We start from the raw sequence: 144,179 nt of genomic DNA, 5'->3' as shown, positions 1-144,179 counted from the left end.
TTATTTTCAAATCAATACTCAATTACTAGGACTAAGATTTCCTCCTTTTCCCATCTTCAAGATGAAATTATGGACTTCAGCAATAACACTTAGTCAATGCAATTCACTGTCCATTAACTTGTGATGCTGATAAATTAAAGGCCATGAGGATACTTTATTAGACCTGTAGTATTGCTCTAATATTAATTAATCTTTGAAGAAAAGGTCTTTTGCATTGTGACGAATGACCTGAGAAAACAATTTACTGCTAACTAAATACTTTTTAATTCCTGTTCTTTTAGTGCTCATTGACAAGATCCCTCAACAAGCCATCAACATTACTGGTAATGTTTCCTTTTTCTTGTTATTCAGAGGAGCGTAGTGATGAACTTTTGGCCTTTTCCCCAAAGAGCAAGTAACTAAGTGAGTAAATGTCATGCACTTGGAGAAGAACCCCAGGCAAGCATTATAATATTATCTATATAGTTCACTGAAAATGGTAGAATTATATTTAAACTGAGCTATTTTAAATTACCTTTAAATAGACTCTACCATAAACCTCCTCAATGGCCTGTGTTGAAGTGCTTTTGTTTGCATTAGATGGGTTTTTTACAAGTCTAAGAAAATAGTTAAATGCAGCTCAGAAAAAAGTCAACTGCAGGTCAAATGCAGGTAGGATGCATAAACCGCTCAGGTGAGTACCGAGCAGCAATCCAGTGTGGGTGCCCGCACCGATTCACCACTGCAGATTCCAAAGGAAAAAGGAAAGCTCACCATACACCCCCACGGAGCTGTAGCTAATAAGATCCTTTATTGTCATGATAGCCAGAAAGCAGAACAGGACCAAATGTGGACATGTTTCACATGGACATCTTGTACTTAATCATAATATCAAATGCACCTGTCAATGAATTTTAAATTATTTAAAAAAAAGTGCTTAAGGCCCCTTTAACATGAAGGGTTCGATCAGGTCTTCCTGTCAGTTTTCCAGGCAGACCTGATCCGATCCCCCATTCATCCCTATGGACTGATGGGTATACACATACTTGTGTCCGTTTACACCTGCCTACCCCTAATCCAATCTGGCCCACTAAAAAAATGAAGAGGATCCATCCCCCTCCATCTAGATGGATCAGATAAGTGGGCTATCGGGTGTAAAAGTACAAGGGAAGTCCATTTACACCCACATGTCCATAAAGCAGATCGGGCTCTGTCCATGTCACCTGCCCACTCTGCTCTGATCAGCTGGGGATCAGTGGACAGATCCCCTGCTGATCTAACCTGAGTCCGCCCCATGTGAAAGGGTTCCTTAAACTGATGTCAAACCGATATCATTGACACAAACCCAAAGTTCATCAACACAAACCATAAAAAAACTGCTTCGGTTTTCAAAACCCTGGTGTTACGGCCAAATGCTGGGCTGTTGTGGCAAAAAAAAAGGTTAAACGATTCTTAATAGCTTGCCTCTAGCTCTCTCATTTTTCTATTGGCCCATCATTCTGATAGGCTGCCTCACTGACCAATGAGAATGTGCACAAGGCATGAATGGGTGGGCAAGCTTTGTCACCATGAGCTTTGCTTGTAATAATGGATGGGGGTTCATCATGAACAAGAGATTTTTAAGGTTGCTGTAGGTAACTGCAGATGCTCTTTATACTGTATGTACTGGCAAAAATCTAAAACACCAAAAATAAGCTAATTGTCTTCACCTCCTTCACAAATGGATGTTTTTTGTTTTTAAATTGCATAATGAACTGGCTGTTCAATGAATGGATGGGCTCATAGACAAGGTCAGAGAAAATAACTGAGAACAAAATCTTTGTGATTTCGGCAAGTGACTAAAATGTAGTTTGATCACTGCTAATGCATTTTCAAAATAATACTTTGCAAGGAGTCTGAAATTCGGCAGCTGTGAAATCTTGGAGCATATTTTCCCTTCCTTCTCTATGACACCTTGATAAGGCAATTATCACATAATTACCTTAACAAGTGGCATTACAGGAAATTATTGTCATTCTACTGTTAAAATAACACATAATCAACTGCAAGTGAATTCTAGAATCCTCAATCAGCATCTCATTAAACAGAACTATCTCAGTAAAGGAAGTGCTATTGGTGAGTAATATATGACAAACAAGTCTACGGGGAAAAAAATCTAAAAAGTATAAAGAAGAACAAAAATCCACTTAGGCAATATCAGTTTAAATAACTAAAAAAAAAACAGCATCTAGGTTTTGTTGAGTCTAATTTGGTTTAATTTTACAAGTACTTGTAGAAACTAGTATGTTACAATATGAGGACAATTATATTTAATACGCACAACTGTCTCCAAGGTAAAGTACAAAGTGGTTTAAAAATTACAGTAACCATCAAAAAGACATAACAATGTAGGCTTGTAAAAATATACTGTAACACTACATTTATTATCATGAAATATACAACAGGAAAAAGATCCTTTAATATTAAATGCCATTTTCTACATAAATCTAGTGACTCATAAGGGAGCGTAGAAGAGGGCTGTACTCTATAAGAGATATCCAAACTGAAGAACAAAAATGTTGTATATTTCTGTTTGCTAGTATTTCAGTGTGATGGCTTCATTTGTTTTTGTTTTTTTCCAGACTAAGTACAATTTCAGTAAGTACAGAAAATTACCTGCTAACCCTACTAGAAATCTTTTGTTCTTTTAACTTCCTGTGTACTGAACTGAAGTCTCAGACATTATCATCAACGTTGTAAGCTATATTCTGTCAACTACAAAGCAACTCCCCTCACTGTATTGACTATGAGGAGGGGAGGTGTTGTAGTCCAAATCAGGAGAACAACTCGGGATGACATCTCTGCTTCTCCATAGATACAGTGCAGTGTTAGCCTAGGACAAGAAGTGTGTTTCTGGTAGAATTACCAGGGAAAAAAATGAAAATCGAATGCAGAGACCATATTCCAAGGACTGGTAAGCAATAACATATCAAAAAAATGTTTTTGTTTGGCTCAGATACACTTTAACTCCTCTTGCTGCTCCCCTCAAAAATGAATACTAGTTTGCTTGAAAAGTACTCCCACCAGCTCCAACTAGCCTTTGCTTCTCTAACTTTCTGGTTCTCCGCTGTGGTCTAAACTGGGTACTATAATAGACAGAGGCACTGACTGGGTTCTCTAATTTTTTTGTTTCATGGTTGAGGGTAGAGTCTTCAGAAAGTTGAGTAACTAATTGCATCAAATCAAAGCCCCTGTCCTACACGTTATTTATTGGCCAGGCACTGTCAATTCCAGATATCAGGAAAGCTTTTTAAGTATGTTTGTTGCTATTTTTTTCATGGGAGTGCATAAAGGAGTGTTAAAAGAAATAGACCCTAATCATGTTAATAATTAGGTAGATTTTGGAAATGCCAAGTGAATAGGCTGCTACTACACAGAGAGGGGCGGGGGGAGTTCTCTCTGGGAATTGTTTTTACGTCTTCTTCTTTGTAAGTTTTGTACTTATATAAACCTTTGAAAATCAATAAAACTGAATCCCCCCCCCCCCCCCAAAAAAAATGTAATAAAAATAATAATAATTAGGTGAATTCCTTTCCCAATTGCATCATTATAAGGGTATAATATTTCCTAGGGGTCATCAACAAAAATTATTATATTTAAAATTTCAATGTTTTATGATCCTCATCTTTAAGTGATAATAAAGTTGTTGTTTTTTTTTTTGTATAAAAAATAATAAAAATGTTATACTTACCTGCTCTGTGCAGTGGTTTTGTACACAGAAGCCCAGATCCTCCTCTTTTGGGATCCTTGCCAGTGCTTCTGGCCCCTCCCTCCTGCTGAGTGCACCCACAGCAAGCAGCCTGCTATGGGGGCATCCGAGCCAAGCCTGCAACTCGGCCCACCCCCTTTCTCTTCTCATTAGCTCCCTGACTTTGATTGACAGTAGTGGGTGCCAATGAGAGTCCTAGACAGCCAAGCCTCTCATGCAATATCACTGGATCAAGATCGGGCTCAGGTAAGTATTAGGGGGGCTGCAGCAACATTTTTTAAACTTAATGCATAGAACAGGGGTAGGGAACCTTAAAGAGGTGGAGAACTACCTGAACAACATGGGAGAAGTCAAAGATCACAGGGCACCGTGTCACCTCCTCAAACCTGATTTAAACCTCGAATTGCCATAATATAGTGTCGCAATCACGTGCATTGCACGGCAATCATGGGTTTAAATCAGCTTCATAATGGCCTGTAGAACTCTTCTTTCCTTCTGCTGGCACCACTCTGGAGACCACTAGCTGGGATAAGAGATGGAGTACAGTTGGTATTACTCTGCATGAGACAGGAGCCAGCACTACAGAGCAGGCATCAGCTTATGCGGCTCTTGCTCCCTAATACAGCTCCAACTTTACAAGTAGTCCCTCTGTATTGCACTCTGTTTGATGCTCTGGGATGGGGTGTCAGCAAGCCCAGACAGTGATCGACCAGTAACCTGGCTGCAATCTACTGGTTGCTGACCCCTGGCATAGAATGTATTAAGATAAAAACCTTATGCCTTTAGAACCACTTTAAAATTATTATAAAACAATGGTTCATGGTGCTTAACACGTGTAATATCTAATAATTAAATATATACAAGCATATACTGTATATAAACAACACACTGCACATCACTGTTTGAACCAAGGTGTTCCATATAAACAGCACAGGGCTTAAAATACACCCTATCATTAAATATACAGATTTCATCCTTAGTGACACTAAACTCTGATTTAAAAACTATATTCAAGTATGTATTCTTAAAAGGGGATTAAATGCTCTGCTATTGTGTAAAAGGAAGAGGGGGGGAGACAAGAGAGAGAGAAAAGTTATTTTAAAGATTGTTTTAAATTTTCACAATGATTTTCTTAACAAGCACAAAATATTCTTTAAACCAAAAAATCACAGGCTTCTGTAACTGTATAGCAATGAGGACGAATGACTCCACAGTGTCTGCTACTACAAAGGTCAGTGAAGGCTTTGTTTTAAGTTTGTTTGGTGCTTCTTAAGGTGGAAGTAAACCCTCCTATCGTTTTCAGCCAAGGAAGCTGCCATCTTGGCCTCTCTTTAATCTTTTACTGCCATGAAGCTGCACATGTGATCAGTTATGACACCAGCCATTGGATGGTTTGACAGTTTGGTTGAGAGCACAACCAATGTGACAGTTAACATTTCCGGCATGCCGGGAATGTAACTGTTTTTTCAAACTGTTAGATCGATGGGTTTACTTCCGCTTTAAGAACGTGCAATTTGTTTGTAGCCTGGCTACAGGTTAATTTGAGAATATAAGTTGACACATTTGTAAGTCTGTAAAAAAAAAGTCTTTTGATACAACGATAGCTCAGCCAGGGTATAATATTAATACACTGTTGGTAAACTTGAAGAAGCACTTTAAGAAAAATAAAAATACAATGCAGATAATAATAATGTGAACTGTTTTCTATGGCATGCACATAAAGATAGTTCCAAATGTCATAAAGTGAAAACTTGTTTAAAAGAGGAACCAGGATCAATTCAATACTACATACAATGATACCTGATGATCCTTCTATCAGAGTTCTTGTTAGGGCACTTTGTGTTATAATATGAGAAATATGTGCATAAAAATTCCTTGTGATATGATTCAAATAAGGTTCACAAAAATATATGTGCAGAGTCCACATAGAAATAATCAGTGAGTCCAATCCGAATGTGAAGTAAGAATTTGCATGAAAAAATGGAAGAATGTTCAAAGGTTTTCCACCACCACTGAGAGGAACTTGGGATGAACCCTTCCCTGGGTTAAGTGCCGGGGGATATAAAAACTCTGCTTCTTTTTTCACTATTATTTCAAATATTTTCTTTTTTCCATTAGAGCGTTATATACCCCACTTGAATGCATTTTGTGTTATACAGTGACAGTGTGATTTACCTATTTTGCTTGTGTATTGTCGCCCTGTCACTCGGCTTGTAGGCAGATGCAGTTTACTCTCACCTCTGCAGGTGGTGCTATGTTGCTGACAGTTGTACAGAGGGAATAGAACACTGTTCCTCTACAGCAGTGTTTCTCAACTCCAGGCCTCAAGGTGCCCCAACAGGTCAAGTTTTCAGGATTTCCCTCAGATGAAATGGCTGTGGTAATTACTAAGGCAGTGAAACTGATTAAATCACCTGTGCAAAATAATGGAAAGCCTGAAAACATGACCTGTTGGGGGCGTCTTGAGGACTGGAGTTGAGAAACACTGCTCTGCAGCCTCCATAGGTTTCACCAAGAGAGCAGTGCTCTGATTGGAAGCTGAAACACTGGATGACCTCATCAGCCATCTTTAGTGAGGGCAGTGCTAATAAATAGAAGTGCTCCGCTGCATTTGGTGCAGTTTAGAGTACAGACGGGATCCATGCTGAATAGGGACAGCTTTTTTGCCCTAGGGAGAGGTTCCCGATGAGGAGGGACAGACTAGAGTCAGTGCTGCTGGTTCCACTATTCCCGGGACTCTAGCACTTTGACCAAGGGGATTTATTCACTTTTCCAAGTGCCACTGATACCACTACTCTGCCTAACAGCCATTCCTTTACACAGATGCTGCTCTCGTAATGTAGCCTTATTAGCCCTTGTACACACGGTCGGACATTCTGCCAACCAAATCTGTTGGATTTAGTCTGACGGATTTTGTCCGACGGATTGTGTCCGAAACTGTTGCATACACGCGGTCGGACCAAGTTGTCGGAAAATCCGATCGTTCAGAACGTGATGACGTTATTTCATTACGACGGGACTACGTTCAGGCTAGTAGCCAATAGCTTTGGTGTAGGAATTTGATCTGAGCATGCGTGGCACTTTGTCCGATCGGAATTCTCTACACATGATCGGAGTATGTCCGATCGGACCAGTTTGTCAGAAAATATTTCCAACAAGTTGGAAATTTGGGTCCGACGGTTATTCCGACGGAATCAGTCCGATGCATACCGCACACAGTCGGATTATCCGACAACACGGTCCGACCGTGTGTACAAGGGCTTAGAGTGACTACTTAAGTGCCAGAATTATTCCAATGTGCCGCTAACATTACTGAGAACTTCTGTACTTGTGTTGCCTGTGTAAATGAGAAGCAGACACCATATTGTTTTGAAATTCTTAAACCAAGCAACTATCTGCTGCTCTTTACTTGTTAGTTGTTATCTTCACTCAACTACATTAAAATCCTGTCTCCTTACTTGGTCTCGGTGTACCCTTCTTCCATATGGGGTACCAACTAACTGCAGGCTTCCAATGGAGAATACACTACACAGACATGGCCCACTGTTGTCACTATCAGGAAACCTGTCCTGAGAAATTACTGTTGTAATTGCTGGAGTGCATGCATATAGATAGAAAGTAGCTACACAGAGCCTGCTAGAGATCAGTAGTACTGAGGTACGACACCTATAAAAGAAAGGAGAAAACAAGTATTCTATAAAAAAATAATACAATTTTGTATGATATACAGTGCTTTAGACAAATACAAGTAAATGAGTTAGGATTTACATCTACTTTAAATTGAGCTCTTGGCTACAATTTTGTTTTTTCATGTATGTACTATTGTATCAAGATAGATTAGTATGGGTTTACAAGTCACGTGTGTGTGATGTGTAAGTGTGTAATGAGGCAATCACCCATCATTCCAAGATCCACTCAGTGATGTCACTGCTGTTCAGTGCACTAACCTTCAAGCCTCCAAAGGCCTTGTGTATCAATGTTTTTTACCTTACAAATGTAGTTGTTTTTCCATGGTCACAAGTAATGTCAAACTTTGAAGACAAACTTTCTAGAGGCTGATTAGTGAAACTCCCCAGGTCTGTAATAGACCAAACTGATACATTAGACCAGGAATCTCTAAACTAGGTTGTGAATTTACTTCCCATGAGGCATTGTAAAACACTGACATTCACAGACATGACTAGGCATGATGGGAATTGTAGTTCCTGAACACCTGGAGGGCCATAGTTTGGAGACCCCTGCATTAGACCATTGGAGGCTTTAAATTGAAAGTGATACATTAGATAATCTGTGACTTTAAATTGCACTGAACACAGATGACTTCATTGTTGTCTACCACATTGATCATAAGAATGATGAGTTGGATACAGGAAGTGTTATGATTGCTGCCACTTTCGTGATGTTACCAACTCAGTGGTTGCCTACTGGAGGCTATTCACAGTGAATATTTCTGGAAGAAGCTGTAACTGAAAGTGGTTGTAAACCCTTACAAACCACTTTGACCTACAGGTAAGCCTAGATTAAGGCTTACCTGTAGATGACGTCACTCCCGCGCATGCGCACGGGAGCCAACACGCGCGGCAGCTCCGTCGTTGAGAATGCCGCGCTCAGTGCGCCTGTGCGCCACTGTCTACGGCGCATGCACCGTAGACAGTGGTGCCTGTTTTCGGGCAAATATCTCCTAGCGCGGCATTCTCAACGACGGAGCTGCCGCGCGTGTTGGCTCCCGTGCGCATGCGCGGGAGTGACATCATCGCGGCTTCACTGAATGACAGCGGCGGAGCTGCGAGACCCCACCAAGAAGATGGATGCGGCGGACTACAGGGGACAGCGGTGACTTTGCTGGCTCCTGTGTCAGGTAAGTGACACATAATGGGCTACTATGCTATGCATAGTAGTCCATTATGCTTTGCCTTTGCAGGGAATGAAAGAGGAAGTAAACTCATCAGGGTTTACTTCCTCTTGAAGAAAATAGGGTGAATAAACAGTATGTTGACACATTCATCTTTGTCTTTTTTCCTTTGCCTATTAAAATTTTTAATTTAATTCTGGGGTATAAAGGGTAAGTAGCCTGTGAAAGTTTTCATTTACCCAGGCTGTAGTATAGCTAGTTGTAGTAAGTCACATTCAATTGACTAGTTCTATTGAACACTTTTCATGCTCATCCAAGTATCCAGGTTGCCTTTTTTTTTTTTAACATAGTATATTTTTAGGTTTTACAATAAATGGCATAGAAACATATCAACCTATCAAACCATATACATTGTACTGTTTTCACAAGTTGTAGATAACTGGTACTCCAGTCCATTAGATTATAAGTCTGTCAATGTGAATCAGCATGCTCATGTCAATTAAATTGCAATCAGGAAGTACAAGTCTCCCAAACAAACAACCATAAGATTGGCAATAAACAATTTTGCAAATAATGTGGGTTTTTTTTCTCAACAAACATATGAGTGAGCTGATGAGTAAATAAGTGTTTCAAATTCATTTTAGAGTTCTTTCACAAGCACTACTAAAAGTCTATCCTCGCCATAGTCAATTTATCCAATATTGGCCATGGGTACAAGCATGGAAATAATGGCAGGTTGCTCCTGGCAATCAGTTGCATCCAAGAGGAAAATTCCAAAGGGGATTGGGAGAGAAAAGAGGAATGTAGTTGGAAAAGATCCATCCATTGGATCGGATGCCGGTGCCACCATTCTAACTATTATTATTTTTATTATACAGGATTTATATAGCGCCGACAATTTACGCAGAGCTTTACAACATTAGGGCAGACATTACAATACAATACAATTCAAGACAGGGGGAATCAGAGGGCCCTGCTCATTAGAGCTTACAATCTAGGAGGGAGGATCAAGTTATACAAAAGGGTAATAGCTCTGGGGGATGAGCTCATGGATAAAATAGTGCAGTTGTTAGATGGAGGGAGGATAGGCTTCTCTGAAGAGGAATGTTTTCAGGAATTGCCTAAAAGTGGATACATTTGGAGACATTCTGACAGATTCGAGTGGTGAATTCCAGAGGATGGGCGAGGCTCGGGAGAAGTCCTGGAGGCAGATATGGGAGGAAGTGATGAGGGAGCTAGAGAGCAGGAGGTCTTGGGAGGAACGAAGTGGGCGATTAGGTTGGTATTTTGAGACTAGGCTAGTGATGTAGCTGGGGGCAGAATTGTGGATGGCTTTGTAAGTAAGTGTTAGTATTTTGAATTTGTAAGGTGGATGAGTCTGGCAGCAGCATTCATGTTGGACTGAAGGGGGATAGTCTATTTAATGGTAAGCCAATGAGGAGGGAGTTGCAGTAGTCAAGGCGAGAGATAGCCAGGGAGTGAATCAGGAGCTTTGTGGTTTCATTAGTTAGAAAAGGACGTAGTTTAGAGATGTTTCGGAGGTTGAGACGGCAAGCTTTGGAAAGTGATTGGGTGTGGGGCCGAAAGGAGAGTTCAGAGTCTAGGACAACACCTAGTACCCTGACATGTGCGGATGGTCAGAGGAAGAGGCACGTGGGGGAGGAAATATTATAAGTTCGGTTTTGGACAAGTTGCGTTTGAGGAAGTGGTGTGACATCCATACAGATATGTCTTCTAATAAGTTAGTGATGCGTGAGGAGACTGATGGAGTGAGTTGAGGGGTGGAGAGATAGATTTGTGTGTCGTCAGCGTAGAAATGATATTGAAAGCCGTGAGTGGCTATCAGCTGACCCAGGGAAGGGGTATAGATTGAAAATAAAAGAGGTCCAAGGACAGAACCTTGGGGGACTCCGACAGAGAAGGGAAGAGGAGTGAAGGAAGTAGAATTGTAAGTGACACTGAAGGTGCGTTGGGATAGGTAGGATGAGAGCCACTGAAGAGCACGGTCACGGAGATCAAGGGAATAACGTTTTTTGAGGAGGAGGGGGGTGGTCAACCATGTCAAAGGCACCTGAAAGGTCCAGAAGTAGGAGTACAGAATAGTGTCCGGTTTGGTTTTTGCAGTTAGTAGGTCATTTGTAAGTTTTAAAATAACAGTTTCTATGGAGTGTTGAGGGCGAAATCCAGATTGAAGGGGATCAAGAAGGTTATTTTTAATGAGGTAGTCACTCAGTTGGTTGTAAACCAGGCCTTCAAGGAGTTTAGAGGAAATGGGGAGCAAGGGTGTAGGTTGTTAAGATTGGTAGGGTCTTAGGACAGCTTTTTAAGTATGGGGGTGACCAGTGCATGTTTTAGAGCCTTGGGGAAAATGCCAGAGGTGAGGGAGAGCTTGATGATGTGAGTTAGAGAGTGTAGGATAGAGTCAGATGGCGACCGCAGTGTTTGAGAGGGAATAGGATCCTGGGGGCAGGTGGTTAGGTGGGCATTAGAAAGGAGTTTAGCAACTTAGTCTGTAGTAGCAGTTTTGAATAAGGGGAGTGTTAAGAGTACCTGTTGTAATGGGGTCTTAACTGGGGGAGATACCTGTAGAGTGGAGATTTCATCACGGATTGTATCAATCTTGTTTTTGAAGTGATTAGCAATCTCCTGGGCAGTGATTGAGTCAGTGGGTGGAGGCGATGGAGGATGAAGTAGAGAGTTGAAGGTAGAGAAGAGTTTACGCGGACTGGACAAGAAGGTGTTAATAAGAGTTGTAAAATAGGTCTGCTTGGCAGTGTGGAGGAAAGAGTAATATTTTTGGAGGGCAGATTTGTATTGGTTGAAATCTTTGAGAGACTTGGTCTTGTGCCACAGATGCTCAAAAACGCCCAACTACGTTATTTGAGAATTCTAGTTTCATCTGTTTGCCAGGGTTGTAGAGGTTGAGGCCTGATTCTGTGTGTAGTGAGGGGAGCAAGCTTGTCCAGGGTGGAGGACAGGGATTTATTGTAGATGGAAGTGGCTTGGTTGGGGCAGGACAGGAGAGAGATTTTTTTTTCATAGAGGTGGTCAGCAGCAGAATAGAGGAGAGAAGAGTTGAAATTGCGAAAGTTTCTACGGGTGATGGTTAGGCGATTGGAGGGAAAGGTGTTGGAAGGCAGGGAGAGAGAGAAACTAATAAGGTGATGGTCAGAGAGAGGAAAAGGATTATTTGAGAAGTTGCATGGAGTGCAAAGGTAGGAGAATACAAGGTCAAGGGTGTTTCCATCAGAGTGAGTAGAAGCCTGTACCCATTGCTTCAGGTCAAATAAAGAGGTTTGACTAAGAAGTTTAGAAGTAGCAGGAGTGTTTGTATTAGCAGGGATGTTGAAATCACAGAGAAGGATTGTGGGAATTTCTGAAGAGAGAAAGTAGGGTAGCCAGGCAGAAAACTCATCAAGGAAAGTCGATAATGGTCCAGGGGGCCAGTAGATCACAGCAATTCTTAGGGAAGTAGGAGAGAATAGACGTATACAGTGAGCTTCAAATGATGAAAGGGAAAGAGAGGGATGGGAGTGAATAACCTGGAAGGTGCTTTGGGGGGATAAGAGGAATCCCACTCCACCTCCCTTGCATCCATTAGGCCTAGGGGAGTGAGTCCAGTGAGGGCCACCCTGGGAGAGGAAAGCAGAAGAAGGGGTATCAGATTCGTGGAGCCAGGTTTCGGTGAGAGCAAGTAGATTAAAAGAATTACTGACAAAGAGGTCATGAACAGCGGTGAGTTTGTTGCAGACAGAGTGAGCTTTCCAGAGGGCACAGGAGAGGGGGAAGCTGGAGTTGGGAAGAAGAGGAACGGAGACTAAATTGCATAGATTGCGACTACTGCCAGAGGGTGTAGGGTGATGGTGATGGGTGCAGTTAAATAAGGGAGGCCAAGGGTTAGGAAAAATATCTCCAGCGGTTAGGAGAAGCAGAAAAGTAAGGGAGGTAATATGAGAATACGATTTGTATGAGAGAACATGCGTCAGTACCCTGGGGGGTATGTTATCAAGTGGGCTTAGAGTTAGAAAGAGGTGATGAGTGCAGTAGTAGGGAGAGGGGAGAAGTGAGGGTGATATGTACAGATTGTGGGGTGGAGCGGGGGGGTGAAGAAAAGTGAGTTTGAGGAGAGAGGCTGCAATTGTGAAAAGGAGGAGAGGTAAAGAGTGCATGTTTCAGAGAGGAAGGTGAGATAATTTGGAAACAAGGTCACCTGCAGTCTGCTGTGGATTGCTTTGTGCAAATCGCTGAAGTGCAAGAGCAGAAGTGCCACTTATTTAAAGAACCCCACTTCTTTGGAAGAACCCCTGTATGTGCAGCCCCCCTGAATATGTTCCCCCGTAAAGAAGGCCTTGTTTTTATACTGTGTTGGGTGTGGGTTGAATCTGGCAATTAATCAATCAGGAGGTAATATTAAGCACACAGCTAGCAGAGCAAATCTTTTCACATCATATTCAAATTGCAAGAGGACCAAAATGACAAAATTATAAAGATAAGGGAACCCATAATTTAGGTAAGACTTAATATCTAAATAAACATTGAAATAATGTGAGCATGGCTACAGATTGAGTTGAAACAGCAGTGACAAACAGATTTACCAAATATGTATGGACATGAGCAGTACAGTCAATGTTCAGTTTGAAGTAGATGGGGGTATAAACGCAGATTCACCAAATATGCATGTGAGCAGTACAGTCAATGTTCAGTTTGAAGTAGATGGGGGTATAAACGCAGATTTACCAAATATGCATGTGAGCAGTACAGTCAATGTTTAGTTTGAAGTAGATGGGGGTATAAACGCAGATTTACCAAATATGCATGTGAGCAGTACACAGCCTTGCGGCTTCACTGCCTGTTTCCTACTGCGTATGCGCGAGTCGCTGGGCACTTTGCGAATGGTTGTATTCTGGGACACACACAGGTCCCAGAAGACAGTGGAGGGGGGCTCACTGCACAAAAGTAAATTATGCCCTGCTCTGTGGACTGGATGGATCAGAAGTACAGGTTGTACTTCATAAAAAGTTACGCTAGAATAAGAATTTTTTTTTTTATATCCAAAAATGAGGAGTGGAGCGGTGGTCTTTCATTTAAGACCACCTCTCAAAAGTGGGTGGAATTCCGCTTTAAAGTCATATTTAATCTGAGTACTGTAAGTGTGGTTAATTATTTGTAAAAGGTCTCATGGAGGATGGTAGATTGATCCCTAAGTATTTAAGATAAGAGGAACAGTGAAGTTTTTTTTTAGTGTCTACCTAATATTCCTCCAAGTGTTGATATGCATTGCATGCAGGTGATTTAGAACAGTTAATTTTTAAGCTAAAAAATGTAACGTGGCATTCAAAAGTCTGTATTCCTACATGCAAGGGGGTAAAGGGCTGTGTCACAAGGAATAACAAGTCATCCGCAAATGTGTTTTGGTCACTTAACAGACCATGACTCTCCACATCACCTGTAATGGTCCTAAAGGAATAGCTCCAGGGTTAAAAGAAAAAATAACTGGAGAAAAAGGGCACCCTTGACAAGTACCAATTTTGAGGTTGTAAAAACCTCAGAAAAGAGGCCATTGAACTACAGCACTTAATTTGGAATAGATTGTTCTGATCCAAGACATATTTTTTCACCAGGGCTGATATTTGTGCAAGGATCTATAGGATCACTAGAGGCTGGGTCCACACCGCTGCGGCAGCGAGAACCGGATGTGATTCGCACTGCACTGCAGTGCAAATCACATCCAATCTCTGTGTGATGCGAGTTCAGCCATACAGATAGTATGGCTGAATTTGCATCGCACCCGCCGCAAACTCGCACGGGACCCTTTTTTTGGTCCGCAGCAGAATCGGATCGCATGGGTGTTCACACCATGCGATCCAATTCCTGTCCGAGTTTGCAGATCGCACTGCGATATGCGAACTGATCTGGGAGTGTCATTAACATTTCACTGACACTCCCAGCAGTTTGCATAGGGCAGTGTGAACTGCCGGCGGGAGGCATGCGATGTGGGAAAACGCCGCGGATTCGCGGTGTTCCCGCATCGCTCCAGTGTGAACCCAGCCAGAAAGGTTATAAAAATACTTATTTATGTTGCTTCACGACAATACACACTTTCAGCCAGGTGACATCTACCCCAGACTTCTTTTACTATGGTGACTTGATTATTTAGATTAAAGTTGGGTGGTTTTATAAAACATCCATACCTCAGTATCATGTTCTTGGACAATCAAAAGCTGGCTTGGCACAGTGGTGATTTAATTAACCACTTCAGCCCCGGACCAATTGTCAGCCTAAGGACCAGAGGTCTATTTACAATTTCGCACTGCACTGCTTTAACTGGTAATTGCACGGTCATGCAATGTTGTACCCAAACAAAATTTGCATCCTTTTCTTCCCACAAACAGAGCTTTCTTTTGATGGTATTTGATTGCCTCTACGATATTTATTTTTTACGATATAAAAGGAAAAAGACTGAAAAGGGAAGTTTGAACTAAATTTTAGCCATACATTTAGGCCAAAATGTATTCAGCCACATGTCTTTAGTAAAAAAAAATGTCAATAAGCGTATATTTATTGATTTGCGCAAAAGTTATAGCGTCTACAAACTAGAGTACATTTTCTGGAATTTACACAGCTTTAAATTTATGACTGCCTATCTAATTTCTTGAGGTGCTAAAATGGCAGGGCACTACAAACCCCCCCCCCCAAATGACCCCATTTTGGAAAGTAGACACCCCAAGGAAATTGCTGAGGGGCATGTTGAGCCCATTGAATATTTTTTTTTTGTCCCAAGTGATTGAATAATGGCACAAAAAAAAGTTTACAAAAAGTTGTCACTAAATGATATATTGCTCACACATGCCATAGTTATGTGTGGAATTGCACCCCAAAATATATTCTGCTGCTTCTCCTGAGTACGGGGATACCACATATGTGGGACTTTTTGGGAGTCTAGCCGCGTACAGGACCCCAAAACCAATCACTGCCTTCAGGATTTCTAAGGGTGCAAATTTTTGATTTCACTCCTCACTACCTATCACAGTTTGGAAGGCCATAAAATGCCAAAATAGCACAAAACCCCCCAAATGACCCCATTTTGGAAAGTAGAAACCCCAAGCTATTTACTGAGAGGCATGTTGAGTCCAGGAAATATTTTATATTTTGTCACAAGTTGCTGGAATATTACAATTTTTTTTTTTTTGCACAAAGTTGTCACTAAATGATATATTGCTCACACATGCTATGGGCATAAGTGAAATTACACCCCAAAATAAATTCTGCTGCTTCTTCCGAGTACGGGGATACCACACGTGGGGGACTTTTTGAGAGCCTAGCCATGTACGGGACCCCGAAAACCAAGTACTGCCTTCAGGATTTAAATATAAAATGCTACCAAAAAAACTGTTAGCGATCACACGGATCAGGCCTGACGCTGTGAATGCTGTAGTTATGTGTTTAGTGTTTTGTAAGTGACAGTGATCTATCGATACTGCACTTGGGTGGGCTGGGCGGAGGGGCTAAACGCAGGTGCTAGCAGGTATCTGGGCTGATTCCACTAACAATGCATTTTTTTGGAACCCTAAACTGCTAGGGACGCTAGTATAGATCTGATCAGATCAGATATTGATCTGTTCAGATACTATACCACTACAGGAGGTGTATGCTTTGCGTGTGGGTGTTAGCGGTACTGGCACTAACCTAGCGCTGCCTGGGGCGACGCAGACCCTGACCCTAAAATCTAATTGATTTCACCCGCCGGGTGATCAGGGAGTTAAACCTTTATTGGGTAATAAATGGTGGGTGCCCTGATGCTATAAAAAGCAAACTAACTAACCAGAGTCACCTGTAACACTTATACGGTGATCACTGGTGAAAGGGTTAAATAGGGGCAATCAGGGGGTTAAAATCTTTATTAGGTAGTATATGGGGGTCCCTGACGCTATATAAAAACCTGACGGAGAACCTAAATAACTAACTGGCTAACCAGCTTCACCAGTGGCACTTATACGGTGATCGCTGGTGAAAGGGTTAACTAGGGGCAATCAGGGGGTTAAAACCATTATTGGGTAGTATATGAGGGTACCAAGCGCTATAAAAACCTGGCGGTGAACCTAAAAAAATAACTAGCTACCTAGTGCCACCAGTGACACTAATGTAGCGATCAGAAAAACGATTGCTTAGTGACACTGGCAAAAGGGGGTGAAAGGGTTAACTAGGGGCAATCAGGGGGTTAAAACCGTTATTGGGTAGTATATGGGGGTACCTAGTGCTATAAAAACCTGGCGGTGAACCTAAAAAAATAACTAGCTACCTAGCGGCATCAGTGACACTAATGCAGCGATCAGAAAAACGATCGCTTAGTGACACTGGCAAAAGGGGGCGAAAGGGTTAACTCTAGGGGCAATCAGGGGTTAAAACCATTATTGGGTAGTATATGGGGGTACCTAGCGCTATAAAAACCTGGCGGTGAACCTAAAAAAAAACTAGCTACCTAGCGGCACCAGTGACACTAATGCAGCGATCAGAAAAACGATTGCTTAGTGACACTGGCAAAAGGGGGTGAAAGGGTTAACTAGGGGCAATCAGGGGGTTAAAACCGTTATTGGGTAGTATATGGGGGTACCTAGCGCTATAAAAACCTGGCAGTGAACCTAAAAAAATAACTAGCTACCTAGCGGCATCAGTGACACTAATGCAGCGATCAGAAAAATGATTGCTTAGTGACACTGGCAAAAGGAGGTGAAAGGGTTAACTCTAGGGGCAATCAGGGGTTAAAACCATTATTGGGTAGTATATGGGGGTACCTAGCGCTATAAAAACCTGGCGGTGAACCTAAAAAAATAACTAGCTACCTAGCGGCATCAGTGACACTAATGCAGCGATCAGAAAAACGATCGCTTAGTGACACTGGCAAAAGGGGGTGAAAGGGTTAACTCTAGGGGCAATCAGGGGTTTAAAACCATTATTGGGTAGTATATGGGGGTACCTAGCGCTATAAAAACCTGGCGGTGAACCTAAAAAAATAACTAGCTACCTAGCGGCACCAGTGACACTAATGCAGCGATCAGAAAAATGATCACTTAGTGACGATGGCAAAAGGGGGGTGAAAGGGTTAACTCTAGGGACAATCAGGGGGTTAAACCTTTATTGGAGGGGTAGGGGGCTACCCTGGACCTAACACTAACTGCCCTGACAGTTTTTACTGTCACAACTGACACTAAATGCAGTGATCAGTAAATAAATGATCGATGTAATCAGTGGCACTGTGACTGGGGGGGGCGGGGGGGGATTTGTGTGCCTATGTGTACCTACGTGTCAGTGTAGTGTTGGTGCACACTTACTATGTGTTCTCCGCGCAGTCCGGTCAAAAAGACCGCCCCGAGGAGAATGACATCACTTCCTCCCTGCCTGTGTTTACACTACACAGGTGGGGGAAGCTTCTCATTCGCCAGGAGCGATCGAGAGGGGATGGTCAGAAACCAACGGCCATCCCCTCATCCCGGATCGCTCCTGAAGCTAAACGGACTGCCGCGGGAGGGGGTCCGATCAGATCCCCTACCCGCTGGAAGGCAAGCACATACATGTACGTGCTTATGCCTGTTGGTTCCATTCTGCCTACGTACATTGCCATGCGGCGGTCCTTAAGTGGTTAAGATTATTGAGTTACTTGTGTGGATCTATATGCTGGTGTATGCCCCAGGCACTCATTTGAACTACCACCTGGTTGATTGGTTATGGTTAAATGTCTTTAACATTACATATTATTGAGTATGCTCATTTAAACTCTTGTATATATTACTAGTAGCTCTGTTTTTGAGGTAAAGCTTTTTGTGTTTTGTGTGATTTGTTAATTTGATGTCCAACTATGTCTGGCTTATATTTTTCCTATAATTATTATTATTATTATTATTATTATTATTATATTTTATTATGATTGCCATTGTTATCTTTTTATCATGTTTGTTTATTAATTCCTGCATTAATAAGATTATTAATGCAAGCATTCATGAACAAACGTGAAAACAACACAAGAAGATAACTATTGTTTAAAATATTTAGACAACAAAATAAATGATACAATCTTGTAAAGGATGCTGTTTCATTGGTCTCAATAATTATTTCAATGTGTCCTTTACAGGTATGCATTTATTTGTGTAACAAAATATACAAAGTACAAAAAAAGTTAATGCCACTGAATACATTTTAGAGACAAAATACTGTATGCATGGAAGTCTCAAATATTCTTTCATATTTAAATATGTTGTTCCTTTCTAAAGCCCATATAAAAGTCAGTGGTACAAAATTGATAAGCTATTTAAAAGATAAAAAGGTGTTTTTTCATGTGCCAAGTACAATACTTAAAAAATGTAACAACAGAAACACTTTGGCATTTTCAAGAATGTCAATAACTGAAAAAATATTGATAATAGATTAATAGATAAAAATGGTGGAAAAAGTTGTGTATAAAAACATTAAGCGTTCAGTTTCATTTTAGTTAGTTTATAATCGCTTCAAGATTTTTGATTTCTGCTTTTGGCAATGCCAGAAGAGTACACAGTGATTTCTATAGCAACGGCAATTTTCTAAATTACTTGTGATAGGACTTTTTGAAGTCTATTAAATGTGAACTGAGCTTATTTTTCTTTAAAAGGTTACTAGGATATGTGGAAAATAAAAGTCCAGAACTATTAACCTTTTGAGGGCTGCTTGGGTGGACCCAGTTTATGTATGACTCAAATTAAAATTTTTATAAACAGGAAGGCAATGACTGGAAGGTTTGGTGATTTCGTACCCTGGTTCCTGTCAGCAATTTTATTTCAGTGTGGCTAAGAAAAATTGTGGCAGAATGGCACCACCATTTTTTTTTTAAGTATCAAAGGAGAAGTACAGCCAAAGTTTGTTTGGCTGTACTCCTCCTATGGATCACAGGAGTGCAGTTCTTTCTACACTCCCGTGAACTGTTTTCAGCAGAGAGTGGGCTGAAATCTGCTGTCTGCTGATGTCACAGAGCTGATCCAGGCTGGGACAAGAGCACGACAATGGAGTCGAGATCCACCCACATGCCTGAACCAGCACCCGGCTCAGCCTCTCAGCCCCTCCACAGCACGTAGCTCCAGTGAGCGAGGAGGAGGCAGGGCAGAGAGCGTTGACTAACAGTCACCAGCTCTCTGCTCATGGAGCCCTGAGCGATCAGTGGTGTTCGATCGCTCGGTTCTCAGTGTTAGAGCCGGTGGGGGGCAGATGCAGCGTTGGACATATGCTGTATCCACCTTGGTAAGTATGATTCTGAGAAAAAATTCCATACATCTATTTTAAAGTTTAATTCCAAGCAAAAACTTGTTTTTCAAATGTTTCAAATTTTGGCTGTAGTATGTATGGGTTATAACTTATTTTGTTTATTTATTGTTGTGTTTCCTAAAGGGTGATCCACACCTCCTATTAGCCTAGGTGACCATTTTCATGTAAAGAGGAAATGTATAATAATATAATTTTACAGTTGTCACCAGAACATTAATAGAGGAAATGTCTTCTAATGGGAACTGTTGTTTGGGTAACATATGTCAAAAGTGAGATTTCCCTTCATTTTGGGAAAATATCTATATCCCTGAGGACAGAAAGTACAGGCAAATTTCACTGATGACCACAACAACAATGAAAACCTGACAGGTTCTTTTCCTTGACACTCTGCCTTAAAATGGGATCCTACAAAGTCCCTACAAGATCCTACAAATGGGATCCTACAAGATCCTACAAAGTGTTTTGTTTCTTTATGTGAATAAAGAACAAGATTTTCACCATACCAAAGTGTGCATGGTGGCACCATCCACAAATGCGTTACCATCACCATCCCTGCATGAATGGTGGGCAAGCCTATAAAGTGTGCTAATGTCTCAATACAACTTCTCCAAGGTTCTAACCCCTTTCCACTCCATCCAAAACTAAAAAACAAATGGCTAGAGTTATAGTTTTGATAAAATATTTTAACAAAGACCATTGTGTGCCGTTTGTAGGCCTCTTGGCACGCCTAGCGGGTCCAGTATAAAGATTGTCCATATAATGTCTGTACTGAACAATTTTTCTTGCCTATAATCTGTAATTCTCTGCACATTATGTATCTGTACCAATGAACATACAGAACAAATAAAAACCTTTTTTCTGATTTAAAAAAATATATATGTTTTAACAATTTTGGTGCAGCCCTCTGCAGCTGCAGCTATAATACAACTTTTACTGGCAAAACAATTAGTGAACTTTTCAACAGTAGCAAATTTTGAAATGAATGAAAGAAATTTTTTTTGAGATAGTACAGGTGTGGAAATATGATAGACATTTAAAGGACCCTAACTATAGAGATACGTAATACACGGCTTTACTAAATCTCTATAGTTTTAGGAGCCCTTACTATGTACCTCCTTACAAGCATTATGTTGTTACTAGGCCCTTGGTGGATGGACAATGCATACCAAAAAATCTAAGCCAAGCTGTTTTGGACTTGTTAACCATCATCAGTGCAGTGCATAAAAAAACAAGGTTTCTTTAAAGTTGTGCTTGGAAACCTACAAGAAATTGAGGGCATTGCTATCACGCGCAAGGCCTAAAATAGCATAGTTAAGCTGGACCTGTGTTTACTTGTGTTTATTTATCAGGCAACTTGCAAGAGTTTCAGATACACACATAAACCTCAGTACAGGAGATAATTTCAGAAAAAAAAAAAGATTTTATTGTGTATGCTTTTCTGCACACAGAATAAAGACAGCATCAACACTTTGTATGAGTATATATTTCAGGAGAAAATCATTTTGGGGACTACTAAACAACCAGTAACTGTTGAGTTAATAATAACTTTGGTCCGAAATCTGCAATATACAACACAGTTTCCAATGTGCAAATTTGTGACACACAACTGGCTGTTACATACAGCACAGTTTACAGAATGTTGCTGTCCAGAGAATTTAAAATACAACACAGTAAACAAAGTTCATCAGTTACGAGTATGTAACATAAATCACAGTTCAGAGTGTGCAGTGGTCCAGAGATTTCAACATACAAGACAACATACAAAGTGCAGGGGTTAGGGTACTGCATTGCTGGTCAGTGGGAGGTAGAATGCCCCTTACATTGTTAAAAAAATAGATGGGACGATGGATGGGACTTTCAAGGCATCACACAAAGACAAAAGATATATAAAGTATAAAATGCACTCTCTTAACTGCGATTAATGTTACATACTCCTAACTGGTGAACCATTCTGCAAACCTTTATTTAGTGTTTCACATTCAGGTCTTTTATGTTAAACTGTTGGAAGACTTAATTATAGTACTCACACTTATTAGAGCAAAAACAATGAACCTGTATGAACAAAGACAGAACATATATTATATATGCTACAAGTGCAGAGAAAAGGTTTAATCATTTATTAACATTGTTGCAATGACATTTTTTTTTGTGATAGCTCGTCGTCATAGATTTTGTCATGTACAATTGTTTTTAATCTTCATCATAGGTGTGAATATTAGGCTCATACGTTTTCTCTTATGATATATTAACATAGAATATAAAATATGTGCTACATATTAATCACAGGTTTCAGAAAATCATAGAAGTACAGTGTATAATTACCCTATACTTAAAAATAAGGAGAATTTATTCTACAGAATATCCTGAATGTTAACGTACAACCATTGTCAGTATCATAATATCAGTAATCTCATTTTATCATGTTATGCACACTTATTTTACTTTCTGTTTGCAACAGCATCTACATGAAAATAACAAATCATATTACAACCCCAATCCCCCAAAAACTTGGGACGCTGTGTAAAATCTACATGAAAACAGAATTCAATTGTTTGCAAATCTCATAAATGTATTCACAATAGAAAATAAAAAATATAACACATGTTTACACTGAGAAAATTTACCATTTTAACCACTTACCTACCATGAAAAATAAAAAGTGCTCACTTTAAAGATTTATATGCAAGTTATTGTCATAAAAAGTGTTTGGGGACCTGGGTCCTGTCCCAGGAGACATATATCAATGCAAAACGTTTTTTAAAAAACAGACGTTTTTTCGGGAGCAGTGATGTTTTTAATGCTTAAAGTGAAACAATAAAAATTAAATATTCTTTTTAAATATTGTGCCCGGGGGATGTCTGTAGTATGCCTGCAAAGTGGTGCATTTTTCCTGTGTTTAGAACAGTACCACAGCAAAATTACACTTCTAAAGGAAAAAAAGTCATTTAAAACTGATTGCGGCTGTAATGAATTGTTGGGTCTCTGCAATATAGCTAAAACTCATTGAAAGAAAGATCATGGGTCGCCCCTCCCCCCCAGTCCATTACCAGGCCATTTGGGTCTGGTATAAATATTAAGGGGAACCCCGAACCAAATAGTTTTTAAAAAGTGCATGGGGGTCCTCCTAAATTCCATACCAGGCCCTTCAGATCTGATATGGAAATTAAGGGGAACCCTGCACCAGATTTAAAAAAAAGGCGTAGGGCCTCCCAAAATCTGGTATGGATTTAAAGAGGAACCCTGTGCCCCCCCAAAATCCATACCAGGCCCTTACTCGAGCACGCAACCTGGCAGGCCACAGGAAAAGAGAGGGGACAAGAGAGCGTCCCCCTCCTAAACCATACCAGGCCATGTGCCCTCAACATGGGGAGGGTGCTTTGGGGTCCAATCCCAAAGCACCTTGTCCCCATGTTGATGGGGACAAGGGCCTCATACCCACAACCCTGGGAGTATGCGGGTGGTGGGCTTATCGGAATCTGGAAGCCCCCTTTAACAAAGGGACCCCCAGATCCCAGCCTCCCCCTATGTAAATTGTTAATGGGGTACATTGTACCCCTACCATTTCACAAAAAAGTGTCAAAGATGGTAAAAAAGACAAGAGACAGCTTGGGACAAGTCCTTTATTAAAAGAAAAAAGTCCCATGATGAAAATTCACACCACCCGACGGACCGAAAAAAAATCCCCCAGGACGTTAGAGGGGGCGGGGTCACCTGTTTATATCACCAGGTGGCCCCGCCCTTAGCTATTTAAGAACTGTCACAGATAAGTCTGCGGAAGCCTCCCATGGAGGTCTGTAGGTCTGTCGGATGGCGTGAATTTACATTGCTGGAAATTTTTATTTTTTAATAAAGAACCTGTCCCAAGCTGTCTCTTGTCTTTTTTTACCATTCTTGACACTTTTTTGTGAAATAGTAGGGGTACAGTGTACCAAATTACCAATTTACATAGGGGGAGGCCTGGATCTGGGGTTCCCTTGTTAAAGAGGGCTTCCAGATTCCGATAAGCCCCCCGCCCACATACCCCCACAATGACCGGGCAAGGGTTGTGGGGATGAGGCACTTGCCCCCATCAACATGGGGACAAGGTGCTTTGGGGGACTACTCAAATGTACCCTCCCCATGTTGAGGGCATGTGGCTTGGTAGGGTTTAGGAGGAGGGGCGCTCTCTCATCCCCCCCCCCTTTTCCTGTGGCCTGCCATGTTGAGCGCTTGGATAAGGGTAGTATGGATTTTGGGGGAACCTCTACACCATTTTTTTTTAATTGTCAGTTGGTGGAGTGATCACCCAGATGGAGTTCTACTGGCCTCTCCAGAATGGCAGCTTGAGCTTGCCACCTCCAGAAGGCAATGTGGAAGGACTCCCCTTCGTCTTAATCGTGGATGAAGCAATTGCGCTGGGGGACCATCTTATGCGGCCTTTCCCTATGAGGACCTTCACCCCGGACCAGAGGGTTTTTAATTATCGGCTGGCCAGAGCCAGAAGAGTGGTGGAGAACGCTTTCAGGATAATGGTCAGTGGGTTCTGCCTATTTTTGACAATGATCCACATGGCAGAATATAAACTAAATCATATAGTGCTTGCCTGCTGCATTCTGCACAATTTTCTAAGACAGCATTCCACAAACTATCTGGCCTCAGTTGAGCCTGAGGTCAACTTTCCAGATGCTACAACACTGATGGCACTTGAAGCTGGCCGTCCTGGCTTGCCCCCCCCCCCCCCCCCAAAGCACCCGACAATGTCTGAGACATTTCTAAAATACATTTTTTTTGGAAACTGGAATAATATTTGCTTTCATTTACTGCTTGACTTTTTTTTTAGCTGTCTCCTAGGTTATCTTTTTTATGCCTTTTTCTTCAACGGTACAAACCAAATTTCTTTGAGACATGAGGTGACAGTCTTTTCTTCAGCTAATATTCTTATTATGTTGTGGGTCTGCTACACACACACACACACACACACACACACACACACACACACACACACACACACACACAATGTATATAGTGCATTACTGACAAAAATATTCTAAATTTTCAGCACCATGACAGAAATTTGGGGAGTCATGAAAATGGCGTGATTGGGGCAAATTATAAAGCACTGTGGGTGTTATTTACTAAAGGCAAATCCACTATGCACTACAAGTACACTGCAAAAGAGCACTTGAAACTGCAAAGTGGAGTTGCCTTTAGTAAATAACACCCATTGCCACTGAAAACAAACTTTACTACAAAAAATGCTGTTGAGCATTGGAAGAAGAAGCCACACATTGTTGATGATGAATAAAATGTTTTACTCCAAGCACATACACATGTGCGTTTATAAAAGGGTTTTTCAACAAACCAACATTTTTGGTGTATATAACATTATTTTTGATAACATTAATATAACTAGCCTTTTTGATAAAAACAGGCATGTTTCAAAGCATAACATACACAACTCAGGAACTTACAAAGTTCAACTTTGAAAAATGAAGACAATATCAGACATGAGTATGTCCAAACTGCCTTCAGCAGATGGAGTGAAGTCACCCCTGTAAAAGCCAAATTTTGAAGATGCAGACAAATTGTGATTCAAACTGGGCATTTTCCTCCTGATCCCATGCCTAATGTCAGCATGTGCTATCTCCCATCATGGGGGATCAAAGGACGTGTTTTGGAGGTGCAACCCCTTTCTCTCAGCCACTTTAGTAGCGAGGAAGGGGTTGCACCCACAAAACGTGTACATAGATCTCCTATGATGGCAGATAGCACATGTTGACACACTGTGTGCATCTTCAAAATTTGGCTTTTCTAAAAATGTAAAACTGGATTTTAAAATCGCAAATCAATGCTAGTTAGTTTTGTGTGTTTTAGATTCTCCCTAAAACATCAATGATGTTCTTAATTTTTTGTTTAAAATCATTGATTTTTTTTTCTTTAGAGTCTCTAAATCACGATTCCACCCCATTATTTCCCCGATGAGGATCTGGGCACTTTCACTGGTAAAATTAGATTCTTCTTCCACAACATCCACATCACCTATAAATAAACAAAACACCATGCATTATAAATATGCAGGCATACATCTATTACTTGAAGCTGTGGTTTCAGACACTCACCTGTTGTGGTGACAATTTCAGCAATTTCAACAACCTCTCCCTCCTCCTTCTCCTCTTCCTCCTCTGCTTGTGGTTTTGGGATTTCCCCTCCTGTGGGAGGTGTGGGGTCCCTGGTGTCCTCAGACATCCCGAGTCTTCTCTCCGATATGAGAATGTAAAAAAGGAATACTTTTATCACACAGAGATTTTTAGGCAGAAATAGGAATATGAAACATTGCTTGGAAGTGACGTAAAAATTTTTATTTTCTTTGGTAGAGTTCAAAGCTGAAAACATTATTTTTTATACTTTCTAAAAATGGAATACATACCTGTTTTGTGCAAGTTTCACAGATGGAGACACCCCTATTGTATCCACTGGAGCATGTGTGTGGGGCACCCTAATAAAAAGGGTGTTCTGGTGTCCCACACTAGTGATCCTGAGTCCAGATGTGGAAACAGCTGCTGAGTGTCCTCTTCTTTACACCAAATCAAGTTTGCATTTCATTCTAGTTACAAACCCATCTAGACAACAATCTTCTTTGAATAAAAATAGGCCTGAAGAAATGTACTTAACTGCAAATTCCCAAAACATTGTATTTTAGTGGGCGAACGAATAATGTTTCCTACGACTGATTGAACCCATCAAAGTTGCCATTTTAAACTGTACAACGGTAAAGGTTAAGCACAGGGAGCAGTATGTAAGTAATAATAATAATATGAACACAGGACAAATACTTACTTTTTTGAAGAACTCGCTTGACCTTTTTGTACTGATCGTGCTCCCTCAGTTTCAGGTCTAACCAGCACTTCCTCAGTTGATCCTTGGATCATCGTACCCCAAAATTCTTCTAAAGACTCTTCACAACTTTAGTCATGATCTTGGCCTTTCTCACATTTGGGTTTGGATAAGGTCCATACTTCCCATCATAGTCGGCCTTCTTCAAAATCTCCACCATCTCCACCATCTCTACAAAGGACATATTTGAGGCTTTAAATCTCCTCCGGGATTGGGACGTTTCTAGCTCTGGTCTTTCCTCGTCCTCCTCGTTGTTGAAATTAGTACACACCTGCTGTGTCTCCGCCATGTGCTCTCCCCACTGCGCCAAAAGAGAAGGGGCGGGGAATAGACTAGAAAGAATGTCAGGGATGGGCAGAGTTTTGCACATGCGCAGTGTATATAAAACGTAACACGCAAGCGATGATCGTTATAACGAAGGTACAATTTAAACTTGGTGCATCATTGGCCTATACTGCTTATAGATTGCAGCCTATATTGGGTCAAGATTAGGAGAGTTTAGCCTAACATTAGGGTTTGTCTTGTGTTGTGTCTTGCAGTGAAAATGGATGGGTTCAAAGACCACAGCTTTCTCCCAATCTTCATTGACAAGTACAGGGAGCTGCCCTGTGGCTAACACCCCCGTTACAATAACAAAATAAAGAGGCAGGCAGCGCTGGAGAAACTGCTGGAGTTGGTGAAGCCGGTGGTCCCCACAGCAAACCTCCCCTATTTAAAAGCCAAAATTGGTGGCCTGAGGAGTACATATCTTAGGGAGCGCAAGAAGGTCCAGGATTCCATGAGGTCAGGAGCTGCAGCAGATGGCGTTTATGTCTCCAGGCCGTGGTACTATGAGAGACTGCATTTTCTGTTAGATCAGACTGAAATCAGGGAATACCTCTCAACCCTACCTTCCACACTTCCTTCCACCTCAGCTGAGGCTTCCGATGTCCAACCTGGGACTTCCAGCCAGGAAGAAGTGGAGAAGCCCAGCTAATCTCTCCTCATGTCGGTCTTTTTCGTTCCGGCACCGAGGAGAGAGGATCAGCGAGTTGCACCTAACACTACACTACACAGTAGAACACGCCAGGCACACTTTCACCCCCCAATCACCCCCCCCCCCAATCACCCCAGCACACCCAGTCACAGTGACACCAATTGCAGTTTTTTTTATTATTATTATTGCATTGGTGTCATTTGTGACTGCAATAACTGTTAGGGCAGTTAGAAATGAGATAGGCAGTCATAAACTAAAAGTTGCGTAAATTACAGAAAATGTACCTTAGTTTGTAGACGTGACAACTTTTGTGCAAACCAATAAATATACACTTATTGACTTTTTTTTACCAAAGACATGTGGCTGAATACATTTTGGCTTAAATGTATGACTAAAATTGAGCAAAAAATAAAAATCACAGAGTCAATCAAATACCTTTAAAAGAAAGCTCTATTTGTGGGAAAAAAAGGACATAAATTTTGTTTGGGTACAACATTGCATGACTGCGCAATTACCAGTTAAAGCAGCACAGTGCCAAATTGTAAAAAGACCTCTGATCATTGACCAGCAAAATGATCCGGTCTGAAAGTGGTTAATAAAGTGTTTAACATATCAATAGACAGTAGTAGCCAGTAGTAGCTGGGAAATGTGGCAGCCAGGAGGAGGCAGAGGTTAGTGGCAGCCAGGAGAATCCCAGGTCCCTCCCCTCCACCTTCCAAACAAAAGGCCCAGAAAGGCGAGGAACGTGAAGGAGTCAGCACTCAGGCCCATTGGGGAGGCTTCTGCGGCCCTCAAAACCACCCCTACTCTTCAAGAGGCCTTTGCCTCCATGGCTGCATGCAAAATGCAGAAAATGGAGGAGGACCAATGCCTCATGTGTGAGGAACTAATGTACCACACACTAAATAAGGGGTTGAGGGGACAACTCACCAACAAAACCCACCTGTTTGAGTTGGACCATCCTCCTCTTCCTCCTTCTGCCACACCTCCAACACCACAGCCACAGCCTGGAAGGAAGCATGGAAGGAAGACAAGATAGTGATTACCTGGGTTCAGTCTGGTCTGACAAAAGATGCAGGCTCTTGTACGACCACAGCCCGGGGACAGATATGTCATCTGCTGCTGTTCCCGATCTCTTGGACTTCTGGACCAGGCAGATTGTACTCCCTTATATATGGGCTCCTCAGGCCACCAATTTTGCCTTTAAATAATTTATGCGTGCCCTGGGGGCCAAAGGCTTCGCCAATTTCAGTAGTTTCTCCAGTGTTGCCTTCCTCTTTATTTGGATATGACCACCCCAATAAAGGTTTTTTATTGTTTAAAGAAATACTTGCCTATGTGCTTTACTTCAAAAAGGACAGTTTATTTGAGAGTAAGGCTGGCTTTCTTTGGGCTGTGTCACGGTCGATCCGTTGTCCCGGTCGTACATAGGAAGCCTGCCCGCAGGTTTCCTTTACGGAGAGCTCGTCGGTATCCCCAGACGCGCGTTAGCGCGAACTAACGCGCGCGAGTGCATGTAGATTCTAACAGGCGCACGCGGGTGCGCGTCGGCACGAACGAGCGCACACGGGTGCACGACGAAGTGAACGGGCGTACGCGGGTGCGCGGGGTCACGAACGGGAGCACGGTTACCTGCGGGGGCACGCAGACTCGTCGTGCGACCGTTCTTGGCGCCCAAAGGGCTACTTAAGGAATCAGCTTCTGTTCCTTCTTGCTGTCCTGTCTACAGCGTTTCCTGTGACTTCAGCTATCTGTGTCTGCTTGTTCCTGATTACCGTACCCGGCCTGTTCCTGTCTTCGTTTGATTGTTGCCTGCCACCGACCTCCTGCCTGCCTGACTACGTCTCTGCCGTCTCCTGTGTACTTCTGCTGCCCGCCTGATACCGACCCGGCTTGTTCCCGATCTCGTCTGCTGCTGCCCGCTGCTCCTGCCTGACTGCCAGTGCCTGCTGTACCCGCTGTTCCTGCCTGATTGCCAGTGCCTGCTGTACCCGCTGTTCCTGCCTGACTGCCAGTGCCTGCTGTACCCGCTGCTCCTGCCTGATTGCCAGTGCCTGCTGTACCCGCTGACTGCTACCCGCTGTTCCAGCCTGACCACCTGTGCCTGCTGTTCGTGGATCTCTGCTGCTGCATACCCCGGCTTGGCACTTGTGCCCTCCGAACTCTTGAACCTCTGTCTCCACTTCCAGGGGCTCTCGAGCCGGAGGCTTACGAGGAGCCGCTCCCTGCATTCTGGGCTCTCCTACCAGGTACGTGACAGTACAGGAAAGCCATGTCCGAGCCCACGCAGGGAGCCTCCCCTATGGACGAGCTTTACCGCCACTTAGCTGGCCTTACCCAAGCCGTGAAGAACTTGCAGGAAGGTTACGGCCGACTGGAGGAACAGGTCCAGGCCCTATCTGCTTCAACACCAGCTGTCTCCGGACCCTCTGCTCCACCTTCAGTGGTAATGATGCCGCCTGAACCTAGGGTCCTCACTCCAGAACGGTTCTCCGGCAACCGGAATAAATTCAGGGCCTTTCGTAACTCCTGCGAACTCTTTTTTGCTCTACAACCCCGGACTTTCTCTCTCGAGGCAACCAAAGTGGGGTTCGTCATTTCTCTACTGACAGACGAACCCCAGGCCTGGGCGCATCGTCTCCTGGAACGGAAGGACCCCTCTCTGGATACTTTGAATACCTTCTTCCAAGCGATGTCGCGGCTGTACGAGGACCCCCAGCTTGCCGCCACCGCAGAAGCAGCCCTGCATGCGCTCCAACAAGGTTGCAGGCCCGTGGAAGATTATGTGTCTGAGTTCAGATGCTGGAGCTCCGACACGGACTGGAATAACTCAGCCCTCCACTACCAGTTTCGCATGGGCCTCTCTGAATCATTAAAAGACGAACTGGCTCGAGTGGGCATCCCTGAAACTCTAGAAGCACTCATAGACCTCTCTGTCCAGATAGATAGACGCCTAAGAGAATGCCGCCTGGAGCGTTCTTCCACAACCTCTCGCTCTGTCTGGATGTTGCCACGTGTCCCAAGTTCCAACCCTCCGGTTCCTCCTGCTCCTGTTACGCCCACTCCAGATTCTTCAGAGCCCATGCAGCTGGGGCTACTTCGTCCATCTTTGACGCCTGAGGAACGCCAACGCCGCCGGTCCGGCAATCTTTGTCTTTACTGCAGAGAACCGGGACATTATGTTCGCACTTGCCCTGCCAAATTGCGTAAGTGCCTTCTCCTTCCTCCTGTTTCCTCCCCCGCCTTGTTTAGTAACACCTCTCATCTGGCTGTGCCTCTTCTTTTGCAGCTCTCAGGAAGGACTGTCAAAACCAGCGCAATTATTGATTCCGGGGCTTGCAGTGGCTTCATGGATTTGTCCTTTGCCTTAAGTAATGACATCCCTCTTCGGCCTAGGGTAAAAGGACTTTCGATATATCTGGCCGATGGTTCCATCCTTAAGTCAGGTCCAGTGACCCAGGAGACGTCCCCACTGCTTGCCATCGTCGCTGGAACTCACCAGGAGCTTCTGTGTCTGGACATCATTAAGTCTCCTCTCTTCCCCGTTATACTCGGCATGCCCTAGTTGAAGGCCCATAATCCACACATCAATTGGTCCACCGGAGGAATAGAGTTCCCTTCTGCCTACTGTCTTCAGCACTGTTTCCCAGTTGACAACAAGGACTTTTCTTCGCTGCTTTGTTTAGAAACGGACGCTGAGGTCCGACAGGCTGTGCCCAAGGACTACCATAACTTCTTGGACGTATTTAGCAAGAAGGGCGCTGAGACCCTACCCCAACATAGGCCTTATGACTGCCCTATCGAGTTGCTCCCTGGGGCAGAGATCCCCTTCGGAAGAATTTTTCCCTTATCTGAGACTGAATTGGGGACCCTGAAAACCTATTTAGACGATAACTTGGAGAAGGGTTTTATCCGATCATCCACCTCCCCGGCAGGCGCGGGGATCTTCTTCGTCGAGAAAAAGGACCACTCCTTACGCCCATGTGTGCACTTAACAAGGTCACAATAAAGAATCGCTATCCCCTACCATTAGTGCCCGAACTATTTCAGAGACTGGGGTCAGCCGAAGTATTCTCTAAGCTGGACCTTCGTGGTGCCTACAACCTTGTCCGCATACGTAGGGGCGATGAGTGGAAGACTGCCTTCCGTACTCAATTTGGGCACTTCGAATATTTAGTTATGCCCTTTGGTTTGTGCAATGCCCCTGCCACATTCCAACATTTCGTAAACGATATCTTCAGAGATTACCTTGATTTGTTTGTGATAATTTATCTAGACGATATCTTGATTTTTTCTTCTTCTTTAGCCGAGCACCGGGAACATGTGAAGAATGTCTTAACCCGACTCCGTCTTCATGGTCTGTACGCCAAGCGCATTTTTGAACAGCAGAGTATCCAATTCCTCGGTCTGATTATTTCGGTGAAGGGGATAGAGATGGACCCCCAGAAAATTTCAGCTATCCTGGATTGGCCCGCTCCTTCTGATAAGAAAGGGGTCCAACGATTCGTAGGATTTGCCAATTTCTACAGGAAATTCATCAAGGGATTCTCCTCCATCATTTCCCCCATTACCGGACTGACCAAACAGGGTCAGAAGTTTCAATGGACTTCCAAGGCACAAGAGGCTTTTAAGACCCTGAAAGACTTGTTCATATCAGCCTCAAACTTAAGGCACCCCGACTCGACCCTGCCCTATATCCTGGAGGTGGATGCCTCAGAAATTGCGGTCGGGGCGGTGCTTTCCCAGAGACAGGGGCCTAAGTCTCTCCTGCATCCAGTCGCTTTCTTCTCCCGCAAACTATCTGAGGCAGAGAGGAATTACGATGTCAGTGACCGTGAACTGCTGGCAATCAAGGCGGCACTCGAGGAGTGGCGCTACCTCCTCGAGGGCGCCACCCACCCGATCCTGGTCTACACCGACCATAAAAATCTAAAGTATCTTAAGACTGCCAAAGACTGAAACCAAGACAGGCCAGGTGGGCACTCTTTTTCTCTAGATTCGTGTTTCATATCACGTACCGTCCGGGATCAAAGAATGTTAAACCCGATGCCCTATCCCGCATGTACAGTGAACCAGAGGGTCCCTCATCTCCTGACACTATCCTCTCCTCAGGGAACTTCCTCCTGCTTCAGGGAGATTTACTCTCCCAAATTAAGCAAGCCTCCAGCGGTCCGGTCCTCCCACCTGACACTCCACTAACTTCCAGAGATGGTCTTCTTTGGCACCAGGACAGGATCTACGTCCCCCAAGAAGTGCGTGTCTCGGTCCTCAGCTCCTGCCACGACCACCTGCTGGCCGGCCACTTTGGGGTACTTAAAACCATGGATTTGCTTCAACGTACATTCTGGTGGCCACAGATGAAGAAGCATTGCAGGGAATATGTGGAGGCATGCACCACGTGTATTCGGAATAAAGGTAGTAAATCAAAGGCTTGGGGTCTGCTGAAACCGCTGCCCATCCCGGATAGACCATGGAGGATGATCTCCATGGACTTTATCGTGGAGTTGCCACCTTCTGAGGATTACTCCACAATCTTTGTGGTGGTAGATAGGCTCACCAAAATGGCCCACTTTTTGCCTATGAAGGGCACCCCTTCGGCCGCAGAGACAGCTAAGACTTTTATTAGGGAAGTTGTGAGGCTTCACGGCATCCCCGCTAATATTACTTCAGATAGGGGGGTGCAGTTTACGTCTAGGTTTTGGAGAGCACTCTGTGGGGCCCTGAAAATTGAGCTTCGCTTTTCCTCGGCCTACCACCCTCAGACCAACGGCCAGACTGAGAGAACCAATCAAACGCTGGAGCAATATCTACGTTGCTTTTCTTCCTTTTCCCAAGATGACTGGGCATCGCTCTTACCACTAGCGGAATTTGCATATAACAACTCTATCCATTCCGCCACCAAGCAATCCCCGTTTTTCGCAAACTTTGGCTTTCACCCGCTTTTTCTATCCAGTAACCTCCCTGAATGTTCAGTACCGGCGGTACAGGAAGATCTCAACTTCTTCGAAACCAATAATAAACTCCTACAAGAGACTTTGACTAAGACACAGGAATACAACAAGGAGGTCTTTGATAAGAAAAGAAGAGGGGAACTCAACCTCAAGGTCAGGGATCAGGTCTGGCTGTCCACCCTAAACCTGAAGTTGGCCTGTCCATCCAAGAAGCTGGGTCCAAAGTTTGTGGGTCCATTCCCTATTGTGAGGAAGCTGAACGACGTGGCATTTGAATTGAAGCTTCCGGAGTCATTCCGGATCCACCCGGTCTTTCACGCTTCTTTACTTAAACCTACAGTCCCGGACTCTTTTGCCAATCGGAATGCCAGCCCTCCGGAACCTGTGGTGATCGACGGAGAAATTGAATACGAGGTCGAATCCATTCTGGATTGCAGGAGAAGACAGAATCAGACTCAGTTTCTAGTCAAATGGAAGGGGTATGGCCCTGAGGAAAACTCCTGGGAACCGGAATCTAACTGACCCGGATAAGATGGCGCAGCTGGGCTGCCCCTTGGAGGGGGGCAATGTCACGGTCGATCCGTTGTCCCGGTCGTACATAGGAAGCCTGCCCGCAGGTTTCCTTTACGGAGAGCTCATCGGTATCCCCAGACGCTCGTTTGCGCGAACGAACGCACGCGGGTGCATGTAGATTCTAACAGGCGCACGCGGGTGCGCGTTGGCACGAACGAGCGCACGCGGGTGCACGACGAAGTGAACGGGCGTACGCGGGTGCGCGGGGTCACGAACGGGAGCACGGTTACCCACGGGGCACGCAGACTCGTCGTGCGACCGTTCTTGGCGCCCAAAGGGCTACTTAAGGAATCAGCTTCTGTTCCTTCTTGCTGTCCTGTCTACAGCGTTTCCTGTGACTTCTGCTATCTGTGTCTGCTTGTTCCTGATTACCGTACCCGGCCTGTTCCTGTCTTCGTTTGATTGTTGCCTGCCACCGACCTCCTGCCTGCCTGACTACGTCTCTGCCTTCTCCTGTGTACTTCTGCTGCCCGCCTGATACCGACCCGGCTTGTTCCCGATCTCGTCTGCTGCTGCCCGCTGCTCCTGCCTGACTGCCAGTGCCTGCTGTACCCGCTGTTCCTGCCTGATTGCCAGTGCCTGCTGTACCCGCTGTTCCTGCCTGACTGCCAGTGCCTGCTGTACCCGCTGCTCCTGCCTGATTGCCAGTGCCTGCTGTACCCGCTGACTGCTACCCGCTGTTCCAGCCTGACCACCTGTGCCTGCTGTTCGTGGATCTCTGCTGCTGCATACCCCGGCTTGGCACTTGTGCCCTCCGAACTCTTGAACCCCTGCCTCCCCTTCCAGGGGCTCTCGAGCCGGAGGCTTACGAGGAGCCGCTCCCTGCATTCTGGGCTCTCCTACCAGGTACGTGACAGGCTGGCTGCTCAGCTGTCGGCTAATTGCCAGCTCTCATCTCTCTCCACAGTTACCAGCTGTTCCTGATCCTGCTCATCTGACCTGCCTACTTAAAGCTGTCCAGCTCACTTCATCTCTGTCTTCGCCTTGGTCACATCACAAGAAACCATCTCCTGCGGTTCTGTTTAAAGACTGGCTTGCTGACATCCCTTCTGGCTCCTTATCCTGCTTGCTGTTGCTCCATTTGGATCCCTGACTTCTGGCCTGGCTGATTACCCGATCTGGTTATTGAACTCTGGACTGGCTGACTACTCGATCCAGTTACTGGACTCTAGCAATGCTTTGACTATGCTTACTCTATTTACCTTTTTATTTTTTATTAATAAACAAGTGTGATTTAATTGTACTTCTGTCTCGGTCTGGTTTATGGTTTTTGACAACTACCTCCTCGTGATTAAAAAATAAAACAATAAAATAAAAAGATAATAATGGTGTTGTGGTAACTTGACACACAAAACACACAAAAAAAATGGAGATCACCAAAATAAAAAAAGGAGATATATTAAAACATAAAAATCCAAAATGATTTGGGAGATCTGACAAATAAAAATATTATATTCATGAAATCAGGAGAAATAATAAAGAAAAATGTTTGTAAGGCCGCGTACACACGGGCGGACTGTCTGACGGACTTAGTCCGCTGAAACGTGTTTCAGCGGACAGTCCGCTCGTGTGTGGGCTTCAGCGGACTTTTTTAGGGGACAGTCTGGCGGACTAAGTCTTTCGGAATTTCCGTAATATTGTCCATCCAACTTTGGTTTCAGCGGACAGTCCGCTCGTGTGTAGGCAAGTTGGACGGACTAAGAATGGCGCATGCTCAGAAAGGATTTACACGGCCGAAGGTTGCATTGCAGTGTATAGGACGTCGTATTTCTAGTCCCGTCGTACGTGCTGTACACGTCATCACGCAAGCTTTCAGCGGACTGTCTGTTCATCGTGTGTGGTCAAGTCCGTTCCTTCAAAAGTAGGACGGACTGTCTGTCGGATTGTCTGACGGACTTAGTTGGCCAGACAGTCCGCCCGTGTGTACGCGGCCTAAGAAGTCTGTGTGAATATGAGCAGCAAAACAACTTCATTCTTCTAGAATTATAAAGAAAAAGAGAATGTGCTGCATTAAACAATTTTTAACATTGCAGCGTGACGAATGTGCTATATCCATTACGAACGCTAGTTTTAACAGACTTCTGTCTCGTAATTTATTCTGAGCATGTGTAGCACTTTGTGTGTCGGACTTGTCTACACAGAATTGGAATTTACGCAATCGGATTTTGTTGTCGGAAAAATTTAAGATCCAGCGCTCAAACTTTGTGTGTCGGAAATTCTAATGGAAAAAGTCAGATGGAGCCTACACACAGTCGGAATTTCCGACAACAAGCTTCGATGGCACATTTCCCATCAGAAAGTCTGACCGTGTGTACAGGGCATTAGAGTCTGCCAAAGACTTGAGACTGGGGCAGAGGTTCACCTTCCAGCAGGACAACGACCCTAAATATACAGCCAGAGCTACAATGGAATGGTTTAGATCAAAGCACATTCATGTGTTAGAATGGCCCAGTCAAAGTCCAGACCTAAATCCAACTAAGAATCTGTGGCAAGACTTGGAAATTGCTGTTAACAGACGCTCACCATCCAATCTGACAGAGGTGGAGTTATTTTGCAAAGAAGAATGGGCAAAAATGTCACTCTCTAGATGTGCAAAGCTGGTAGAGACATCCTCAAAAAGACTTGCAGCTGTAATTGCGGCGAAAGGTGATTCTACAAAGTATTGACTCAGGGGGGCTGAATAAAAATGTATGCCACACTTTTCACATATTTATTTATAAAAAAAATCTGAAAAACATTTATCATTTTCCTTCCACTTCACAATTATGTGCCACATTGTGTTGGTCTATCACAAAAAATCACAATAAAATACATTGGTTGTGACATGACAAAATGTGGGAAGTTTCAAGGGGTATGAATACTTTTTCAAGGCACTGTACACGTATAAATCTGCATTTTTATTTTTTTTGCTAGAAAATTACTTACAACCCCTAAACAGTATATATATATATATATATATATATATATATATATATATATATATATATATATATTTTAAGCAGAGGCCCTGGAGAATAAAATGGTGGTTGTTGCAATTTTTTTGTCAAACGATATTTGCAAAGCCATTGTTAATTTGCTAATTTTCAGGAAAAAATATACAGTTTAACCGCTTCGGCCTGGAAGATTTTACTCCCTTCCTGACCAGAACACTTTTTGCGATTCGGCATTTCGACGATTTAACTGACAATTGCGCGGTCGTGCGACGTGGCTCCCAAACAAAATTGACATCCTTTTTTTTCCATAAATAGAGCTTTCTTTTGGTGGTATTTGACCACCCCTGCGTTTTTATTTTTTGTGCTCTAAACAAAAAATAGCATCAATTTTGAAAAAAACACATTATTTTTTACATTTTGCTATAATAAATATCCACAAAAAAGATATAAAAAAAAAAACATTATTTTTCCTTTTAGACCAGTGATGGCGAACCTTGGCACTCCAGATGTTTTGGAACTACATTTCCCATGATGCTCAACCACACTGAAGAGTGCAGGAGCATCATGGGAAATGTAGTTCCAAAACATCTAGGGTGCCAAGGTTCGCCACCACTGGTTTAGACCAATACGTATTCTTCTACATATTTTTGGTAAAAAAATCCTAATTAGCATTTATTGATTGGTTTGCGCAAAAGTTATTGCGGTTACAAAATAGGGAATAGTTTTATGGCATTTTTATTAATATTTTTTTTTTACTAGTAATGGCGGCAATCAGCGATTTTTATCATGACTGTGACATTATGGTGGACACATCGGGCATTTTTGACACATTTTTGGGACCATTGTCATTTATACAGCAATCAGTGCTATACAAATGCACTGATTCCTGTGTAAATGACACTGGCAGTCAACGGGTAAACCACTAGGGGGCAGGGTAAGGGCTAAGTGTGTCCTGGGGAGTGTTTCTAATGGTGAGGGGGCGTGGCTACATGTGACACATTACTGATCTCTGCTCCCGATCACAGGGAGCAGAGATCAGTGACGCTGTCACTAGGAAGAATGGGGAGATGCTTGTTTACATTAGCATCTCCCCTTTCTTCCCCGTGAGACGATTGTGGGTTTCCCCGTGACAATCGAGTTTGCGGGACCCGCGACCCAACTCATGCGATGGTACGGCGGCAAATTTAAAGGGACGTACAGGTACACCCATTTGCCCAGCCGTGCCATTCTGCCAATGTATATCGACGTGCGCCGGTCGGGAACCGGTTAATGAATTTCAGTTTTTACAAACGCAATATATTACCCACATTTTTTGTAAGAAATTAAAATGATGTTACCTCAAGTAAATAGATACCAAACATGTCACTCTTTAAAATTGCACACACCCATGGAATGGCGACAAACTACGGTACATTAAATCATCTATATGCAACACTTTAAATGCCTTTACAGGTTACCAGTTTAGAGTTAAACAGCTGCAGCCATAATCCCAATATAACCACTTCAACCCGAAGAAGTATTGGTACATCCTCAGAGCACAAATTAGTTAATATTTAAACTTTATTTTTTTGTTTTGATGTTATTTGTTTTGTTTCTTAATTCTTTAAGTGAAGCAAAATTGCAAAATATGCCTATTTTTTTGGAAGTTACTTTAAATATAACTTATATTAAGTATAACTTTACTCTCATTATACAAAAGGAAAATAATGATTAAAATATGCACCGTATTGCATGCAGTGGCGGCCCGCCCATAGGGGGCGACCCGGGCGCCGCCCCCCCCCCTCTCCCTAGGTGTAAAAAAAAAAAATAAAAAGTAAAAAAAAACGGGCCCTTTAAGACATTAAAAAAAAAAAAAAAAAAAATGTCATTTAACATAGTGTACTGTGGCGCCGGTCACAGTGCACTATGAGAAGCGCCACTTCGATGCAATCACAAGATTGCATCCATGGCGCTTCATTTGCGGGTTAAAAACCCGCCTTGCGGCGCACTGCAGAACGCCGACTAGCTTCCGCCCGTAAAATCACTGTGATTCTACGGGCGGGAGCATTGTCATTCTTAGACAGGCAGTCACTTCCGGCTTTCGGCTGCTTCACGAAACCCGGAAGTGACGTAGGCAGCTCCGTTCCTTAGCCCGAGTGGAGCTGCCAGACAGTGAGAGGTGAGTCACCGCATAAAGGCTTTCTAGCCTCTACTTTGTGGAGAATGTTCGTGCATTTAGCTGAATGAATGCAAAAAGCATTCACAGCCAGAAAGGTTTCCCCAGGCCAGGCGACTTTTGCCATGGCCAATCAGAGAATGAGCTCTGAAGGGGTAACTCCACGCCAAATTTCTGAAAAAAAATTTGACATGGGTTCCCCCTCCTAGAGCATACCAGGCCCTTAGGTCTGGTATGGATTCCAAGGGGAACCCCCTACGCCGAAAAAACGGCGTGGGGGTCCCCCCCAGATCCACACCAGACCCTTATCCGAGCACGCTACCCGGCCAGCCAGGAAAGGGGGTGGGGACGAGCGGGCGCCCCCCCCCTCCTGAGCCGTACCAGGCCGCGTGCCCTCAACATGGGGGGGTGCCTTGGGGGAGGGGGGCGTGCGGCCCCCCCACCCCAAAGCACCTTGTCCCCATGTTGATGAGGACAAGGGCCTCTTCCCGACAACCCTGGCCGTTGGTTGTCGGGGTCTGCGGGCGGGGGGCTTATCGGAATCCGGGAGCCCCCTTTAATAAGGGGGCCCCGAATACCGGCCCCCCACCCTATGTGAATGAGTATGGGGTACAATGTACCCCTACCCATTCACCTGTGAAAAAAAGTACAAAAAAAAAACACAACACAGGGTTAAAATATTTTATTGCACAGCTCCGGGGGTCTTCCGTCTTCGGGGGTCTTCTCGCAGGACTCCTCCGCTATCTTCTTGTAGCTCTTTTGCTAGCGGAGGAGTCCGGCTTTCTTCCTCGCCGCCGGCCTCTTCTCCCGACTTCGGGGGTCTTGTCCCCCTCTTCGGTTCTTCTGCCGGGCCACCGCGCCTTCTTATAGCTCTTTTAGAGGCGGTGGCCCAGTCTTCTGGTGCTGGGTTGATGTCACATGGGTTGGTCACATGGGTTGATGTCACAGTCGCCATGTGACATCAACCCATGTGACCAACCCATGTGACATCAACCCATGTGACACCGCCCCATTGTCCCTATATAAGTGGCAGCGCAGCGCGTCCCTGGCATTCCGGCCAGGGAGATCATCGAGGCAACATCTCCTGGAGAAGAAGGAGAAGAAGAAGAAGAAGAAGAACGGGCGGCGGTGGCGGCAGCGGCGGCGGCAGCAGCAGCAGAAGACCGGGCCACCGCCTCTAAAAGAGCTATAAGAAGGCGCGGTGGCCCGGCAGAAGAACCGAAGAGGGGGACAAGACCCCCGAAGTCGGGAGAAGAGGCCGGCGGCGAGGAAGAAAGCCGGACTCCTCCGCTAGCAAAAGAGCTACAAGAAGATAGCGGAGGAGTCCGGCGAGAAGACCCCCGAAGACGGAAGACCCCCGGAGCTGTGCAATAAAATATTTTAACCCTGTGTTGTGTTTTTTTTTTGTACTTTTTTTCACAGGTGAATGGGTAGGGGTACATTGTACCCCATACTCATTCACATAGGGTGGGGGCCGGTATCCGGGGCCCCCTTATTAAAGGGGGCTCCCGGATTCCGATAAGCCCCCCGCCCGCAGACCCCGACAACCAACGGCCAGGGTTGTCGGGAAGAGGCCCTTGTCCTCATCAACTCGTCCCCACCCCCTTTCCTGGCCGGCCGGGTAGCGTGCTCGGATAAGGGTCTGGTGTGGATCTGGGGGGGACCCCCACGCCGTTTTTTCGGCGTAGGGGGTTCCCCTTGGAATCCATACCAGACCTAAGGGCCTGGTATGCTCTCGGAGGGGGAACCCACGTAAAAAAAAATTTCAGATTACATAAGGGGCGTGTTTTATGGGAAGTGGGAGGGGCCAAAATGGTGGGCGGGGTCATGATGGGCGGGGTCTGGCGCCCCCCCATCCAAAAACTTCACCAGCCGCCACTGATATTAAGGGCTTTTTTTTCTCAGGGAATAGGTGCAGGAACTCCCCCCTACCTACCTCCGAAAATGATCCCTTAGTTCCACCCCCTGCCCACATTTCAGTACTGCCCTAGAGAGAAGTATTATTTTGTGGTGTTAAGTAATTTGTATGAAATTTGTTAATGATCCCCTGCAGCCAGCAGCAATAGATGCAACCCCCAACAACAATAGATTCCTTTCAACCCCTAAACAACACTAGACCCCACAACAAAATAGACCCCCAGCAGCCAGCGACAATAGATCCATCCCAGCAACAACTGGCCTCTTAAAAAAATAGATCCTCCAGCAAAAATAGATCCTCCAGCAACAAAAAACCCTTGACAGCAAAAATAGACCACCATGCAAAAACAGATCCCCTCTACCATGCCATTACATACACTATATTACTAAAAGTATTGGGACACCTGCCATTACATGAACTTTAATGGCATCCCAGTCTTAGTCCATAGGTTTCAATATTGAGTGTCCACAAGGCTTAGGGGTGTGTCTATGGGAATGTTTGACCATTCTTCCAGAAGCGTATTTGTGAGGTCAGCAACTGATGTTGGACGAGAAGGCCTGGCTTCCAGTCTCCACTCTAATTCATCCCAAAGGTGTTCTAGCAGGCTGAGGTCAGGACTTTGTGCAGGTCAGTCAAGTTCCTCCACCACAAACTCGCTCACCCCCACTATATTGCCAAAAGTATTGGGCTACCCCTCCAAATTTTTGGTAGAGGGTGGGATTATGGTGTGGGGTTGTTTTTCAGGGGTTGGGCTTGCCCGCTTAGTTCCAATGAAAGGAGTACTTAAAGCATCTTCATACCAAAACATTTTGGACAATTTCATGCTCTCAACTTTGTGGGAACAGTTTAGGGATGGCCCCTTCTGTTCCAAAATGACTGCGCACCAGTGCACAAACCAAGGTCTATAAAGAAATGGGTGAGCAAGTTTGGGGTGGATGAACTTGACTGGCCTGCACTTCAACACGATAGAACACCTTTGGAATAAATTAGAGCAGAGACTGCGAGCCAGGCCTTCTTGTCCAACATCAGTGCCTGACCTCTCAAATGTGCTCCAGAAAGAATGGTCAAACATTCCCATAGACACACTCTAATCCTTGTGGGCAAACTTGTGCTTATACAAGGCAGTGCCATTCCTTTAGAGGTCTGTGCCGTAAACAGTAACTCCCATGCACAGGAATGACGTGATCATGGCTCGGCCAGTCAGATGGTTGAAGTCTGCGAACCTGGAAGGAATGAAGATGAAAGCCCTGTCAGTGGTGACAGCATGCCACTGGAGGGCTTCATTTGAAGGTAAGTCTTTCAGTCTACTAGCACATTATGACATTGCCTTGCAGGGTGAATTTTTTTTTATAAAGTTTTCTACTGCTTAAAATAGTTGTGCTATGGGCTCCTATCACACATTTATTGCCTTTGTCATTTGTACTGCTATGGTTACCATTAGGTCCAGCTGTACCTAAGGTCCTGGGTACAAATTGTTCATTAACATTTGGTTTTAAAGCATTCTAACCCTGCCCCCAAATCTGTTAAAAAGCAGCATTTAAAGCCAGAGTGGAAAGGTAACATCATCACAGTGGTTGCAATGACAGGATCACATATGGCCTTTTTTCCAAATGAGGAAGTTTCACACTTATGGATAAATCAAACTTATAGATCAAAAAAGAACAACTTTGGCATTTTCAAGAAAGGACAATGCAACTGAAAATATTTGAGTTGGTATGTACTAGAAAGCCAAAGTTGAGCATTTTTTTAGCAATGTAGTGAAGTTCACTAATACCCCTTTCATTTAGTCTTTATTAAGGATGTGCTTCAGGTTTGAGTTAAGCCAATAATGGAGTTTTTATATGTGCCAATTCCTTCACTATAAATTGTAGTATGGCAGTATTGTCATAGGACTGACATTATACCCATGTGTTCACAATGCATACACCCGTTAATTGTAGGACTACCTTTTGGGTGTCAGCAACAACTTCAGTTGCTGTTTAGCTGCCATCCCACTTGTAGTTTTTTTTTTTTTTCTCTTTTTTTTTGTGGCTGTACCAGCAGCAGGGCAGTCTTTAAGGCAGGGCAAAAGGGGCAGCTGCCCTGGACCCTGTCATTGTTGTGGGGGCCAAAGCAGCCGCCTCATACTTGCCAACTATCCCAGTTTAAATTCCCTTGCCCCTTGAAGTTTTATTCCTGTGTCCCGATATCTCAGTGTGACGTGCTGGGACTAATGCTGCCCATCTCTGCCCTATTGTTGTGTACAGATGACTCACCAGCAGGCCCTGTGTTTACATGTAAATAACCAGCATTCATGTGTAAACAGCGGCGGCATTCATAAGTAAATAGCTGCGGCCAGCAGCATTGATATGTAAATAAAGGTGGCATTCATATGTATAGCATGCCCCCTGCAGTGAGGAGATGATGTGCTGTGACCTCTAGCAACCAGTGAGCAGTATTACTGTACAGTAATCTCTAGCAACCAATCAACAAGCAGAAATAATTTTCTGTAACCTCTAGCAACTAATCAGTGAGCCATAATGTGTGCTGTAACCTCTAGCAACCAGTCAGTAAGCAGTAATGATATGCTGTAACCACTGGCAACCAATCACAATTGCTGCCTGATCTGATACATTAATTTGATTTTAAGTCTATCTGCTATTTATTTCATGTCTCAGAGCAGGTGGAGAGTGAAAGTGCATGGGGAGGGGGGGGGGGGGGGGGCAAGACATTTTTTTCCCAGGGTCCAATCAATATTAAAGACGGCTCTGACCAGCAGCAGTGGTCAATCAACAAGTATCTGTGCGAGTCCAGGATAAGGACAGGCTCTGAGGAATAGAGGTTCTTTTTACACCATTTCAGCGACTCCTGATTCAGGACATGTACTGTACAACATCAAAGGGGTGCTGAATACAAATGCGCGCCACACTTTTCAGATATTTATTTATGTAATATGTTGAAAACCATTAATCATTTTCCTTACACATCACAATTATGTGCCACTTTGTGTTGGCCTATCACATAAAATCCCAATAAAATACAATTATGTTTTTGGTTGTAACATGACAATTGTATCTGTTATCAGTGATCAGCTAAGGGAAAAAAAGAGACAGCAGAAAAAATTGGGGCGAAGCATAGGCAGAGGAAAGGGATCGATGGCAGGGGATAAAGGGACAGGCTCTTAAATGGAAACATAAGCTGTATTTACATATATGATTGCTGTGATTGGCCATCAGAGCGATTACAAGGCACATAGCAACTCTGGTTGGCTCTGTGCAATTACTTATGATCTGTAGTGCCTAATGAAAGCTCATGATGAATGTTTACGGATGTTAAGCACTGTGAAGGTTCTTCTTTTTTGGTCATGCTCCAGGCCACTTGTTGATTTCAGTTGAATATCATCAACTTTATATTTATACTAGGATTCGGAAGCTGGACCACTGCGCAACAATACATAGATATTCAAATTAAACTAGGTTAGACCATGAGCCAGAGATTCACTCGAGCCACCATAGTTTGTTGTACAGAGGAATACAGTCCAATAGCTGTGGATGAGCTCCCACTCATCGATTCATCTTGGTCTGCAAGGGGCCGTTGCCCATCTTGAGCCTCCTCAAGCTGGGGATCAGCACACACGCTCAGTGACCTGTTTCGGGTCTGGTAAGCAGCCATTTCTATTACCTTTGAGCATGTTGGTGTTTTCATGTCATTTCTTTAGAGTCAACCACACATGTCAGCATCAGCATCAAATTTATTTGGGATTTTTTATTGGTGTTCTCTGTTCTTAGTTCACTAAAACCGATTTTCACTTTACATTTGATATTATTGCATTCATGTTTAGAGTGTTGTTATTTTTACACTTTACAGTATATGTGCTTTATCTCAGTGCTATATATACTTGCACTAAATGTGCATCTGGTAACTTACCAGACAACCATTATCACATACACTTTGTTGGATTTACACATGTTCACATTCATGTTTTATATGTATTCACATCATAATTTGTTTGTGGTGTGTTTGTGTTGTGTGGGGTTGTTTATATCCCCTTTATCACATTAGGTCAGTGCATCTTAATTTCAACCACATATTTATTTCCCGGTGTTCGGGGTCTCTCAGGTGCTGCAGGCATTTGCTAACTACTTGCCAGTGCCTCCCTTTAATTTTCACATTCCATTGTGTTAGAAACCATGAAACAGACCGAGACAGAAGTACAATTAAATAACAATTTTTTTATTAATAAAAAATAAAAAGGTTAATAGAGTAAGCATAGTCAAACTATAGCCAGAGTCCAGTAACCAGATCGAGTTGTCAGCCAGGCCAGAGTTCAATAACCAGATCGGGTAATCAGCCAGGCCAGAAGTCCAAGTGGAGGAACAGCAAGTAGGATAAGGAGCCAGAAGGGATGTCAGCAAGCCAGTCTTTAAACAGGAACATAGGAGATGGTTTCTTGTGATGTGACCAAGGCGAAGGCAGAGATGAAGTGAGCTTGACAGCCTTAAGTAGGCAGGTCAGACGAGCAGGATCAGGAAAAGCTGGGTAACTTTGGAGAGAGATGAGAGCTGGCAATTAGCTGAAAGCTGAGCACCCAGCCCAGAGAAGGAAGGGCTAAGCCTCTCCTACAAACTGGCCACACCTAGTCCTGCCTACTGTTTTTTTGGACAGACGTCACTGCGTCCCTATCACTGTGAGAGTCAACATTTGGGAAAGGGGGCGGATGAGACACAAATAAAAGATGATTTGTCTGACTCAGTGAAGATAGAGGAAGTTTTGCTTACTTTAGGAGGCTTATAGACAAAATTGTTGTTGGAATTGGTACTAGTTTGGACTGTTTTAAAGGAGGTTCTAGCTTTATACTTCAAAACAGCTTTCCCTGTGATTGAAGTAGGGCTGCAGCCAAAGTTTTTTTTCACATTTTGGATAGAGTTGAAAAGAACCTCTGTCAGGTATTTATTGCTATCTGTGTCCCCTTGAGAAGATGTTCCCTCTCTTCCTGTCACAGAGACACAAAAGAAAGTGAGAAGATTTCTCAAAGTGATGAAATATAGACAGTTGTAACCAGAGCAGGGGGTCCCATTAGAAGATTTCCCTTCAACTCCAGTTTATATGGCGAAATCTAAAATCTAGATTTTTCTTCGTTTTCTGTCTCTGTCATTACCAACATGGAATGCGAGAGGGAATGTACTCTGTGGAACTACGGACAGCAATAAGAATCTGGGAGTCCAGGGACCAGCTTTTTCTTTGGGGGGGGGGGGGGGTTAAAGGGTGCAGCACGCTTTAATAGAGAAGGATGGGTTTTCAAAAAAAATTACACTCACCTAGGTGGATGCAGCCTTGATCTGATGCTGCATCTTTCCCCTGCCGCCTCTAAATGGAGAACTGAGCAATCAAACACAGATGATTGCTCAGTTCTCCTCTCCACTCTGTCAGTCACTGGTGCTCTGCTCTGCCCCTGCAGTGATTACTGGAGCACTGAGTTGTGCAGGGGGCAGGAGCGGCTGGCTCAGTCTCCCAACAAAATTGCTGAGAGGCCAAGTCTGCTACCGGTCCAGGTATCTGGGTGGATCCTGACTTTAAAATCCAGCGCCTGGACCAGCTGAGTGATGTCAGACGAATGTGGACTTTAGCCCACTGTCAGCTGAAAATGGATCACAGGAGTACAGAACGAACTGCACTCCTGTGATCCATAGGAGATGTAGGGCCAAAAATGCTTTGGCCCTACTTCTCTTTTAAATTAATTCCAGAAGAAAACACTTTTTATGACCATGAACCTATTTATGTGTCACACATCCATAAGTCCATTCGTAAACTATCCCTAACCCTAGAATTAACCCTAACCTAATCATATCTCCATTATTACTATGCTGTTCAACAAAGCCGTTAACAATCATGTTTGTATCAATTTGATTTCAATCAAATTTCCGAAAATATGAAATCTGCAAAATCTGAAGTCAAATGAAGTTCAGCACAGTTGTCCTCTCATTGCTAATGGGTAGACTGAAAGAAGTTGAAATTTATGTAGACAATTTTCAAGGGGTTCAACAATCCATCTGAAAACACATAGGGGATGCAGTAGTCTGAAGCATGGCACAGTAAAGTTGCCCATACATGATTTTTGTTCAAACTTTTGTATAAAAATCCTGAAAATAGTTCATTAGAACATTCTTTCTTTTCCATCATTGAGTCAACTTATTCAGTTCTAAAGCTCTTAAAATGTCAACCAGAACTGCTATTTGAATGTGATCCTAGATGTACTGTATTAAACAGGTTTCTTTACTATATGTATAATTTGTCCTGAACAAATACCCTATTCACAGATTAAATTTCGTTCAAAGTTGAAAAATGTTCTATCTTGCTCCTTTCTCGTCACTACAGTCAAAAGCGAACTTTGATTTGACCCCAATAACCGATAGAAATTTGAACAAACGTTCAGAAAAAGAAATTTTTCAAACACAATTCTACTGCCAATGACCTTGAAAAACATGTACAGTAGAACGACCTTTGTGTTATAGATGTACCCAAAATGTATCCAAGGCAGGAGACCAGAGGATTTAATTGAATTTTCACTGAAGTATCCCAGTCATGGAGTACAGAGTGGAGATTCAGTTACAAACATGATCACATTTTCTAATCTAGAGAAAAATGTCACTGCATTTGCACAATGTTGTAATTAATCCTTTTATGCTTCCTTGTCTGCATAGTACAATATAACTATAGGTTGTCTTTGACAGAGTGACTTTTACAGGTGAGCAATTATAATGATAATTATAGGTTATACAAATTACGGCAACAGCCTTTCAATGCTGTAAAAAGGAAGACTTGCTGTTTATACGTGTCTTGTTTTCTTGTCTTTTTGTGCATCCAATCCTACAATCCTAAAAAAAAGTAATATCAACAGTACATTGAAACATGTTTTAATGCCTTTTAACTCCAAATATTCCTGCAATTATCTTAGAAGAGTAACCTTTTTTTTCCTAGCAGGAGAATAATTTTATCCTTCAATATTATAATGTAGATTTCTTTTCTTCACCATCCCCCACCTTAACTGCAAGTCCTTCCCCTTCAGTGGTGACTGATGGCACATGTTGGATATCCCATCCTTGCTCTTGGTGGGTTTAAGTGAAGCCATAGCAACACTTGCTTGAACCCACTGCGACTTACTGAAACCAATGTTTGATTCTTCAATTAAAGCCATGGCCATGTACCACCTAGCCTTTGATCTACAGAACATATTCTAAGACTATGCAGGCATACAGGGGGTTATTTACTAAAACTGCATGGTGCAAAATCCGGTGCAGCTCTGTACAGAAACCAATCAGCTTCCAGGTTTCTTTTTTGTCAAATCTTAATTGAATAAGATGAAGTTAGAAGCTTATTGACTACTATGCCCAGCTGCACCAGATTCTGAGTGTTCCGGTTTCCCACACCATTTGACGTCTCAACGCACGCTGCCTAATGTCATACCATCTGCACTCCTCCGTGAGCAGCTTTCATGCCGGAGGGAGATTTGCACTGGGGAGAAAACTGCACTGGGGGAAGGGGGGTCTGCACTAGTGGTTATTGGGATTTTGGACTGGGGAGGGAGGTCATTTATTTTTAATTGTACTATGTCTACTGACCTTTCCATTATGCTCTCATGACCATAGAGCTCTGTGGGTTACATATTCCTGACATCTGCACTGTGTTATGTAATTCTGACCCTTGCACTCCATACTACTAACACCTTCTCTATAAGTGTTGCGTACTTCTGACCCCTATAAACTCCTGATCCTAGCGCTCCTAACCCCTAGTTAGGGTTATGTTATGCTTTCCTGACATCTGCGCTCTGTGGATTACTGAGTCATGGTCCTGCGCTCTTTGCATTATACACTCTTGAGTCCTGCGCCTTGTACACCCCTGTGTACCCCCTGACCCCAGCACTGTATACACTATGCTGAGTATTTTGTACCCCTGACCACTGCACTCTTTAAAATGTACAACAGTTGCTGGGTGCCAAGTTTTCACCAAATTTTCACACAGAACACTGAGATTTATCTTGAAAGTATGCCCTATCCAGAAAACATATGTAAAAGAAGAGTTTAATTTTTTTACAAATAATTGTCTTAAGGTTTGCACATGGCTTTTAGTCTCTCAATTGTAGCACAGTAACTAAAGAATATTTATGGGTACAAAGACTAGTAGCATATGATACTATGTCCACAGTGAGTAGGTGTAGGTTGTAAGTTCCATTCACTGTTAGCCCTTGTACACACGGTCAGAGAATCCGTCAGAATGTGTCCTATCGGACCGTGTTGTCGGATAATCCAACTGTGTGTGGTATGCATCGAACTGATTCCGTCGGAATATCCTTCGGACCCAATTTTCCAACATGTTGGAAATATTTCCCGACCAACTGGGCAGGTCTGACATACTCCGATCATGTGTAGAGAATTTTGATCTGACCAAGTGCCACGCATGCTCAGATCAAATTCCTACATCAAAGCTATTGGCTACTAGCCTGAATGTAGTCCCATCGTAACGAAATTACGTCATCACGTTCTGAAAGATCGTATTTTTCGGCAACTTTGTCCGACCGTGTGTATGCAACAGTTTCGGACAAGATCCGACGGACAAAATCCGACGGGCAAAATCCAACGGATTTGGTTGTGGAAATCTCCGACCGTGTGTACAGGGGCTTAGAACAATTTAGCTACAACATGCTCAGTGCACTGTCTATTTATTTTCCCCAGGGTGCCAACCCCCCCCCCCCCCCCCCCACAAGGAGAAAAAGTCTATGGCCCGGTCATCCCACCATACCAATGATGTGATGGTACTGGCAGTTATGCAGCATGTGCAAAAACAATGCTGTGGAAAAGTTTTAGGCAGGTATGAAAAAACATTGTAAATTAGGGATGCTTTCGGAAACAGAAGTATTAATTGTTTACTTTTAACAATTAACAAAATGCAAAGTAAATGAATAGAAAACAAATCCAAATCAAATCAATATTTGTTGTGACCACCCTTAGCCTCAATTATTTTTCAAGGTACACCTGCACACAGTTTTTGAAGAAAATCAGCAAGTAGGCTGTTTTAAACATTTTGGAGAACTGACCACAGATCTTCTTTGGATGTAGGCTGCCTGAAATGCTTCTGTCTCTTCCTGTAATCCCAGACAGACTCGATAATGTTTAGATCTGGGCACCGTGGGGACCAAACCATCACTTCCAGGACTACTTGTTCTTCTTTACGCTGGAAATAGTTCTTAATGACATTGGTTGTATGTTTGGGGTCATATTTTGGAGCCAGTCGCACGCCTCCCTGATGGTACGGCATGATGGATAACTATTTGTCTGTATTTCTCAGCATTGAGGACATCATTGATCATGACGAAATCTTCAAACCTATTTTGCAATAATGCAGCCCCAAACTTGCAAGGAGCCTCCACCATGCTTTACTGTTGCTTGCAGACACTTATTATTGTACTGCTCTCCAGACCTTCGCAAACTGCCTCCTGCTACAGCTGAATATTTGATGTAGGAAAAGGATAATGGGGCTTTTAAAGTGCCTTAAACAAATCAAAACCAATATATATATATATATATATATATATATATATATATATATATATATATATATATCAAAATATCAAATTTATTTATACATAGATAAAATCATCAGAATATCATGACACAATAACCATAAGTAAGAGATGGACTGCAGAATTTTCTTGCTCTACATGTTTTGCCATACAATGGCTTCCTCAGGAGATAAGTACTGCATATACGGTCACTACAGATTGAAAACAGAATATTAGAATCATGTAAACTATTACAATATATGACATCATAATAAAAAAATATACAACAACGCATAAAAAAAACTCTCAAAGAAGCATAGGACAGAAGAGCTAGAAGAAACCCCTCTTGATAATAATATATATCCTATAAGCATCAAATTGGTGGCTCACATTGTCAGGAGGATATTGACATTAGGAGATATCTGGTGCGCCACAGAGGGGCATATAGGAATTCCAATGACAATGGGCCTGTAGAGAAGGAGGACATTTTAAAGGCTACCAGGCAATGTATATGAAAAACATATATGTATGTATTGACCAATAGGTTAAACCTACCAGTAAATCCAAAGTCTGAAAATTATTTTCAAATGGCAAAAAAGAGAGTCATTCACCCTAGCTTTAGAAAAGCTCTGTTGTTTCATAGTCAGGAAATAAATCTTCGAGAGGGAAAACCATAGATCCTAATTCACAATAATTAAGAGAAGGGATGATTCAATAATATGCAATCCACATAATTTTCAGCCAGAAAAGGAAAGAATTGGAAATAAAGCCAAACTTTTCTTTACCTTCATAGAACAGTGCCTCACATGTCTCTTCACTCCAAAATCGGCCTCTGCAAAAAAAGGGCAGGCTGGGAGGTCCTTTTATAACCCCTCCACCTCCGCCGGCGTGCAATGGTGTTGGTGGAAGCATGGATGCAAAAAAGAGCCACTGCACATTCTCGGGCTGCCCCAGAAGTGACGCCACGACTGGGCGTGATGAACCAATGGCACCATGTTGGAAAATCTACCCTGAACAGGGAATGACTAAAGGGCACTTCAGTCACTCAACTACACCCATAAACCAAAGTCAGGCAATGGGGCAGAATCCTGCCTGGAAACACACTGGCCAAATGGCTAATGGCATCAACATTACAAGCCTCCAGGAAACATCCCAGAGCGAGCAATGATGATGCCCTGGGCATCCGTATGGTCACCTATCTCCCAACAATAAACCTCAATGTTAACAATTTACTAGATGCTATCTAGTGGCCAGAAAATGGAAGTGCAACCCCAACAGAAAAAAAAACTTTTAATATTGACAAAAGAGTCTGTTAAATAATAAATATATGTCCCCAAAAAGATGGGGGTACAAAGAAAAAAAATGAATAAAAGGGGGGCTTTAACATTATTAGCGGTAGGGATCCATAAGAAGCTCCTTCATCCTACGCAAAAATGAGTTACACTGAATTAAATATACAAAAAAGAACAAATATGGCATTATCTTTTTTTTATCACCAGATCAAAAAACTCAATCCTGAATAAGAACAGTCTTTAAATTCTTCTTCCCAAAAAGGATCATTTTAATGGTTTAAAGGAAGGACTTGTAGCTAATGGACACATTCAGGTATAGATGTTTCATAGCTGACAATGTGTGAATCCTGTAGAAGTAGTTTGTCAACATCACCCCATCTCTCATGTATGGGTATGTGTTCAAGGGCAAAAAATGTAATCTTGGATAACCTGAAGCTATGGTAAAGTCCCATATGTCGACTGATTGGAGTTTCCAATTTCTTTTTAAGACCAGAGACACATGGTCTCTGACCCTGTGAAAAATGGTCTTTTAGTTTTGCTGACATAAAAGGCCTTACACTCACATTCCATATAGTATACTACGCCTATAGTCTGACATAGAAGTTGGGCTTGCAAATTTTTCCATTTGGGAGCACTATCTGACTAACATTTTCCACATAACCTAGTCCACGTACTTTTTCGAACATGGTGTTTAGATTAAATTGTTAGATGACTATGAACAAGTTGATCCCTTAGAAATTGAGACCTTCTATATGTAATTTGAGGGTAAGGACTAACATATTTAGAAACAATGTCATCAGCTACTAATAAATGCCAATATTTATGGATAATATCTCAGACCTGCCGATGCTGTCCTGAAAAACAAGTTATTAATCAAACTTTTTGATCTTTTTCAATTTTTTGGGCAAAAATGAGAGTTTCTCTGTCCCTCAAATTAGCCCTATGGTAGGCTTTTTTGAGACATGATCGACTGTAACCTCTTGCTAGAAGACGATTTTGTAAGGCCTTGGTCTCTTGCCAACTACAATTTATTTTCAGCCTGAGGTATTGGCTGTACGGTATGCTCAAAACTAGGGGTCCAGGATGGTAACTCATAGAGTGAAATATTTGACTCATTAGTCCAGAGCACTGCTGTAATTTTTCAGCACCCAGTTTGTGCATAGTTGAGTCACTTAGTCTTGTTTCCACATCAGAGTTATGGCTTTTTGGCTGCAATTCTTCCATGAAGACAACTTCTGGTCAGACTTCTCTGGACAGTAGATGGGAATACCTGGATCCTACTGGTTTGTGCAAGTTCTGTGCTGACGGCACTGTTGGACATCTTCCAATGTTGAAGGGAAATAAGCATGATGTGTCTTTCATCTGCTGCATTACATTTCCTTGGCCAACCACAATGTCTACGGTCCTTAACTTTGTCCATTTCTTTGTGTGTCTTCAAAAGAGCTTGAACAGAAGAACAGAACAGAAATGTATGCCTGGGGGAGACCTAGCTGATGCAGTATAACTACCTTGTGTCTTGTTGTTGTGCTCAGTCTTGCCATGGTGTATGACCTGTGACATGAAACTGTCTTTCACAAGCTCACCTTAGTAGCAGAGTTTGGCTGTTCCTCACCCATTTTTAAGCCTCCTACACAGCTTTCTCTGTTTCAGTTGATGACTGTGTTTCAATGTACATATGAAATTCATCATCACTTGCATGGTATAACTGGTTAATCATACACCTGACTGTAATCCTACACAGTTCCTGACTTTGTGCAAGTGTAAGAATTGATGCTGGCTTGAAGCCAAATGGTAGTCACACCAAATATTCATTTGATTTAGATTTTCCTCTGTTCCCTCACTTTGCTTTTCTAAAAATAAATAGTTAAATTATATATATTTTTTAAAACATTCTTATGTTACAGCATTTTTCACACCCTCCTAAAACTTTTTCACAGCACTGTACAATTTCAAATGTGGTTTTGAGTAAACGCTGCGCTTGCGTCATGTCTAACATCTTCTTATCCAGCTTCCCAGGAGGTGAACGGAAGAGATAAATTTTAGTTTTGAAAGACTTACCAGAGGTTCTGCTTATTAGCTTAGTTTAATCAGATGAGCCAAGCAAATAGCTTTGATCAGCTGTGTCCTGGCTGTACTTCAATATTTACTCCCAGCATAAAAATGTAATGTTTAGTGTAATCAAAAAGTATCAAACGTGCACACAGCACATTTAAATGTTTCCATTTTTAATGTTTAGTTCATTTCCTCTGTCACTGTAATTCCACATTCCGATTTGAAAACAGTCTGTGCTGCATGTAATCTTTTGGCTTTATATGTTTGCTTATTGCATTTGGGTTGAACAACTTTGTTCACATTAAAATGACATTGTTACAATACATTGCATGCTTAACTATTTACAGCAGAAAAAAAAAGTTAGGACCACAAAAATAACATTTTTAAACATGCTTGGTGTAGTTTATATAGGATATTGCATATAACATATTTATATTAGTTACATAGTTACATAGTAGGTGAAGTTAAAAAAAGACACAAGTCCATCAAGTCCAACCTATGTGTGTGATTATATGTCAGTATTACATTATATATCCCTGTATGTCGTTCGGGTGCTCATCTAATAGTTTTTTGAAACTATCAATGCTTCCTAGACATGTGCATTAGTTTTCGTCCAAATGCATTTTTGTCCGAATTTCAGGTATTTTTGTTATCGTTTTAACAAATGATAATGAAAGTGTAGAATCTGAAAAACGAAAGATCCGACGTAAACAAATGCTTTATTTTCATTTTTATTGTGACAACAGTTCGATATAGATAGGAGATTCAACATGGCGCTGACAATATCAATCTGTGTCTATTGAACCAGTGGTTGAATGTGCCTAACCTTAACTCTATTAGTCCAGGATTATTCGACATAGAGAGAAAAGATTCGACCTAGAGAGAAAAGATTCGACATAGAGAGAAAAGATTTGACATAGAGAGAAAAGATCGCTGCTGGAATTGGGTGGGGGAAGTAAAATAAAAATAGTGATGATGATGAATGTTATTGGCTGATTGTAACCAAAGAGGAGGAGCAGTAAAATAGCTAGAACTAAGTACACACGTACAGCCACCTTACTTTCACTTACAATTGCTAGCAGAGAGAGACACACACTTAGCTGGTCCGTTTGTCAGAGAACCTAAATTATTTAGCAATTAAGCATAAGCACAGCAGCAGAACAATAGTGAAGCAAGCTACAGTTCAACTTAACTTTTTCATAATAATCTGCTGCTATTGTGTTAGTGTTGTGAACTTGATAGTGATACTAGTGTTGCTAGTGTTGTGATAGCCTCAGAGGCTGCCTGTGTTGTGGGGGGTTATTATTATAGATTCTATATTATAGATTGAGATTATATATAGATTCTATATACCCTATCTTGTTACCTGTCTGATCAGTGATCCCTATCACTAGTCCATTTTCTGTTTGAACTATATACATTCAACATGAAGGACAAAGATTTGATAAAGCAGCGAAAAACATGCAAACGTCAAATCTTTGGCTTATGGTGTCTGTCAAAAGTTCTAAGAAGATTCGACCGAGCAGCTAAACTATACGGAGTCATACAGTTTAGCTGCTCTGTCGAATCTTCTTTGAACATTCGGCAGACACCATAAGCCTTCAATGACAGATTTGACCTTAATTTGGATTTTCAGACGAATGCAATTTTTAAGGAAAAATTAAATAAATAAAAACAAATTTCGGGAGCAACTAAATAAATGTATTTTCGGACGAAAACGAAATTCCAAAACAAATATATTTCAGTGTGCACATGTCTAATGCTTCCTGCTGAAACCACTAACTGTGGAAGGGAATTTCACATCCTTGCTTCTCTTACAGTGAAGAACCCAGTTCTAGGTCAAACCTCTTTTCTTCTAATTTTAATGAGTGGCCATGTGTCTTATTAAACTCCCTTCCACTGAAAAGTTTTATCCCTATTGTGGGGTCACCAGTAGGGATGAGCCGAACACCCCATGGTTCATTTTGCAGCAGAACATGCGAGCAGCCAAAAGATTTGTTCGAACACACCATTAAAGTCTATGGGGCACGAACATGAAAAATGAAATGTGCTCATTTTAAAGGCTTATATGCAAGTTATTGTCATAAAAAGTGTTTAGGGGACCCTGGTCATATCCCAGGGGACATGTTTCAATGCAAAAAAAGTTTTAAAAATGTCTGTTTACGGCCAGTTACATAACTGGGTGGCCCCGCCCCCTCTGACGCTATGAGAAAGCCATAGGGATGTCCCCGTGCTTCAGAGTGGGTGGGGTCACCCGGCGATGTCACTGTGTTTCCCTGCCCTCAGTTATAAAAGAGCTGTCACCTGAGAGGACAGTCATTACAGCGGGTGCCTCCTATGAAGGCAGGTCTGTCACTTTTCTTTTTCCATCCATCGGTGGAGCAAGAGAAGAAGAAGACTTCGTGGGACAGCTTTATTTTTTTATTTTTTAATAAATTACCTCAAGCCATGTCATGTCATTTTTACAATTTTCACACTTCTTTTGTGAAATGGTAAGGGTATATTTGTATCCCGTTACCATTTCACACAGGGAGGGGCCGGGATCTGGGGGTCCCCCTGCCCGCAGACCCCCACAACCACCGGGCAAGGGTTGTGGGGATGAGGCCCTTGTCCCCATCAACATGGGGACAAGGTGTTTTGGGGCTACCCCAAAGCACCCTCCCCATGTTGAGGGCATGTGGCCTGATACAGTTCAGGAGGGGGGTGCTCTCTTGTCCCCCTCCCTCTTTTCCTGCAGCCTACCAGGTTGGTGCTCGGATAAAGGTCTGGCACGGATTTTTGGGGGACCCCTATGCCATTTTTTTTATTTAGGCGGAGGGTTCCCCTTAATATCTATATCAGACCTGAAGGGCCTGGTATGGAATTTGGGGGGGGCCGTGCAATTTTTTTTTTTTTACATTTTGGTTCGGGGTTCCGCTATATATTCATACCAGACTCGAAGGGTCTGGTAATTGACTGTGGGGGAATCCCATGCCGTTTTTTTTCAATGACTTTTATGTGTATTGCCAGGACTGACAGTTCATTATAGTGAGTAGTTTTAAATTACTTTTTTCTTTAGAAATGTAATTTTGCTCTCGGACTGTTCTAAACACAGGAAACATGCGCCAATTTACAGGCATACTATAGACACCCCCCAAGGATCTAAATTTTAAAGGAATATTTCACTTTTATTGATTCACTTTTAGCATTATTAAAATCACTGCTCCCGAAAAAACTGCCATTTTTTATACTTTTTTTTGTATTGATACATGTCCCCTTGGGCAGGACCCAGGTCCCCAAACACTTTTTTTGACAATACCATGCATATAAGCCTTTAAAATTAGCACTTTTGATTTCTCCCATAGACTTTTAAAGGGTGTTCCGTGGCTTTCAAATTTGCCACGAACACCCCAAATTGCTCACTATTCGGCGAACAGGTGAGCACCCGATGTTCGAGTTGAACTTATGTTTAAACATCGGGCTCATCCCTAGTCACCAGTATGGTATTTGTAAATTGAAATCATATCCCCTCTCAATTGTCTTTTTTCCAGAGAGAATAAATTCAGTGTTCACAGCCTTTCTTCATAACTATTATCCTACAATCCCTTTATTAGCATTGTTGCCCTTCTCTGTACCTGCTCCATTTCCCGTACATCCTTCCTGAGGACTGGTGCCCAGAACTGGACAGAATACTTCAGGTAAGGCCAGACCAGAGTCTTGTAGAGTGGAAGAATTATCTCTTTATCTCTGGAGTTCATCCCCTTTTTAATGTATGCCAATACTCTGTGTGCCTTGTTAGCAACAGCTTGGCATTGCCTGCTATTGCTGAGCCTATCATCTACTAGGACTCCCCAGGTTCTTTTGCATCCTTGATTCCCCCAGAGGTTCTCCCCCAGTGAGTAGATTGCATTCATATTTTTGCCAAACGAATGCATTATTTTACATTTTTCTACATTAAACCTCATTTTCCATGTAGTTGCCCACTCCATTAATTTGTTCAGATCTTCTTGCAAGGTTTCCACATCCTGCGGAGAAGTTATTTCCCCACTTAGCTTTGTATCGTCCGCAAATACAGAGACTGAAGGTTTTCTTTTTTTTTTTTTACCCAACACATCTTCCTTAGGCCGCGTACACACGGGCGGACTGTTCGCCCAACTTTGTCCGCTGAACAGTGTTTCAGCGGACAGTCCGCCCGTGTGTGGGCTTTCAGCGGACAGTTTCAGCGGACAGTTTGACGGACAAAGTCTTTCGGAAATTCCGAAAAACTGTCCGCTGAAACTTTGTTTGAGCGAACAGTCCGCCCGTGTGTAGGCTACTTTCGAAATGAGCAAACTGTTCCCGCTCGGAGGAAAGTCTGCTCATTTCGAGCGCGTGTGAAGGTAGGCGGGGCCCGCGACGGAGACGTCGCGGGCTCCGCCGCCTGGAATGGACTTAAAGGGGAACCCCAACGCCGAAAAAAATCGGCGTGGGGGTCCCCCCAAAGTCCACAACAGACCCTTGTCCGAGCACGCTACCCGGCCGGCCAGGAAAGGGGGGCGAGCGAGCGCGCCCCCCCTCCTGAGCCGTACCAGGCCGCGTGCCCTCAACATGGGGGGCGCCTTGGGGAAGGGGGGGCCGCGCGGCCCCCCCACCCCAAAGCACCTTGTCCCCATGTTGATGAGGACAAGGGCCTCTTCCCGACAACCCTGGCCGTTGGTTGTCGGGGTCTGCGGGCGGGGGGCTTATCGGAATCCGGGAGCCCCCTTTAAGAAGGGGGCCCCCGGATACCGGCCCCCCACCCTATGTGAATGAGTATGGGGTACAATGTACCCCTACCCATTCACCTGTAAAATAAAAGTACCCAAAAAAAAAAACACAACACACGAGAAAAAATATTTTATTGCACAGCTCCGGGGGTCTTCCGTCTTCGGGGGTCTTCTCGCCGGACTCCTCCGCTATCTTCGTGTAGCTCTTTTGCTAGCGGAGGAGTCCGGCTTTCTTCCTCCCCGCCGCCGGCCTCTTCTCCCGACTTCGGGGGTCTTGTCCCCCTCTTCGGTTCTTCTGCCGGGCCACCGCGCCTTCTTGTAGCTCTTTTGCAGGCGGTGGCCCGGTCTTCTGTCGCCGCCGCCTTCCGTTCTTCTGCCGGGCCACCGCGCCTTCTTATAGCTCTTTTGCAGGCGGTGGCCCGGTCTTCTGTCGCCGCTGTCGCCGTCGCCGCCTTCCGTTCTTCTTCTTCTTCTTGTTCTTCTTCTTCTTCTCCAGGAGATGTTGACACGACGCTCTCTCCGGCCGGAATGCCAGAGCCGCCCTGCGCTGCCACTTATATAGTGACAATGGGGCGGTGTCACATGGTATATGTCACATGGGTTGGTCACATGGGTTGATGTCACATGGTGACCCCGCCCCCTTACGATGTCATAGTCCCCATGTGACATCAACCCATGTGACCAACCCATGTGACATATACCATGTGACACCGCCCCATTGTCACTATATAATATAATAAAACATCAGTTTAGTAACAAACACAGAAAAGCTGTGTGGTTGATCACAACAGTGATCTTGCCAGAGAGTGGACAGCTGAGTATGTGGCTTGTCAGGAATGATGGGTAAGAGCAATGGGCCCACTAATAGGGATGAGCTTCGTGTTCGAGTCGAACGCATGTTCGACTCGAACATCGGTCGTTCGTGCGTTCGCCGAATTCCGAACGTTTGGGCCGTTCGCGGCAAAATTCGTGTGGCCCACAATGCACTGCGATGGCGCAATGCATTGCTGTCTCACGATTGGCCAAGCATGCACTGTGACCCCGCATGCTTGGCCAATCGCAGCGCCAGTATCGGGAAGAGCAATGGTTGGTCACAGGCATCCTGCCTATGGCCAATCATAGCTCAGACAGTGTAGTGCACGCCCCACACTATATAAAGCTGCCTTTCAGGCGGCCTCGTGTAGTGTTTGTTAGCATCTGAAGCAGTGGGTGTTCTGTGTACCTTCAACACAGTTACACACCAATCGTTTTTGGCTGATTTACTATTTTGCTCTTGTGTAGTGGTTACTGTCTGTGCCCTGACCGCAGTATACACCACTATATTCACCTCACCTATATAGCTAGTGATCTAGCTTTAATAATAGAGCTTGCAGTCAGTAGTGTTAGTGTGTGCTGTCTGCGTGCTCTGTACCCAGTACATACCACTATATACACCTACATAGCTGTTCTCTATTTGAGCCCGATTGTCATTTGCTGGAGTTATTGGAAGTTGTGTGTGCCTCCAGCACAGCACAGTATACAGCTGTATATGCCCCTTTAACTCTGCTGTTTTCTTGTTATTGTCTGCGTGCCCTGACCGCAGTATACACCGTGATATTCACCTCACCTATATAGCTAGTGGTCCATCTTTAACAATAGAGCTTGCAGTCAGCAGTGTCACTCAGGAGATAGTGCGTGCTGTGTGCCTGCTCTGTACCCAGTACATACCGCTATTATCCACCTACATAGCTGTTCTCTATTTGGGCCCGATTGACATCTGCTGGAGTTATTGGAAGTTGTGTGTGCCTCCAGCACAGCACAGTATACAGCTGTATATACCCCTTTAACTCTGCTGTTTTCTTGTTATTGTCTGCGTGCCCTGACCGCAGTATACACCGTGATATTCACCTCACCTATATAGCTAGTGGTCCATCTTTAACAATAGAGCTTGCAGTCAGCAGTGTCACTCAGGAGATAGTGCGTGCTGTGTGCCTGCTCTGTACCCAGTACATACCGCTATTATCCACCTACATAGCTGTTCTCTATTTGGGCCCGATTGACATCTGCTGGAGTTATTGGAAGTTGTGTGTGCCTCCAGCACAGCACAGTATACAGCTGTATATACCCCTTTAACTCTGCTGTTTTCTTGTTATTGTCTGCGTGCCCTGACCGCAGTATACACCGTGATATTCACCTCACCTATATAGCTAGTGGTCCATCTTTAACAATAGAGCTTGCAGTCAGCAGTGTCACTCAGGAGATAGTGCGTGCTGTGTGCCTGCTCTGTACCCAGTACATACCGCTATTATCCACCTACATAGCTGTTCTCTATTTGGGCCCGATTGACATCTGCTGGAGTTATTGGAAGTTGTGTGTGCCTCCAGCACAGCACAGTATACAGCTGTATATACCCCTTTAACTCTGCTGTTTTCTTGTTATTGTCTGCGTGCCCTGACCGCAGTATACACCGTGATATTCACCTCACCTATATAGCTAGTGGTCCATCTTTAACAATAGAGCTTGCAGTCAGCAGTGTCACTCAGGAGATAGTGCGTGCTGTGTGCCTGCTCTGTACTCAGTACATACCGCTTATATCCACCTACATAGCTGTTCTCTATTTGGGCCCGATTGACATCTGCTGGAGTTATTGGAAGTTGTGTGTGCCTCCAGCACAGCACAGTATACAGCTGTATATACCCCTTTAACTCTGCTGTTTTCTTGTTATTGTCTGCGTGCCCTGACCGCAGTATACACCGTGATATTCACCTCACCTATATAGCTAGTGGTCCATCTTTAACAATAGAGCTTGCAGTCAGCAGTGTCACTCAGGAGATAGTGCGTGCTGTGTGCCTGCTCTGTACCCAGTACATACCGCTATTATCCACCTACATAGCTGTTCTGTATTTGGGCCCGATTGGCATCTGCTGGAGTTATTGGAAGTTGTGTGTGCTTCCAGCACAGCACAGTATACATCTGTATATACCCCTTTAACTCTGCTGTTCTATAAAAAAGGCATCTGCAGGAGTTAGTGGGTGTTGTGTGCCTCCAGCACAATATAAACTACCCAACTACTGTTTTACCCAACTCCCTTCAGGCCATTACCATGTCTGGAAGGCCAGCAAGGAGAGGCAGACAGACGCGAGCCAATAAAAGAGGGCAAGCAGGCTCTGTGTCTAGAGACAACAGTGCTGGTCGGGGACGCGGTGCATTGTCATCAGCACGTGGCCATGGGACATGCTTGTCCTTCTTTTCTGCAGCTGGACATGTTGAACCGCAACATGCCAACGACTTGGTAGAGTGGATGACCAAGCCCTCTTCATCCTCCTCATCCTCTCTCACCCAGTCTCAGGGTAGTAGAAAAGCAGCTGCCAACACATCGTCGTCCCTCCTCTCAATGTCATCATCAGTGACTCCTTCCCTAGACCCACCACGTCCTCCTGAGGAGTCTCCTGAACTCTTTGAGCACAGTGTTGGGTACATGCTCCAGGAGGATGCCCAGTGTTTGGTGGGCTCTGATGATGACACTCAGCTAGAGGAAGGCAGTAGCGTGAGCACAGAGAGAGGGGATGCTCAAGAAGGACAGCAATCTGGCAGTAATGTTCCACAAGCTGCAGCATACTGCCAGGTTTGCTACAGCGATGAAGAGGGAGGGGATGATGAGGGCACTGACTCCACGTGGGTGCCTGGAAGGAGGGAGGAGGAGGAGGAGGAGGAGGAGGAGGCACATGTCCAACGAGGCAGGATGCCCTCCGGGGGCCAGCTTAGGGGCAGCACACCGACTGAATCACACCGCAGAGCTCCACCTGCGCAGAGCGCTTCCTCTGCGCAGAGCGCTTCCTCTGCGCGTTATTCTAAAAGTTCTTTGGTGTGGGCCTTTTTTGAGACGAGTGCATCAGATCGCACCGCTGCTATTTGCAACATATGTCTCAAGCGTATCTCACGTGGCCAAAACATCAGCCGCTTGGGCACCACATGCTTGACCAGACATATGTTGACCTGCCATGCAGCTCGTTGGCAAGCATACCTCAAAGACCCACACCAAAGAACAAAGCGGACCTCTCCTTGCTCCTCATCAGCTGGCATCTCCAACCCCACTAGACCTTCAGTCCTCTCTGAAACCTGCTCTGAGAGGAATGAAGGTGTAGAATTAGGTGTGTCACAGCCAAGTGCTTCCGGGAACTCTGCTAGTGGTACATCCACGTCCGATTATAGCAGACAAATGTCCCTGCCCCAGCTGCTGGACCGGCGGAAGAAATTTACTCCCAGCCATCCACATGCCCAGCGGTTGAATGCTAGCTTGGCTAAATTGCTAGCACTTCAACTGCTGCCTTTTCAGTTGGTAGATTCGGCCCCCTTCCGTGAGTTTGTACAATGTGCGGTTCCTCAGTGGCAGGTCCCCAAACGCCACTTTTTCTCACGGAAGGCAATTCCGGCTCTCTACCGGCATGTGGAAGGCAGTGTCCTTGCCTCGCTGGACAGGGCGGTCAGCGGTAAGGTGCATATTACCGCTGACTCATGGTCCAGCAGGCATGGACAGGGACGTTACCTGTCTTTCACGGCCCATTGGGTCACTCTTCTGGCTGCTGGGAAGGATGCAGGACAAGGTGCAGTAGTATTGGAGGTTGTTCCGCCACCACGCCTCCAAAATGCTACTATTGGTTGTGACACACCTCTCTCCTCCACCCCCTCCTCTTCTTCTTCCTCCACGGCCTCTTCCAGTGCTCTGTCCTCAGAACCAGCGGTGCTCCGTAGGCGTTGCAGGGGCTACGCAAGTACGCAGGCAAAACGATGCCATGCCGTGCTTGCGCTGGTTTGTTTGGGGGACAGGAGCCACACTGGGGCGGATGTTTTGTCAGCTCTGCAGGGGCAGGCCGAGAGGTGGTTGACGCCACGCCAGCTTAAGCCAGGAATGGTGGTTTGCGACAATGGCACCAACCTCCTCTCCGCCCTCCGACAGGGACAACTGACCCATGTGCCCTGTGTAGCTCACGTCCTTAACCTGGTGGTGCAGCGGTTCTTGGGCAGGTACCCCGGCTTACAGGATGTCCTGAAACAGGCCAGGAGAGTCTGTGTGCATTTCCGCCGATCATTTAATGCCTGTGCTCGGCTGGCTGAGCTCCAAAAGGAGTTGAACCTGCCCAAGAACCGCCTTATATGTGACATGCCCACCAGATGGAACTCAACATTGGCCATGCTGCAGCGGCTGCACACGCAGCAGAGGGCCATCAATGAGTACCTGTGCGACTACGGCACCAGGACAGGGTCAGGAGAGCTTGGTTTTTTCTCACCACGCCAGTGGGGCATGATCAGGGATGCATGCACTGTCCTGTCACCGTTTGAGGAGGCCACAAGGATGGTGAGCAGTGACAGTGCATGCATCAGTGACACTATACCTCTTGTCCACCTCTTGGAGCATACGCTGCGTGGAATAATGGACAGGGCACTTGAGGCAGAACAGAGGCAGGAAGAGGAGGACTTCCTTGCCTCTCAAGGCCCCCTTTATCCAGACAGTGTTCCTGCTGTGCCACCCATCACACAGGAAGAGGGTGAGGAGGAGGAAGAGGAGGAGGAGGATGATTGTGTCAGCATGGAGGTGGAGGCTGGCACTCAGCATCAGCAGCAGCAGTCTTATAGGGATGATTTACAGTCCCAAGAAACACGTGGACTTGTACGTGGCTGGGAGGAGGTAGCTGCGGATCATGTTGTCCTTAGTGACCCAGAGGACTCCGGACCGAATGCCTCAGCTAACCTACGCTGCATGGCCTCCCTGATCCTGCAAAGCCTGCGGAAGGATCCTCGTATTCTTCGGATCAAGGAGAGGGACCATTACTGGCTGGCCACTCTCCTTGATCCACGGTACAAGGGTAAGGTTGCCGACCTTATCTTGCCATCGCAGAGGGAGCAGAGGATGAGACATCTCCGGGAGGCCTTGCAGAAAGCTCTGTGCAACGCGTTCCCAGAGACTGGGAGGTCACAAACTCCTGGTCCTGGACAACGTGTTGCTGAGGCATCAGTCAGAAGGAGCGGTGGAGAAGGTGGCCGTCTGACTGATGCGTTCAGACAATTTTTTAGTCCGCAGCCCCAAGGTATGATTGGTTCCAGCACCCATCGCCAGCGTCTAATTTACATGGTGCAGGAATACCTAGGGGCAAGGTCAGACTTGGACACCTTTCCCACTGAAAATCCTCTGGCTTACTGGGTCTTGAGGATGGATCACTGGCCAGAGCTTGCACAGTATGCAATTGAGCTCCTGGCCTGTCCTGCATCCAGCGTTCTTTCGGAACGCACCTTCAGTGCTGCTGGTGGCTTCGTTACCGATCACAGGGTGCGCCTGTCCACCGAATCAGTTGATCGACTGACCTTCATCAAGATGAATCAGTCTTGGATCACCCACAGCTACCAAGCACCTGAAGCTGATGTAACCGAATAATTTTTTTTGAAATACCACATCCCTTCAAGACTGCCTATGCTGATGCTGAGTGACTGTCCTGTTATGTTGATTGTCTATCCTCTTCCTCCTCCGCTGATATGTTGGAAGAACATTTTTGGTTCTGGGTGATGCCAGCAGCCCATTTTTTCTGCCCCTGTTTAACAGGGGTGTTTAAGTACAATTTTTGATGCAATGCTTTGCAGCAGGGCTAATTCCTGCAAAAAAACTAGAGTGTATGGCAGAGGTTGCAGTGTGATGGCACCAGTGCCTAAGGCCCAATTTTTCTGCCCCTGTTTAACAGGGGCGTTTAAGTACAATTTTTGATGCAATGCTTTGCAGCAGGGCTAATTCCTGCAATAAAACTAGAGTGTATGGCAGAGGTTGCAGTGTGATGGCACCAGTGCCTAAGGCCCAATTTTTCTGCCCCTGTTTAACAGGGGCGTTTAAGTACAATTTTTGATGCAATGCTTTGCAGCAGGGCTAATTCCTGCAAAAAAACTAGAGTGTATGGCAGAGGTTGCAGTGTGATGGCACCAGTGCCTAAGGCCCAATTTTTCTGCCCCTGTTTAACAGGGGCGTTTAAGTACAATTTTTGATGCAATGCTTTGCAGCAGGGCTAATTCCTGCAATAAAACTAGAGTGTATGGCAGAGGTTGCAGTGTGATGGCACCAGTGCCTAAGGCCCAATTTTTCTGCCCCTGTTTAACAGGGACATGTAATTACAATTCTTGATATAATATTTCACAGGAGGGCCCCTTCCTGTGCCCACCCAGAGTAACTGTGAGGACTTATAGTGTTGTGGCACCAGCACCACAACCACCAAAGGTCAATTTTTCTACCACTGTTCAACAATGGCATGTAATTACAATTCTTGATATAATCGTTCACAGCAGGGCGCTCCAGCGGCCACCAAGAGTCACTTTGAGGGCTTACAATGTTGTTGCAAAACCAACACCTTGTTCCGCCATTTCTGCAGAGCATATAGGGCAGGCCCCTACTTTCAAACATCCAATTTACAAACATCTCCTACTTGCAAACGGAAGGAGACAACAGCAAGTGAGATGAAAAAAGATGGACGACAAAACAAATTATACAGGGGTGATAACCCTTCCCTATGTTTTCCAAAAAGCTTAAAGATATTTTTTTTGACTGGAGCTACACTTTAAAAATGTACCGCTTGAAAATGACAAACAGATTCAACTTAACACAACAAACCTACACAGTCCCTGTCTTGTTTGCACCGCCTGTATACTGCTGTTCTGAGTATATAGGGCCTGGGGGCCACACGCATTTCCTTTTTTTAATATGGGTACGGGGTTCCCCTTAATATGCGTACAAGACCCAAATAGGCTGGTAATGGGCAGGGAGGGCTACCCATGCCATTTTTCTGAATGATTTTCAACCATATTACAGGAACCAGATATAACATTAAAACCGCAAGCAGTTTTAAATGGTGTTATTTCCGTTTAATGTCATTTTGTGCAGGGACTGTTCTAAACACGGGAAACACGTGGCACTTCACAGGCATACTATAGACACCCCCCAGGCACCATATTTAAAGGAATATTTCACTTTTTTTTTTTCACTTTAATCGTCATTAAAATCAGTGCTCCCGCCAAAACGGTAGTTTTTAAAACTTTTTTTTGCAGTGACCCATGTCCCCTGAGGCAGGAGGCAGATCGCCAAACCCTTTTTAGCACACTATCTTGCATATTAGCCGTTAAAATTAGCACTTTCCAATTCGAACGTTCGAGTCCCATAGACTTCAATGGGGTTCTAACGTTCGTGCCGAACGCGGGGGTCTTTCGCAAGTTCTGGTGCGAACCGAACCGGGGGGTGTTCGGCTCATCCCTACCCACTAAGGGTAAAAGAGTAAGAGAGAATCAGTTGTCACTGGAACAGAAAGGCACAGACAGCAATAAATACATTGTCAGAAATTGTATAATTTCTTCTGTGCTACTAGAAAAATGTTTTTGTTTTTGTTTTCTGAGGTACAGTTGGAGACATTTCTCATCATTTCCTGTTTTGAGAAGAAATCATTTACGGCCTGGGACCTGGAGGTGCTATTTATTCTCAATACTAACCAAATTTGTCAGTCTGTAAGTGCATTTTAATGTGTGGGGATTGTTTTAAATAAAACATCCTACACTATTGCGATCTCTATTCTGGTAATTCCTTTACATGTATCTGGAGACAGAGTGGGGAAGAGCTGAAGAAAGTGCCATATGGAGCCAAACTGGAGAAAATAAAGAGTGTTAATAAAGCACTGTAGACCTGTTTATATAACAGGTCATAAGGATCTGGTCAGTCGTTTTTCAAAAGGGAGAGGTGGAGAATACTTTTGGCATGGTGAAAGAGCACAGTTAATGGAACTTTATCTTGAGTTGTTTTATATTGGACTGTGAGAAGTTTTACACAACACAAGTATTTTATCATATAGACTATTGTAAGGAGATTTGTAGTTGTCATGTAGTACAAACATGGTATTGTTATTTAAAGCCAGTAGAAACTTATGGTTTATGTCCGAATTTGAGTTTTACAAGGTAATAGTTGGCAACAGCAGATTACTAATTGTACTCAAATAGTACCAACAGATCACCAATTGTATGCAAATAACGCCAGCAAGGTTTCTAAAAAAAATATAGGTTTTGTTTCACACCTTGCACTGAAGTTAATAGTTTACAGTTCATAGCTGGCAACCAGCTGTATATTTGGGTTTAGTATATGTTTTTGTTGAGATCAACTCAACTATATTTGTAGCGATTTTTTTGATAGCATACAGATATTAGGTATTATAGGCACCTTTCCTCTCCATCTCATACCTCAGAGACCTACCAAGGTACTGTCAGGTCACCTGAGTTGGCAGATGCATGTCGTTGAGTTCAGGAGTGCACTGCTAAGGTGGTGGACCCTACGGGTGACTGCTGCAGATGGGGCTCTGAGTGGTTCAGGAAAGCAGGTCGTCTGGAGCACTGACACAGATCATACTGGGAGCTAGGGCATGAGATACCCCAGGGCACGTAGTCTAAAAGGTGTTCACTGGAGCCCCTAGTGGGGTGTATGAACTTTGTTGCAACTGGCTCCAGGTCACCTCCCCCAGGGTCTCCCAGCTCATGCTCACGGTAGGCTACTGAAGGATAGAGAGGAATCAGAATTTCAAACAAGGCAATGTTCGCTGGACAATTCGATCGTGTGTATGCGGCATAAAGTCCACTTATTTAGTATTTAAATTCTGAAATCAACCCTATTATTTGTGCTTCCACAGTGTCACCCTGTGCAAGCATCTTTCTAATCATACAAGTGTTTCTCCAAAACCTCCCACAGTAGAGTAAAATTCTGGCTAGTTACACAGTTAACCCTTTCCCAGCCAGTATCATTAGTAAAGTGACAGTGCATATTATTTAACGCTGATTGCTGTATTAGTGTAACTGATTCCTAAAAAGTGTCAAAAGGGTCTGTCAGAATGTCCACCATAATTTCTCAATCCCGCTATAAGTCGATGATCACCGCCATTACTAGTAAGAAAAAAATAAATAAAAATATCCTATAGTTTGTAGATGCTATAACTTTTGTGCAAACCAATCAATATATGCTTATAGGGATTTTTTTTAAAGAAACATGTAGCAGAATACATATTAACCCAAATTAATGAAGAGATTTGAGCTTTTTAATTTTTTTTATTGGATATGTTTTATAGCAGAAAATAAAAAAATTTTTTTTTCAAAATTGTCGTTTTTTTTCTGTTTATAGCACAAAAAATAAAAAATTCAGAGGTGATCAAATACCACCAAAAGAAAGCTCTATTTGTGGGTAAAAAAAAAGAACATAATTTTTCTTAGGTACAGTGTTGCACGACCACACAATTGTCAGTTAAAGTAATGTAGTGCTGTATCACAAAAAATGTCCTGGTCATAAAGGATGGTAAATCTTCTGAGGGTCAAGTAGTTAAGATAAGGTATGACCTCAGTGTGGACATTAAAGAAGAAGAGGTTCCAGCCCAACAGTCTTGATAGGATGATATCTACTGGGGTCATTCCTGATGTGTTTAACCTACCTAACCACATTTTACCATTTTATTGGGGCAACCCTGTTCTTGGTGCGTTTGTTTTTTGAGCCAAAGGTAGGAGTTCAATTTCCCTCTACAGACTCTAAACTGGGAAGCTTCACAATCTAGTGGTTGCTCTACATTGAAAGTAGGAGGCATGCTGACTCAGTAGAACATTCTAATTGTATTACAAAATGTTGTCAAATGTTACAAAATGTCATCAAACACTATTGATAACAAAATGGGTGGAGTCAGTACGGAAGGACATAATTATTCTCATATAAAAAGAACAGCATAATCATTAAATAAAGCCCAAACCCTGGCCAAGCGCTCCAAACAGACGAATGAACAAATAATATTTATGAACGGAAATGGAGCACATTATTTTAAATGGCTACACTTTTATTGATTTGTGACATATGGCAAATGCACTTGCATACTTATGGGTAATTATGCCAGAGCTGATCAGGATTCCTATCCCATTAAACGATTTCTGAATCAGCAGAGCTTGGCTGTAGCACAATCAAAGACTTCTTTGTGACAGATTGCAAGCAATACCCTCAACTCTTAGAGGACAATAATATTGACTGTATGTTAGATAAACATGAATCTTCTAAACAAGGAGTAAATATGCATAAATTGGCCTCCTTTTCATGCCTTGCACTAAAAAGACATTGGGACACAGTCTGCAGAGTTTAATTTAGACTATAATTACCTTTTCCACTGAAGTGTAGTAAGCTAGTAAATGAAGTGTTGAAATGCAAGGTTGCAGAGGCACAAAAATATCTGTTAAAGTCTTTTTAATATTCCTATTTGAAGCTCAATCATTTGCAAGCTGAGCATCCTACAGCTGCTTTCAAATAAAACCCTAAATGCGTTATTAGAAATACAATTAAACAAAACATTGCATAAAGTGAAAATTATGATTTGCAATTGTAATAACTCAATACTTAATATTGTTGCGCCGATAGAAGATAGCTCAGGGCTCAGCGGTGTGTGCGCTCATGAAAGCACACAGTTGGTGCCAGTGGGTAATATTGCTGGTATAGAAATTAATACTCCAAGTTAATTAAAGGGGAGGATCATTTTTAGTTAACGACTATAATGTGGTTTCCTTGAACTTTCCTGAGACATGCATGTATTTTCAATGAGCTCTCATATTGAGTTATTGTAATGTTTACCTGTGTGTCATTTTCGTATATGCTTTTTATTTACATTTTACTTGCTAACTATATCATAGTTGTAATCATATATGCAGATCTGTAGAATAGAGATTTGTAATGCTCCCTCTAGAGGTTGTTTATATGCAAGACAGTGCAGTCATCTTCCTTACCTAACCATCATTTACAAGTTAAACTATACCTAAACCCCAACCGAATGACATTTCGTTTGATAACACTGTCTATCATAAGCAACTGACATGTTCTGTTATTTATTTATTATTAAACTATTATCATCAAATGCTGTTTTATAAATCAAATGTTTTATCCTTTGTTAAATCTCAGTGTTGCTGAAAACCTGTGGCCTCTTTTCAGCCACTTTCTGTCTCCACACATCCATTCCATCAATGGCTGAATGGCATTTTTCAGAGTAGGCTTCTAATAGTGACCACAGTGATATTGTCTTAGTTGAAGCAGCTCTTTGTAGAACCCATATGACAAGGTGACAACAGAGGAGAACAAAAGGGAGGCAGAAACAGAGTGTTGTCCCCCTATAACAGAAGATTAATTACAAGGTGTGATGTACCCCATTGTCCTTGGGCCTCTATTTGTAAAATTTTAAAGCCCAATTTCTGCCAACTAAAAGATTATTCTTTGAAGTGGGGCTGTGCTTAAACTGCAAAGGCAAAGGTTAATTGCTCATTTATGTCTATGAGAGCATTAAAAGATTTACTTACCTGATCCTCCACTCCTCCTTGCTGCTAGAGCAGTCACCATAGCATCTTCTCCTCCATGCTTCAGCAGTCTATGGTACTGACGTCATCAAGACCAATTCAATATCCCTGCATTAGACATGTTAATGACAAGGGACAGTTCCCCGCTGGCACTGGGGCATCATCTGCCAGGGGAGTGGAGGATCAGGCAAGTTAAAATATTTATCCTCTCCCCGAGACAAAATGAGCAACTAGCCCTTGTAGTGTGGGGGTAGCCCCACAGCTAGGGACAATTTTAAATTTTCGTAGAGTTGGGCTTTATCATCCATCATACCCAGGGGTGTTCTCACTGTCTCGTTAGAACTACACATGCAAGTACACCCCACTGGCACGTCTCTATCCCTTGTAAAATTTAAAGTTTAAACATGTTATCTTGTGGAAAACCACAAGAACCAGCAGTCCCACTCTCAACACCAATATATACTTATATTTTATATTGATTTTATTTCTGTCAACTTCATAAACTCAATTGTATTTATATGATCAACAGAAACGCATTATTTTTCCAATTTTATATAGAATGAATGAAAATGTTGGGGCACCATGCCTAATGTGCATACTTACTCTGGTTCACTATAACTTACCAATCAAAATCTTTCTTTGGCCAGCTCTAGGGTTAGTTGAGGACACATTTTGTAGTGCGGCCCTAAAGTATATGCCTAAATAAAGATGTTTATCATTAAAACTTCAGATGTACAGCAAAAGATTCTCAATGCTAATCACCTGAGCTGATTGCTAATTTGTTGTAGATGATTTCTGTTCTAGAGAGGAATTACTTCTGACAAGTTCTCAGAAAAAACATTTTTGATTAATAGTTTGGTGTGATTGAGTCGTTATGCTGTTATGAAATGTATTCCCTTCATTCACACATCACAGACAGATTCATCTGAAAGTGGTACAAGTATTTTCAGATCAGGTATACAGCAGAGAGCATACAGTATGCCATGTATCTGTTAACCTGTTGCAATTTCAGTGCCCTTTGTGTATCCTCAGGTTTCCTACAGATCCTGGGGAGAGAGATGTAATGTCTTTAATCTATGATCTATAAAGACCCTTTAAAAAAGTTAATACAATTAATAGAATATATTGGAGATTCCAGAAGATGCCAGTTGTGGAGAAACGCGTCAAGCAGAGGTAGCATGTGACCTCATTACTTATTGGCATGTCGGTTGTCTTCCACGGACATATGAATTAGTCTATTGCCTGTTTTTATTCATCTCAATGTATATGCAATACCTTTTAAAATAAAAGTTGCTTGGAATGTCCTGTACCATGAGGTTTCTCCCTGTTTATGCTCTATACATGTGAGTGCTGATGATCAGCAGTTGGAGAGGAGGATGTGATATGTTCTTTCTATTGATGATTTTACCATTTCCATCCATCCAAATAACCCATGTGTCAGAAACCATGTATCAGACTGAGACAGAAGTACAGTTAAATCTCAGTTTTTTAATAATAATAAAAAAGGTAAACAGAGTAAATGTAGTCAAAACATAGCCAGTTCAGGAACCAGAACAGATAGTCGGACAAGCCAAAACGTCAGGGAGCCAGAGAGAGCGTAGTAGAACAGCAAGCAGGATCTGGAGCCAGAAGGAATGTCAACCAAGCAAGTCTTTAACAGGAAAACAGGAGAGCGTCTCTAGAGATGTGACCAAGGCGAAGGCAGAGATCATCTGGGCTGGATGACTTAAGTAGGCAGGACTGACGAGCAGGATATCATCAACAGGTGAGTCACTGTGGAGAAATAGGATCTGGCAATTTGCCGACAGCTGAGCGACCAGCTCAGAGAAGGAAGGGCTGAGCTCAGCCCTGACAGTACCCCCTCCTCAATGACCCCTGCCCCTCGGAGGACCACCAGACTGGAGGGTAAAATGTCTATGGAAATCAAGGAGGAGGACAGGGGCATGTACATACAAGGATGAGACCCAAGAGTGTTCCTCTGGACCGTACCCTTTCCATTACACCAGTTCCTGTATGCACCCACGGAACCTACGGGAGTCAACAATGGACTGTACTTCATAATCCTCATGGTTCTCAACCTGCACAGGTTTTAATAAGAAGACATGGAATATATTTTAGATGTGCATATTAGAAGGAAGGTCTAATGCGTAAGCCACTGAGTTAATCCTGCGAAGAATACAGAAAGGCCCAATAAACCCGAGGTGCGAACTTCAGAGAGGGAACACAAAGTTGGAGGTTGCGAGATGACAGCCAGACCCTGTCCCTAACCTGGTAGGAAGGCGCAGGCAGGCGTCTGCGGTCAGCGTGGAGTCTGTACCTATCATTAGCATGTCGCAAAGCCTCTTGAACTTGTGCCCAAGTGGAACGAAGACCACAGAGATGCTCCTCTAATGCAGGAATACTCTGCGGAACAAATGAGTCAGGCAACGTGGAGGTTTGGAAAACATAGTTCGCCATAAATGGGGACAATCAGAAAGCATAATTCAAGGCACTATTGTGAGCAAACTCAGCCCATGGTAAGAGATCTGACCAGTTGTTAAGATGGTCAGAAATATAGCAATGTAGGAATTGCTCCAAGGTCTGATTGGCTCGTTCTGCAGCCCCATTAGACTGCGGGTGATACGCAGAGGAGAAAGCAAGCTGAATTTCCAACTGTGCACAAAAGGCTCACCAGAACCGGGACACAAACTAACTACCCCTGTCCGAGACAATCACCTTGGGTAGCCCATGTAACAAGCAAAAGATCTCCCGAGCAAAAATGGAACCTAGTTCCTTATAAGTGGGCGACTTCTTAGGTGGCATACAATGAGACATTTTCAAGAACCAGTCAACCACCATAAGGATAACTGTATTGCCCTGGGAGTAACTCCACAATGAAATCCATAGACAGGTGGGTCCAGGGCCTCTCTCCATTGGGTATGGGTTGTAGGAGGCCCACTGTAAGGTGTCGTGGAGTCTTACTCTAAGCACACATGGAACAGGCAGCCATGAAGACAGTTACATCAGCACGTAGTCTAAGCCACCAGAATTGTTGGGAAATGGGCCAAAAGAGTTGATTCTTCCCAGGGTGGCCAGCCTTGGGAGCAGGGGGGGGGGCTGGACCGGGGGGCAGGGTGGAAATTTCCCCCCAGGCCTCCTACCTTATATTCCAAATGGTCGCTTTCATGGCCGCCGTCTGCTGAAATTTTTTTTTATGCAGGAGGTCGACTGTGCCGGCCATGTTGCTCCCACTCTGCATTCTGTGAGTTGTAGTCTGGACCGCGCTCAAGTTCCTGATGGCGATGGGTGAAGAGAACTGAGCAGCGGCGCAAACTACAACTCCTGGAGATGGGCTGGGAGCTGGATGGTTGCAAGCAGGGTCGGTACAAGGGGTGGGAGGAGGAAGATCTTCCCACAAAATCTAGTTGTAACAATTGTATGCCCCTCTCGACTGCCAAAAACAAAGATTATGTGTCCCTGCTCATTGCAGCAGATACACCCCTTTCCAGGCTCCTTTCTTGAGTCCCCCCCCCCATATCAGAGCTGGTACAGTCCCAGCGACAGTACATGTGGGCGGGGAAGTAAGAACCTCATACTGCAGCATTGATCATTGGGTCTCGCCCAGCACACAGCAGAGACCTCCTCCAGGGCAGAGTGAAGATGTGTATAGCACGGATGGGAGCATGGATCTTCTGCTACTGTAAGTCTCCATTGCCCTGCATACTGTGATGTGAACCTGCTCTGTACTTTTCAGTGCAGCTTTATTGAAAGTGAACGTAAAATTCTTGAATAAGTTAGGAATTATTGTGACATGTCAGGTGCTACATAGATGTAATGCACATACACATTATATCTTCTTAAAATAATGATTTTTAATAAGATATAATGTGTATGTGGATTACATCTATGTAGTGCCTGAAATGTCACACGAATTCCTAACCTATTCAAGGATATAAGAGTACCCAGCAAAGAATGTGATGATATCCCAGCCCAGCTCCAAGAAAGTACAGAAGTCCACTCTTGCAGTGTGGGTATTCCTAACATACACAGGAGCTGCAGGGGACAGAACTGAAGAGAGCCCGCTGAAGCAAGAGAGAAGGTAAGGTTGGGTACACACAGATCAGAATTTATCGGGTTTAGTGGAGGCTGAATTTTGATCTGTGTGTACCCCTCTGTTAGGCAGAAACCCATTGTTATATCCTCTTCAGCTGGAAATCCTTGCTCAATTAGCTGCTTGCAGCAAAACAGCACCAGTGTTGACCAGTGTATTCTATCAGGGGACAGTCCCTACTGTCAGAATACAATGTCCCAGTGAGGGGGATTCCCACATCCATCCACGTGTGTGGAGGGAGGAATCTGTCAGCCACTTGCTTGAGTCTCATCTTGATTCAGCAATGTGCACAAGAGCAGTTGCTCTCTGGTGGATTGTCTGTTTTAAGTTTATTGCTTTGCACTGTACATTTGATTTTTATTTGCAGCACTGGAAGTTTGGTAGTAACTCCAATGGGCTGTGGGTCCTGCTGGGAGCTGACCATGGCCTGTGGGTCGGTGGTTCAGTGGGCCACTTGGCTGGACTTGCCCCCCAGGCCTAATGCTGTGTACACACGATCGGAATGCTCTGATGGTTTTCCCAATGAAATTCTGCTCAAACTGTCTTGCCTACACACGGTCACACCAAATTCCGACAGCCAGGAACGCGGTGACATCCACCACGTACGACGAGAATAGAAAAAAGGAAATTCAGCACCACGTGCGGCACCCTTTGGGCTCCTTCTGCTGATCTCGTGTTTATAGCGCGTTAGTAGAAGTTTGGTTAGAGACGATTCGCGCTTTTCAGACTTGTGCTTCAGATCGTTCCTGCTCTACAGTTTGTGCTTGTCGCTGCGTATCTGCTTATCAGTGCGTGTAGTCAGTTAACATTTGTTTGTCATTGCTGCCTATATATTTATATAGTACACTTTGGTTTTCAGTGCTTATTGACCGCTCGTTGCTGATTTGCATTTCGTTCTTTCAGACCTTGCTGTTTATCGGTGCTTTCTGTTAGTCCATTCTGACCAGCGACCGGTTTGAAGCCATGTTGCGTGTATGTACTCATCATAGAGTTCGTGCTGTGCAGGGGCTTGGTGTTGGGGTTCTTACTTTGACACAAGCCCAGTCCATGAACAGGGAGAGGAGGAGTTCATGGGCCAAGAATTGGTTGCTCCAGCGTGACCAATTCTCTCATATGCCTTTGCTGCGTGAGATCCGTGAGAATAATCCTGATGATTTCAGGAATTATCCCAGGATGATGAACCCCGTTTTTCACCGTCTGTTGGCTTTGCTGACTCCTTATATTAGCAGGCAGGATACCTGCATGAGGCAAGCCATCACTCCGGAGCAGAGGCTAGTTGCCACAATGCGGTACTTGGCGACAGGGAGAAGCCTTCAGGACCTCAAGTTCTTGACAGGCATCTTCCCCCAGGCTCTGGGGATCATTATCCCAAAGACCTGTTCTGCCATCATCCAGGTTCTGCAGAAGGAATATATGAGGGTAAGTTTTATCCTTTAACATCACATTATATTTATTTACTGTTTGCTAATGTATTGTATTTCTTTCATCATTCTATAATTAACATAATTGCAATAAACTGTGAATTTCCTCTTTGTCCTCATGCATATTTGATTTTTGTATGCTCCTGTTTTGTCCTTCATGCATATTTGCCTTCACTAACCTCCCCAGCATGATATCCTGGGCCCATATATTCCTAGTCACTTAACATGTATTTTGTCAACTCCATTGTAGTGCTTTATCCTAAAGACCCCCTAAAATGTGTACAAATGTTATTGTTGTCCTTAAATTCATGCAGAGTGCCAGAGGCTTTTTTTGGGGGGCCCAAAATCATTTGGAACCCGCCTCCCCCCAACCGCTAAGTCAGCTGATACCAATCCTCTATCTGCTGACTTTGCCAAACCCAATACACACTATACCTACCTCTTTTGTGGTCAGATTTATGTATGAATTTCTCAAAGAATGTAGTGCAAGGGCCTGCCTCAATACTTTCAAATGCTACTGTTTACATTTTTCTTCTTCTATTCTTATCTTGATAGGTAATTGCAGAATCTAAAAATGTGCTTCCATTTATTAATTCGTTTTGATGCCACTTCTTATTACCTGTCCAGTGGGCTGCCAATACTGTAATTAAGGAGGGGCTGGCCAAAGTAACACACCTGTCCAAAACATACCCCCCCCCCAAAATATTTACAAGGGGCCATCAGAGGGGGTGATGAATCTGATAAGTGGACCTTATATTTTAGCCTTTAAATACTCTTTACAAGAAATGTTATACTGATGTTGGCCAACAATGTTTGTATATAATCTGCTTGTAATTTTTCTGTGCAAAATCACTAATTAGATTTTTCTTGTTTGACTCCACAGTTTCCGTCAAAGCCACAGGAATGGCAGATTGTGACCTCCCAGTTTGCCCAGCGGTGGGATTTTACTAACTGCAGAGGGGCAATCGTTGGGACATACCATTTTAACTATAAGGGGTTGCATAGTATCGTGTTGATGGCGGTGGTGTCGGAAACATATGAGTTTCTATATGTGGACATGGGGAGGAATCGCCAGATGTCGGATATATTTACCCGGACCGAGATTTACCAACGTCTCGAGAGTGGTGGCTTGGGATTGCCACCCCCGGAGGAGAATGTCGAAGGACTGCCATTTGTCTTTGTCGCAGATGAGGTATTTGGTCTGGGAAACCATGTCATGAGGTCATTCACCCAGAGGACCCTCACCCCGGAGAAGGGGGTTTTTAATTACCGGCTGGCCAGAGCCAGAAGAGTTGTTGAGAACGCGTTTGGGATCCTTGCCAGCTGGTTCCGCCTGTTTCAAATGGCCAATAATATGGCGGAATACAAACTTAATACCATTGTGTTATCTTGTTGCATCCTGCATAACTTTTTGAACAGAAATAACCCAAATTATGTGGTCACAGTTGGGCCTGACGCCGGACTTCAGCAATCAATGAAGTCCCTGGAAGTGGCCCCTCCTGGCTTGCGCCCGTGAAGTGCGTCAAAATTATTTGGAATATTTTTCGGGGAGGGGGGCCATTGCTTTGACAGCACTTTTTGAATAAATTTTACATTTAATCTCCTAAAATCTGGATTTTGATTTCCTGCTTGTGTTTCTTTTTTGTGTCTCCTAGTGCACTTGTAGTGCCAAGTGGTTTGTACATTGTTATATAACACCCATTGACACTGCAAACACCAATTTAAACACAAAAACTGGTATTGATAATTGAAAAGAAGAAGCCACACATCGTTACGTATAAATCCTTTTTCTCAGTACAAATTCACATGTGCGTTGTAAAACATTTTTTGGTAAAAAAGTATAAAATTTTTAGTCATCTACATTTTTTTTTTTAGGTTACATAAAAAGCCACATTTCAAAACAGAACATACACAACTGTGGAACTTACATAGTTCAACATTGAAAAACTTATGGCAAGATCACACATTATATTGTCTAAAATGTGTGGATCTTGCCTTCAACAGATGGGGTGAAGTCACCCCTGTAAAAGCCTAATTTTGAAGATGCACACAAATTTGGAGTCAAACTGGGGTTTTACATTCTGATCCCATGCCTAATTCCAATATGTGCTATCTCCCATCATGGGGGATAAATGCATGTATTTTGGGGGTGCAACCCCTTCCTCTCACCTACTTGAGTTTTGAGGAAGTGGTAACAGGCACAAAACGTGTACATTGATATCCCCTGATGGCAGATAGCACATTTTGAATGTTTTCAAAATGTAAAGATTCACAAAATGGTGCCATTTTTTTTTGTAAATTATATTCTTCCAAGGACATCAATCATGTTCTTAAGTTTTACTTCAATCTCCATAGTTTTTTGTTTCATAATGTCTAAATCCTGACTACACCATATGATGTCCTGGATTAGCCTTTGGGCACTGTCACTGGTGAAATGATCTGATTGTTCTTCCACAACCTGTACATCACCTAAAAATAAAAAAACACACCATGTATTATAAATATAGGCATACATCTCTTATTACCTGAAGCTGTGGTGCCAGACACTCACCTGTTGTGGTTTCAATCTTAACCACCTCTCCTTCCTCCACATCCTCAGGTTGTGACCTCTGTTCCCCTTGTTCAGGAGGTGCAGAATTAAACAAAAGATATACTAAGCACACAGAGATTTTAGGCAACAAATATGACTGATAAACATTGCTTGGAAGTGTGGTACAATTGTCTGTTTGGGCAGAATTCCAAGCTGAAGACATTATTTATTCCCTTACTAAAGCTGGAATACTTACCTTTTTTGGACAAGTTTCCCACCTGGAGACACCCCAAGTATACAATGGAGTACCTGTGTGGGACACCCAGTTTGTTCTTGTATCCCACACTAGTACACCTGAGTCCAGATGTCTAAAGAGCTGCTGAGTGCCTCTACATACATTACACTGAATCTAGTTTGCTACCTTCTAGGTTCAAACATATCTAGACAACAATGTCCTAAACCTCTTTTATTAAATTTTATTAAATTAAAAATTTGCATGACCAAATGTATTTAGTCAGGTAAAATATTGTATTTATTTGGGAAACAAACTGTATTTACTATGACCGATTACTGTGTATATGAACATGAAAGTAGCCATTTTTAAATGTACAACACCATAAAAAAAAAAACATATGGCACAGCATGCAATATTAATAATAATAGGAACACACGACAAATACTTTTTCGAAGAACTTGATCTCTCTATACTGATCCTGCTCCCTCAATTTGAGGTCCGACCAGCGTTTCCTCAATTCATCCTTGGATCGTCGTACCCCAAAATTCTTGTACAGACTCTTCACAACTTTAGTCATGATCTTGGCCTTTCTCAGATTTGGGTTTGGGTACGGACCATAATTCCCATCATAGTTGTTACTCCTCAAGATGTCAACCATCTCCAACATCTCACCAAAGGACATATTTGTGGCCTTAAATCTCCCCAGGGATCAGGACGTTTCTGGCTCCGGGCTTTTCTACTCCTCGTTACTGGAATTATCCACCTGCTGTGTCTCTGCCATGTTCCTCTCCCACTGCAACGAAAGAGACGGGGAGGGGAATATTCTAGAAAGAACTTCAGGGACGGGCGACACGGGCAGAGTTTCATGCATGCGCAGTGTATATAAAGCTTAACACGTCTGTGTCATAACTACGTTCTGTGTGCAGAGGAAGGAGTCACGGAAGCAACAAACGTTATAACAAAGGTAAGATTTTAACTTCGGTGACATGAGCGGACTATACTGAATCTAGATTGATGCCTATATTGGGTTAAAAGATTATCCTGAGATGAGTGTTTTTGTCTTTTGTTTGGTCTTGCAGAGAAAATGTATCCATTTAAAGACCAAGAATTCCTTGGCGAATTCCTGGATAAATATAGTGATGTGCGCAATTTATGGGAGGGGAAAAACCCGTTATATCACAATAAACAGCTAGGAAGGCAAGGCTGGAGAAGCTGCTTGAATTTGTAACGACTCGGGCCCCCAATGCAGACATGAGGTCTCTGAAAACTAAAATTGGTAGCTTGAGAAGCACCTATAGGAAGGAGTATCAGAAGGTCCAGCAGTCCCTGAGATCAGTAGCAGCATCAAATAAGGTGTATATACCCAGTCTGTTTTACTACAACAGGATACGTTTTCTTGATGACCAGATTGAGGGCAGGGAATTGCTTTCAAATCTTCCGGCATCCCTTCCCTCCAGCCTTCCATCCAGCCTTCCCTCAACCCCAGCTGAGGCTTCCGTGGACCAACCTGGGCCTTCCATCCAGGAAGAGATTGAGGAGCCCAGTTGGAGCCAGGTATAGGATTTGTATACATATTTTTTATGTGAAAATTTTTTTTGGTAATTAGATGTTATTATTGATAATAAATTACTGATTTATCAAAAAGTGTTTCACATATCAATAGACAGTAAGGGCCAAAAACGATTGTAACAAGAATGAAAAATTCTGGGCTCAGAATGATAGTCTTTTCTATTTAGTAACATTAAATTTGCAACAGTCGTGAGCTGAAACTATGTCCCTTTTTCATACACAGGAAGACCTCAGCCAGGACGAGGCTCTGGCAAGTGGCACACAGAAGGAGACGGGGGAAAGTGTCAGGCCGGAGGTGGCAGGGCCCAGTAACACCCAATCTCAGGTGCCTCCCCTCTGTCTTCCATACAAAAGGCCCAGGAAGGGGACTAAAACAGAGGAGACAGCACTGGCCCTCAACAGGGAGGCTAATGACGCCCTGAAATCCCCCCTTGATGCTGTAGAGGCCTATGGCATCTACATAGCCTCCAATTTACACCAAATGGAAGAGGGTCAATGGCGCAAATGTGAGAAAATAATTTTTGCAACCATCCACAAGGGGTTGAGTGGCGAAATAACTGATCATGACCACCTGTATGCACTCCACCATCCTCCTCCTCCTCCTGCCACAAGTCCACCTCCAGAGCCACAGCCTCCAGGGGAGGCTGCAGGGAAGGCTGTATGGAAGACAAGAAAGTGATTGCCTGGCTTCAGTCTGGTCTGGCAGAGCACGCAGCCTGGTGTAGTACCACAGCCTGGGTACATATATATCATCTGCTGCTGTTCCTGTTCTCTGGGATTCCTAGACCAGATTGACCTCCTGTTTATATGGACTTCTCAAGCTACCAAGTCTTTGAGCCACAAAGTTGATGTGTGCCTTGGGGGCCAAAGGCTTCACAAATTCAAGCACTTTTTCCAGCGTTGCCTTCATCTTTATTTTGTTATTATAATGGAAAATAAATTGTGATTTTTTTTTTCAGAAAACACTATGCCTATGTGTTTTTCTTCAAATAGCAAATATAAACATTTTTGGGTGAGTAGGCAAGTACATTTCAAAAATACAATGTCAAAATTAACAAAGTACACCAACACCAAACAGGTTCACAAAGACAACATAATAATGGTGTTGTGGAAACGTGAGATAAAAAAATAAAAAGGAGAGCACGAGAAAATAATAAAATAATCCAAAAACTTAGATTTACGGAAAAAAAAGGATGTTAAAAAAAAAACATATATATTATGTAGATCTGGCTTAAATTCAAATAAAGATTATTCAGGAGATACCTAGAAATAATAAAGAAATAAGCTTGTGATAACTCTGTGTGAATATGAGCAGCAAAACAACTTCATTCTTCTAGCATTATAAATAAGAGAATGCGCTGCATTGAACAATTTAAAAATGTGCAGTGTGAAGAATCTGCATTACAAACACTAGTTTTACCAGACCGGGCGGTTCCGTCTAGTACTGGATTCTAAGCATGCGTGATTTTTGGCGTGTCGGAATTGCATACACATGATCGGAATTTCCGATAGAAAGTTTTTCCGTCGGGAAAATTGAGAACATGTTATCAATTTTTTGCTGGCGGGAATTCGAACAGCTAAATTGCGATGGAGCATACACACGGTGGCATTTTCCAATGAAAAGCTCTCATCGTCCTTTTTCTGGCTGGAATTTCGATCGTGTGCACACGGCATTAGTCTGCCAGCCCTTCCCTGCTTGGGAGAATGGTCTGGAGCACAGCAGTATGGAGACTCTATGGGACAAAGCAGCAGTCACAAGGTTTCTCAGGGGGATCATGAACCTGAGCAGCAAGAATTTTGTCACCCAAAGGAGAAGTGAGACTGGTATGAACCATAGCCAGAATACAATCAGGATGAATCACAGGAATCTTGGAAGTGGAGGAAAATTGTTACGACAAAGCGTCAGCCCTTACATTGTTAGTACCGGGTAAAAATTAGACAATGGGGGTTATTTACAAAGGGCAAATCCACTTTGCACTGCAGGTGCACTTGAAAATGCAGTGAAAGTGCACTTGGAAGTGCAGTCGCTCTAAATCTAAGGGGTAGATCTGAAATGAGTGGAAGCTCTGTTAATTTTATCATCCAATCATGTGCAAGCTAAAATGCTGTTTTTATTTTCCTTGCACGTCCACCTCGAATCTACAGAGACTTTACTTCCAAGTGCACTTTCAGTGCACTTTTAAGGGCACTTGCAGTGCAAAGTGGATTTTCATTTAGTAAATATCCCCCAATGTAATTGAAACTGGACAAAAAAAAAGAGTCCATTGCGCCAGACACAGTAATACCTTGAAGGAGATGTCTCAATTCTTTCAGGGCTAAAATGATCGCTAACAGCTCTCTGTCACCAGTCTTGTAATTGCACTCCACAGGTGACAATTTCTTGAAAAAGTAGCCACAAGGATGCATAGCGCTCTCAGAGGTAGGACCTTGAGAGAGAAGGGTGCCAATTCCAGTCTCAGAAGCATCAACCTCAAGGATAAAAGGTAACATAGGATCAGGATGTGCCAACACAGAAGTAGAAACAAAGGCAGCCTTGAGATTCTCAAAGGCCTTAATGGGCTCCGGAGACCAACTTTGGGGGTTGCCATCCTTTCTGGTCATATCAGTCAGGGGCTTAACCGGAGACGAGAAGTTAGGAATGAACTTCTGATAATAGTTGGCAAAGCCAAGAAAACGCTGCAGAGGAGGTTAACCCACAGGTCGGGGCCACTGTAGGACTGCTGAAAGTTTCTCTGGGTCCATCGAAAAACCAGCAGTGGAAATGGCATAACCCTGGAATTTAACCTGTTCATGATGGAATTCGCACGTCTCCAATTTACAGTAGAGATTGTTCTCTCTCAGTTTCTGAAGCACACGACAGACATCTGTGTGGTGGCTCTCCAGGGACTTGGAAAATATGAGGATATCATTGAGATAAACCACCACACATAACTGCAACAAATCTCAGAGGACATCGTTGATACATTTCTGGAAAACTGCTTGTTACTTTTGAAGCACTAACCCCCGAAGGAGCTGCTGGTTATTTTTGGGCTTACCTTTCACTTCTTCTTTTTGCATGTCTAGGGGATGTCCCGTGGTAGATGACCCAGTAACTTCAGACTGACAATAGATTCCCTTGAATGGATTTTATTTGCAAACTTCAACCATTGAACAGTCTTTTAACTTGGTATCAGAGGGTGGGAAAGGAATTCAGGTACTCTCAATGTCAAAGTCTATAAACGTTAAGGAACTTGCTTATTTTGACTGCATCCAGAGAATAGCCAATTACAGCTGGATGAACACTCAGGTTGGACAGTCCCTCTCTCACAAGGCCTAGCAGCCAACAAGGTGCTTACTCAGGAACAAAGTCTTTATCACCGACGTTGTTACAGAACACGTAGGAAACTAAGCTGTAGAACACTTGTAGGATACCTGAATCTTTCAGCCTGCTTGGCGATATTCACAAGACCGGATTCTCTCGGTTACATCAGACCTTCCAGGCTTTTGTTAAGAAAACCAACTCACACGTGGTGTTCTTCTAAAGAGTCCTCCCCTGGAATGTTCAAAGTCCAATGGGTCTCTCCCGACCCGGAGACAGTACCCATCCACCTTTGAATCCTTCCTTAGTTCCCTTGCCTTGGGCTAGCCAGCCCCAAGGTATTAAAGTCAGGTGGATCCGCACCCCAGGCCATAGCCTTAGTTAGGAGGACCAGGACCATGTAATCAGCACTTCATACTGGACCAGAACCTCAAACCACGTGACGTCTGCATCTTAAATACCCTCTCCCAGAGGGCACAGTGAGAGGGCCACTCCCACTGACCTGACCCCGAAAGAGAGTAACTTAAGCACCTGACCAGACCATAGTTCCATGCCTGCCACCAGAGACAGTGCCCCCCGCGGCCAGGCTGAACATCTCACAGTCCAGTCAGACTGACACAGAAGTAAAATTTTGACAAATAGACCCAAACTGTAGTTTGGGTAAAGTTTTAACTTTGAAAAACATACACACGGTCACACAAAGTTGGTCGGAAATTGTGAAGGTCAAGAATGGGGTGATGTACAACACATACGTCGAGCCAAGAAAAATTAAGTTCAATAGCCAGTGCGGCTCTTCTGCTTGATTCTGAGAATGCGTCGGAATTGTGTACACACGATCGGAATTTCCGACAACGGATGTTGTTGTTGGAAAATTTGAGATCCAGATCTCAAATTTTGTGTGACGGAAATTCCGATAGAAAATGTCCGATGGAGCCTACAAATGGATGGAATTTCTGACAAAAAGCTCATCAAACATTTTCCGCTGGAAAATCCGACCATGTGTACAGGGCATCAGGATGGATAAGCACAGCAGTGGATTGTTTTATACACTGTGATAAATGAACTATTTTTTCAATAATAAATGTTATAACATATGGACTGGTTTCACTGGGATAGCAATCATTCTTTTGAATATATAAAAGTGGATTCATACGTTTTTTTTTAAAAAGGTTTCTTATTTAATATGTTAATGCCATGCAGTGCTTCACTATAAGGAAATAACAAGTGGATTGACTGCATCTTCTGAATTCATGGCCTTCGTCTACTGTCAGAAACCATGAATCAGACTGAGACAGAAGTGCAGTTAAATCTCACTTGTTTGATAATAAAAAAAGCTAAAGAGTAAACGTAGTCAAAACATAGCCAGAGTTCAGGAACTGGAACAGATAGTCAGACAAGCCAAAATGTCAGGGAGCCAGAGATGAGCATAGTAGAACAGCAAGCAGGATCTGGAGCCAGAATTAATGTCAGCCAAGCAAGTCTTTAACAGGAACACATGAGAGCGCCTCCAGAGATGTGACCAAGGTGAAGGCAGAGATCATCTGGGATGGACGGTTTAAGTAGGCAGGACTGACGAGCAGAATATCATCAACAGATCAGTCACTGTTGAGAGATAGGAGCTAGCAATTAGTGACAGCTGAGTGGCCAGCTCAGAGAAGGAAGGGTTGACAGTTTTGCCCCTTTCACACTGGGACAGTTTTCAGGTGATACAACGCTAAAAATAGCACCTGTGTAGCACCTGAAAAAGGGCTTTCACACTGGAGCGGTGCGCTGGCAGAACGGTGAAAAAAGTCCTGCTAGCCGCATCTTTGGAGTGGTGAAGGAGCGGTGCAGCGGCACTTTGCGGGCGGTTTTAACCCTTTTTCTTAAATCTTAAATCTGCCCCGCTAGTGGCCGCATACCACCGCTAAAACTACGGTAAATCGCCGCTAACAATAGCAGTGCATTACCGCCGATGCCCGCACCGCCCCAGTGTAAAAGGGGCCTTAGAGTTTTCACCTTTTCTCTGAGACAAAAAAGTGCATTTGATCTCTGCAACTCAAGATAACCTCGATCTGGTAGGAGGCCCTTTTTTCTTTAAGGAGCACTTTAAACATTGGAGCACTTTCTCTACAGACGTTTATGAGCATGGAGCACTCTATTCACACATGATTTATCATGGACTATTTGTTTATATGAAATTGATATTTCAAGTGGTCACATGGGCTATTAAGTGTGCCTTTGCATGGATTATGATATATTTATGAAATAAGAGTACTGTATCATGTTAGCTTAGGGGCTGAAGCTAAGGGGAAAATAATACTGGGAGTATGCTATAGACCCTCTAACCTGAGGGTGGAAGGGGAGACAGATCTCCTATCAGAATTTGGATTAGCAGTAAGGATGGGAAGTGTTATTATAATGGGGGATTTTAATTATCCAGACATAGACTGGATACAATTTTATGGATCAGATGGTAGACGCACCAACTAGAAATAATGCGTTACTGGATCTATTGATTATCAATAATACGGATCTGATCACGGATGTGGAAATACGGGGCAATTTAGGGAACAGCGATCACAGGTCAATTGGCTTCCGTATAAATCACACAAATAGGAAATATAAAGGCAATACAAAGACACTGAATTTCAAAAGAGCCAACTTCTCTAAACTACGAACCTTACTAGAAGGTATAAATTGTGATAAAATCTTAGGAACAAAGAACGTGGAGGAGAGATGGGTTTGATTTAAGAGCATATTAAATAAGGGCATTAGCCAATGCATCCCATTGGGTAATAAATTTAAAAGAGCGAACAAAAGTCCCGGATGGCTTAACTCCAATGTAAAAATTCATATAAAAGCAAAGGAGAAGGCCTTCAAAAAAATACAAGGTTGAGGGATCATCATCAGCATTCAGACTTTATAAAGAATGCAACAAGAAATGTAAGGGTGCAATAAGGACGGCTAAGATAGAACATGAAAGACACATAGCGGAGGAGAGCAAAAAAAATCCCAATGTATTATTTAAGTATATAAACAGTAAAAAAAGAGAGGACAGACCATATTTGCCCCATAAAGAATGAAGAAGGACATCTGGTTACAAAGGATGGAGAGATGGCAAAGGTATTGAATTTACTATTCTCCTCAGTCTTCACGAGGGAATCAGGGGGCTTCAGTAACCAAAACTGCAGGATTTATCCTCATAACACATCACAGGAAGCACCTCCATGGTTAACAGAGGACAGAATTAAAATTAAACTTGGAAAACTTAACACTAATGAATCACCGGGACAAGATGGCTTGCACCCGAGGGTACTTAGGGAGCTTGGTCAAGTAATTGCCAGACCATTGTTCCTAATTTTTACTGACATTCTACTGACTGGAATGTTACCAGCTGATTGGAGAAAAGCCAATGTAGCACCAATATTTAAAAAGGGCCCAAAATACATCCCTGGGAATTACAGACCAGTTAGCGTAACATCAATAGTATGTAAACTCTTGGAGGGAATGCACAAAAAGTTTAGAGTTAAGGGACTTTTACGGTACCAAAAATTAAGAATAACAAAAAATATATAAATTTATTTAACACATACTCCCCATATATATAAAATCCAACATTTAATACATTTACAACAGAGTTTCCATCCCAATACATTCAACATGTTTCGCCTTGATCGGTTTCTTCAGGAACAAGGGACTAGAAGTGTTCATATCACAAAGAGACAACGTGTTATTCTCTAAATATACATAGAAAAAAGAAAGAATCAATTAATAAATAAATGACAACAGAACAACAAAACTTTGTGGTATAGATAACATAACAATATGTACACAACATCAACCATAATATCACAATGTACCCTGTACAGGAAGAGCTCAGCGGGTAACAATCTCTTGCACGCCAACAGCTCACATCCAAGCGCAGCCTGGTTAAAAGTATTCCTACAGCCAATTCCTGCGTATTAAACGCAACTGCACATGTGAATAGGATTTCCAGAGAGAAGCGAAATCTCTGCGGGATAGGCTCTTGGAGAGAGGTTATAGTAGGACTGCATTGAAGAAAGCATATAATAGGGTTAGGGATTTGGATCAGCAATCCCTGCTCTATGAACCTAGAAGAAAGAAAGTGTCTACCTCAACAATTACTAAATTCAACAGGCAGCATAAGAAGGTTCATAACATTTATGAAAATTACCTATAAAAGGTCACGCTCTCTAAGAGACAGTCTGGTTACAAGTCACTACAGGAGGGATGAAACCACGAAAATCACCATACCTGGCACGTATCGGTGTGGTAAGTGTGATTTTCGTCGGTTGATTTTGGAGAGGAGAAGTGTAGTGCTCCCAGATGGAAACATGTGGACTCCTAAACAAAGGACTAATTGACAGTCAATAGGATCAGTTTATCTTATGAAATGCCTATGTGGAGCTTTCTATGTGGGTAAAACAAAATGCCCCCTATTTTTCCACATAAGGGACCATGTCTCTTTAAACGAAAAATGGAAACCTCTATAAGCTGTCATGTGGGGCTCTATCATAATTTCGATCTTAAATCTATTGGTTTCTTCAGCTTGGAACATCTTCCTCCACATGGTCGGGGGGGTGATATATATAATTTTTTTCAGCATATTTTATGTTATTCTTAATTTTTGGTACCGTAAAAGTCCCTTACCTCCAAACTTTTTGTGCATATATCTTTCTTGGGATGTTGGTACTATCATTGTGTCTAAGTTGAACGGACCCCTGTCAGAGTATTTTTGTAAATATCTCGTTCTTGCCAAACCAATTTACTAACCTTCTATGAGGAGGTGAGTTGCCAGCTAGATAAAGGAAGGCCCGTAGATGTGGTGTATCTGGATTTTGCAAAAGCATTGGACACAGTTCCCCATAAATGTTTACTGTACAAAATAAGGTCCGTTGGCATGGACCATAGGGTGAGTACATGGATTAAAAACTGGCTACAAGGACGAGTTCAGAAGGTGGGGATAAATGGGGAGTACTCGGAATGGTCAGGGGTGGGTAGTGGGGTCCCCCAGGATTCTGTGCTGGGACCAATCCTATTTAATTTGTTCATAAACGACCTGGAGGATGGGGTAAACAGTATTTACGGAAGATACTAAGTTAAGCAGGGCAATAACTTCTCAACAGGATGTGGAAACCTTGCAAAAAGATCTGAACAAATTAATGGGGTGGGCAACTACATGGCAAATGAGGTTCAATGTAGAAAAATGTAAAATAATGCATTTGGGTGGCAAAAATATGAATGCAATCTATACACTGGGGAGAGAACCTCTGGGGGAATCTAGGATGGAAAAGGACCTTGGGGTCTTAGTAGATGATAGGCTCGGTAAACAAAGCAAACAGAATATTGGCATGCATTAAAAAGGGGATCAACTCCAGAGATAAAATTATAATTCTCCTGCTCTACAAGACTCTGGTCTGGCCACACCTGGAGTATGCTGTCCAGTTCTGGGCACCAGTCCTCAGGAAGGATGTACTGGAAATGGAGCGAGTACAAAGAAGGGCAACAAAGCTATTAAAGGGTCTGGAGGATATTAGTTATGAGGAAAGGTTGCGAGCACTGAACTTATTCTCTCTAGAGAAGAGACGCTTGAGAGGATTTCAATATACAAATACCATACTGGTGACCCCACAATAGGGATAAAACTTTTTCGCAAAAGGGAGTTTAACAAGACTTGTGGCCACTCATTAAAATTAGAAGAAAAGAGGTTTAACCTTAAACTACGTAGAGGGTTCTTTAATGTAAGAGTGGCAAGGATGTGGAATTCCCTTCCACAGGCAGTGGTCTCAGCGGGGGGCATTGATCGTTTCAAGACACTATTAGATAACCATCTGAACAACGGCAACATACAGGGATATAAAATGTAATACTGACATATAATCACACACATAGGTTGGACTTGATGGACCTGTGTCTTTTTTCAACCTCACCTACTATGTAACAATGTAACTATGTTTATTTCATTGATATTTGATGAACTGCACACACTTTTGATTTAAAGGGACAACACACTTTTTTGCACAATATTTAATCTATGATCTAAATTGTATGTATAGCTAGAACCAATAATTATATCAAATATATAAAAGAAATTTAGTATGAAAATATATTTAAAAAATCCCACAAAATGCAAATATATTTCATACATAATAAAGTGCAATCCTTCAAAATATGTGATCTTCCACCTGATGATGAAAAAAAAAATCCAATTGATTGGTGCATCAAATAAAATCTTATTTAAAGATGTAAATATTCACTTATACCCAGCCTCAGATGATACACAGAGATGAAACAAATCTCCCTACACACGATTTACATGTATATCTGCTGTATTCAGATTTATATATTCTTTAGAAAATTCATATTGTGTTAGAAATTTTTCTCCCTGTTTCAGCAGTGGGAGGGAAGTCTGGGCATACACTGTGTGTGAGCTGATTGGAGGAAAGGCACACCCCCCCCCCCCCCCCCCTTCACATAGGCAGAGGAGCGAAGAAACATGCAGAGCTGTGCTGTGAATAGACAAGCTCCCTGCTTATCTGTCTCTAAGTTACCTCCCTGACACAAATTTCCAGCTGCTTTTATCTTGTGTCAGAGAGCTTGTCAGAAGTTATCATGCTAATAACAAAGCAACGGAGGAGCAGAAAAACACAAGACTTAGTGCTTTGGAGAGATATAAGTAAACACTACAGATATATGTGCACTGGTCACATTTCATGAATGGGGTTTAGATCCACTTTAAATGTCCATAAACATGCAAAATCTGTGAACATTCCACACCTGTGGTCAAAGTTCTTCACCCACAATAATGGATATGCACTTACCCTCACAGATGAACAACCATGTTATAAGAGGTCTCTCAAACAGCCCTATAAACTCCAGGCATAATATCCCATAGTCCACAATCTCTCTAGGTTACATAACTCCAAGTTCCATCAATCCAACTCTTCATTCCCCATATACTGTACATATTCCTCAGTAAACAAATAGAAACATATATAGTGCTCTCTGTTGCAACTTTATTAAAACAGTAAAGGGTTAAAATCATTCACATGAATAAAAACTCCCCACTTGCCTGTAAAAAACATTCCTCTGCCTGCCATCAACAATACATCTCCCACTTGGCTGTGCAAAGTTGTTCTCTTTCACATATATACAGTATGTGTATATAGTGTATGTGATTCGTCTTCCCTGCTGCATGACGAAATCACGGGGAAAGACTCCGCCTATGCGTTACTTCTCATAGACTTCATCAGAGACTCCCACAGCCATTAAAAGATTTCTCTTTAACTCTTGTTTTGGTGACAACTGTAAAATTTTGGCTTTAACCACCTCAATACAGTGCAGTTACACCCACTTCCTGACCAGACCAATTTTCAGCTTTCAGCGCTCTCAATTACTCAGTCATTCAACACTGTATCCATATGAAACTTGCTTCCTTTTTTCCACACAAATAGAGCTTTCTTTTAGTGGTATTTAATCACTAGTGAGTTTTTTATTTTTTGTGCTATAAATAAAATAAAACTTAAATTTTGTGAAAAAAATGCCTTTTTCTTTGTTTCTGTCATACATTTTTGCTAATTAGTAATTTTTCTTCATATATTTTGGCCAAAATTTATACTGCTACATATCTTTGGTAAAAATAACCCACATTAGTATATATTATTTGGTCTTTGTGAAAGTTATAGAGTCTACAAACTATGGTGCCAATCGCTGAAAATTTATCACATCTGATCAGGCCTTCAGTACATCAGGTGTACCTCATTTCTTGAGACACTAACAAGTCAGGAAAATACAACTACCCCCCAAATGACCACTTTTTACAAAGTAGACATTCCAAGGTATTAAGTAAGTAGCATGGTGAGTTTTTTTAAGTTGTAATTTTTTCCCACAATTCTTTGCAAAATGAAGATTTTTTTTTTTATTATAATTTTGTTTTACAAAATTGTCATATTATCAGGTTATTTCTCACACACAGCATATGCATACAACAAATTACACCCCAAAATACATTCTGCTACTCTTCCCGAGTACGGCGATACCACATGTGTGAGACTTTTACACAGCCTGGCCACATACAGAGCACCAACATTGATGTAGTACCTTCAGACGTTCTACGAGCAAAAATGACGCATCTCATTTCTCAACCACCTATTACACTTTTGAAAGCCCTGGAGTACCAGGACAATGGAATTTCCCATAAAATGACCCCATTTTGGAAAGCAAACACCCCAACGTATAATCTGTGAGGCATAATGAGTCTTTTGAATGGTTAATTTTTTTCCAGAAGTTTTTGGAATATGTGGAAAAAAAATAAAACGCATTTTTTTTTTACACAAAATTGTCAATTTATAAGATATTTCTAAAAAATAGCATGTATATAGCAAAAATTACACCCCAAAATACAATCTGCTACTCCTCCCGAGTATGGCGATACCACATGTGTAGGACTTTTACACAGCCTGGCTACATAGAGAGGCCGAACATTGAAGTAGTACGTTCAGGCGTTCTAGGAGCATAAATGACACATCTCATTTCATTCCTACCTATCACACTTTTAAAGGTCCTGGAGCACTAGGACAGTGAAATTACCCACAAAATGACCCCATTTTGGAAAGCAAACACCCCAACGTATATTCTATGAGGCATGGGCTGCAAATAGGTACTTGGGTACTCTGATGGACTGGAGATAGGTACTCTGGTACTCTGATGGCCTGGTGATAGGTACTCGGGTACTCTGATGGCCTGGTGACAGGTACTCGGGTACTCTGATGGCCTGGTGACAGGTACTCATATGGACTGTGACAGGTACTGGGGTACTGAGATGAACTGTGACAGGTACTCAGATGAACTGTGACGGGTACTCAGATGGACTGGGACAGGTACTCAGGTACTCAGATGGGCTGTGACAGGTACCCGGGTACTCTGATGGGCTGTAACAGGTACCCGGGTACTCGAATGAACCGTGACAGGTACTCGGGTACTTTGATGGGCTGTGACAGCTACTAGGGTACTCGGATGAACCGTGACAGGTACTCGGTACTTTGATGGGCTGTGACAGCTACTCGGGTACTCGGATGAACCGTGACAGGTACTTGGGTACTTTGATGGGCTTTGACAGGTACTCGGGTACTCTGATGGACCGTGACAGATACTCGGGTACTCTGATGGACCGTGACAGATACTCGGGTACCCTGATGGACCGTGACAGATACTCGGGTACCCTGATGGACCGTGACAGATACTCGGGTACCATGATGGACTGTGACAGGTACTCGGGTACCCTGATGGACCGTGACAGGTACTCGGGTACCTTGATGGACCGTGACAGGTACTCGGGTACTCTGATGGACCGTGACAGGTACTCGGGTACTCTGATGTGCCGTGACAGGTACTTGGGTACTCTGATGTGCCGTGACAGGTACTCGGGTACTCTGATGTGCCGGGACAGGTACTCGGGTACTCTGATGGGCTGGGACAGGTACTCGGGTACTCTGATGGGCTGGGACAGGTACTCGGGTACTCCGATGAACTGTGACAGGTACTCGGGTACTCTGATGGGCTGGGACAGGTACTCGGGTACTCTGATGGGCTGTGACAGGTACTCGGGTACTCTGATGGGCTGTGACAGGTACTCAAATACTCTGATGGACTGTGACAGGTACTCTGATGGACTGTGATTGACAGGTACTATGAGGAGTGGTGACAGGTCCTCTTTATTGGGGGGGGCAATCAGTGTGATTGGTGTACACTAGGCGGTAACGAGATGTTACCGCAATCTCCTCCTCACACACGATCGGTGTGTGAGGAGGAGAACAACCCGGTAACATCTCGTTACCGCGGTTTGTTTACATTTTAGTGATCGGCTGTGAAAGGATCACAGCCGATCACGTGGGTAAACAGCCGGCCAATGGCTGTTTACCAGCGTCGGTGACGAGCAGGGTTCCCGGGAAACACGCCGCCACCGACGTGCACGCGCAGCGCGCTCGCACGCATGCGCCGTGCACAGTCGGGGTGTGACCATCTGTGTGACCATCTGTGATCATCATGTGGTAAACAGCCATAATCAATGGCTGTTCACCCCCTTCGGTGGCGAGCGGTGTCTCCGTGACACGCCAATCGCGTGCATTCCCTGTTTAAACGGGAGGCCGTCATATGACGGCCTCCCGCCACAATAGGTGCGCCGCCTGGCCGTCATTTGACTTCCGGCGGTCAGCAGGGCTGGTGCAAGGATCGTTGACACCCTAGGCGAAAACCTAATTTTTCGCCTAGCGAGCGAGCGCGCCCCCCCTCCTGAGCCGTACCAGGCCGCGTGCCCTCAACATGGGGGGTGCCTTGGGGAAGGGGGGGCCGCGCGGCCCCCCCATCCCAAAGCACCTTGTCCCCATGTTGATGAGGACAAGGGCCTCTTCCCGACAACCCTGGCCGTTGGTTGTCGGGGTCTGCGGGCGGGGGGCTTATCGGAATCCGGGAGCCCCCTTTAAGAAGGGGGCCCCCGGATACCGGCCCCCCACCCTATGTGAATGAGTATGGGGTACAATGTACCCCTACCCATTCACCTGTGAAATAAAGTACAAAAAAAAACACAACACAGGGAAAAAATATTTTATTGCACAGCTCCGGGGGTCTTCCATCTTCGGGGGTCTTCTCGCCGGACTCCTCCGCTATCTGTGTGTAGCTCTTTTGCTAGCGGAGGAGTCTGGCTTTCTTCCTCCCCGCCGCCGGCCTCTTCTCCCGACTTCGGGGGTCTTGTCCCCCTCTTCGGTTCTTCTGCCGGGCCACCGCGCCTTCTTGTAGCTCTTTTACAGGCGGTGGCCCGGTCTTCTGTCGCCGCTGTCGTCGCCGCCGCCGCCGCCTTCCGTTCTTGTTCTTCTTCTTGTTCTTCTTCTTCTTCTCCTGGAGATGTTGACTCGACGAGCTCTCCGGCCGGAATGCCAGGGACACGCTCCGCTGCCACTTATATAGTGACAATGGGGCGGTGTCACATGGTATATGTCACATGGGTTGGTCACATGGGTTGATGTCACATGGGGACTATGACATCGTAAGGGGGCGGGGGTCACCATGTGACCAACCCATGTGACATATACCATGTGACACCGCCCCATTGTCACTATATAAGTGGCAGCGGAGCGTGTCCCTGGCATTCCGGCCGGAGAGCTCGTCGAGTCAACATCTCCAGGAGAAGAAGAAGAACAACAAGAAGAAGAACAAGAACGGAAGGCGGCGGCGACGACAGCGGCGACAGAAGACCGGGCCACCGCCTGTAAAAGAGCTACAAGAAGGCGCGGTGGCCCGGCAGAAGAACCGAAGGCGGCGACAGAAGAACGGAAGGCAGCGGCGACAGAAGACCGGGCCACCGCCTGCAAAAGAGCTACAAGAAGGCGCGGTGGCCCGGCAGAAGAACCGAAGAGGGGGACAAGACCCCCGAAGTCGGGAGAAGAGGCCGGCGGCGGGGAGGAAGAAAGCCGGACTCCTCCGCTAGCAAAAGAGCTACACACAGATAGCGGAGGAGTCCGGCGAGAAGACCCCCGAAGACGGAAGACCCCCGGAGCTGTGCAATAAAATATTTTTTCCCTGTGTTGTGTTTTTTTTTGTACTTTATTTCACAGGTGAATGGGTAGGGGTACATTGTACCCCATACTCATTCACATAGGGTGGGGGGCCGGTATCCGGGGGCCCCCTTCTTAAAGGGGGCTCCCGGATTCCGATAAGCCCCCCGCCCGCAGACCCCGACAACCAACGGCCAGGGTTGTCGGGAAGAGGCCCTTGTTCTCATCAACATGGGGACAAGGTGCTTTGGGGTGGGGGGGCCGCGCGGCCCCCCCTTCCCCAAGGCACCCCCCATGTTGAGGGCACGCGGCCTGGTACGGCTCAGGAGGGGGGGCGCGCTCGCTCGCCCCCCTTTCCTGGCCGGCCGGGTAGCGTGCTCGGACAAGGGTCTGGTGTGGACTTTGGGGGAACCCCGACGCCAATTTTTTTCGCCGTTGGGTTCCCCTTTAAGCCCATTCCAGGCGGCGGAGCCCGCGACGTCTCCTTCGCGGGCCCCGCCTACCTGTACACGCGCTCGAAATGGGCGGATTTGCCTCCTCCTTACGTGGGCGAGTCCGTTCATTTCAAAAGTTGAGCGAACTGTTTAGCAAAAAGTTCGCTGAAACAGTCCACTCGTGTGTGGGCAAGTCCGCTCATGCAAATTTTGAGCGGACTGTTTGCCGAAACTGTTTGACGAACAAGGTTGGGCAAACAGTCCGCGCGTGTGTACGCGGCCTGACACATTACACTGACACGACACATACACTGACACATCACACTGACATGACACAGACACATCACACTGACATGACACATACACAGACACATCACACTGACATGACACATACACTGACACATTACACTGACATGACACATACACTGACACATTACACTGACATGACACATACACAGACACATCACACTGACACGACACATACACAGACACATCACACTGACACAACACATACACTGACACATTACACTGACACGACACATACACTGACACATCACACTGACATGACACATACACAGACACATCACACTGACACGACACATACACTGACACATCACACTGACATGACACATACACAGACACATTACACTGACACGACACATACACTGACACATTACACTGACATGACACATACACTGACACGACACATACACTGACACATCACACTGACATGACACATACACAGACACATTACACTGACACGACACATACACTGACACATTACACTGACATGACACATACACTGACACGACACATACACCCACACATCACACTGACATGACACATACACTGACACATTACACTGACATGACACATGCACTGACACATCACACTGACATGACACATACACTGACACATTACACTGGCATGACACATACACTGACACATCACACTGACATGACACATACACAGACACATTACACTGACACGACACATACACTGACACATCACACTGACATGACACAGACACATCACACTGACATGACACATACACAGACACATCACACTGACATGGCACATACACTGACACATTACACTGACATGACACATACACTGACACATTACACTGACACGACACATACACTGACACATCACACTGACATGACACAGACACATCACACTGACATGACACATACACAGACACATTACACTGACATGACACATACACTGACACATCACACTGACATGACACATACACTGACACATTACACTGACATGACACATACACAGACACATCACACTGACACGACACATACACAGACACATCACACTGACACGACACATACACTGACACATTACACTGACACGACACATACACTGACACATCACACTGACATGACACATACACAGACACATTACACTGACACGACACATACACTGACACATTACACTGACATGACACATACACTGACACGACACATACACTGACACATCACACTGACATGACACATACACTGACACATTACACTGACATGACACATACACTGACACATCACACTGACATGACACATACACTGACACATTACACTGACATGACACATACACTGACACATCACACTGACATGACACATACACAGACACATTACACTGACACGACACATACACTGACACATCACACTGACATGACACAGACACATCACACTGACATGACACATACACAGACACATCACACTGACATGACACATACACAGACACATCACACTGACATGACACATACACAGACACATCACACTGACATGACACATACACTGACACATTACACTGACATGACACATACACTGACACATTACACTGACACGACACATACACTGACACATCACACTGACATGACACATACACAGACACATTACACTGACACGACACATACACTGACACATTACACTGACACGACACATACACTGACACGACACATACACTGACACATTACACTGACATGACACATACACTGACACATTACACTGACACGACACATACACTGACACATTACACTGACATGACACATACACTGACACATTACACTGACATGACACATACACTGACACATCACACTGACATGACACTGACATGACACATACACTGACACGACACATACACTGACACATTACACTGACATGACACATACACTGACACATCACACTGACATGACACATACACAGACACATTACACTGACATGACACATACACAGACACATTACACTGACACGACACATACACTGACACATTACACTGACACGACACATACACTGACACGACACATACACTGACACATTACACTGACATGACACATACACTGACAGATCACACTGACACGACACATACACTGACACATTACACTGACATGACACATACACAGACACATTACACTGACATGACACACACACAGACACATTACACTGACACGACACATACACTGACACATTACACTGACATGACACATACACTGACACGACACATACACAGACACATCACACTGACATGACACATACACAGACACATTACACTGACACGACACATACACTGACACATCACACTGACATGACACATACACATCACACTGACATGACACATACACAGACACACCACACTGACATGACACATACACAGACACACCACACTGGCATGACACTGACACACATCACACTGACACGACACATACACTGACACATTACACTGACACGACACATACACTGACACATTACACTGACACGACACATACACTGACACGACACATACACAGACACATCACACTGACATGACACATACACAGACACATTACACTTACACGACACATACACTGACACATCACACTGACATGACACATACACAGGCACACCACACTGACATGACACATACACAGACACACCACACTGGCATGACACTGACACACATCACACTGACACGACACATACACTGACACATTACACTGACACGACACATACACTGACACATCACACTGACATGACACTGACATGACACATACACATTACACTGACATGACACATACACTGACACATCACACTGACATGACACTGACATGACACATACACAGACACATTACACTGACACGACACATACACTGACACATTACACTGACATGACACATATACTGACACATCACACTGACATGACACATACACAGACACACCACACTGACATGACACATACACTGACACATCACACTGACATGACACATACACTGACACATCACACTGACATAACACATACACATCACACTGACATGACACATACACAGACACACCACACTGACATGACACATACACAGACACACCACACTGGCATGACACTGACACACATCACACTGACACGACACATACACTGACACATTACACTGACACGACACATACACTGACACATTACACTGACACGACACATACACTGACACGACACATACACAGACACATCACACTGACATGACACATACACAGACACATTACACTTACACGACACATACACTGACACATCACACTGACATGACACATACACAGACACACCACACTGACATGACACATACACAGACACACCACACTGGCATGACACTGACACACATCACACTGACACGACACATACACTGACACATTACACTGACACGACACATACACTGACACATCACACTGACATGACACTGACATGACACATACACATTACACTGACATGACACATACACTGACACATCACACTGACATGACACTGACATGACACATACACAGACACATTACACTGACACGACACATACACTGACACATTACACTGACATGACACATATACTGACACATCACACTGACATGACACATACACAGACACACCACACTGACATGACACATACACTGACACATCACACTGACATGACACATACACTGACACATCACACTGACATAACACATACACATCACACTGACATGACACATACACAGACACACCACACTGACATGACACATACACAGACACACCACACTGGCATGACACTGACACACATCACACTGACCTACCTGACTCCTACTTCCTGCATTACTCACACACAAACCCCCTCCATACAGTTCAATGGATCCATCCTCCTCCTTACCTCTGCTCTTTGATGCTGCCTTCAGCGACCATCATCCGGGCCTCTCCGACTCCTCCGCACTGCCAGCGCCATCCATCCGCTCCGCCGGGGCCACACCAGGTGCCGTCCACCCGCTCCGCCGGGGCCACACCAGCGCCATCCATCCGCTCCGCCTCCATCATATTCCCGCCGGGACCAGGCCAGCGCCGTCAACCCCGCTCCATGATGTCCCCGCCGGGCAGGAGGTCAGCTTACCGACCTCTCGAAGCTCCCATCTCCGCCGAGCCCCGCCCCTCCGCTGCACTCACACAGACACACAGCGCCGCTCCAGAGGGACAGGCTGGAGCAAAGAAGTCCCGGAGCGGCGCTGTGAGATGAGTACGGTGGGGGCGCTCAGCGGGAAACATGGGGGATTGGTGGCGCCGGTGGAACACCACAGGGGGGGCGAGAGAGCAGAAGAGGAGCTCACACTGGGCAGAGGCCGTAGTTGCGCCCTAGATGGTAGTGCGCCCTAGGCGACTGCCTACTTCGCCTAGTGGTAGCGCCGGCCCTGGCGGTCAGCAACCAGTTAATATCACTTATTGTATCCGTGATACTGACCACCAGGATAAATGCCGTAGATAGGAGGAATCTACCCAGTGGGGTCACTCACAGACAGAAATAGGGTAAAGACGTGTTCTTACTCCCCCTGACCACCAGTGTAATGGGTGCATTGACCCTGACTACCAACATAACACTTTGTAATGGGCATTTATACTGGTTACCAATATAAACATCACCATTGACCACCAACATAATATGAAACAAGATATCTGATGAGAACTGCTTAAAGAGGGTGCCACATCCCTAAAAACATATGGAACTAGAAAACCCCCTAGAAATGGGACTTTTAGGGCACTACCACATCAAACCTGAAGAAGTAATGTATAGAAAAAATATTATTATTATTATACAATTGAAAAAATACATATAAATAAGTCATATATAAAAAGGATGCATGAAAATGTACAGACAGAAACAAAAATTGACAATATACAGTTTCCTGGACCCAACGGCATTTTGGAGGTGGGTTGTATTCTCCTTCATCAGGGATTATTCACAGGAAATTAACTGTCTATAAGATTTAAATGTATAATAGTTAGACAACAATTCAAACATATTGTATTGCATGAGAGTTTACATAGAACATACACGGCTGTACTTACATCACAATTACTTAAAGAGGTACATCTAAGCATCCAAAAATATTAAAATCAGAAAGGGAGCATTGAGGTGTAGATTCATCCACAGGTTCCATCCACCAGATAGTATTAAGTTGGCTAGTGTGCAGAAAGTGGCATCAATAAGGGCAACAAGTAAAGAGGGATAGAAGTCCCTCAACACACATCCACCAGTCCAACTGGAGCCTAGGAAAAAATAGACAACCAGTAGGCTAATATGTGTACTGAGGCCCAAAGGATTGGAAGAAAAGCCTGTGCATTGTGTCATTGCACGTGCGCTGATTGTTACATCTGCATGGCCGTGCGTTTCATGTGGCGCTTGTGCGTGATGTTACCGCGCATGCGCCGATGGACGCATCTGATTGCTCGTGTGTTCCACGTGGTGCGTGATGCTCTCTGTGCGTGCGCAGTGTGGGGGCGCATGCGCAGAGAGGGGGGCCCGTTCTATGGAGATCTGCGTGGAATTCAACATTACCCAGCTGATCAGCCTTACTGTTGATCAGCTGGGTTTGGATTTTTCTATTTAAGCCTCAGATCCTTTCCAGGCTAGGTAGGACTAGGGGAAGGTTGTCCCTTCAAGTGCTAGAGGAGTCGATAAACTGAAATTTGCAGCCACTTGGGTAATTCATTTTGGTTTTACACTATTGGTTTTACTATTTCTGCTGGCCCTGATTTCTGGGCGTATATGGCTGGTCTTTTGGCTTAATGTTTTGTGGGGGTGTTTTTTTATCTTTTGACAGCACCCCCCTTTTTTGATGGTGGTTTCCAAGTGTTTGGTCCCATTGATTTTTACCCCATTTACACCATTGGCCTGTAAATGTGATTATTTTGGGATGTAGGTAGGTCTCACCTGGTACGAAGGCTGAGAAAATATTTTTTCTGGAGGGTGTACCCTCATTCTCCCCCCGAACCTGTCATTTATGTATTTTTTTTTTTCAGATCTTCCAATCCTTTGGGCCTCAGTACACATATTAGCCCACTGGTTGTCGGCTTTTTCTAGGCTCCAGTTGGACTGGTGGACGCTTGTTGAGGGACTTCTATCCCTCTTTACTTGTTGCCCTTATTGATGCCACTTTATGCACACTAGCCAACTTAATACAATCTGGTGGATGGAACCTGTGGATGAATCTACGTCTCGATGCTCCCTTTCTGATTTTAATATTTTCAGATGCTTAGATGTACATCTTTAAGTAATTGTGATGTAAGTACAGCCGTGTATGTTCTATTTAAACGCTCATGCAATACAATATGTTTGAATTGTTGGCTGACTATTATACATTTAAATCTTATAGACAGTTCATTCCCTGTGAATAGCCCCTGATGAAGGAGAATACAACCCATCTCCGAAACGCCGTTGGGTCCAGTATTTTTTCACTTGTATAATAAATTAATATTTTTTCTATACATTACTTTTTCTTCACATTTGATGTGGTAGCGCCCTAAAAGTCCCATTTCTAGGGGGTTTTCTAGTACCAACATAATATGGATCATCGATAGTGAACATCAAAGTAACAGGGACAAGGACACAGACCACCAGTGTAAGAAATGGCCTTTCGCAAAACTTGCAAACTCATCGTAAATGAAGTCTGGAGGGAGATACAACTAAAGCTCATGCACAAAGCATTCCTGCTCTGCAAGATAGACAAATCTGATGCTTCATTTTCTATCTGCCCCTGGTGCGCCACAATCCGTCCTACTCTGGCCCACCATTTTTGGAGCTGCTCTGCAATTTCTGTTTTCTGGGATGAGGTTGTTGGTTTCATCCACACAATTATAGGTCTCAAGATTTATAAAGACCATTCACTATGCTTCTTTAGATATGACAAGCAGAAATCCATGGAAGTTATTAACAAGCCTATGCCTCTCCCCCAGTGGATATACCTTTGTTTTCTCATAACTCGCAGTACAATCCTTCGATCTTGGACTTCTTCAAAACCTCCATCCCTTTCACTTGTCAAGAGGGATCTCAAATCTTTGCTCTACCTCGAAAAATTGGACACTTATATACAGGATTTCGGGCCTACAAAGCGCTTTTTTACTTGAAGTCCTTTATAGAACATTCCCTCTCTACTTTAGAAATTACTTCTCTAATGACATCTTTCTAATATACGGCATGGTATGCAAGGGCGAACTTGATATGCAAAGGCGAACTTGACTAATTCTTTGCGAAGACTCAACCTCCTCTCCAAGCAACAAGCTTTTCTCCTCCTACCCTTTATTAACGTGCTGGCAGGCAGATTTAGGTCTTCAAGGAATTCATGATTTAACTGGTACTAGGATATTGCTTGTCTTTGGTTGGTTATCTGACATTAACATGTTTCACTCACTGGTGTTATTGTTTTTATTCCCTGCCACAAAATCTTCTTGGGTTACTAGGGGGGAGTTCTACTCATGCTTCCATAACGATAGATTCACTTATCCAGTACCCTCCCTCCTTTCTTCCTTCCCCTCTCCCTGCCTAACCACCCACCCCCATTTCCATATTTGTGGTATATAGAATTAAACCTTGTTATTTGAGTATTTCTTGTTTTTTTTCTTATCTATGCTAATTCTTTGAAGATGCTGTCATCTTTACCGATGCTCAAATCTGTTGTGGAACATAGCCTGAGGCTTGGTTCTGGCCTTGTTTTCTCTTATCAACAGGTTGATTGTACTGCTTTGTAAAAGAAAAAAAAAAGAAATGGCCTTTACACTGACTACTAAAGTAAGTTTATGTTGGAAAATAATATGCATATCCTGTTGTTCAGTTCCTTTGTAAAATGGCTACCTTTATAATATTGAAAGCATTATAGAGTATCTGTATTTTTTTCTGTGGATTGGGATAGGTTATCTCCCTGCTGTTGTGTATTCATTTACAGGCTAAATTCACCTTTTGTAACATGTTACATGTTACACCTGTATTTTTGGTTGTAACATGTAACATAATACTGTGCAGCACCTGCCAGGCCTCCTGATCCCCTCTCCTCCCCCTCCCACCGTCACAATTCAAAAAGAGTGTGGCTGTGTAAGGCTCCTCCCACACAGCCGTGTCATTCATCCACACAGATGTGTAAATAAGTGAATTGTCCCATCTTCCAATGCAGCAGGCGGCTTGTAATTTTCAATTAAACATCAGGGTGTTCATCATCAGCACTCTGGTAGTTCACTGACAGTTCCTGGATCTGAGTACCTGCCCATATGGAGATACGGGCAGACAGTTCTCAGTAGTGTCTGCAGGAGACTGACATTGCATCCGCAATCCATTGATCACATGTGCAATGCTCTGCAGCTCATTTGTAAAAAAAAAAAAAGAAAATTTTTTACCTGCAAAAACAGATGCATTTTTTGTCAAAGGTGAGCTTATTCTTTAAATACAATTAAACACATGTTTTACATACAGCTAGTATTTATACCTTTACCTATCTTCATATCAGCCTCTTGTCCTCCTTTTCCCAACAGCACCCGTATGAGTGGATAGCTTATCAATGTGTTGCTACTTCATCATTGTCCAATCAGCAGGTTGCAGGTGCGGGATGTGACACCACTATGTGATGCCACCCAACTGGTTGTGTTGGTTGATGTAGGAATCACAACTGTTCTGTTTTAAATGCTGTTTATGCATTGACATATTGCCCTAAATCCAGCTTGTCCAGACGGTATTTTGACTTCCTGAGTACCATTAATAGGCAGCATAACGCTTCAATAAGATGAGAAAAGCCGAAAAAATGTGTTGTACCATTTGGTTATCTCACTGGTATTGCTATCTTAAAGTATTGATGTTAATGTAAATTATCTGGTTCTCAGGCAGGCAGCTTCTACACCCCCAATGGATCGCCACAGTCTCCTTGGCATGTAGTATAATGTAACAAAATGAAATTGAAGCACCACACCACTGCTAACAGGTCCAGATACAACTTTATTACAGCATAATACAAAGACTAATCAACATGTTTCAGGGGTCTAATGCCGCATACACACGATCAGACTATCCGGCGGACTTAATCTGGTGGACAAACCGCCGGAAAGTCCGCCAGACTTTCCGAACGAGCGGACCTGCCCACACACAACTGAACTTTTCTGGTGGACTAGGTCCGCCGGACTATGGCGGGAGTACGCCGTACTTTTGAAAATGAACGGACTTATCCACACACGGAGGAAAGTCCGTTCATCTTGAATGCGGCTCCAGGTAGCCGGGACTACCGAAGAAGAAGAAAGTCGGGCTCCTCCACTAGTAAATGAGCTAGCAGAAGATAGCAGAGGACTCTGGCGAGAAGACCCCCCCAGACAAAAGAAGACCCCCAGAGCTGTGCAATAAATTATTTTAAACCCTTGTGTGTTGTGTTTTACTTAATTTTTTTTCACAGGTGAATGGGTAGGGGTACCCCATACTCATTCACATAGGGTGGGGATAAGCCCCCGGCCACAGACCAAGACAACCAACGGCCAGGGTTGTCAGGAAGAGGCCCTTGTTCTCATCAACATAGGGACAAGGTGCTTTGGGGTGGGGGGGCCGCCCCATGTTGAGGGCACGTGGCCTGGTGTGGCTCAGGGGAACGCTCGCTCGTCCCCACCCCCTTTCCTGACCGGCCAGGTTGAGTGCTCAGATAAGGGTCTTATATGGACCTTGGGGGGACCCACGTGCCGTTTTTTAAGTCCATACAAGGTGGCGGGGCCAGTGACGTGTCAATCTCGCCACTGAAGGTGGGGACGTTGACTTCCTTCGCTAGTTCCGGCTACCTGGAGTCGCGTTCAAAATGAACTACTTTCTAAGTCTGCCGGACTTTTGGGGAAAAAAGTCAGCCGGAGCCCACACACGGGCGGATTGTCCGGCGGCACTGGTCCGCCAGAAAAAGTCCGCCGGATAGTTTGATCGTGTGTACACGGCATAAGAGTGGCCCTTTCATCACCGACATAGTCTGTGCTTGTAATCGCACTAGTCTATTCACATTGTTGTCAATCAAGCCTTGATGGAGGGGGCGCTCTTGGACACTCAAAACACATTGGATACTTTTTGGATTGTCCCCCTCACTGTTATCTAGATACAATTGTATAAGGACCTCTTAGCAGTGGTGTGGCACCTCAATTTAAATGTTTGTAACTCTTTAATAGGACACAAAAATGTAATGCAATGCAATTTTACATCAGCTAATGGCAGTACAGAGGATATTTTTCCAGTCTTTTGAGGCGGAAAAAGAATGACTTTCCTAAGCCTTGTCTTTGAAAAGCACTAAGTCCTTGTAAACAAGGTCGGACATTCCGACAACAAAATCCGTCGGATTTTGTCTGACGGATTTTGTCCGAAACTTGTGTTGCATACACACGGTCGGACAAAGTTGTCGGAAAATCCGATCATACGTAACGTGATGATGTTATTTCGTTATGACAGGACTATGTTCAGGCTAGTAGCCAATAGCTTTGGTCTAGGAATATGATCTGAGCACGCGTGGCACTTTGTCCGATCGGAATTCTCTACACACAATCGGACAAAGTCCGATCGGATCATGTTGTCGGAAAGTTTTATAGCCCAGCTCTAAAACTTTGTCCGTCGGATATTCAGACGGAAACAGTCCAGTGGAGCCCACACACAGTCGGATTATCTGACCACACGGTCCGATCAGACATTTTCCGTCTGAATGTCTGACCATGTGTACAAGGGCTAACATTAACTAAGGGAACATGGAAAAAATGGAGAGGGTCTGGACTAATTAGGTCTGAACTAGTTAGCGGTATACAGAAGGGGGGTTGAGGGAGAAATCAAAGTGACATAGCAAACAAGTTGTAATGACCAAAATCCGCCAAAAGATGTTTGCAAACTACTCAACAATAATGACATAATGCAGTTCAATGTGACACATCAAATTTACATGTAAGTGGAACAGAGCAACAAACCGATAAGACGGTTTACATAGTTGTCTTTCATCTATATCACCAGCTTTAACATCAAATACAAGCTTGGCAATAGGTGACAAAATTTGTTAAATGGGGTGCCTTAAAGTACAATAATGGTACCTTCGTCCTATCAATTTGGAGAAAATATTTTGTATTGAGGCCACAGTGGACTTGAATGGTACCATACAAATGCTTGGGAAACAAATAATAAGTCAAAAATGTGGATTATATTCAATTTACAACAACATATTAAAACACATACATCATTTATTTATAAAAAAGCTCTGTAGAATGTCTCAGATGTAACTACAATACACCGCTTCTTCAGGAGCTTATTGCATATATGATATTTACAGAGCAAAATTTGAAATATCATACTAAAAATAATAATATTAGTTATTATTATTATTTGTGTATGATATGTCAAATTTTGCTCTGTAAATATCATATATATGCAATAATCTCCTGAAGAAGCAGTGGATTGTTCCACAAAACATGTCAAGCACGCTAAATACAATTTCTACCGGGTAAACTCAGTCCTTGAAGATATTCTACAGAGCTTTTTTATAAATAAATTATGTATTTTAATATGTTGTTGTAAATTGAATAAAATCCAACTTTTTTACTTATTATTTGTTTCCCAAGCGTTTGCATGGTACCATTAAAGTCCACTGTGGCCTCAATACAAAATGTTTTCTCCAAGGTTACAAATTAAGTTCTTTTTTAATTTCTTTCTTCTGGGATTCTTCTTTAATAATTATTTATCTATTCCATTCACATGGCAGGTGTCTTTTCCACTGAAAATATTGACTGTCTATTCTAGCCTTGACTAGAGCTGAAACCCGTCAGGTTTTATTTATCCTAATTTCTATGATTTAATATGAATGCCAGCTGTGTACAGATGATATCTATGTGCAATAGGTGACATAAATTGGAGTCTTACAGGAGCTGTCTCCGTGTGAGGGAACTATCAAACCTATTAAATACACTGAGTGACACTGAAAAATAGTCATGGCAGCCTGGATCAATGACATAAAAAATAGCTGTCACATTATGATTAGTGAACTATCACTAGCAATAATCTTGTTCAATAGACTCCTCGGAGGGTAATATTTGATTATCAGCGAGCACATCACAGTGTTAATTATGACTGTGCTACATTTTCAATCTAAGTTTTATTTTTACAGTATCTGACAAGTGAAAGCTGGAGGTAATTTTCAGTGTCTTATTAGACATTTTAAATTCAGTTTTCAGCTCTATTTTTTTTTTTTTTTCAAAGCGGCAGCCTTTTCATTTAGCACCTACTTAGCAGATGTGTTTGACAGGGAATAATCATTAGGGTAGCGACTGAATCTAGCGGAAGTCTCTTTGGAAAATATCCATCAATTTTACATTAAATGAAAAGTCAAACTTGTGGAGTCAAAAGTTAATTTCTTTTAAGTTGCCTATTGCCTAGTAAAACGCTGAATGTTGTTTCTATTGGGTTTGATGCCACTGGGAATGTTTTGATTTCTGGTTTTGGAATGGATCGGAGTATTGGACACTAGCAAAAAAATATTTGTTTCTAGATGGGAACAGAATGTGAAAGGATGATGGATGCTGCAGTGTAATGTAGCCAGTGCATAACCAGTGTACCTAAGAATGCAGAGATGTCAACACACTGGAATACCCACAGTGCCTTGAAAAAGTATTCATACTCCTTGAAATGTTACAACCAAAAATGTAAATGTATTTTATTGGGATTATGTGTGATAGACCAACACAAAGTGGCACATAATTGTGAAGTGAAAGGGGAGTGATAAATGGTTTTCAACATTTTTTACAAATAAATATGTGAAAAGTGTGGCATGCATTTGTATTCAGCCCCCCTGATTTGAACCACCTTTTGCTGCAATTACAACTGTAATGCCGCGTACACACGATTGGAATTCTCGTCGGGAAAAAGCTCTGATGGTTTTCTCAACGGAATTCCGCTCAAGCTGTCTTGCCTATACATGGTCACACCAAATTCCGATCGTTTATAACGCGGTGACGTACAACACGTACGATGGGACTAGAAAAAGGAAGTTTAATAGCCGGTAGCCAATAGCTTCCATCTCGTAGTTGAATCTGAGCATGCGCGATTTTTGGCATGTCGGAATTGCATACACACGATCGGAATTTCCGATAGAAAATGTTTCCATCAGGAAAATTGAGAACATGCTATCAATTTTTGGCTGGCGGAAATTTGGACAGCTAAATTCTGATGGAGCATACACACAGTCGCATTTTCCGATGAAAAGCTCTCATCGGTCTTTTCTGGCCGGAATTCCGATCGTGTGTACGCGGCATAAGTCTTTTTGGGGATGTCTCTACAAGCTTTGCATATCTGGAGAGTGGTGATATTTTTGCCTATTCTTCTTTATAAAATAGCTCAAGCTCCGTCAGACTGGATGGAGAGTGTCTGTGAATAGCAATTTTCAAGTCTTGCCACAAATTCTCAATTGGATTTCAGTCTACACTGGGCCATTCTAACACATGAATATGCTTTGGTCTTAACCATTCCATTGTAGCTCTGGCTGTATGTTTAGGATCGTTGTTCTGCTGGAAGACAAACCTCTGCTCCAGTTTCAAGTCTTTTGCAGACTTTACAGGTTTTCTTCTAAGATTGCCTGGTATTTGGCTTCATCCTTCTTCCAATAAACTCTGACCAGCTTCCCTGTCCCTACTGAAGAAAAGCATCCCCACAACATGATGCCACCTCCACCATGTTTCACGGGGGGGGGCTTGTTAAGGGTGATGTGCAGTGTTTTCAGCCACACATAAGGTTTTGCTTTTAGGCAAAAAAAGTTACATTTTGGTCTCATCTGACCAGAGCACCTTCTTCCACATGTTTGTTGTGTCCCCCACATAGCGTCTCACAAACTGCAAATGGAATTTCTTATGGCTTTCTTTCAACAATGGCTTTCTTCTTGCCACTCTTCCATAAAGGCCAGATTTATGGAGTGCATGACAGATTCTCCCAGCTGGGCTGTGGATCTCTGCAGCTGCTCCAGAGCTACCATGGGCCTCTTGGCTGATTCTCTAATTAATGCTCTCCTTGCCCAGCCTGTCAGTTTAGGTGGACGACCATGTCTTAGTAGGTTTTCAGTTGTGCCATACCCTTTCCATTTCCGGATGATGGATTGAACAGTGCTCTGTGAGATTTTAAAAATACAGGGAAGGGAAAAACAAGCAAGCATTTCTGTGTTGAGTTGAATCTCAATCTCAACTCAACACAGAAATGCTTGCTTAAAATCTTTCAGATGTATTTAGTAAATGTATTTATTACTTTATTTTTTCAGTTTCTTTTTGTAACTGTATACGCTGCAACATCCTGAAGAAGCTCAAGAGAGCGAAACATGTAGAGAAAAATGCAGCATACTTAATGTACAAGCTCGGTAACATGTATAGTTATCTATGATTTTGTACCATCTCTTGTACTTCAGTAGTTGTTACATATATTTATACTTTTCCTTTCCGGAAATGTTTTATGTATTTGTATTCTTAATAAAACTATATTGATTTTACTCTTGGCACGTGATTACCTTGCCTTCATATTTGGTACCGTCTTAAAAGTCCCGGGGGTTGGTTACCCTCCAGCCCCTTGTTTTTCCCTTCCCTGTATCTTTAAAATTTATATTCTGGGATGTGGTACCATTTTACTCTTTGATCAACTTCATCCATTTAAATCTTTTGTTTTCTCTGTGAGATGTTCAAAGCTTGGAATATTTTTATAACCTAACCCTGCTTTAAACATCTCTACAACTTTATCCCTGACCTGTCTCGTGTGTTCCTTGGCCTTTGTGGTGTTGTTTGTTTACTAAGGTTCTCTAACAAACCTCTGATGGCTTCACAGAACAGCTGCATTTATACTGAGATTAAATTACACACAGGTGGACTCTATTCACTAACTAGGTGACTTTACAATTATATGCCATTTTATGTTGGTCTATTACAAAAAATCACAATAAAATACATTTACGTTTTTTGGTTATAACATGACAAAATGTGAAAAATTTCAAGGGGTATGAATACTTTTTCAAGGCACTGCTGTTTATAAAGTAGAAATTGAATAAGCACGGAAATAAGGCAGTTTACAATGCAACTAGTTATGCACAAAAGGTAATGTTCATCAGCAAGGCAGTTTTTCAAAAGTAATATAACGAGTGCTTACAGACCACAGAATGCCGAAGTGGCACTCCCCTTGGAGGAAGTATAAGATTACTGGGTCTTCCTACAATCCCCAAAGTCCTTGCAGTTATCTGTCTACTGGTGGGAGGCAGTTCCAACAGCTGTCAAAAAGTACACCTTGCAAGGAGAAACCTACTATTTACCTCCTCGCCAGGTGCCTCTCCCTAGCACTGCTCTTTCTCTCTCCCTAAGCAACAGGGCACTATCCCTGACCTACTCCAACACTGAGGCACATTGTATGACGCAGAATCTGCTCTTTAACCACTTCAGCTCTGGAAAGTTTACCACCCTTCATGACCAGGCCATTTTTTGCGATACGGCACTTCATTACTTTAATTGACAATTGTGCGGTCGTGTGACACTGTACCCAAATAAAATGTATGTCTTTTTTTTTCTCCACAAATAGAGCTTTCTTTTGGTGGTATTTGATCACCTCTGCGTTTTTTATTTTTTGCGCTATAAACAAAAAAACTTGACAATTTTGAAAAACGAAAACAATATTTTTTACTTTCTGTTATAAAACATATCCAATTGTAGCGATGGCCCCGCGAGGTTGCTACGTATTACAGCATCCACACATTTCTCCCTGGTCCCAGATCTCCATTAGACACACCTCTCAGTCAATGAACACTCTTTTGCTTGTTTTTGTTGTTTTTATTTGGGGATTAAACTTGGTTGGGGAAAAGGGTCATGGGATGCCCATAGGATAAATTGTGCTTTGTAGAATAAAAGTAACTGTGTCACACTTCTTAGAAGAACAAGATGGCTGACCCTAAACTTGACAGACTTTTACCTCAGAACACTGATTCCAGCTCACTTCCTCCAGCACACTACTTCACTGTCCAATTTTAGTAATCCTGTCACACCATTAGAACATAACTAGGACTCACTTTGAATAAGTCACAGTGTCTTTACTTGATGGCCCTTTGTAGGCCGGGGCCTGCAGTACTCTTTTGTGGTAGCAACCGATTTACTTGAGAAGAATAAATGTACTTGATGAACTACTCATCCTAGCAAGTCAGACTTGTAAATCTTGCCCGCTCTCATGGCTGCATCGATTTGACACAAACTCCCACAATCTCTCCCTCTGACTCTACATCCAGCTCCCCTAGCAAGCCTCTTCCAGAGTGAATGACTTAACTCTGGACGTGCGGAACAACTGTCTCCTCCACTCCTGTTCCAGGACACCTCTCTATGACCGTGTAAGGAGAGGCTCCCTCCCAGCTCCCGAGCTCCCCGCTTGAGGTGCCCCCGCCCCAGAAAGGGGGTTCCCTCAGACACAACAATCTAACACATCATCATCCAGTTCACCCAGCCGACAACTCCTCTCCCAGCAGGCTGACCCTGGGTATCTGTAGGAGGCCTGTCCCCTGCCAATCCTAGTTGGGGATTGGTCAGTGCTCCTCACATGCACCCCATGTCACACCAGCTCTCTGCCCTGCCCCTTTTTCAGAACATTCTCCCTGGAAACAGAGGAGGCACCAAAGAGCTTAATTATGTGTCAATCACCTACTGCTATACTAAACCACTCCCCTGCCCCCATATCAAAACAAACAGGCCTAGCTCACAGCATAGGCCTGCTTAAATTTACCTGTGCTGGCAGCTTACACAAAAACCTACACTAGCAACTACCTACCTAAGGTAGAAGGTGCTACACTATAAAAAAAATAGTAAAAATCTAATTTCTTCATATATTGATCGGTTTGCGCAAAAGTATTTACAAACTATGGGATATATTTATGGAATTTTTATTTATTTGCTTTACTAGTAATGGCAGTGATCAGCGACTTATAGTGGGACTTTTTTTTAAATAGGTTCAGCGCTAAAAAGAGAGTCCAGTTAAATGAGACAGTCCTTTAACCACTTGCCTACTGGGCACTCTCACCCCCTTTCTACCCAGGCCAATTTTCAGCTTTCAGCACACTTTGAATGACAATTGCACAGTCATACAACACTGTACCCAAATTACATGTTTGTCATTTTTTTCACACAAATAGAGCTTTCTTATGGTGGTATTTATTTAATCACTGCTGGGAGTTACTGTTGCCTTTCTATCATCTTGAACCAGTCTGCCCATTATCCTCTGACCTCAGACATCAACAAGGCATTTTCAGCCACACAATTCCCACTCACTTGATATGTTCTCTTTGTTGGACCATTCTCTGTAAACCCTAGAGATGGTTGTGAATGAAAATCCCAGTAGATCAACAGTTTTTGAAATACTTAGACCAGCCCGTCTGGCATCAACAACCATCCCACGTTCAAAGTCACCTAAATCTCCTTTCTTCCACATTCTGATGCTCGACATGAACTTCAGCAAGTCATCTTCACCACATCTAGATGCCTAAATACATTGAGTTGTTGCCATATGATTGGCTGATTAGAAATTTGTTTTACCAAGCAATTAAACAGGTGTACCCAATAAAGTGGCTGGTGAGTGGAAATGACAATAAAAAATCTCACAGTAAGGCTGGGTTCACACCATAGTGATGCGGGAACGCTGCGAATCCGCTGCGTTTTCCCGCATCGCATGCCTCCCGCCGGCAGTTCACACTGCCCTATGCGGACTGCTGGGAGTGTCAATAAAATGTTAATGACACCCCCAGATCCATCCGCATATCGCAGTGCGATCTGCACACTCGCACAGGAATCGGATCGCATGGTGTGAACACCCATGCGATCCGATTCTGCTGCGGACCAAAAAAAGGGTCTCGTGCGAGTTTGCGGCGGGAGCGATGCAAATTCAGCCATACTATCTGTATGGCTGAACTCGCATCGCTACGGAGATCGGATGTGATTTGCACTGTAGTGCGGTGCGAATCACATCCGCATCTCCCACCCGCAGCAGTGTGAACCGGACCTAACTCTGCAAAAAACAGTCAAATGTGTCCCAGAGTGCACTCTATGATTATACCCATGGTTATGGGTATACGTTAGTGTTGCTGAATGGGGTACCCCTGGAAGGTGTTTGTATGATACCTGATACCTAATTTGCAATCTTAACCTGGCTAACATTGGGGCCTGATCTATACATTTGTGCACTTGTTACTATCTCTTTAAAACTGAATGCCTTGAATGACAATTGGGCTGCTAAGTAAGGGGTGGCCGCTAATGGCATCAAACTGCTGACAACCATGTAATAAGCACAGTTGATTCTGCTCACCAGTCCCAGAACATAGCAAATCTTGTCCTGAACACTTGGTGGCCTGATGTCCCCAGAAACTCTCTTGAAGTATTCTAGTCTGCAAAGGCTTAGTCTCTCAGCTCTTTGATCCTCAGTGGCCCTGTCTCTCTTCTGTTGTTCTCTTCCATGCCCAGCTCAATTGCCCAGGAAACTATTTTTCCTCCTCCTCCTCCCCTGTGTGGATGCATCATCATTTCATAGTTACTTAGTTGCATAGTTGGTGAGGTTAAAAAAAGAAAGTCCATCAAGCCCAAACTGTGTGTGTGCTTTATGTTTATATTACATTGTATATACCTGTATGTTGTGGTCATTAAGGTGTCTATTTAATAGTTTTTTTTTTTTAACTTATTGATTCTCCCCGCTATAACCACTGCTTGTGTAAGAGAATTCCACATCCTAACAATAAAGAACCTTCTATGCATTTTAAGCTTAAACCATTTCTCTTCTAATCTTAGTGAATGGCTGTGTGTCTTTTTAAATTCCCTTACATGGAAGAGTTTTATACCTATTGTGGGGTCACCAGTACGGTATTTGTACATTGAAATCATATCCCCTCTCAAGCATCTCTTCTCGAGGGAGAATAAGTTCAGTGCTTGCAGTCTTTCCTCATAGCTGAGATCCTTCAGTCCCTTTATTAGCTTTGTTGCCCTTCTCTGGACCCCATCCAGCTCCAGCATGGCATACTCTAGGCGCAGCTGGACCAGACTCTTGTAAAGTTTCTTTGCTTCTGTTTTCTAACTTGGGACCTTAAACAGTCCTTCAATGAAACAGCGATTTTATCACTTTACAGCATCTCCTCATCTTCCTGTGCTTTCAAGCCTGTCTGCCGGTGTTTGACGTGGCCTCACATTTTAGGTACGTTTGAAAATAGGATTACCCTTTTGAGAATATGGATGTATATTCATATCCCTTTTGTTTTCCTTTTGTTTATATATTTTTTCATAAAAATTTTTTTTTACAGGATTCCAGTTATGTAGGCCCCAGTACACGTGGCCCTCTCTATTGACTTGGGACATAGTCCCTATATATAGCTTTTGATTATATGCTCTGGGCTGGAGATAGTCCCTTTATAGAGATTTACTTCAAGCAGTGATAATGTGGGCAGGATGGTCAGAGGACTCCACGTGACAGTGTCTCTTTTAAAAATGAATATGGACAATCTCATATATGTGCAATTAAATAAGATGTAAGTGAGCAGAAAATTAGGCCTTTTTCGCTATACATTATGGGATGAATATACTAACTTACTGTTGATTATTTGTATTTGAATTTTATAGATGATATATTTCCTGCTAATCTCTGATGAAGGAGACAACATTCATCTCTGAAATATGTTGGGTATAGGATCTCTATATCAACATTTGTTTGTTTAATATTCCATATAGTATATGAATTTTTCTACAATATTATTAAAATTATTATTCTTACTTTTCATTGTCTGTTGGTAGTGCCTAAAAATTCCACCCCCAGGGGTTTTCTTTCTTTCTATTTTTCATGAAATGTGGCACACTTTTCAAATCTTGCATATCAGAATTTCTTTTTCAGACTCTTGTAATGTGGGAGAATTATCTTTTTATCTCTGGAGTATATCCCCTTTTTAATGCATGCCAATATTCTGTTGGATTTGTTTGCAGCAGCCTGGCATTGCATGGACACTGGGAGCTGATGATCAGACAGCACTGAGCAGAGTGTGCAGGCAACCTAAATAGGCCACTTGGCGCCAAACATCGCGCACACGCGCATGCCGACGCTCATAGGCACACGCACACCTGCATGTGCACATGCCCGACCACCGGCGTGCACACCAGTGCCCACAGGGGCGCGTGCACTAGCGTGAACAGGAACGCGTGCGCCAGCGCACACCAGCACGCACCAGAGCAGCCAGCACTGCATCCATCAAGATAACCTCTCTGACAAATGCATTCATATTTTTGGCACCCGAATGCATTCTTTTTTTCAATATTAAACCACATTTGTCATGTAGTTGTCCATCCCATTAATTTGTTCAGATCTTCTTGCAAGGTTTCCACGTCCTGCATAGAAGTTATTGACCTGCTTAGCTTAGTGTTATCTGCAAATACTGAGATTTAGCTGTTTATCCCATCCTCCAGATCATTCATGAATAAATTAAATAGGATTTGTCCCAGGACAGAACCCTGGGGGACCCTGCTTTCTACACTGGACCAGTGTTTCTACACTGGACCACTGAGTACTCTCCATTTATCACCACCTTCTGAACTCACCCCTGTAGCCAGTTTTCAATCCATGTACTCATCCTATGGTCCATGCCGACAGACCTTATTCTGTACAGTAAACGTTTATGGGAAACTGTATCAAATGCCCTTGTAAAATCCAGATACACCACGTCTACAGGCCTTCTCTTATCTAGATGACAGCTTACTGCTTCATAGACGGTTAATAGGTTGGTTTGGCTAGAATGATTCTTCATGAATCTATGCTGATTACTGCTAATAATACAGTTTTTATTACTAATATCTTGTATATAGTCCCTTATCATCCCCTCTGAAGAGCTTGCAAACTATTGATGTTAGGCTAACTGGTCTATAGTTCCTGGGAATATATCTTGGCCCTATTGTAAATATTAGTACTACATTGGCTTTTCTCCAATCAATTGGTGTTACGTACCTCATAGTAGAGCCTGACTTGTAGGATGAGACCTCTCTTACAGCCCTTGTTCAGGAGCCACTGGGATGGGGACAGTGGTCTCGTGAACGCAGTGGGGTAGGAATGCCTGTGGAAGTAGAAGCAGCATGAGGACCCTCCAGGAATGGCTGGAATTGCAGATGATAGCAGAGGCAGGAATAGGTCAGTGTCCTGATGAGCTGGTGGATGCAGGATCAACAGCAGGCTAGGCTAGATGAGACAAGCCAGGTGGGTACAGGCATACACAGAACTAGACAGCAGGCAGTAGCGGAGTCAAAGCAGGTAATCAGGCAGGCAAAACAGCAGGCTAAAGCAGGGTCAGATAAACAGGCAGAGGTCTGGCAACTGTAACAAGCAGGAGGTAACAGCAAGGTCAGGCAAGCCTGGGTTGGGATATAATATAATGGGTAGATCAGAGGGAACCCCTTAATCCAACACAGCTAGACATAACAAGCATTTAACCCTTGCAGTGTGGAGGTGCTCCATTTTTTTTTTTTTTTTGCATTCTGGAATTTAGCTTTAACCACTTCCCCCCCCAGCCAATAGCAGAATGATGGCCCGGCAGTGGTAAATGGCTTTCCTCTGTTCGCACTGACAGGGAGAGACAATTGCCGGCTCACCCTGTCGGGGGGGGGGGGGGAGTTCTGCCCTAATAATCAGCACATTGATTATCAGCACAGCACCCATGAGAGGTGCCCATCAGCTGATTATCGGTGCCCATCAGCTGCCAGTCTGTGCCCCATCAGTAACACCTGTCAGTGTCCATCAAAGTGCCAATCAGTGCCCATCAGCTGCCAGTCTGTGCCCCATCAGTAATGCCTGTCAGTGCCCTTCAGATGCCAATCAGTCATGCCCATCAGTAGCTCCACATAAGTGCAGCCTATCCAGTGCCATCTATCAGTGCTGCCTATCAGTGCCACCTATTAATGCCCATCAGAGTCACCTATCAGTGCCCATCAGTGCTGAATATCAGTGTAGCCTATCGGTGCCCATCAGTGTTGCATATTAGTGCCTCCTATAAGTGCCTATCAATTCTATATATCAGTGCCCATCAGTGCAACCTCATTAGTGCCCATCAGTGCCGCCTCATCAATGCCCATTAGTGCAGCCACATCAGTGGCCATCGGTGCAGGAGAAAACTAAATTTTATAACAATAATAATACTTAATTAATAAATAATAAAATTTCATTCTTTTTTCATTTGTTTACCAAAAAATAAAACACGCAGAGGTGATCAAATAGAACCAAAAGAAATCTCTATTTGTGGGAAGAAAATTATAAAAAATTTAGTTTGGGTACAGTGTTGCATGACCGCTCAATTGACATTCAAAGTGCGACAACACTGAAAGCTGAAAATTGTCCTGGGCAGGTAGAAGGGAAATTGCCTGGTATTGAAGTGGTTAAAGAAATGCAATCCAATTTAAGTAGCTATGCTGTAAATTAATCATTTCATATCATTTAGCATAAAATACTTGCTCCTACTTGCATCTGGCAAATATCCATGCGTCAATATGCCCAGGCTACTAGTAAAGTAAGCGATAGCAAATGGCTATAATCAACCACATGCCAGGAAAGGAAGTTTTTTCTGGGAAGATGTATTTGGTACTTTACATTACATCCTCTGAAACTGCTACTTTTTGAAATGTTATGCCTGATTTAATGCAAATAATGTAACTTATTTAACATTCTCTGCTAGAATAATGTATAACAGAGTGTAAGTGTGATTTGAAGCAAATAATTTAACAAAGTAATGTGCCTGGCAATAATTTATCCATCACATGAGACGCCTACCACTTCATCTTAACATAAGAAAGTATTAAATAGGAGGACATATGCCTAAATTGCTTTTTTTCTTAATTTCACTACTAAGTGTTAAAAGTGAAATCAAGTGCACAAACTATTTAGCAACTTACTTTTAGCAAGAGCAGACCCAGCATGGATGGCAGCTTAGAGGCTAGCACTATGTGTTTTGCAGTTAGTCAGGGGTTTTATTTTTTCTATCAGGGACACTGCCAGCACAGAATTTGTACTGCATGTTCTATGTTTGTGTGTGTGTGTTTCTTCCAGGAACATCAGTTTTCTAAAATACACTAGTAGGATAAAGTGTAGCTCTACCAAAAACTTTGTAATTTATTTTTATATAGACTGGGGAAGGTAATTTTATCACCACCCATCAATCCAACTTTCCATCAGAATACTAAAGCCTTATACACACGATTGGATTGTTGGTCAACAAAACTGTGGACTTTTGACCGAAGAAAGTTGGACCAAACTTGTCTTGCATACACACAGCCACACAAGTGTTGGCCAACAAATACAAACCTAGTGACATACTACGTTGTTTTTCAGCTCTTTAGAGCCAACATTTGGGCTCCTTCAGCTAATTTTGTGTTAGTAGAATTTCGGTGAGTGTTGATTCGTGCTTTTAATTTCGCACTTTTCATTTCACACTTTTCATTTCACGCTTTTCAGTTTGCGCTTTTCCATTTGTTTCTGAACGGCAACCAGCCATGTTGCGGAATCAGAGGAGATAACGTGTTATTTATTATTGGCATTGGAGTTATTGCTTTGACATTATTTTTTTGGTTGAATAATGATTTGGTATATTTTCTATATTTTTGGATGCATAGAATGCACTTTTTGGTTAAGTGTGTTTTACTTCAAATGACAGTTTGGGAGTAGGCAGTTACATTTAAAAAAATACAATGTAAATTTGACAAGGGACACCAACATAGTTGTATCTTTGATCTTAAAAATGAGATAATGGTGTTGTGGTAACTTGCCCAAAAAAAAAAAAAGCACAATAATATTATTGATATTACTAGAAAAAAAAAAGCCTTTAAAACTTTGTTTGCAATAACTCCATCAGTATCACCAGCAAAGCAGCTTCATTATTAGAAGAAGAGAATGTGCGCTGCATTTCGAGATTTCATAATTTTCCACGTCACAAATGTTAATTCTGCATTAACATTTGCTTCTAGCTTGTCCTTGTTTCCAAGCATTTGTGTTTGTACTTTGGACTTTTGTCCGACGGACTTGTGTACACATGCTTTGAAAATCCAACAACACACATTTGTTAGCGGAAAATTTTCAAACCTGCTAGCCAACATTTTTCCGTGGAAAATCCTACAACAATTGTGTGATGGAGCATACACACGGTCTGATTTTCTGCCAACAGCCTGACATCACACATTTCCCATTGGAAAATCCGATCATGTATACGAGGTTAAGTGATAGGAACCAAGCTAATGGGGAGATAGTGAAAATGTTTTAAGTAGAATGGGAAAATTAGAGGAAATCTCCTCAGTGGTATCTTGGAAAGAAATGAAAACATGACAGAAGTTTAACCACTTGCCGACTGTTGCACGCCGATATACGTCGGCACAATGGCAGCGATGGGCAAATGGGCGTACCTGTGCATCCCCTTTAAGAGGCGGGGTAGCAGGCATACAGGGTGAATGTGCCCATGGAACCGGAGGACTCGATGTCCGCCTGTCTCCCGGCAATCGTGTCACGGAGCCACAGAACGGGGAAGTGCCTATATAAACAAGGCATTTTTTCCCCGTTCTGCCTTGTATCATGAGAGAGATCACTGTTCCCTATCACCGGGAGCAGTGATCGCTGTCATTTGAGTGGAATCCCATCCCCCCAAAGTTAGAATCACTCCCTAGGACACACTTAACCCCTTCATCGCCGCCTAGTGGTTTACCCCCTTCCCTGCCAGTGTCATTTACTTAGAAATCAGTGCATTTTTATAGCACGACCACTGTATAAAAGACAAAGGTCCCAAAATATTGTCAAAAGTGTCCAATGTGTCCACCGTAATGTCGCAGTCCCGATAAAAATCACAGATCCCCGCCATTACTAATAAAAAAGATGAATAATAAAAATGCCATAAAACTATCCCCTATTTTGTAGACGCTATAACTTTTGCGCAAACCAATAAATATATATGCTTATTGCAATTGCAAACGCTTGTGCATCTAGGGATAGCTGGGAGTTTAGTGCGACCATCATCTTTACATAATTTTAAATGTAGGGATAGTTCAGTCAGTGTGAGTGTAGTGACTGTTTAACACAGTATATTTTATTGTGTTACTGCAAGTTTAACTCCGTATATTTCAATGCGTTACGTGCCATTTAACGCAGTACATTTCTGGGCGTTACTGCGCGCTTAATGCAGTATATTTCAGTTGCGCTACTGCAAGTTTAATGCTGTACAGTTCAGTGTATTACTAGAATTTTAACGTTGTATGTTTCATTGCGTTACTGCAAGTTTAACTCCATATAGCTCTGTGCGTTACTACAAGTTTTATGCCAAATATTTCATTGCATTACTGCAAGTTTAACGCTGTTTATTTACGCCATATATTATTAACGCCATATAGTTCTGTACGTTACTGCAAGTATATTGCCATATAGTTTTGTGCATTACTGCAAGTTTAACGCCATATAGTTCTGTGCACTACTGCAAGTTTAACACTGTATATATTTAGCATTACTGCAAGTTTAACGCCATTTATTTCTTTGCCTTACTGCAAGTTTAACACCATATAGTTCTGTGTGTTACTGCAAGTTTATGGACATATAGTTTTGTGAGTTACTGCAAGTTTAACGACGTATAGGTCTGTGCACTACTGCAAGTTCAACGCCGCATAGTTCTGTGCACTACTGCAAGTTTAACGCTGTATATTTCATTGCATTACTGCAAGTTTAACACCGTATATTATATATATATATATATATATATATATATATATATATATATATATATATATATATATATATATATATTATGTTACTGCACATGTGATGCAGTATATTGCATTATATTATAGTGTATCTGTGGAGTGTGTCTGTGGAGTGAATACTAAAAATTAAATTAAAGTGCACCAAACACCACTTTCCATTGATTAAAGTGTATCCACGTACACATTTACACATCTTTATTACATTTTGTTAATAAGCACCACCCCATCATGTCTGGGAGGACAACAAGGAGAGGCAGATGTTTCCAGGCACTGTAAGGGGGCCAGCTGTGTATGTGTCCACAGGCAAAGGTGGACGTGGTCAGTCCTCGGGCAGGGCACCATTTTCTCTGTTTAGTAATGTTGCCGTGCTCTCCAGCTACGGCATGCAGAGAAGGTGGTGGACTGGCTTATTAAACCATCCTCATCCTCCATCACCAGGTCCTTGCAGTTCTGCTGACTGCAAGACCTTACTGCGGCTAGTGAAGACGGCTCAAAAGATTATTGGTGTCTCTTTCCCCTCCATCTTGGACATTTTCCATACACAATGCTCCAGCAAAGCTCAGTATTGTAAAGGATCCTACCCCTCCCTCCCACAGTCTCTTCCAGCTCTTACCATCAGGTAGAAGCTACCAAAGTATCAAAACCAGGACTGTCAGACTGCTCAAAAGTTTTTTTCCCCCAGGCTGTGAGAGCCTTCAACTCCAATCCTCTTTGAAACCTCTTCTACAACCTATATATTGTGACCAGGAATGTCTCACTTCCGCTCCATTTTACTATTTAATATGCACTAGACACTTTTATAAACACTTGCTGTTACAAAGACTTTTAGAAATATACTGTATATGTACAGTTACATAGTTCCCAGATGTGTATAGTTTTGTTTTTTGTTTTTTAGTTCTTCGCTGTGTTTTTATTCTTTTTATATTTTTTTGTGTAATTATGTTTAATTTGTCCATGAGCTGTAGACGGTGCCTGCACACTTAATAGTCACCGCTTTATAACAATGTACACTTGGATGGTGGGACTTGAACCTGGACTCAGTGCGCAGGCGCCGTGTAGAGCTGACGATCAGTTGTTCACCTTCAGAGACTTTCAGTGTCTCCTTTGTCCTCCATACTGCTCAAGCTCAGTATAGGGTGAACACTATCCGATGGGGGACAGTATTCGACAAGACACTGGCACTGGGTGGAGACTTGGTGAAGAGCTCTGGTAGGAAAAAAATAACAGAGTTTAGCAGTAATGGAAGGGTCAGTAAAAAGTGCAAAGAAGAATTAATTGGATCCCAGTTAGTAGAGTAATAGGTAATATGGCGCCTTTCGATTATGTATGACAGAGGTATGGTAGTGGCCGTGGACACTAATGGTAAGCTGTGTATTTGGGGTCTCGGTTAGATTAGTAGTGCAGAGTGTTTTGGGGGGTTTTCAATCCACTCACCAATCCTGTACTTCAGTATTACGTTACGACTGTGGAGAGACTCCTCTTGAAATGGTGGCGTGTGCCCTTGTGAACCCACTCTGCATGACTGCAGCCGCAGATGCTGACCAGTAAACCTACTCTGTAGCACTAAAGGTGCAGATCATAGGTGTGCACAGCCTATTGCATTAGAGTGTGCACCACAAAGCCCAAACACACATGCATGTGTGTGCCTGAGTGTTTACATATCAGGGACATGTGGTGAGGTCAGTAGCTGATGAGGTACTGGCTAGTGTCAGAGCCAGATACACACAGGTTACATATGCTGTGAATGTTAGAGCCAGAGCAATAATTCTAGCACTAGATCTCCTCTGTAACTCTAAACATGTAACCTGCAAAAAATCACTGAAGTTTGGCGACATTCCAGAAGTGCGTGCAATTTTAAAGCATAAAATGCTTTAGGTATCTATTTCCTTGTCGTAACATCATCTTTCATAGTATACAGAAAAATTGGGCTAACTTTACTGTTTTTTTTTTTTCATTATTCATGAAACAGTTTCATAAAAAAAAAATTTGAAAAATGTGAAAAACAAATTGATAAATTGCTGCACAAATACCGTGTAACATAAAAAGTTTCAACAAGCATCATTTTACAGTATTCCCTAGGGTGTCTGCTAAAACAATATATATAATATTTGGAGGTTCTGAGTACTTTTCTAGCAATAAAATGACAATTTTTAAATGTAGGAGAGACATGTCAGAATTCTTACCATAAGAAATATACAAATAATTATTATATATTGTTTAAAAGGTAATTTACTATATTTTCAAAAACTGTACTCAAGCAGGAGGCTTAACGGACAAATTACTGAAGTTTGAAGTTAAAACTTTAAACCAATAATTACACAGTAAATAGATAAAAAATGAATGATTATGTTATAACATATATTCTAATAATATATGATTTAGCTTGTATCTTATCAGCAGCAGAAGATTCTCATTCTCCCTCTTAAAGTGATTGTAAACCCTTACAGACCACTTTTTGCTACAGGTAAGCCTATAATAAGGCTTACCTGTAGCTACCCAGGATATCTCCTAAACCTGCATGGTTTAGGAGATATCCCCTGTATTTGCATGTTCCCTGTATTTTGTATATCCCCTGTATTTGCACATGCGCAGTAAAGCAACAGCATGTACGTGGCGTTGCTTTAGTTAGACTGTGCCGTTACTGGTGGCTAGCGCGCACATGCGCGGGAGTGACATCACCATGGATCGGGCCAATCACAGCGCCAGAGTCGCGATATCCGCAGGTAGACATGTGCAAAAGGAAAAAATTTGTTTAGTTTCGTTTCGTTTTAATTCGTTAATTCATTAATTTCGTTTAGTTATATTCGTTAACTTCCTTAAATTCGTTTTCGGATTTCGTTTCGTTTTCTACCGAATTCGAAAAATCGGCCACATTCGAAAATATTTCTACCGGATTCGAAATGATTTCAACATGATTCGACATTATTTCAACCACATTCGAAAATATTTTGTGACCCAACTTTAGGGCCATGTATCTCGGGGTCACTTGGTGCTAGAAACTTCAAATTTGGATATGTTGTGGTGCTAGTACTATTGTGTTTGCATACCAAATTTGGGGTTTCTCCCTATAAGTGACCCCGAGATATGTGGCCCCAAAGTCGGGTCGCAAAATGTTATTAGTTATTAGAGCAGAGAATGACATTTTGCGACCCGATTTTGGGGCCACATATCTCGGGGTCACTTATAGCTAGAAACCCCAAATTTAGTATGCAAACACAATAATACTAGCTCTACAACATATCCAATGAAGTGTCTAGCTCCAAGTTACCCCGAGATACATGGCCCTAAAGTCGGGTCACAAAATATTTTCGAATGCGGTTGAAATAATGTTGAATCATGTTGAAATCATTTCGAATGCAGTTGAAATAATGTCGAATCATGTTGAAATAATTTCGAATGTGGTTGAAATAATTTCGAATCATGTCGAATTCATTCAAATTCATTCATTATATTTCTTTCGTATTCGTTGTAATTTGTTATTTTTTTATTCGGACATTCGGATGCATCCGAATGTCCGAAAGATGCAAAATTCGGCCGAATTTCGATTCGTTACGAAACGAATTGCACAAGCCTATCCGCAGGTAACACCCAGGAAGTGATGTCGCCGGCCGGTGCTATGCATACTAGCTCATTATGCCTTTGTCTTGCAGGTGTTAGTTTTTTGTTTTTCACGTTGGGTTTACAACCACTTTAACTGTGTGAGAAAACCGTGGGATTGTGTTATACCCATAAACCCATGTTTTTTCCTTCTAGTTTAGAGGGCTGGGCTGGAAGGGAGTATTTGTCTTTTAGACACATGCCCCCTTCGATGACACTGCAGTGAGGGGAGAGCCTATCAGTCTGCTGCAAACAGAGTGTGCCAGCTTGTATTTGAACTGGCCGTGCTATATGTAGCTTCTGACAGGCTGCACAAGGAGCCCTGTATCTCCAGAACTATAGGTCCTAGGAGCCCCAAATTTTGACCAGTGGTGGGGTAGGGCTGTGACTTCCTGTAACCACAGGTTACCGAGCTATGACCTATGAAGCTCAGTGTGTTTTTTTTTCAAGGCAGGGGAGGCTCTCATATATGGCCCCACCCATTGATCTCCCCGCCGGCACACTGTGAAAGAGAAGTAAGTAAGCTCTTCTCTTATGACAGAGCCAATAAGAGAGAGAGATCTTTCCCATCTCCCCGCCTGAACACAGAGTGATAATGCTAATGTGCACCAGGTGATTTTGGTGTGCCCTGTGCACATGCCTATGGTGCAGATGATGACCGGCTGAACCGCTCTGTAAGACTGTACATGTAGCAAGAGAACTGCACTGATGGGTGAGTGCCATGGGACTCAGCACTTTCCCTGGATGTCCACTTCCTTACCCGGTCGGGCACCAAAAGACCCAGAACTTTCCCAAGCAGCCCTCTGTGCAGGGGGGACGTGTCAGGACAAGTCTGATCTTTGGATGAGAGGACACTGAGGTATTTGTTTAAGAAACTGAGATGAGCTGCAATTCTGATCACAGTTCATCTCTCACCATTAGCAGTTTATGAAACATGAACATGTTCTTGGCTGATCATCTCTACACACAGAGAATCTGTCATTGACAGAAATGGCCAGTTTACAAATGTGCAATGTCGGCACCTCTCTGTTAGAGAAGAGAGAACCCCCGAAAAACTGAGGAGGAAGGAGGAAGATTATTGACTTCCTTCTTCCTCGATCAGTAGATAATCAAATTTGAAGCTGAAATTTATTTTTACTTTGTGTGCACCAAATGCATTCGCAAACCCATTTATTACATTGCAAAACTAGCAGTGACATCAGCCTATGCATAGGTCTGAGCTGTGGGGAGACCCAGAAACTCCACCAAATACAAGCTGCCTGCGGACAACTACAGGGGAGGACAGACAGGACCAATCACAGCCTATATGTACAATAACCCCCTCCCCATTTACTACACAGCTTAGCTATCCCCAAACACATTAGACTTTTAAAATACATTTTAGTAGCATAAATTTAATAGAAGAAATACGCTGTAATAAAGGTTTTTGGCATATCTTATTTAAACACTTCATCCCCAGGAAAATTGTACCCCCTTCCTGACAAGGCCAATAGCAAGCTCATTGTTATTGGGGGCACTAGTCAAGGGGGAGGGGCCAGGAGCTCCATCGGCGGACCTGAGAAGAAGAGGATCTGGGCTGCTCTGTTGAAAACCACTGCACAGAGCAGGTAAGTATGAAATGTTTGTTATTTAAAAACAAAACAAAAAAACGAACCTTTAAAATTACATTAACCACTTTCAGACCGGACCATTTTGCTGGCTTAAGACCAGACCACTTTTTGAGATTCGGCACTGCGTCGCTTTAACTGACAATTGCGCGGTCGTGCGACGTGGCTCCCAAACAAAATTGACATCCTTTTTTCCCACAAATAGAGCTTTCTTTTGGTGATATTTGATCACCTCCTAGGTTTTTATTTTTTGTGCTATAAACAAAAATAGAGCGACAATTTTGAAAAAATGCATTATTTTTTTACTTTTTGTTATAATAAATATCCCCCTAAAATATATAAAAAAAACGTTTTTTTCCCTCAGTTTAGGCCGATACGTATTCTTCTACATATTTTTGGTAAAAAAAATCGCAATAAACGATTATTGATTGGATTTGCGCAAAAGTGATAGCTTTTAAAAAATAGGGGATAGTTTTATGGCATTTTTATTAATATTTTTTTCTTTTTACTAGTAATGGCAGCGATCAACAAATTTTATTGTGACTGCGACATTATGGCGGACACATCGGACATTTTTGACACATTTTTGGGACCATTGTCATTTATACAGCAATCAATTATCATTAATGCTATACAAATGCATTGATTCCTGTGTAAATGACACTGGCAGTGAAGGGGTTAACCAGGGGGTGGCAGTGTAGGGGTTAAGTGTTCCTAGGGGCGTGTTACTAACTGTGGGGGGCTGGGCTTTGTGTTAGTGAACACTGATCTCTGCTCCAATCACATGGAGCAGAGATCAGCGTCACTTGTTGCTAGGTAGAACTGGGAGATGCTGTTTACAACAGCATCTCCCCGTTCAGCCGCCCCGTGAGGCAATCGCGGGTATCGCCGCGGCGATCAAGTCCACTGGATCCGCGACCAGACTCACAGGGTCGAGACCTACGCGCGAGAGCACCGGCGGCGGTGCGGACGCGATGGCAGGGCGGCATATAAAAATGGACGTACCTGTACGCCTATATGCCTGCCCGTGCCATTCTGCCGATTTACATCGGCGTGCGCCGGTCGGGAAGTGGTTAACATAATGGGGGTTATTTACAAAAGGCAAATCCACTTTGCACTGCAAGTGCACTTGAAATTGCACTGAAAGTGCACTTGGCAGTAAAGTCACTGTAGATCTGAGGGGGATATGCAAGGAAAATAAAAAACAGCATTTTAGCTTGCACATGATTGGATGAAAAAATCAGCAGAGCTTCTCCTCATTTCAGATCTACCCCTTATGCCGCGTACACACGGTCGAACTGTTTGACGTACTTAGTCCGTTGAAACACATTTCAGCGGACAATCCGCTCGTGTGTGGGCTTCAGCGGACTTTTTCAGCGTGCAGTCCGGAGTACTAAGAATTTTGTTTTTTCCGAAAATCTGTCCGTCGTACTTTGGTTTCAGCGGACAATACGGTCGTCAGTATGCTAGTCTGACGGACTAAGAATGGCGCATGCCCAGAAAGGATTTACAGGGCTTTGCTGTGTCTTGGACTTCCTATTTCTAGTCCCGTTGTACGTGCTGTACGTCATCGCGCAAGCTTTCGTCGGACTGTTTGTGTATCCGTGTGTGGTCAAGTCCGTTCAGTGGAAAGTACGCCGGATTGTCCGTAGGACGGACTAAGTACGCCAAACAGTTCGACCGTGTGTACGCGGCATTAGATTTAGAGCGACTGCACTTCCAAGTGCACGTTCAAGTGCACTTGCAGTGCATTTGTAGTGCAAAGTAGATTTGCCTTTTGTAAATAACCCCCAACGTGTACCATTAGTTTTCACTGCACACATGACAAATGTATTAATATTTACCACTTCATACACTGTTTTCTTTTATATTTAGCAGGCTTTTTTGAGATCATCTTGTATTTTATGGCCGTTGATGAGGATTTTGGTGTGTTTTGCTCTATATTTTTGATAAACATATGCATTGCTATAATGTGACATACAGGATCAAAAGTATGGTAGATAGATCATTTGTATTCGTTTTAAAACCTGTAGGTGAATCTGGAAAAAATAACCAGAACTGTTTTTTCCCCATTAGATATAAACATATCTATCTATCTATCTATCTATCTATCTATCTATCTATCTATCTATCTATCTATCTATCATTATTATTATACAGGATTTATATAGCGCCAACAATTTGCGCAGAGCGCTTTACAACATCGAGGAAGACAGTACAGTCACAATACAATTCAATACAGGAGGGATCAGAGGGCCCTGCTAGTTAGAGCTTACAATCTAGAAGGGAGGGTCAAGTGGAACAAAGGGTAGTAGCTGTGGGGAATGATCAGATGGACAAAATGAAAATACAGTTGTTAGGTGTGGGTAGGATAGGCTTCTCTGAGAGGAGGGTTTTAAGGGATTGTCTAAAAGCTAATAGAGTAGGAGATTGATGGACAGATTGGGGTAACAAGTCCCATAGGCTTGGAGAGCCTATCTATCTATCTATCTATCTATCTATCTATCTATCTATCTATCTATCTATCTATCTATCTATCTATCTATCTATCTATCTATCTATCTATCTATCTATCTATCTATCTATCTATCTATCTATCTATCTATCTATCTATCTATCTATCTATCTATCTATCTATCTATCTATCTGTCTGTCTGTCTGTCTGTCTGTCTGTCTGTCTGTCTGTCTGTCTGTCTGTCTGTCTGTCTGTCTATCTATCTCTTATTTTATTAATATAATATAGATTACATTTATTATCCATCCTTATTTCATTGTGTGTCTTATACAACATTGCCACCTACTGATTTAACCCATTCTAATTAGCTTCCTACATTGGTTACCTTGCCTAATCAACTTTATTTTCAGAGTAAACCTAATGCCATGTGTGGGAACATCATATATCCACTTTATAAACACAGGCCTGAAAGAGAAGCCATACTATAGCAAAGGTTTTTTTTTTTATATATATATTTACTTAAAGCTGAACCCCAGGCAGATATAAAAGACACAGACTAATGCAGCTCTTTATTCACAAATATACTGTATCACTAGTTGTATATATTTAAAAGCAAGCTGTTTAAAATAGAAGTTCCCCTAATCAACATTGATTATTTTTAAACTTTAATGCTGCTAGCATTAGTAAATATGAAAGTATTTCATATTTACTTGTTTTAAAAAAAAATTATTTTTCTTTTACGTTTCTTCAGTTACTTCCTGATTTCCTAGGTAAATTATTTCATACATCCCAGGAATCCCCAAGAGGGGAGGAGAGGAGGAAGGGTTTTCTCAGCTAAGCACACTCTCCTGCATGCATAATTGAGCTAAGGGCAGATGGATTCCAGGAGGTACCGTATTTTTGCTCCATAAGACACACTCCACCCCCCCCCCAAAAAATGGGGAGAGATGTCTGTGTGTCTTATGGAGTGAATACTGACCAGGCTAAACCCCCCCTCCAAGTCGCTACCGCCGCCATGTCACAATCCCAGGCAGCCATTTCCCGCAAGTGCCAGTTGATCTCTTGGATGAGCCTGCCACTTACAGAAGACAGAGCAGCCCCAGCGTCTAAATGGAGTACAGCCATGGCAGCCGCTCAGGGTGGCTCTGTCTTCTATCTGAGTGATGAGTGACAGGCAGATGTGATGAAGTCCTCGCCAGGCGCCAGGCACAGGTCAGGCTGCATTTCATGGGCACAGGTATGGTTGCATTTCATGGGCACAGGTATGGCTGCATTTCATGGGCACAGGTATGGCTGCATTTCATGGGCACAGGTCAAGCTGCATTTCATGGGACTAGTCAGGCTGCATTTCATGGGCACTGGTAAGGCTGCATTTCATGGGCACTGGTAAGGCTGCATTTAATTGGCACTGGTCAGGCTGCATTTCATGGGCACTGGTAAATATTTTAGTACACCATTTTCTCCAGAATATTTTTTTTTCTTGTTTTCCTACTCTAAAACCTAGGTGCGTTTTATGAAAAATACGGTAAATGCTACATGAATCATGTGCCCTGAATCATGCCAGGGGGTGTTTTTTAAAGTTATTTCTCAACAAAATAAAACATGGTAACATAGATCGATGGGGAAGTTTGCTTTACATATTAAAAGTGAAAAATTAATTAAATAGTGTTCTCCATTTGAGGTGCAGTGAAGATCCACTTTAAATAGTGGAGAGCAGCAGCACTAGAAGCCAAGGGGGAGAGATGAAAGTGACAGGGGTATAAAACCTTCAGCCTGCTGTTCCTCCTTTCACTAACTTGTTACAGGGTGGGGTGTATTTAGCAAACATACACAAATACACAGATAAAGTGTGTAGCACCGGTACTCCTAACGAGTATGCGCTATATGTTTAAATTTCGTTTTTGCCCAAAACTGTAATGAGTTTGGGGACTAATTGTGCTAAATTGTACTTTGGCATCAGTTTGGTTGAGCTGTATAGAAGTTCTGTCTGGTCATAGGTGGGGTTGTACACCTGTGGGAGGCTATAGAACGCAGTCTGGTTGGACGCATTGGGTACCAATCTCTATCTCTGAACCAATCAGTTGGCGCATTTGTCTCACTGCTTAATCCAGGAAGGGGCACTTAAGGTGACGAGGTTTGGGGTTCTGGTCCAGAAGTTGTTGCTGACTCTGTGGTCCTGGTCCTCCTGACCAGCCCCCAGGGGCCCTCATGGCCTGGGGTGCGGATCCATCCATTTCTGATCCTCAGAACTGGCTAGTTTGAGGCACAGTAACTGGAAGGAGAATTTTAAGGTGTTCCGGTGCCGTCTCGGGTTTTGGAGAGGCCCAGCAACTCTACACGTGACCAGGGGAGGACTCTTCAGTAGGAGAGCCACGCACAAGGCTGGCTGCTCGGTACCGTTTTTGGGCTGAGCCTTTAATTGCAAAAAGAGTTCTTCTCCCTCTTCATTTGCATTCTTCTTAAAAAGTATAAGAACTGTGGGTAGTTTAGGCAGGTCAGCTAGCGAGAGGGCTGCGTGTCAAGATTACCAGCTGGGTCACAGTACTTATCTTAAAGAAAAGGACTTGTAGTTACAGCGGCTCTGACCACTAGGTGGTGTGGGTTGGCACAAAACACAGTAGTTCTTAGTTGTTTTAGGAAAAAGCTCATTTAAGCACTTAGTCGTTTTAGGAAAAAGAAAAAATTTTAGACTTAGAGAAGAGAATTCTATTGAGGCTGGGATAGAATTCTGCTTTCTAACAAATAGTGTAATGCGTTGTATTGCTGTTGTATTTCTTTTTTTTAGGATTCACCGAGATCGTCTGTCAAGCTGTCGGAAAATGGGTGGTGTAGATAGATAGGACTGGGTGGTATGTGTACATTCTGCTGATGTGAAATGTTTTACTGTGAAAAAAAAAAAATCTTACATCTGTTATTACCTTTCCCTTTCCTTCCCCATCCCAACACCTTTAAACGCTCAGGTGCTTAACAACATTTTTGTAGTGTTAGGAAGTTTTTCTCCTTAGCGAGACGATGAGGACTTCATCTCAATGACCAAGGGGAGTGTGTAGCGCCGGTACTCCTAACGAGTACGCGCTATATGTTTAAATTTAGTTTTTGCCCAAAACTGTAATGAGTTTTTGGACTAATTGTGCTAAATTGTACTTTGGCATTAGTTTGACTGGGCTGTATAGAAGTTCTGCCTGGTCATAGGTGGGGTTGTACACCTGTGGGAGGCTATAGAACGCAGTCTGGTTGGACGCATTGGGTACCAATCTCTATCTCGAAACCAATCAGTGGGTGCATTTGTCTCACTGCGTAATCTGGGAAGGGGTACTTAAAGAGGGATTCCACCTACAAAAAAAATATTAAAAGCCAGCAGCTATAAATACTACAGCTGCTGACTTTTAATAAATGGACACTCACCTGTCCCAGGGTCCAGCGATGCCGGCAGCCGAGGCCGATCGATCGCTCGACTCTTGGCTGCTGCCGCCATCATTCTAGGTGAGGAAATCAGGAAGTGAAGCGAATCGGCTTCACTTCCCGGTTCCCTACTGTGCATGCGCGAGTCGCGTAGCGCAATAGGAATTGTCCGCGCTGTCTCTGGGACCCGTGTGTGTCCCAGCAGACAGCGCGGCAGGACAGGAAGAGGCATAGACTCCCACAGGAGTCTATGCCCGGAAGTGGGTGTAAATACCTGTCTTTGACAGGTATCTCCACCCCCCTCCCCCCTGAAAGGTGCCAATTGTGACACCGGAGGGGGGGAGGGTTCCGATCAGCGGAAGTTCCACTTTAGGGTGGAACCCCGCTTTAAAGAGGAGGGCCGTTTAAAAAAATAAAATATTAAAAGTCAGCAGCTGCAAACACTGCAGCTGCTGACTTAATAAGCACACTTACCTGTCCAGGGCGCCCGTGATGTCGGCCGCCCGAGGCCGAACCGTCCCTCGGCTCTTGGGTCCCGATGCCGCCATTCCTTCTAAGGGAAACAGGCAGTGGAGCCTTACGGCTTCACTGCCCGTTTCCTACTGCACATGCGCGAGTCGCGCAGCGCTTTGTGAATGGGACGCGCTGTGTTCTGGAACACACAGTTCCCAGAACACAGCGTGACCCATTACCCAGAAGACAACACGACGAGGAGAGAAGAAAGAACATCTCCGCGGAGGAGGATGAGGAAGATTAGGATTATGTGCCTAGCAACAGGCATTTCTGGAAAGTAAAAAAAAAAAAAAAAAAATTCTTTTTTTTTTTTAGATTTTTTTGTAATTTTTTATATTTTTTTTTTCAGGGTGGCCCTCCACTTTAAGGTGCCGAAGTCACGTGGTTCCGGTCCAGAAGTTGTTGCTGACTCTGTGGTTCTGGTCCTTCTGACCAGCCCCCAGGGGCCCTTATGGCCTGTGGTGCCGATCCATCCATTTCCAAGCCTCAGAACTGGCTAGTTCGAGGCACAGTAACTGGAAGGAGGATTCTAAGGTGTTCCGGTGCCGTCTCGGGTTTTGGAGAGGCCCAGCAACTCTACACGTGACCAGGGGAGGACTCTTCAGTAGGAGAGCCACATACAAGGCTGGCTGCTCGGTAAGAGCCTGGAAGCTGAGCTGCCATGGACATTGATTGAATCCACAAATCTTACAGTGTCGCAGGTTCTGGCTGAAAGATTCTGGTACAGTAAGAAAATGTCCTACTTCTACCCTTCCAGTTGTAACTAAGTTTTCAAGTTTCCAACCCAGCCTGCGTGAGAGACTTTGAAAAGCTAGAATTACCTGTTGGCTGCTAAACCCAAAACTTAAGGATTTATCCAACAGTTAAAGAGTCCAGTTGCGAGCGGCTGTTTCCTGGATTGTGTACATAGAGAGAGACTTTTATTGAAGTCAGCAGTTCCAAGCACCTGAGCTAAACTCTACCTGATACCCTCTATTCCCAACTTAGAGACTGAGTTTGTTCAACCTTTTTATGCAAAATAAAAATCCTGACAAGGAATTCAAGTGTCGGTCTTTACAGTTACTGGGTTATCAACCCTGGGAACCCCTAGACAAGGACAACGAGTACGAGCTAGAGGAGGAAATCGGTAAGCCCAGTAGAAATTCAGCAGCTCCTTTGGGGGTTAGTGCTACAAGTATATACATATAACAAAGCTGTGTTACCTGCAAAAGGATTTGTATTTTGGTCCATTCATTCCAGAGATTTACACAGCTCTGTCACACAACACAGTCCTCTCTCTTAGGACTCAGCATCCCAACTTGTGTCTGGACAGAGAAAGGGGAAACAACAGACTGATAGCTTATCTCATGTTCACTTTGCTCTCTTCCCTCATTAGCATGCTCTGTGCACTAAAACACAAATCATTTTTCTCCTTGTGCTGCTTCTCCCTCCCAAAGTCTAAATTATACTGTACAGAGACTGCAGGAGGCTTATACTTAGTGAAAATTGGGTACTTAGTTACACTGCTTGGGAAGGCTAGTGAAAGGGGCATCTGCAGCCAGGCGGACTGGCAGTGCCTGAAGAGATGGTTCTGGGAGAAGTAGCCACATGAATAGGACAGCTAAGCACCTCTTTTTCTGCTATACTACCAAAGGGGCCCGTGGTCACTGCCTGCAAAGGGCATTCACTTGGATATGACTGAGACTGTGTTTGATCAATTGGTCAGTGCTAGTTAATCCTGGAAGATGTCGTTCTATAAGCAAGTCTGTGCTGGAGGTAGAAGAGGAGAAGTGTATATATACGTAAATGTATATAGTTTGTGTCCCTGAGGAATTCGTTATTGATCAAGTGGGAATCCCATAATAACCATATCCCCATCCAAGTTCAATCCCCCTATTAAAATCCAAAAACAATGCTGGAAGGACTGATTCCTGTCTCAAGAGTGTGTGGAAACTTTGTATGCATGGCTGTGCAGGGTGGGAGATACCCAAATTCACCAGCAGCTCCTGGGGGCTAGCTCTACATTTATAACATTTTTGCATATGTGATCATTTTTTCAGATAATAACCATTCTACTTGTGTCCTTACACCCCTGTGCATAATGATATGTTAATAAATGTCCCCAGGCAATTCCACATCTAGTCCAGGAAGAAATTACTATGGGAAAAATCTGTGAATTAAAGGTTACTATGGTATCAAATTTATTTTAATTTTTTTATCTTTTAATGGGCAATTCATTTTGTATCTTATTGTTTTTGGTGGGAGTTCTGCTTTAAATAGCAAATGTGTCAAAAGCTGGCCATAGTAATGCTGATATGAAGGGGAGCAGATGAGGTTAAGGTATGAGGATATTGTGGTTTATGCAGTCTATGCTGAAAGTCCACTATGATTGGAGAATCACCACTCTGTCATAACAAAACATATGCCTATCAAAAGGATGCATGTAAGTGGGGGGCAGCGTGGTGCGGAGGCAATCATTCCCACAACCAAACTTGTATTGAATTAATGCAGCAACAGTTCACATTAAACCCGGTGGGACAGCTACCCAGCCGGGCATACTCACAGTTTCCAATGACTTGGAAGAGCAGGTTTATCATAAATATGTGGAAGGATTATATAGTAAAAGTAAAAGATGTTAAAAGCCATGTACTGATAGGTCATCAACCCAATATAATGTAAGAAGAAGAGGGCAGGGGTTCTTCAAGAAAGACCGAACAGTATCAAAATTGTGCAGAACACCAAATTCATAAAAAGAAAATATTTTATTGCAAAAAATAATTAAAAATATAGATTGCCATAGGTGACACAATCCTAAAGTGATATTACCATACACAAATACTGGTATAAATACATACCTCTCAACTTTCTGAGATGGGAATGAGGGACACCTATCCGCAAAAGTATGCAGGCATAGGACACACCCTTTGTCACACCCCCTTAAAGGAGAATTGTACAAAAAAAGCAAGATGGGTTAAACCCACAAGTACTTTTTTTTACCACTACTATTCCTTTATATTGGCTTTTGGAATTTACAAATGCAGCAATTTGGAAATCAGATGAAAGGTTTAGCTCTGGAAAACACTTTTTGATAAATAAAAAGTGCATTTTACATACATCTATTTAGATCAAACCAAAATGAGGGGCAAATGAGGAGGAATGAGGGACAGAGGGACATTGCACCAAATCAGGGATAGTCCCTCGAAATCCGGGTCATTTGTAAATACTGTGTATTGCATAGGTGGATACATAGAATACACATAGACTGTATGTATCAGAAGCAATAATCACATTACCCACATAATCACTATTCAGCTGGGAGGGGGAAAACACATGAGCAGGAGGACAGAAAAAAAAAGGAGGAGAAGGTTCTAGCCTAACTGGCAGTGTCTGTTGAGAGGGGACAGAATGTGGCCTGCTTGTCTTGTGCTCAATCAAGAAGGTATCCAGTGATATCACTAACACTGTCCATAACAGACGGGGTACCATTCCCTACACTACCCACCAAACCCAGGGGCCATGGTCTTTGCCACACCTAAGATGGCTAGAGTCACATGGGTGGCTAGCATCTAATCAGATTTCTGCCCCAGTGACTCAAAAAAACATAGAGGAACCCTATCCCCCATTGCACCTGCAGAGGGGACAGCAGACTGGACCTGCCTACATGCAATGTACACCATTACATGATGATGGCAGAATTTTTTTGGGAAAATATTGGGGCAGGCAAGGCTTGTGTTGGCAGGGTTTTTCTTTTAAACTAAAACTTAATATATAGTGCAGCACAACTGGCAAGAAATGATCAATTGTTAATGTGAATGTGTATAAATATATAACATTGTAACTTTTAATCCTCAGGATCAGAAATGACCACACAAAGATATTAAATCAGTGAATTTCGATCCATGCAAAACAAACAAGCGATGGCTCAACAGTTCATGTGCTAATCTTCAGAAAAAAACAAATAAAGAAAAAAATGCTGTGATCCTCCACCTCCGTGTACAATAATACAGCAGTGCTCATAAATATCCTCCACCAATAATCTCAGACACGTGTCGTCCTGGGTATGGACTTCATCAGTAGATGACATCCAAACCCAGGATGATACGTATCTGGGATTAGGAGCCAAACTCCCAGCTACCCCCCCACGGTCATCGTTATCCTTGCAAAAGCACATTGGGATTATTCTATCTGTTTGACATGCCAGCACGGGCAAGTGCCTTTTATGTGAGTGTGCTACCTTCTTTTTTATTTGACATTAAATTCTGACATAGGCAACTAGATCTCCTTTGTTTTTTTCCATATACTGAATGAGAACACTAAAGGGAGGTGCAGGAGCGGAGCGGAAGCATTCAGCTGAATCCATCCCCACTTGGGAACTGCTTTCTTTGACCCAATGGTAAAACAGGGGTCTAAGTATAAGGTCAATCCAATTACTGGTGGAGGATATTTATGAGCACTGCTGTATTATTGAACATGGAGAGGGGGGAACACAAAATTATTTTCTTTTTATGCTTTTTTTTGTGAAGATTAGCACATAAACTGTTGAGCCATCACTTGTTGTTTTGCTTGGATCAAAATTCACTAATATATTACCTTTGTGTGGTAAATTCTGATCTTGAGGATTAAATGTTACAATGTTATATATTTATACACATTCACTTTAACATTTGTTAATTTGTGGCAAGTTACACTGCACTCTTTATTAGGTTTTATGTCCCGTACCTACGATGAGATTATCGGACGAATCATCGTCCATTTTTTTGTATGCTAATCTCATGTTGAATCTGATGAATTTACTTTACAGCTCTCCTCTCTTGTAGTGCAGTGTGTGACCATCAGGTCCCTGCCCCCTACTTTATGGAGCTGAGAAAAAGCCTTTGATCTGTGTGCTTTAGAACACTGTAGAGGAGAGAGGGCTGCAGTTAGACAGGTAGAACGTATATAGAAGGATTTGTTTCATCTGTTTGTATCACCTGAGGGCAGTCACTTCAATGGGTATATGTAAGGGTTTATAATCACTTTAATGCATTTTGGACATGTTATTTACCTTTATAGAACTCCATTGTGTAGACATTGAAAAGCTCCATCTTGCATGTGTAGGCAGTAGCCCCAGCGGACTCAGAGCTGTCACTTAACCCCCCTGGCGGTGTTCCCGAGTCTGGCTCGGGGTGGAAGTTTTGTACCAAAAGCGGTAACCCCAAGCCAGACTCGGGACCGCATCGCTGAATGCAGGAGGAGGTTACTTACCTTCTCCCCTGGATCCAGTGATATCCCCCCGCTGTACGAGTGGCTCGTCCTCTGCCAGATCTATCACGGAGCCAATCTCCATTCCCTGCGAGCGTAATCTTACAGATTACATTGCTGTATGTACTTATTTCACATCCCCTTTGTCTCTAGTGGTCTGCCCAGTGTCCTGCATGCAGTTTTATATTATAAAAACTGTTCTTTATGCCTGGAAACTGGAGATTGTCCATAGCAACCAAAACTGTCCCTTTACATCAAAAATGATTTTAGACCAGCTAGAAAACAGCGATAATAAATTGGAATCACTCGCAGAATTGAGCGATAGCGATTTGTGGGGAGATCCGTCATCAAATATTGAAAAGTAATGACAGTGACAATTCTGCAACTCAGCAAATTTCAGTGTTTTTGATTTGATTACATTATTGAATAATTTTTATTATTGTTATATTATTATTTGGTATAATTATTTATAGTTATTTATTATATTATAATTTATGATTTTATTTTTCAAACTTTATCATAACCGGGATGTCTGCTAGACTCTGGTTTGAACAGATTTAAGAGAGTTATTCCTAAGAATTGCAGGACTACAATATAAAACGCCAAATTTTCATGCAAAATAATTGTACCGCTTTTAGCACCTAAAATCCGAAATAATCGTACCGCCAGGGAGGTTAAGTGGCACTCTATTCTATTCTCTTTTATTACTCCCCTGGCAACTATATAAAAGATTATATAGAGAAGTGAAGGGAGAGGGGAGCAAAGGAGCTGGGCCAGCTCAAAGAGTACTTTAACATTTCCAGAAAGTTATAGTGTGTAAGGAGGTAGGGGGCTGTGAAAGAACATTGACTCTTCCTTAGTCAAATTTTCTAGTACGTTCAAAGGCGCACTGCAAGTGAACAAAAAAAATCAGGGGGAAAAAACAACATTGCAAGGAATCATTTAAAATATTTGATCTTTATTTCTCATGTATTCTATTTTCATTATACGCTTAGCTAACTGTATTCTACATCTTACTGTTAGATGCATTTATAAATAACCTGAATAAGTAAGCTATATGTGGAGGAGACACAAAAATGCTACATTACTAAACTCATAGACCTCAACTTCAACTCTTCCAAGAAGGCCAACTTATTTCATTTCTCTTCTTGTTAACATCATCAACACTTACAGAAGTGGTGCTGAAAAGTCGATGGAAGGTTAAGATTTGTTCTGCTCTTCTGCCACCTAATTCTGCTGTACCAGTAATATGGAGAAAACACAAACAGAATGGGAACATCTGATTTTACACATTTTAGCAAAGATATAGGCATTTTAGAATGATTGAACATGTATTGCAGCATTTTAAAAATACATTTGTACATTTCTTATATAGATACAGTTACAGATACTGTATCTGTATACAGATACAGTACTATGTTAATGTCTGAATTTATTTATATAGTGAATAAATACATTTATTTTTTTGAACTTTGCAGTGCATTTGGCAAATGTCCTCATAGTGTCTGCTTGCAGTGATTTATCATATTTTTCTCATTCTTGGCTACACCTAGCTTCCTTAACAAAAAAGTGAATATATTTTATTTTGTAATATACATACAGTACTGTGCAAATGTTTTAGGCAGGTGAGAAGAAATGCTGTAAAGTAAGAATGCTTTCAAAAATATATTTCAATTGTTTATTTTCATCCATTTACAAAATGTAAAGTGAGCGAACAGAAAAAAGATCTAAATCAAATCAGTATTTGGTTTGACTACCCTTTGGCTTCAAATCAGCAACAGCTGTTACACTTGCACACTTTTGACACTTGCACAAAGTCATGGATTTTGTAGGATTATAGTCAAGTGTATGATTAATCAATTATACCAAGCGGGTGCTAATAATCATCAATTTCATATGTAGGTTAAAACACAGTTATTAACTAAAACGGAAACAGCTGTGTAGGAAGCATAAAACTGGGTGAGGAACAGCCAAACTCTACGACTTATGCCCTGTACATACAGTCGGACATTCCGACGACAAAATCCATCTGATTTTTTCCGACGGATTTTGGCACAAACTTGTCTTGCATACACACAGTCGCACAAAGTTGTCGGAAAATCCGATCGTTCCGAACGCAATGACGTACAACACGTACGGCGGGACTATAAAGAGGGCAGAAGCCAATAGCTTTTTTCTCGTAATTTATTCTGAGCATTTGTGGAACTTTGTCCGTTGGAATTGTCTACACAAGGTCGGAATTTAAACGATCAGATTTTGTTGTCAGAAAAGTTTAGATCCTGTTCTCAAACTTTGTGTGTCGGACATTCAGATGGAAACAGCCCGATGGAGCCCACACACGATCGAATTTTCCAACAACAAGAATCCGATCGCATATGCGACCGTGTGTACAGGGCATAAGGAGAGGTTGTTGAAGAAGTTTCATGTTACAGGTCATACACCATGGCAAGACTGAGCACAGCAACTAAACACAAAGTAGACATACTGCATCAGAAAAGTCTCTCCCAGACAAACATTTCAAAGCAGATTGGGGTTTTTAAGATGTGCTGTTCAAGCTCTTGAAGAAGCACAAAGAAACCAGCAACGTTGAGGACCGTAGACACAGTGGTCAGCCAAGGAACCATAATACAGTGAATGAAAGACTGCTGATTTCCCTTTGACATTGGAAGATGTGCAGCAGTGCCATCAGCACAGAACTGGCAGAAACTAGTGGGTACACACATCTACTGGCCAGAAGTGGTCTTTATGAAAGAATTGCAGCCAAAAAGCCCTACTTCCAAATCTAGAAACAAGGCTAAGTGACTCAACAATGCGTAAAAACATAGGAACTGGGGTGCAGAAAACTGGCAACAGGTGCTCTGGACTGATGAATCAAAATATGAAACATTTGGCTGTAGAGGTCCTGGAAGTGATGGTTTGGCTCCACAGAGTCCTCATCTGAACATAATTGAGCCTGTCTGGGATTATATGAAGAGACAGAAGGATTTGAAGAAACCTACATCCACAGAAGATCTTTGGTTAGTTCTCCGAGATATGGCATATGCAAATTTGTATTTAAAGCGGGATTCCACCCTTAAGTGGAACTTCCGCTGATTGGATCCCTCCCCCCCTCCGGTGTCACAATTGACACCTTTCAGGGGGGAGGGGGGTGGAGATACCTGTCAAAGACAGGTATTTTCACCCACTTCCGGGCATAGACTCCCGTGGGAGTCTACGCCATTTCCTGCCCTGCCGCACTGTCTACTGGGACACACACGGGTCCCAGTGACAGCGCGGAGATTTCCTATTGCACGGCGCGGCTCGCGCATGCGCAGTAGGGAACCGGGAAGTGAAGCCGATTCGCTTCACTTCCTGATTCCCCCACCTAGAATGGTGACTACAGCAGCCGAGAGCCGAGCGATCGATCGGCCTCGGCTGCCGGCATCGCTGGAACCCGGGACAGGTGAGTGTCCATTTATTAAAAGTCAGCAGCTGTAGTATTTATAGCTGCTGGCTTTTAATATTTTTTTTTTGGTGGAATCCCTCTTTAAGTATTGGTGATACATTGATATTGTAAACGTATAGTTATATATTGTAAACAAGTGATAATAAACACACACTGTTTCATTTACATTGTCCCTTCTATTTATGTGTGTGGATGATGGCACTGTAAAAAAAAATTCATAAAAAAAAAAAAACATAAAAATACCTTTCTCCTAAACGATATACAACTGTCACATGACCCAGATCTTTCCCAGCCTGTCTGCAGGGAAACATAAGCAGGAGGAGCTTCTATTCCTCTGTTGCTGGTCACATGTTCAAAGACAAAAAACAATGTGTATCCAAAAAGCTGTCGGTGACAATCAACACTGCGCTATCCCCAAGAAATTATATACAAAAAGAAGCTGCTAACACGATCACAAGGATAAAATAGTGAACAAAATACCAAATATTAAATTATAGTGTAGCGCTATAGAAAAAAGAAGAAAAATAGTCTATTTAAACTACTTAGTGATATAACAATATTATATAAGTGTCAAAATTAAATAACATTCAGTGATGCTTCTCAGACTGCACCACACTTGCATAAAATCGTGAAAAAATTTTGAACTGAAGAAATCAAATAATGTGAAAAAGTCCAAAATATACAAAAAAATAGTCTATTGTTTAATTTAAATTAAATCCAATCCACACGTGAGAGGGAAAGAACCATCCACCTTCTTCTTACAAGGACCACATGCAGGCACCCTGTGGCATTTCCATCACCAAATAGGATGTAAGCTTACCAAATTGAATGGATCCAAGCGAATATATATTCGAAGGATCAATCAGGCTTCTAAATACTCTTATATAGAGCTCTCCACCATAAATGACTCTCCAGGGAATTTTCAACCAAGTACTCAAACGATGGGAAAATCTTCCGCTTTAAACTCCAACGCACATTATGGAACTCATACAGGGAGAAAATGAGGGCCACAATAGTGTAAATCCGTTTAAAATTTTTTAATAAAATAAGTAATGAACTTACATGTATCCAATGAATTAAGCGCTTATATCATATAAAAAATAGAGCTGCAGTAGGAGTCCCGACGCGTTTCGTCCTCAAAAGACGTCATCTGGGGTACTACTCCACTGCAGACCACTTACTTTTATACTAGACATACCAATCTGGGCGAAAATTCGATCTGCCTGTGTCACCGCATGTTACTTCCGGTTTGACCTGGCATCCGGCGTGCGTTCCACGCCTCATTGCCGTGTTATTATATAAACGACCCCATAATCATATGTCACGAAAAAATAAAGCCTTCCATAATAAATATCATAGCCGGCCTTACGAATGTTCCATAACGCAGAAAAGTGAATATTCAAAAACCGTGACGCTATACACAGCACGTCACTTCCGGGTCATGGGTAGCAGTGAACTCATCAGCCAATCAGGAAAACACAGCACGTCACTTCCGGGTCATGGGTAGCAGTGAACTCATCAGCCAATCAGGAAAACAACGCAAAAACTATTCTGACATCACTTCCGGTCTTCGCTGGGCTACGACCAGACAGAGGCT

The sequence above is a fragment of the Lithobates pipiens genome, unplaced genomic scaffold, assembly GCF_037356315.1.
Source record: "Lithobates pipiens isolate NorthernLeopardFrog02 unplaced genomic scaffold, aLitPip1_a1.2 Scaffold_19, whole genome shotgun sequence".
NCBI classification, from domain to species: Eukaryota; Metazoa; Chordata; class Amphibia; order Anura; family Ranidae; genus Lithobates; species Lithobates pipiens.
The sequence above is the reverse complement of the archived record's forward strand: the minus strand, read 5'-3'. Positions refer to the sequence as shown.